General features: G+C 37.0%; 7 protein-coding genes and 1 pseudogene across 22 annotated transcripts in view; 2 read left to right on the top strand and 6 right to left on the bottom strand.

Moving 5' to 3' along the window:
• Positions 1 to 1,090: 1,090 nt before the first annotated feature.
• On the bottom strand, positions 1,091 to 16,362 carry irf4a (interferon regulatory factor 4a). Of its 2 annotated transcripts, none has more exons than XM_048163291.1 (9): positions 14,779 to 16,362; positions 14,096 to 14,295; positions 12,945 to 13,131; positions 11,355 to 11,446; positions 10,410 to 10,566; positions 8,866 to 8,967; positions 8,247 to 8,642; positions 4,319 to 4,431; positions 1,091 to 2,599 (listed from the first exon to the last, which is right to left on the bottom strand). In XM_048163291.1, the coding sequence occupies exons 2-9, from the start codon at positions 14,291 to 14,293 to the stop codon at positions 2,459 to 2,461; spliced, it is 1,386 nt and encodes a 461-aa protein (XP_048019248.1). In that variant the 5' UTR covers positions 14,294 to 14,295; positions 14,779 to 16,362; the 3' UTR covers positions 1,091 to 2,458. The 2 variants fall into 2 exon arrangements, with proteins under 2 accessions (XP_048019248.1, XP_048019247.1); XM_048163290.1 differs by having other exon boundaries at positions 14,096 to 14,374.
• A 148-nt stretch (positions 16,363 to 16,510) lies between these two features.
• dusp22b (dual specificity phosphatase 22b) lies at positions 16,511 to 34,471 on the bottom strand. Its single transcript, XM_048163292.1, has 7 exons — positions 34,309 to 34,471; positions 32,452 to 32,485; positions 32,295 to 32,377; positions 28,960 to 29,009; positions 26,247 to 26,321; positions 24,775 to 24,946; positions 16,511 to 16,890 (listed from the first exon to the last, which is right to left on the bottom strand). The coding sequence occupies exons 1-7, from the start codon at positions 34,327 to 34,329 to the stop codon at positions 16,765 to 16,767; spliced, it is 561 nt and encodes a 186-aa protein (XP_048019249.1). The 5' UTR covers positions 34,330 to 34,471; the 3' UTR covers positions 16,511 to 16,764.
• A 550-nt stretch (positions 34,472 to 35,021) lies between these two features.
• Positions 35,022 to 52,270, top strand: ripk1l (receptor (TNFRSF)-interacting serine-threonine kinase 1, like). 2 transcript variants are annotated; one of them, XM_048163303.1, is made up of 11 exons: positions 35,022 to 35,237; positions 36,276 to 36,461; positions 36,549 to 36,705; positions 38,023 to 38,160; positions 41,256 to 41,487; positions 42,150 to 42,299; positions 44,922 to 44,998; positions 46,263 to 46,335; positions 47,894 to 48,481; positions 49,622 to 49,766; positions 51,001 to 51,171. In XM_048163303.1, exons 1-11 carry the CDS (start codon positions 35,218 to 35,220, stop codon positions 51,017 to 51,019), a joined length of 1,785 nt encoding a protein of 594 aa, XP_048019260.1. In that variant the 5' UTR covers positions 35,022 to 35,217; the 3' UTR covers positions 51,020 to 51,171. The 2 variants fall into 2 exon arrangements, with proteins under 2 accessions (XP_048019260.1, XP_048019259.1); XM_048163302.1 differs by having other exon boundaries at positions 35,023 to 35,237; positions 49,622 to 49,771; positions 51,001 to 52,270.
• A 2,104-nt stretch (positions 52,271 to 54,374) lies between these two features.
• LOC125251878 lies at positions 54,375 to 62,099 on the bottom strand (annotated as a pseudogene).
• A 2,891-nt stretch (positions 62,100 to 64,990) lies between these two features.
• Positions 64,991 to 76,641, bottom strand: LOC125251848 (gastrula zinc finger protein XlCGF57.1-like). 3 transcript variants are annotated; one of them, XM_048164958.1, is made up of 3 exons: positions 76,059 to 76,641; positions 66,179 to 67,581; positions 64,991 to 65,759 (listed from the first exon to the last, which is right to left on the bottom strand). In XM_048164958.1, exons 1-2 carry the CDS (start codon positions 76,141 to 76,143, stop codon positions 66,182 to 66,184), a joined length of 1,485 nt encoding a protein of 494 aa, XP_048020915.1. In that variant the 5' UTR covers positions 76,144 to 76,641; the 3' UTR covers positions 64,991 to 65,759; positions 66,179 to 66,181. The 3 variants fall into 3 exon arrangements, with proteins under 3 accessions (XP_048020915.1, XP_048020914.1, XP_048020913.1); XM_048164957.1 differs by having other exon boundaries at positions 66,134 to 67,581; positions 76,059 to 76,617; XM_048164956.1 differs by having other exon boundaries at positions 64,991 to 67,581; positions 76,059 to 76,616.
• Positions 69,844 to 107,282, top strand: LOC125251847 (gastrula zinc finger protein XlCGF57.1-like). Of its 4 annotated transcripts, XM_048164955.1 has the most exons (4): positions 69,844 to 70,079; positions 70,999 to 71,241; positions 71,350 to 71,457; positions 105,729 to 107,282. In XM_048164955.1, the coding sequence occupies exon 4, from the start codon at positions 105,734 to 105,736 to the stop codon at positions 107,186 to 107,188; it is 1,455 nt and encodes a 484-aa protein (XP_048020912.1). In that variant the 5' UTR covers positions 69,844 to 70,079; positions 70,999 to 71,241; positions 71,350 to 71,457; positions 105,729 to 105,733; the 3' UTR covers positions 107,189 to 107,282. The 4 variants fall into 4 exon arrangements, with proteins under 4 accessions (XP_048020912.1, XP_048020910.1, XP_048020909.1 ...); XM_048164953.1 differs by lacking the exons at positions 69,844 to 70,079; positions 70,999 to 71,241; positions 71,350 to 71,457 and adding exons at positions 102,421 to 102,506; positions 102,757 to 102,934; XM_048164952.1 differs by lacking the exons at positions 69,844 to 70,079; positions 70,999 to 71,241; positions 71,350 to 71,457 and adding exons at positions 102,450 to 102,625; positions 102,757 to 102,934.
• LOC125251850 (gastrula zinc finger protein XlCGF49.1-like) lies at positions 89,910 to 102,085 on the bottom strand. 5 transcript variants are annotated; one of them, XR_007181086.1, is made up of 5 exons: positions 102,029 to 102,085; positions 101,641 to 101,808; positions 100,374 to 100,547; positions 100,119 to 100,204; positions 89,910 to 92,050 (listed from the first exon to the last, which is right to left on the bottom strand). XR_007181086.1 is itself a non-coding variant. In XM_048164959.1 (3 exons), the coding sequence occupies exons 2-3, from the start codon at positions 101,714 to 101,716 to the stop codon at positions 91,389 to 91,391; spliced, it is 738 nt and encodes a 245-aa protein (XP_048020916.1). In that variant the 5' UTR covers positions 101,717 to 101,808; positions 102,029 to 102,085; the 3' UTR covers positions 89,910 to 91,388. The 5 variants fall into 5 exon arrangements, 2 of the variants coding, with proteins under 2 accessions (XP_048020916.1, XP_048020917.1); XR_007181087.1 differs by lacking the exon at positions 89,910 to 92,050 and having other exon boundaries at positions 99,908 to 100,204; positions 100,374 to 100,543; XR_007181085.1 differs by lacking the exon at positions 89,910 to 92,050 and having other exon boundaries at positions 99,908 to 100,204.
• A 27,514-nt stretch (positions 107,283 to 134,796) lies between the features above and the next one.
• The window catches only part of LOC125250557 (ubiquitin carboxyl-terminal hydrolase 37-like), a 9,447-nt gene continuing 64 nt past the window's right edge, over positions 134,797 to 144,179 (bottom strand). The window contains exons 1-20 of one of the 5 annotated variants that reach the window (XM_048163184.1): positions 143,930 to 144,179; positions 142,984 to 143,350; positions 142,704 to 142,802; positions 142,411 to 142,453; positions 142,167 to 142,319; positions 139,116 to 139,241; positions 138,821 to 138,947; positions 138,461 to 138,597; positions 138,215 to 138,314; positions 138,039 to 138,118; positions 137,843 to 137,949; positions 137,597 to 137,700; positions 137,401 to 137,479; positions 137,158 to 137,296; positions 136,737 to 137,051; positions 136,595 to 136,646; positions 136,399 to 136,505; positions 135,913 to 135,991; positions 135,725 to 135,809; positions 134,797 to 135,602 (exon numbers count right to left, since the gene is read on the bottom strand). The exon at positions 143,930 to 144,179 is cut by the window's right edge and continues 64 nt beyond it. In XM_048163184.1, coding sequence (XP_048019141.1) covers positions 137,048 to 137,051; positions 137,158 to 137,296; positions 137,401 to 137,479; positions 137,597 to 137,700; positions 137,843 to 137,949; positions 138,039 to 138,118; positions 138,215 to 138,314; positions 138,461 to 138,597; positions 138,821 to 138,947; positions 139,116 to 139,241; positions 142,167 to 142,319; positions 142,411 to 142,453; positions 142,704 to 142,802; positions 142,984 to 143,350; positions 143,930 to 143,992 — 1,728 coding nt within the window. In that variant the 5' untranslated portion in view covers positions 143,993 to 144,179 and the 3' untranslated portion in view covers positions 134,797 to 135,602; positions 135,725 to 135,809; positions 135,913 to 135,991; ... (1 more) ...; positions 136,595 to 136,646; positions 136,737 to 137,047. Of the gene's footprint in view, positions 135,810 to 135,912; positions 135,992 to 136,095; positions 136,217 to 136,398; positions 136,506 to 136,594; positions 136,647 to 136,736; positions 137,052 to 137,157; positions 137,297 to 137,400; positions 137,480 to 137,596; positions 137,701 to 137,842; positions 137,950 to 138,038; positions 138,119 to 138,214; positions 138,315 to 138,460; positions 138,598 to 138,820; positions 138,948 to 139,115; positions 139,242 to 142,166; positions 142,320 to 142,410; positions 142,454 to 142,703; positions 142,803 to 142,983; positions 143,351 to 143,929 lie in introns of those variants that run through there. The other 4 variants (XM_048163185.1, XM_048163183.1, XM_048163186.1 and 1 more) reach the window with 4 other exon arrangements.

Raw genomic sequence — 144,179 nt, forward strand, 5'->3', positions numbered from 1 at the left:
CATCGACTGCGGCTGGATGCAACCGATCGGCAAGAGTAGCCACGTGCAGGCAGGGAGGAGCTGAAAACGGAGACGTGAAGTCGGACACTTTCTGATTCCCACAGTGATGCCTGCGTTTGCATACTTTACCACTGCTGAAGTGAAATAAATGCAATACTTGACTAATACACCTATGTTTCCGAGACATTTTCATTCAATACTTTATGCTTACAGTGTCTTTTTGTAGAGTAAAGTTCAATATAAGCCTCTACTATTTAAATACAAATGTTGTGAGGTCTACGGTTTTTATCAGTTTTATTTTGATAAATTTCTAACTAGCATGCACTGCTTCAAGTCAGCCGCCGATCGGTCTGTGCAGTGCTGGATGAAGTCGAACAAGCCTCATGTATTGCTCTGGAGGCAGTTATATGCAAATGTATTTGCCCATGTGACGTCACAAATCCCACAATATCCAATGGAGCTTTATTGTACAAAGATCTCTTATATGTCAAAAGATCAAGGCAAATTTTATTTCTCATGTCATGACTCTAAAAATACTTCCCAAATATTTGAACTTTAAAAATTATTCAGTTTAACCTAGGGGTGGTGCTAGGTGTGGGCTAAGGGGCCTAAGCCCTAAATGTTTTGTTACTCATGTAAACCTTGTCTTTCTCATAGTGCTTAACAATTAATTAGAAAAATAATTGTGAATACGATTACAGCTGCCGTGATTACCTAATTGTGAAAAGTACATATTAAAGCATTATATTAATATTTTCTCCCTTTGTATCAAAGGTACTTACACCATGCTTTTGCGGTGTTGAGCAATGTAGCCAATCACAGACATGTCTGTTGAATGCAATGGCCAATCAGAAGAGTTTAAATGAGTTGCTGCTCTGAAGATGTTTTGCGCAAACTCACTGAGTTCTACACTTTCGTGATCCTGTAATTATAGGCAATATACTGTAGACACGAATAAGAGATTCACTTCAATCTATCTGATATTCTTAATGCTGCTCTGTTGCACTCAATTATGTTAGTTGCATGTGAAAAAAAAAACGGCAAAATTTAAACCAAGAGGAAGCAAACAATGTACAGGACAAAACTAGGATAATAGGAAAATATTTTTATTTGACTTAAAAAAAAAAAACCATCCAGATTTGAAAAAAAAAAAAAATAGACAAAACAACAACAAAGAGACAATGAAAACAGCTGGAAACAAGAAAATTTAAAAGATCTTTCTCTTCATGCCAGTTTCATTCACACATCTGACATCATCACAGTTTTGTGGGCAGTTACCTGCTCTCGTGCGAGACACACACATACACACACACACACACACACACACACACACAAACACACTGGGGAGATGCAGATTTTATGATAACATTTGCAACTTAGATCTTTACTCATAGGCAGATAACAATCATACACACAGACACGCACACACACACACACACACACACACACAAGCACACACACAGCCACAAACTGTTTCTTAGTATTTTGCATTATATAACTTCTTGTCAGATGCCATTCAGAGAAATAATTACTTTGATTACATTCAAGATATCTATACACCTATACAGTACATTCGGCTTTGCATATAGACACCTACACACATGCAATATAAATACTCACATGTCGCCGAGTTAAAAACAATGAGAAAAATAAAGAATTGTGTTAGAAAGGCAGAGGAATACAGACTGGTAAAAGAAAATCTATGCAAATATACAGCAATTTACTAAAAAATATTTGGTCCACTAACAAACAATTATTATTATATTTTGTGAAAAAATAGTTACATTTGTAGTTGTTACTTTTAATTTTAGTTGTTAGCTTCTTTCAGAAATGTCCATATGCAATATTTAGAAGTCCAGCGGGTCCACTAAAACTAGCTTCATCTTTGCATTTTTTTCTAATTTAATACAACATTTCATTACAAATGATATGATATCATGACGATTTGAGTGAAAAGTTGAACTTGTCTTAGCATTTGTTTGTTTGCTTTCATGACAGCTGACATGAACAAAACCTGATGATCATCTTATGAACATAAAATCTGACCGTCTGTATAAAGAATCACATGATCCATGACATATATGTGCTATTATCTACCATATATGATGTCATAACCTGACTTTGTTTTACATTTTTCAAAATCCTAAAGCTGAGAAAAGAATCTCAGATATTCCATGTGTTCTCAGACTTCTCAACCTCACAGTATATTGAGACATAATTCACCAGAAACTTTGATCATCATGAACAGTTTCATAGAAAATTGCTGTATGATCATTGTGTCCGAAGAGCTGGATTTTCTTTCAAAACATGTTTAGATGCGCATTGTAGCTTTGGGGATGTGAAAGCGGGCACTTGGTTAGGCAAACGCAATATGATTTCAAGTCTTCATTACCATGTTAATGATCCTCCATTTGGTTTCTTTGCTGGCTCTGGAGACATGAGCTGTTTTATGTGACGGTTACTCTTGCAAGTGTTGGATGCTTCTCTGATACTCTTCTACAGGTAAAGCACCTTGACTCTGAAGCTCATATCCACGCAAGTAGTGACCATTGGTCTGGCCTGCAAAATACAGGAGCTGTCTGGCAAACATGGGCTCCACCTGTGAAACAAGACATGTTCATCAGATTGGACTAACACTGTGACTACACCAGACTAGCAGACTAAAGAATAGCAGACTTCACACCACAATGGCATTGAGAAACTATATAGTTGGAATCATATTTTTTTTCCAGCTGATGAATGATAAAAACACTGACAGCCAATCAGAATCCATTCTGCTTTAAAGAGCTTGAGCAGATGACAAAACTGCAATGCTCGCTTAGAATATACAAAGCGTTATTGTCTGCTTGTGTGGGAATATAGTTATCTTTATAGTTATCGCTCTTGGAATGAATGGGTCTTTAGTGAGGGAAAGCGTTACAATCCCATGAAGCACTGCAAACAGCATGAGAGCTCTTTTGGTGCAGTTTGCTTGGCATGACTGATTGATGGAATTTTCTGACAAGCATCATGGGTCATGTAGTTTTTCACCACAAATTCTGCTGTTAAAAACATTTTTTTTTTAAAAGTTGATGACTTGCACTCTAAAGTTGCACTCTATTGCGGATCTTACTACTCATCTGGGTGCAAATTGAGACGTCCTGTACATCTTATGCACCGTGAAGTAATTTTTTTCTGTAGTTAGCAAGATGAGGCTGACATTTCATTCTAAACATCACATGTTCCTCTGAAATTTCAAAGCGCTGTTGATGAATTATGATTAATTCCAGGATGCGATTTGTGAAAAATTTGTGGGATGTTTTTGAAATGTAGTTTTTTATTTGTTATCGTGACTGAGGCAAGTAACCTATAGAGTTTCAGTTTTCAAAACATTTATTTATAAACTTCAATATTTAATACAAAACAATCACAAAATGCTTTTTGACATTTTGAAAAGCCATGCATGCATTACGGCCACTGGAACCAGTATCGTAACTTAAATGCGCTGCATCTCTCATCACAGGAGCAGAAGCGCTAACAGTTCTGATTTTATTGTTTTTAAATGTGCATATCTTAGATAAGATAATGTATATATTGATTTTATATATTTTATATGGTCTATTGGTGAAGTAGCAATGATTACCCACTGGGGATAAAAATAATTCAGTGGAAGCAGGGGGAAATCCCCCATCACCCCCCAAAAATCGCACCCTGATTATTTCAATCATGAAAACTCTGAATAGTTTTAGTGTGTTATTTAATATGGAAGTGTTAATGCATTTAGTCATTTTCGCTTTTGCTGCTGTTGAGTATTGCTGCTGCTGCAGAGCAAGTATGGACCTGCTACTGCCAATAGATACACAGAGCATGAATAAAAGTAGACATTTTAGTTTCGAATGATGTGTTACTCTTATCTGTATGACCAAAAAAGAGCATATGAGCATGTAAGATATGCTGCTGCAGCATGAGTAGACATGCATAAATCTTGTAGCAGATCTTGGCAGGTGGAGCTGTGGGAAGTGGAGGGTTTCAGAGGAACTCTAATAGTGCGCTGCAGGATTGGCTTACAGCAAGCGGCAGGGGGCAATCAGCTTGTGCCATGCAGTAATGATGTGATTGCTTGCAGATTTTATGTAAAGGACCTATCAGCCCACCTATCAGCCCCCTAGAGTTTCATGACTGAACTAGATATTTATTGCACTGAACATAGTGATACGTATCTGAATACAGTGTTTGTAGAAATATGCATCTACTGAGTTCACACTAATACATCTAAATTAAATCATGGTACATCAAGCTGCAGACAGGCTATGATTAGTATGAAGGTGGCTGGTTTTACCTGAGCTGTGATCATTTTGCTCTGCCGCTGAGGGTCCGGGAACTCGTCTCCAAAGCACAGCACCACCTGAGAACGTGGCATGGGGCGGCCGTGGTGAATGAAACCCTGCAATTCTGCATTGAGAAGAACAACAGATCACTAAATTAAACAACAGATCACTCATTAAACAGATAATAAAGTCAAATTTTATTAAAGGGTGAATCTCACACAAAATAAATTCACGCTACTATTAAAAGAAAAAAAAAAACATGAACCCATTTTGGATAATTGAGATTTTTTCTCATTTTGCATTAGGCATTTTTTTCTTAACAATTAAGCACATTTCCCCCCTAAATTCTTATTACCAAATGCATGTTTTACCATTTGTAATCATTTATCAATGGTAGTTAATTATCATTATATATATATATATATATATATATATATATATATATATATAGATCAAGACTTTTGTAAAAAAAACAAAGATTATTGGAGTATGTTACACTAGAAAATACTGTTTCAGATTTAAGAACTGAATCAATGTGTTTTGTTGTAATTAATTTTCTACATCAATTCTTTTTTTCAGCATACATTTTTGCATTTAATTCAGTATAAATAAAAGGCAGTGCAACAACCATGATATATAAATGCTTAATTTAAATAATTTTTTAAATTGCAGTAATGGAAATTAGATTTTTATTGTTTTTTTTTTTTTTTTTTTTTTTTTTTTTTTGTTGCATTTTATTAATGCACTAATAACAATTTTGAGGGGGTGGAATGTATTAAATATGATTTCAATAACAGTACTGACAGATTGAATGGATTTTAAATCTATTAAAATTGTAATGATTCAAATTTAATTTAAGAAACCATTAAATATGCCTTACAAAATATGAAGTGGTACAAAAATGTTTAAAATTGCTGATGAGTTTTAATGTCAGTAGACATTCATTACAGTCATTACTCTTCCCATCAAAGATTAAAAAAACTCCTGATGAGCAATAATGTGAACACAAGACCCCCTCTAAGTGTGTTCACATAAACTGATGACTAGTAGAAAGCTGAAATGCAAATGAACTTTAGCAGGTGCAAATGGAGTCTGTATACATGTGTGTGATGGACACGCTGGAAAATCCCACAGTGTCAAACATCAAGTGAAACATGTGACATTAGAGACAGACCTAATCATGACATGTGGCAAACCACACATAGGTTAATGAACATGGTTTCACGTACACACCGCTCACTGACACAAGTTAAATGACAGGCCTTTCCCCTGATTTGACAAAAGATCTGAATATGGGCTAGAAAAGATGCTCAGTTGAAGTTAAAAACACATCAAAACACTTCTTCAGTATATCAAAAGATAAGCAAACAGCTTTGAAGAGGGTTCCATTCGATTAAGATTATTTATGTAACACTGTTTCCCATCGTCCTAAAGTCTCTACACTCTTAAAAATAAAGGTTCTTTACTGGCATTGATGGTTCCATGAAGAACCTTTAAAATCCACAGAAGCTTTCCACTGAAAAAAAGATTTTTTATAGTGGAAAAGTTTACTTCATATTATTAGAATGTTCTCCATACTATGAAAAGGCTCTTTGAGGAACCCAAAATGGTTTGTCTATTGCAAGGATGTACTGCAGAGTTTAGCTCCAACTTGCCTCACCTTACCTGCTAGAAAGTTTCTAGTATGCCTAGTAAGATCTTGACTAGCTGATTCAGTTGTATGTTTAGTTAGGGTTGGAGCTGAACTCTGCAGGACAGTGGATTCTCTGCAGGACAGCATTGGATTGGACATCCCTGATCTATTGCATTGCTAGGGACCCTAGGGATATTGACTCAATTTTAAAGAATTCTTTATGCCAAAAAGGGTATATACAACACTATAAAGGTTCTAAAAGAGCTTTCTTTTTTGTTGCAGTGATACCATAGAAGAACCATCTTGGATTCCCCAAAGAACCTTTCAGTGAACCGTTCTTAAAATAATGTGTCAACATTTTAATAATCTGAAGAACCTTTTTCACCATAAAGAAACTTTTGGAACTTGTAAAATTGGGAACTTGTGGAATGGAAAGGTTCTGTGGATGTTAAATGTTCTTCATGGAACCATAAATGCCAATAAAGAGGAGAAATGGCTTCAATGATTGCATAATACTTACATATTTAATGGTTATTGTTAAGTTGTTTCAGTATTTTTTCTAGTGATCAAGTGTATATGTTTACAAGCTATTTAATTCATAAAATTGAATTACAATTATAAATTACTTAAAACAAAATTAATTAATTAAAACTAATTCCACAAAATGATCCCATGATGGAAACCCCTAAAAGGTTCTATATATGAAGCACCTGAAAGAACTCTTTAAGTTTCTATACAGAACCTTACTTTCAGTTTGCTTTTCCACTGCAGTTTAGTACCGCTTCAAAGTGGTGGGATTATAGACTGATCGTATAGTTGTGCCACCTCTACTGCCGTGGATCTGCTCCTCAGCTACCAACAAGTCTGCACCTCATCTACTGACCACGATATAGCCATTTCTTTTTTCAAGTTGCGTGCGAAGGTCGTTTAAAGCAAGTCGTTTAAAAAAAACTTGCTTGGACAAATTATATTGTGCTGGCTGTTACTGACTAAATCTACACAGTAAAATCCCCAGAGTTAAATCAACTCATCTCAGAGTACATTTGGTCCCTCTCTAAATAGTGTTAAAGTAACACTGAAGCAGAGTTAACGTTAATGAGATAATTAAGCACTTAATTAAGTGATGATTGAACATTAATGATGAACACCTGCTGTTAACAAGCATAATCACTGCAATCACAATCTCTCAAGATCTGATTAAAAGATCTGATTCACTTATTACTAACCATATTGACTTTATTTCTGTCACACATCTAAAGAAGTTCTTATTGAGAATTAACGGAGGTTTAGATGTTGGTGTTGTATTGGTAAAAAATTATGTCACCATCATGGTGGTCAGGGTTTGTTTTAGTTGGGCTCTTGACTCTTGTATGCCTTTAAAACAATTCTTAAAATAGAATTCTTCTAGAATTCTTGTGTTTCTCTTTTCTTCAGTGATTCTGCTTGTTAATAGCAGGTGTTCATCATCAATGTTCAATCATTATTTAATTATTTGCTTAATTCTCTCATTGACTCTGCTTCAGTGTTATTTTAACATTATGTAGAGAGGGACCATATGTACTCTGAGCAGAGTTGATTTAACTCTGGGGATTTTGCGGGTTTGGTGTCTCGTGTTTCAAATCCAATGACGCTGGTAGTGACGATTCTCTCTGACCATTCAGTGATCTGCAGTGTTTACACGTCACATTTAGTATCGGTACGGCTCGATTGGAGGTTGTACTATTTAAGTGAGCCGTACCGTGCCATACCGAGCCGTCCCATGCAGTGGAAAAGCGCCAAAAAGTGAGTTGTACTGAACTGTACCATGCAGTGGAAAAATGCCATAAGGGTGCATGAAAACCCTCTTTTGGAACCTTTATTTTTAAGAGTGTAAGAAGAGCATGGACTACTCAAAAATACTGTTCATTTTTACATTGCGAATCATTCATATGGTACTTCTTCTTTAAATGGTTGCATTAAACTGAATGTGATAGCTTATGTAAGAATGATTTTACGAACAAATTGCACGCCTGCACGTTTCATAAATCATATATATACGATATGTGTGGAAGCATGTGTGCCACATCGCCAACCCAAATAATCACACTATGTTTATCTAACAGCCCATAATTGTGTTCAAAAGGTCTAATCAAGCTGCATCTTAATTAAAGGGGCTTTAGTCAAACTGGACTTCAGTCTCCAGAAAACACACCACTGGCCTGAGATCTTTAACGTATACCATGAACCCAAGTCAGAGGCAGGTCTGTAACATCTAAACCAAGCACTTCTCTAGTAATGTTGCAGTGAAGACTGAAATCTCCCCTAACCTGAGAGGAACTGCTGTGTATCCATCAGCTTGCAGGTCTGCTCTTTCTCCAGCTTGTTTGGCTTGTCTGCATATGGTGCCAGTGGACCTTCCCAATATACTCTGCCTTGGCACAGCCGCTTGGCGTACAGCCCATCCGGTGCCAACCACAGCAGAACGCCACGCTCCAAGATGTTGGGCAGCTTCTCGGCCCCACGCCGCTGGGACTGGGGGTATGGGAAGGGAAAGAGCACAGGCTCTGCCCCACCATAGAGCCTTTCCTCTGGGCAAGGAGAAGAAGGGGATGAAGGGGATCCTGGGGACGGAGAGGAGGAGATTCGACAGCCTTCAGGGCTGTTGGTGGTGACTTCCTTAACAAGTGACTCACGGTAGTACAGGGAGACGTGCAGACGACAGTCTACAGAAGACAGAACATAAAACGCTTTAGAGTTTAGACATGGTGACTGTTTTTCACATTTTTTAAGCAAAACTCACTGCCACAATTTAGGTGGTTTCTAGGTGGTTGCTTATTGGCCCAATATCAAAGAGTCCACCCAACAAAGACCTGTGAAATCCCCAAAAGTCTTTTGATCATATAATAATGTCATATAATGCTCTGTGTGTGAGTTGTGTTCATTTACCTGAAATGGCCATGGCTTCAGCGGATCTCATATTGGGGTCCATTGCCACTGGATGGGTTTCTGTAGGTGAGTAGGTGTAGAAGGAGCCAGATATCTGGTATCCTGGAAAGTGTACAAGCATTAAAATAGCTGATTTTTTTTACCACAGCTGACACTAATATTTTCAAAGCGCCATCAAAAATAATTATGCAATGTGATGACAAAGGTGCCTAAGAAGTTAACTATATAAAATAATATCCCAGCTAACAAATATATGTTCTAAGAAAATTTTTCTAAAGTTCCCTTTAAGTTATGACAACGTTATTTCTGAAAGTTCTCTGAACATTCAAAACTTTCATGCAAACTTCTATTTCATCAATCTGCAAACATTATGGGAAAGTTACTTTTGAATGTTCTCTAAACATTCTGAAATATTTTTTTTTTTAAAAATGGTAGAACTAAACGTTTAAGGGAAGAAAAAAAAAACATAAAATGGACAATGTATAAATAACATTTTTGTGCTTACATTTTGAGAACATTATTAAAGACCAGATAACTCTTAACGGACGTTCTATTAACATTACTAACATAACTTTTCGTTTGTTCATAACTTTGAAAGATCCTTGCCAAAACATTAGCTAAAGTTCTAAGAATGTTCCCTGTTTGGCTCTCTCATTGCAATTCTTCAACAATCAAAGTCGGAATGGAGACCAGACCCAGACCATGACAGGACATGCTAAGATCCAGATAAAGACTAGACCAAGGCCTAAACCAGAAACCCAGATCAAGACTTGTCAATCCAAGAACCATGCTTTCCTTTTTAACAAACTTATTTCTGCTACCTTCATTTTAAAATCAAATAGTGGTTAAGTAGATTTTCGGGACCATGCAGTTCTTGCAAAATCTCTAATGGTGAAAATACCATGAGGTAATTATCAACTTTAGTAAAAATGTGTCCCTGAAATAAACAATAATGAAACCCAGATCTGGACAAAGACTCGACTCTACATTTTGAGGTTTTATCAAGGCACTGCTTGTGTCATCATGAGAGGCCACAAGACCAAGACTCTGATAAAAAATTAGTTGCCGACAGTCAAAAGTCTATATGTATTTAATGTTTATTATTTACTTATTTCTAGCTACAGTTAATAAAGAGGCTTTAGCAAAATGTCAGCTAAGCACAAAGTACGGTCTGCAACACAAATTCATTGGTACATTTTGAGTTCACCATTTTACAGAGTGAGAAGAGACATTAATAAACAACCTTTAATACAGAGTGTATCATATATATGGATTTCCTCTTTCTTTTTTTCAACTAATGTTGCTCGCCTTTGATAAACGCTCTTCTCAATTATTACAGGAACAAGCAAACAAATGAGAGCATGTAGCTCCAAGAATAGCATCTAGCTTCTATGAAAAAAAAAAACCTTAATATGGTACAGAACCTTTAAATATGGCCTACAATTACTTTCGGTTACTTAAGACAAATAGTTGTTTGCCAGTAAGTAAATGCCATTAAAGCTGTCAACTCATTTTGTACTATTCAAGAAGCTGGAAGCCGGTACCGTTGTCACAGGGCGATGCATGCCAGGGTAAAGAGCGTGTTGGTGGATACGGACACTGGCCGTACGGTAACTCCGCGTGAGGCGTTTGGGCATGAGGCTGGTCTGCACTATATTCTCTCCAATCACGTCTCTCCTGGGGGTGCATGTATCCCGGCATCTGCAGGGAGACAATGGGAAGGTTTTTGAGGCCTTATCACTATCACTTGACTTCCCTGAGAAAAACAACAGCGTTGCTGGTCACCAGTATAGGTTTTGTTTTGGTTACTGATACAAAGCATGGGATGCCAGTAGCAGGAATGGCTATTAGAGTTCATAACTAGCTTAACCAAATGAGATTGACTTGGATGACCAGCTTCACCAGTCATGCTTCATATGGGTACACTGGTCCAGGGCTGCGTTTCCCAAAAGCATTGAAAGCCTAAGTAGATCATAACTATTGCCACCAATGGTCTCTACGATCAACTTAGCTCACAATGCTTTTGAAAACGCAGCCCTGGACCAGCTGGTCTTTTCAGCAGTGTTGATTGCGCACTTTCACTTCAGGGTTATTATAGTTAACCAAAACTAGAACTAAAACTAAAACCATAAATACTTTCACTGCTTGAAATTAAAAAAAAAAAAAAAAAAAAAAATTTTGTTTTGTTTTATACTAATTTAACTAAAACTACTTAAATAAAAACAAAAACTATAGGCCTATAGACAAAAACATAATAATAATAATGACTAAAAAATTATTAAAAAAAAAATATTAAAAAAAAAATTACTACAATTTTAACAAAAACAGAAAAAAGTTTTTTTTTATGATACTGAAATAACAGTTTCACTTTGAAAGCATCTGCTAAAAAGGAGTAAATGTAAATGTAGTAGATGCAATGCTAACAGGACATGAGATGTCTCCCATGGATATTAATATTTTGTGAAAAGTGTGACATCATCGCATCTTACCTGAGGCTGTAGAGGTGGATAAGGAGAATGCATGGGATAACTAATAGGAGTCACGTGCGTCGTGTTGTCCTCCATACTACTGGCCTTAGAGCCTAAAATGCAAAAATAACAGCTCTTCATACCCTTCGCAGAGTATAACTGCACACCAATGTTTATGAATCTTTAGCTGCACATCGTCATTTTTTTAATTAATTTCTCATCATTATCTTGAATCAAAATAACTTCCCCTCCCTCTTGCAGCAACATCATTTCTCTGATGATGTGTTTACTGGTGTGAGGGCGGGGCAACAAGAGATCAACCAATAGCAAACAACCATCCAATCATCTCCCCATGGACAAAACCAAGCCCCACATTACATTTGTTCTCGTTCCAGAAACCATTTCACTGGGATTTACGTCACAATAGGGAAGAAAACACTTCCATTTCATGTCGACTTTAAATTTGACTTTTATTTTGGTTGCTTATAGAAAGCAAGCATAGATTTCGGGGAAGCTATTAAACAGCCAACCCGATCTTATGCGAAAATCTTACTATTTTACAAGTCAGCGATTTTGTATGAATTCAAACAATTCATTTTTGTGGTTTTTAGACAGCCGACTGTATGAAAACATACGAATGTACAATTCATTTGAATTCACCACCAATTTGCCAAGATGTAAATAGTTATCACAAGTGCAACTTTCCTTCCTGTGTTGATGTATTTCTCTTTTAAACAGAAGCTAGACTGGATATTAAAAAAAATAAAAATAGCCAACAGCCTTTAGTTTACACCACAGTCATGATCTGCTACTTGCTAGTCAGGGGCAGGTGGACATTTGCATTCCTGAGAGCATTTGATTGGTCAAAAATCAGTCCAAGATAAGCAATCAATATTTTTGTTCTGTTTCACTGGAAGAGAAGATCTGTACATTTTTTGAATGTGTATATCTGCTAAAACACATACTCAAAGGTGCATATTCACTTACAGTTTAAATCTTGCTTCTACTTCACAGGTAGTTCACAAGCTTTATGAATAGCAACTGCATTAATGTGTGAATCTATTTTTATGTCACCTTTTATGAAATTCTAGTTCTTGCACAAAATACTTGGATAATTTAGGGTCCTATACCAGAAGTATCTTGACCCAACATCTCAAAAGCACAAGCTCGTATTATGCAAGGGGTGATTTTGTTGCTTAGTGCTGTGCACTTGGTAACCGAAGCTCTCTATAAAAAGCTTGAGGGATTTTAGCACATGTAGTGGCTTCCTCTTAGCTTCCTGCTACACATACTGAGGGCAAGTAGCAATATTTAATGTGAATGCATAGCATGCATTCACCTTTGTGTGGCAAATTAGCTCTGCTCAAAATTAACTCCTTTGTGAGCTTATTTTTCAGCAAGAGCTGGAAAGGTCCAATGCATCAAATTTAGACCAAAAACTGCACATTTTAAAAAGGAGAGTTCCTATTGCCAAAATATATATTTGTGCATTAGAAGGTAACCAATACAATGGTAATAAAAGACTTTCGATTGACGCATGCTATGATATATATTTTAAATACATTTCACTCATTGCTATTCTTAAAACAAGCCTCCAAATATGGAAATTACCTCTCTTTGCTCCTTCTGGTATTATCCTGTAGACCTTGTAAGGATCCGATATGTCCAACTGGCTTCGCTCCACCAGTTCATCAAAGTCATTACTTTTGTTCAGGGCACAGCGGAGTCTTGTCTTCCACGTTGGAGGGTCTGGTTTGTCCAAGCCTTCCCTGTATTTGCCTTTAAACAGGGCCCAAGCCTACAACCACATAGATGAGATGAGAAGAAGAGTTAGATGAAAAGGGGGAAGCAGAAGGAAATTGGCCAAATGGCCAATTATCCACAGATAGGAACCCCACATATAATTTATATAAGTGACAATGAATGTCAGAATGGATAGTCATTATGATTCCTATTAATATAATAACAATATGTAGGCTAATTAATAAAATGCTGTATACTTTATATTTGATTGATTGAACTGTCAATACTGGTGTTTCTACAACACCAGAATTGGAAATTTGAGAGAGAAAAAAAATCCAATACAGCCACTCAATGGTCTTTTTTCAGCTCAGTGTAACTTCCATTGCACAGATCTTCTCTAACTGACAGGAAATTAGACCTCATAATCCATGTGTTTCACATCTTAAATAAAATTTATTACACACACTGTCAAATATGTGCCTTGATTTATTTACTATAATAATAATGTCTATACATCATACAGTTGCCCCAAAATGTATGTGGACACTGAAGCCACTTAGAGGTGCATTGATGCATCGCATCAGATAACAAAATATCAAACCACGTGGCTGCAAACAAATGCGTTTTTCTCAGAACAAACTGCACTTTTCTTCATAATGTTTGCTTGTTGACTTCGAATCAGCTGGTATTTTGGTGTTTTTGTTGGATGTATGAAGTAAGTTCTCCTCATGTTCATACAGGTGTGAACTATGGCCATTATCTAATGTTTTGCAACCACTTCTCTCTTCATTTTCAACACTATTGATCTATTGTCGTATCATTTGACAGCTTAACCAACTTCTGTCGGTCAAATGTCTTGCTTGAAAAGTGTGTCTAAATTACACTTGGTTTTATAAATACGACGTTTAGACATTTTCTCATTTTGGGGGGCAACTGTACAATTTTAAATAAGGTCTAAAACTGAATAAAGCACATCCTCTGACATTTCATCACGGTCCACCCTCATCCTCAACAATCACCTTGAAGAGCGCCGCGTCCTCATCGCGGTTGTAGTCCTGTTTCCCCGCGTGTTTCCAAGGAATCCTGAAAATGGTTTTCTCGTCATTTTCCCAAACCAAGCCGGGATACTCCCCGCTGTCAATCTGATCGATGAGCCACTGTCTAAGTTTGCCATTCCCACAACTGACTGACATGCTGCAGTCCCCATCTAAGTTCATGTCTGTCAGGGAGGCATGCGAGAGCAGGTGCACATGCAGTGAGCAGAAGAGTGTTTCAAATGAGTTCATGCATGGATATTCCTTAATAACAAACAAAATAATAACGTCTACTGCAGGCGTTCAGGTGAAACCAACAGAAAATGTTGTAGGCTAGGAGTATTAAAAGAATGAAGTTTCAACTTTGAAAGTTTACATGCAAGTCAATAGGCTAAGTTAAAAAATGTAGTTTAATAATACACTGGCCCATTATTTTCAAAGAAACTATATATATATATATATATATATATATATATATATATATATATATATATATATATATAAAAGAATAGCTTATAAAGCATGAAGCATAAGCATCATAAATACACAGGCTACATGTGGTTGCCCAGCTTGCTCAAAGTTTATTTTCTTTTAAATCAAGTCACATTCAGCTCATTAGTTAGCCTACTTGAGGATGACTGTCACACGGATCAAGGCTCAAGTCTTACCTTAGTGAATGCAGACAGCTTGACTTCACTTACAAACCGATACTTCTCAAGTCATGTCAGAGGAAGGTGTTTCTATTCTTAAATAATGTAAAGTGCGCTAGGTGGAGAGATGGGTGGAGCGTTACGTGGAAGTCTTTCTCCAGCAGCATTAAGAGCCGAAGACTTCAGAGAAACACGACAGAACCGCAAGAATAAACATCCAACATACGGGAAATCCCTCTGAGACACACACATACACACACGATGGAACAAATATCTGTCGATAAAATATGCCAGAAAATCTCCCAGCACTCGTCATCAGTTATCCTGGTGTTTGATGTTTGTTTATGTAGGTTTGCTTTGAGGAAATTCACAGCCGTCGCAGTCACGGAACAAGACTAATCTGAGAGTGTGTGAGTGTCCCATTAAAAGATGCTTATGTCAATAGTAATTGTGTCTTTTTGTGAGTGTTTTGAAATGTCACAGAGGCGTACGATGTTCGGGGTCAGTTTAAGCCCCAAAAATATTTAAGTAAATCATATATTAAATATGAAACTCATCAAGCATTTCATATCAAGTCATTTCAAATCTGCGATCAACGTGTTCCAAGTGTTGAATATGCTGCCATCTGCAGTCTGCCCGCGATATAACAGCTGAGTTGCCGTCTACCTTATCATCATTAGAACATTAGGGTAACATGGAGGAAGATGACCCCCTTTAGAACAATGTAGATTTACTTTTAAACTGTAACATATTTAGATACAAGTTTAGCATGCCAATGTGTTATTACAGGAAATAAACAGAAACATTTTCTAATTTAGTTGTTATATCACAAAATGTAAAATATTAAGAGTAGGCCTAGTAAGCTTCCCCTTGGACAAACTCTTACAGCATGAATGTTACTTTTGATGTAATTTTTATTAATATTAATATATATTTTAAAGTTTTATATTTTAAATTTTTATGTCGACAGTTTGAATAATTGAATAACCAATGACAGACAAAGCAGAATCCCAGTAAAAGAGATTCATCTGAAAGGTAAAATTATTCTAGAACTTGTGTACAGGCATATGAATATTAACATATTTAATTGCCCATATTTTAATTAAAGATATATGATAATAGCAACATTATGAAATCAAATTGAATGATTTCACTCAACCTATAGGTTTTAATGAAAGCGAAGATGTCTGAAGTACATCTAATTCATGGAAATATTAAATGATAACCCCATTAATTACAATGATTATTACATTTAAAAATAATTACACTAGTAACACAATGCCATCTTAATTCAAACTTTTTCTCTACAAATCCAAAAACATTGATGTGTCTACAAATCCCTCATTGACAAACACACAATTTTCCAGACACAAAATTAGATCAATTAACGCAGAAACTGTTTCGACTGAGTAAATCTCACAAATGTTGATATTCAGATGAAATGACAAAATTAAAAATAGCATAGCCATTCATCAAAAGTGTGAGATTTTGTGTTATATATGGTCAGCAGCATAAAATAGGGGTGTGTGTGTGGGGACATGAGGGGGGTCATCTTTCCCCATGTTACCCTACCACTACAAAATACCCGTATGGTGATATTAAACAACATTTTTAAAACTAAACATTTCTACTCTTTCTTTATGTGACTTTGACATTAAAACAGCCCCTCAGTAAGCTTTGGTAACACAACTAACAGCAATTCAGCTTCTCACATTTCCAGCAAGTGTAGAAGAAAAATACAAACAGTCAGTTAGAGACCATAATATAAATCAATTTTTATAATATAACTGTAAATACTGAACAACAATATTTGCCATTAACATCTTTTCAGTAGTAAACATTAAAACCTTGCATATTTACAAAAAGAGTCCTCAAGTTAATAAACAGTGCTATGCCATAACAAACACCATCACTATGACGCATTAAGATGTCAACCCATGTTTCTAATCGGAGATAACAGTCATTGACAATGCAAGTCTTCGAGGAATGGCCTGTGACGATCTCTCAGGCGTCCTGAAGATCGTTCTCCTCTGGTGTCAAGGTGCCGGTCACCTGTGTGAGCAGGTTGCGGATTTCCTCCTCATCATTAAAGGGGTTTTCCTTGTACTCCTCCTTCAGCCACTCTCTGAACTGAACAAATATGAACAATTATAATCCAGCGCTTCATTCGGACAAGCACAGAATGTTTAGTGGGCATTGACTCTGATTCTTATTAATACAACCAATGCCAGCTGTATTCAGAATTTGGTAATCTGGATCATGCATTTACATGACACAAATGAACCCTACGAAGCTACTGTATCATATTTGATATGCAAATGTTTAAAGCCTGTAAACTATTAACATGATGAAATCTTTGGTAAAACCCCTGTTGCACAAAATCAACATGCCTTCTTTAATGTGATTGATTTTAGCAAGTAAAAGTCTTCATTTACTCGACCAAAACGCATCTTAATACCAGGTGTAAACGGAGACTTAGTATAACTGTACAGACATCCATGTTCGACTCTTGTTGCTGTGAAGACTTTTTATAAAGTAAACATAAGAATAACTTTCACAGACTGTGATGACGCGTTTTAACGGTAATCAATATTGTAAATCCTGCAAAGTTTATTTTTAATAAATGTATGTACATATATAACGCTATACATTGTATTATATTACCTTTGCACCAAATTACAAAAAAAACTAGTTAACGCTGCTGTGAGAATGTTTCTAATTACTTCTTTCTCTCTTCTGACTGCTGTTATCAATCGCTCTCTATTTTGTTCCTCTTTTTGAAAGTTGTGAAAACACTATATTGTGGAGTTTTTCTTTTGCTGTTTGTGCAAATGGAAACAAAAAATATATCTAATGAAGTCTCTCATTCACCACTATAAAAGTTAACCCAACTATGACGACTTCCGAGACCCGGAAATGTGACAAGGGTCTATTGTAGTAATATTTCAAGATGAACACTGACTGGACTGAAGCAACTAGGTTTAGTTGATTATCCATGTTATTTTTTAGAAAAATTATGTTCAGATGTTGAGTGTCAAATATGATCATCAGGCTTATGAGGATTTTTAGGTTTATTTGTTCATCTCTCAATCATTATTGTATTGCATTGCATTAAAACTACAGAGCTTTCATCATAAAACTAAGCATTTAAATATCATCTTACTATAAGATTATTATTGAGAAATATAGAGTGACGACTGATATTTACATGCATTTTATTTAAGTAGTCTGGTATACTGGGTTATCTTGCTTCATGTTTTACACAGTTAATAATTTACACGGGGTTAGCAATTAATATTTATAAGATAACATCTCACCTGGGTTAATGTCCTTACTGGACGAATGGCGCATGCGATATGTTTACATAAAAGCTCTAGTACTGCACATCCTCATATTATATATTGCTGTACCATCAAGTTTATCCTAAATGACCTTTCGGACTATAAAAGGTAAGAATGAAACGGTCTCTTATTTACACCAAATGTTGAGTCTTCTGTCAACATTTTACATTTTCCCCCTCAGACACTGAAACTACTGTTTATACAGCGTGCAGTGTTTCAGTGTTTCCATGATTCTGTCCCACTTTATATTAGGTGTCTTTAACTACTATGTACTTACATTTAAAGGGTTAGTTCACCCAAAAATGAAAATTATTTCATTAATTACTCTCCCTCATGTTATTGCACACCTGCAAGACCTTCGTTCATCTTCAACACAAATTAAGATATTTCTGATGAAATCCGAGAGGCATATCTTGTCCATAGACAGCAATTTAACCACCACTTTCAAGGTCCAGAAAGGTACTAAAGACATTGTTAAAATAGTGGACGTGACTGCAGTGGTTCAACCTTAATTTTATGAAGTGACGAGAATAATTTTTGTGTGCAAAAGCAAAACAAAAAGAACAAATTTATTTATCAAAGTCTTCTCTTGTGTGTTATTCTCCTATGCTGTTTACATTCAGTTCTCCCAGGTTCTGCTTCAGAACGCCAGCTCAGTATTGGCGAGGTCGACTATTTTTTTTTTTTTTTTGGTTCATCTTAGGTCTGACAGAAAGTAACAATAACATAAATACAGTAATATAGTATAAATATTATAGGTACATATACACATATAACAAACAACCATACATTAATTTAGATTAAGAAAAAAATAATAATAAAACACCAGGCAAGTATAAATAATAATCAATGAATAATAATAATAATAATAATAATAATAATAATAATAAAATGAAAAAATTATGAAAAAAATAAAAAAATAAAAATAGGATTTAGTTGTCTCCTTAAAATATTCCATAAAGGGCTACAGACTTTCAGAAAAATATTTGGCTTTTGTTTAATTGCGCACCGAATCTTTTCCATTTTGAGAGCATGTCAAAAGGTCAAAAACCCATTGTGATAAGGAGGGGGAATTGCTGTCTTCCAGTTCATAAGAATAAGTCACCTAGCCAACAAAGGCTACACTGTCAGCCTGTAATGTGTTTAAATTAACAGATTCTGGCAAAATACCAAACAATACTGTTAAAGGGTTGGGGTCTATTGGAAAAGAAAAAAATAACAGAAAAGCACCTGAAAACTTTCCCCCAAAATCAGACAGTTTGTTTCGGACAAGACCAAAAAGAATGCTATAACTGGGCTGGTTCAGTTGTGCAACGAAGGCAGGTTGGGTTGAGATCAGGGAATATTTTGTTTAATTTAGTTCTAGACCAATGGACTCTGTGTGACTCTCAGTATTTATAGATGATGAGTGTATTCGCCTCTTCCCAGAGTGCCTTCAGTGCACGCATTGAGGGGGACAGTTTTGTGTTAATTATAGATAAGATTTTAGAAATAACCCCTTTCAAAGATGTATGAAGGTATAATACATCAAGTATATTTTTAATTGGCAAAAAGGGAAAGTTAGAAAACTGCTTACGAATAAAGTTCCATATCTTAAAGTATCTAAATAAATGGGAGCTGGGTAGGTCGAATTTTTCTCTAAATTGTGTAAAGGATGCAAAATTGTTATCTATGTATAGTTGACCAACTGTAGCTAGGCCATGTTCCCTCCAAATGTTAAAAGCCCCATACATCAAAGAGGGTGGAAATAATATACTGCAAAAAACAGGCGCTACAGTCCAAGGCTCTTTAAGGCCCAATGCTAAACAGAATTGACACCAAATCCTTAATGAATGTTTAACAACTTTTTATTATTATTATTAAAGTAATATATTTAAATGGAATTGGTACGCATTGTAAGGATGTTAAAGATGCTGGAGTACTTCCATCAGTACCTACTGAGACTTCTTTAATTGCAAATCCTGCTACACCCAATATAACAGATTCCTAATGTTTGCTGCCCAATAATAGGTTTGAAAATTTGGCAGAGCCAGGCCACACAAACACTTTGGTTTCATAAGATGACTTTGATTAATTCGTTTTGACTTATTCCATATGAAAGAAGAAATATTCTGCTGCAAAACTGTAAAAAAAAAAAAAAAGATTTTGGATTAAATATAGGAGGGCACTGGAAATTATATAAAAATTTAGGAAGAATATTCATTTTGATAACATTCACCCTTCCTATCAAAGATAGAGGGAGACATTTCCAGGACACGAAGAGAGACTTAACATGATTATGGAGAGGACTAAAGCTGGCTTTGAACAGGTCAGAGTATTTATGGATCACCTGAATCCCAGGTATTTAAAACGATTTCTGACAACCTTGAATTGAAAATCTGAATAAGAAATCTGAAGGGAAGATGAGTTCAGTGGGAACAATTCACTTTTACAGAAATTTAGTTTGTATCCTGAGAAACTACTACAGTTTTTCCTCAAAAATTGAGGAATTGAAATAAGAGGATTAGATAAAAAAGAAGAAGGTCATCTGCATATTAAGAAACCATGCAATTGCAAATATGGCTAATATAGGCAAATATAAGGCTATGGCTAATATAGGCAAATACCAGGCTATGGCAAATAACAATGGGGAAAGGTGACAGCCCTGTCTTGTGCCCCGCTGCAGTTTGAAATACTCTGAAAAGACATTATAAGTATGTATAGAAGCTTTAGGGCCCACATATAAAATTTTAATACAAGAGATAAATGTAGGGACAAATCCAAATTTTCCTAAGACCTGAGAAAGTTCCATTCAACACTGTCAAACACCTTTTCAGCGTTGCGTGACAGTACCACCTCTTGTTTGAATGTGAAGAAAATAATATATTAAAATTGTGCCTAATATTATAAAAAGAATGCCTATCCCGAGTAAAGCCAGTTTGATCAGGCAAAATTATTTGACCCACAGAATTTTCAAGACGGGTAGATAAAAATTTGGCTAAAATCTTATAATCAAAATTTAACAAAGAGATAGGAGGATATGAACCACATTCTAGTGGATTCTTGTCTTTCTTTAAAAGCAGCAAAAAGTCGCTTGATAGAGACTTGCAGGCAAATAATCATTCTGAAGACTTTCTGAGAAAACCAAAAGTAAAATTGGGCTTAACAAATTGACAGATTTCATAGATGCTACAGATTCCTTAATTTCCTCAGTTTGAATGTCTTTATCTAAAGAATAGTGGGAAATTCAATTCCAATAAGAAAAGTGTTCATTGCGAAAGCATCTGGTGGGGATTTTGAGGAGTATAAATTGGGGAATCACACGAGATGCTTCAGCCTCATGAATCTGCTGGGCAAGGAACTTCCCTGTCCTATCACTTTGTTCATAAACCCTATGTTGAGCACGAAGAATAAATTTTTCAGCCTCATCGTTTGATAATATATCATATTCTGCCTGTAAGAACTGACACTCTTCAAAAAGTTCAGGGGAAGGATCCGAGGCATACTGGCTATCAATAAGCGCTATGGCGTTAGATATTTCCTTAAGATGTCTTTTCTTCTCTTGATTTTTAGGGGAAGAATAAGAAAATATTAGACCACATAAATAAAATTTTTAGGTTTTCCCAAATAGTAGAGTATGACATGCCTGCTGTAGTATTGACTTCAATAAAACTTGATATGTTGGAAGAGACAAATTCAATAAAATCCTTGTTGGATAGGAGACTTAGACACCACTGACAGTATTTAGGTGGCTGATGTGGAATTTGAAGCTCTAATATAATTGGTACATGATCAGAAATTACAATACTTAGGTAAGAACAGTCCTGTAAGTATGGAAGAAATGTATTGTCCAAAAAGAAATAATCAACGTGAGAATACATCAGCTGAACATGAGAAAATATGAATACTTCCTTTCAGAGGGATGCAAGTGACAGAATGCATAATATATACCATACTTTTGCATAAATGTGTGGATAACTGAGGCACAAGATTTATCGTTTTGGAAGATTTATCAAGAATGGGAGACATAATGCAATTAAAGTCCCCAAGACAGAATACAAGACAGAAAAGAATAAATAAAAGTAGGATCATCATAATTGGGAGCATAAACATTTGCAAGAGTCAAGGGGGTCGAGAAAAGTATGGATGATACAATAATGTATCTTCCTTTATGATCTACAATAGTTTCAGAGGCTACAAATGGGACAGATTTATGCACTAAAATTGCACAGCCTCTAGATTTAGAATGAAATATTGAATAGAGAACCTGTCCTACCCGATCCCCTTTTAATCTAAAGTGGTCAGCAGAACAAAGATGCATTTCACAACCACCCTATAATTATAAAAATCCACCCACTTCTTTTTATTTAATTCCAAATAAATCATAAGCAGTGTGTGGAACAAGCCGTTTGCAGATGTCCACAACTGCTATAACAGACTCTGTCATATTAGCATAGACCCCACTCTGAGCGAGTTGTACACAGTCCTCCATTTTCTCTTCAGGCTGGAGCAGCTGTAGCAACAAGAATGACTCGTAAGTGATTGAGGTGTTTTGTTGTTGGATGTAAGAGTGAACATAACAGTTACATAACAGTAACATGTACTCCTGACATCAGAGCCGCTGAAGACGCAGTGGATTCGTTGTTTTTTTTTTTGTTGTTTTTTAAGGGTATGCACCCCCATATACCCTAAATGAACCTTAAATGTACACCCTAAATGTGTTTATGCCTGTGTGAATCATTTTACACTACTGCTTTGTGAATAAATGTCAATACAAAGGGACAATACAAAACACAGATTTAGCAAAAATGTTGTTACTCAAGGATGGATCACTACCAACTGCTCGTGATCCAGCTTGCAGTCTTTTATATATATATTTAATTGTTTTTTATTTTATTTATTTTTTTTACTGTTAATTGTAACAAGAGTTTCTGTGTAATTCGCTATGTATGTTGACGATAATGCAAAGGAAAGAGAGTTTATGGATAATATTTCAATGCACACTTCTTGCACTGTGTTTTATCAAGCTCTTACAGTGATTTTCTGGTGTGAAAACAGACGCTTCATTTTTTTGTGTGAAGTACGTAAAACTCAATAAAGAAAGGTTTGGCCATGATTCGGACGGGGTCCAGTACAACAGGCTTGTACTAATAATGGATAATTGTAGCATTATTGTTGCACCATCAGTTATGCTAGTTTCATCTTTGGCTGACTATGTAGATCCGTTAGAGCTCGCCGAATCAGTCTTTTTCTGTCACGGAGCCTTCAATATTGATGTGCGAAGTTCAGAAATATCCCGCAAAACAATTTAAGTGTTGTAACTTGTGTAAAAAATAAATATAACTGTTTTGCAAAGCTCCCGACCTTGCAATTTCACATGGCAGACGCTAAACTGGAAGTTCCACGTCGACTACTTTAACAATGTTTCAAGCATCCTTCTGGTCCTCAAAAGTGGTAGTTAAATTGCTGTCTATGGAGGAGTCAGACAGCTCTCGGATTTCATCAAAAATATTCTGAAGATGAACGAAAGTGAGGGCGAGTAATTAATGACAGAATTTTCTAACCTTTTAAATAGGTTTACCAGGGCTTGACATTAACACTTGATTTTTTGAGGGGGCAAGTGAAAGAGAGTTTTAATCAGTAGCCTGATTAAAACATCAATAACAAAAATAGTTAGAAAATCACCAAAACGCAAGCATGATTCTATTACATTTAGTGTAACTGGTGATTGATAATGGATAATAATATATAATGTATAATGTGCTGACAGTAATAAGGTTGCGCTGTTGAGACTCACGCCTCTCGTGGAGAAATTGAAACAAATGAGTGCAGCACACACAAAGAAAACACTGTTAAAATTTGAAATGTGGAAGTTTTTGTGCTGTTTTCCACGTTATTGAAATCACGATTGAAAATATGACACTACTTTTATACAACAGTTCAATAAACAAGTAGTTAATAAAGTCACTTTTTTAGATGCAATATAGACTGTTTTTGCTCTATTTCAGCAGCGAAAATAGTTCCAAATAAAGATCACAGCAGAAAGATTTTATTGTCATCAGATGTAGCTTTGCACAGTCAGAATCTAGAATGTTTTTGATCAGCATTTTAGTGTTCATAGCAGAGTGTGTACAAATGTGCACCCCTCGAAAGCCTGAACCCCCCCCACATAACAAATCCCAATTTAACCCCTGTCTATATTTACACTGTTGACCCTTCCCATACACCTTAACTCATGCTTAAACCTAACTAATACCACCAAACATGTATCCTAAACTTACCCATATCCACCTCAATAGCACCACAAGAGTTTTACAATACAACATGAACACAATAAGTACATTGTACTTAATTTTTGATGAAGTACCTAGTAGTTAAAGTACCTAATATAAAGTGTGACCTAACATTCCAACACTGCATCGCTTCGCGGGGTTAAGCGCAGTGTGAATAGCCCTTTAAAGTGCATGTAAACATGGTCATTGACATAATTTGAGGCCAGTGGTAAAGTTGTCAGGTTTGTAAAGATACTGCCACAGAAAAAAAAATCACAACAACAACAAACCCTTTTGAAACATTAATTCATGAGGTTCAAATTGGCTTAATTTGAACTGACATCTTCATCAATATCATGTAATTGCATTTGGGTGCTAACTGCTGACAATGTAATTTCAGTCATCAAATGTGAAGGAATCACCTGCTGTAGTTCAGTGCTCTCAAACACCTGCAGCTGGGTCTGGAAGCCTGCATTGGGTGAAGCACAAGGTCTCGCCACCTTCACCGCAGCCAGAGCCTCCTGCCATCCCAGAGTAGTCACAGTCATAATGTACGCCACCACCAGTGTCACACTGCGTGACACGCCAGCAAGACTGGATTACATGAAATCAAAATTCAGCCACTCACTAAGATTCTTTTCCTAAATAAGACATCCTTGAGGACGTAGCTACCGAAATGAAACGTAGCTTAAATTTTCACAAAAGCTTGGTTGATGCTAACATAAGGGCAATGTGACATAATAATTACTGGTGTTTGTTTAGGTTAGACATGAGAATGAGCCCCAAACATTAAGCATTCAACTTCGTCTTGCAACTTTGTCATTGCAAGAGGACAAACGTTCACATTTCGAATCCTACAGACCCCACTATGTTTTCCAGAAGAAAGCACTCTACCCATATGCTGTATTATATTGTCATATCAAACAGAGGCTTATGTTTACTGTACTGTTGTTTTTGGGAAGTTCAAAAATAGCCCCCCTGACACCTACTTATCAGCTGTTCACATTGTCACACAGGGCTCGGTTAGTGCTGATATCTTGGTGGTGTGCACATTTTGCTTCCTCATAAGGTAAGATCTTATATCTTGGTGCATGCAACCAGGGCTTGACATTAACTTTTTTTTTTGCTCACCAGCCAGTGGTTTTAGGTAGTGGTTTTTCATAGTTTAAGCCACTCAGCATTTTCACTGGCCACAATTTTGACATCAATACCATGGGGGAAAACTGCTATATAGATATTTTTAATATTATCTCATAAATTGGCAGCAGGTATATTAGGCTGCTGTCACTTTAAGACCTGATGCACAAATCCATTATACTGTTACAGTAGGGTACTCTGAGGCATCTTTATGTGCACGCACTTTGGGTGTGAGACCAAAATCTGTAGAAATTAGTAAAGTTATGCGCAATATGCACAATCCCATGCCTAAATTCAAGCCCTGTAACATCAACAATATTCATCCAGAGCAAATGAAATGAGTGAGTGAAGGGAGGTGGGTTTGTGTGTCAACTGTCAGCTGTCGGAGAGATGAGACAGCGAGAAACTGCAACTGGTAGCATATATCTATTCTGAGGAAAATTAATATTGTAACATTTCAGATATTTCAGTATTGATATGTACTGAAAAAAAATCTGTATTTTTGACAACACTACATTGCACTTAGTTTATTATTTCAGATACCTTTTTAAAAGACTTCAATTGAAAAATGTATAGCTATATTACATGCCAAAGTGGCTAGTAGGAGTGACTACGTTACACACCACTGCTAAAATCCACCTACATTTGGCGGGTTGGCGGATGTCAAGCCCTGTGTGCAACCATATGGATCTACTAACATCAGTTAGTTTACAGTGTAGATTTCAATAGCTGGAGGACATAAAAATCCCTCACTTACCAGTGAACTAGACAGCCCTCCCCTTTCAGTCGGGACTCGTGCATGAACATAATGCTCTTCTTAAAATGCTGAATGCTGTGGAGGGGAAAGAGACCAATTTACCACATGTAGGTCTATACAGAAGTGACACAAATGTGAAGGATTTTGCAGTGAAATATAGCCTATTTTAATGCAGTGATGTCACTTTTGGACACTGAAGACACATTTAATGCACACTTAATTTCATGGGTTTGTTTCGACATTTTGTTATCTAATGCAATGAGGCAGTAATTGTGGCTTAAAGGATAGTTCACCAAAAGATATTTTGAAGAACTGTTTTGTTTTTTTAAACAATGAAAGTTAACAGGGTCCAAAACAACTTTTGCTAGATGGAAAAAAAGAAAAAGAAAAAACACTGATGCATTTTTTTAAATTATCTTCTTGTGTGCTCCACAGAAGAAGAAAAAAACAGGTTTGGAATGACATGAGGGTGTGTAAATGATGACAGAATATTAATTTTTGGGTGAACTATCCCTTTAATTGTCAGAAAAAAAAGAAAAAAATTGGCAATAAAATGTAAAAATGTATTTTTCAATACATCTTCATGTCATAGAGGTTTGCGTTTAGACTATGAGCATAGTATGATGCTGACAGGACTGTTCCTCCAGTGGCGGGAAGGTCATAACCGTAACAGTAAACAGAGAATTACGAGACATCCTGTATACATGATGTTTTCCAGATGCAGATTGCTCACTGCGGCCGGCCGGTCTACAATACATCTTTTTTTAACAACTTCAATATTTACAGCCTTCACAGTTCCTGCCATAAGTTTATGTAGGCTTGATACTGATACTCGAACAAGTATGTATTGAAATGCTCAAAACATTTCAGTGAGGTGTTTAGGCTGAGTCAGTATTGTGTGTGAAACAACGTTAAAACACTGGCTTAAATATAAAATTTGTTCCGGCATAAATATTTTAAATATTAAAATAAATATTTTTATAGAGTAACCGCTCCACATTGTGCCTAACAACGGCACTTAGCTGTTCTAAATTCACTGTAAACCACAGCTTCACTAAGCTTATTGCTTTATCTTATACTCTTATCTGCACACTTCTAATACCAAGTAAAAAAAAAAAAAAAAAAAACATATTTAACATAGGCAGGTTTGTCATCAAAAATGTTTATGATTACTACAGTACATGTACATCTGACAGACATACAAAAAAAAACTCTGCTGTGGACAAAGGCCTTTGAATGATCAGGGCAACTTTCTGAATGCTTTTGTGCTCTTGTGAACTCTTAGTAGTTTTGTAAATAAAAGCCTAAATTAAATCTGTTCATCATATCAAGCAATCATGTCTCTTCAGGAGACTTGGATTAAACAGCTCAATTCATATTGATTACCTTTACAATGTCTTTTTGTACTTATAAAGATTACTGGTGTTTAATGCATGAAAATTTAGGCATGAAAATTGTATTGTATGGGCAAAAAACGGTAAGAGAATATTAAAAAAATTTCCATTTGTGTTTGAAGAAGTATGGAACGAGTAACTGATGACAGAATTTTTATTTTTTGATGAACCTTTCAACCATTGTGCTCTCCTTGTTCTTGGTCCCACACAGTTTGACCAATGAAATTCCATTACTTTTTTAAAAAAAGACACTGGTTTCCATTTATATGTAGGGTACCAACCATTTGATTTGATATATTTAAATGATACTGTTTTTAATGCACCCAATGAGCCCAATGGAGAAACTGATGGATTTTGCTCTAAACAAGCACTTGCAAAGATAATTCAGAGCAGAGCAAAACAACAAAATTAGATTCAAGATATTTTCACGACTTCAATAATAAAGTTAAATAATAATAAAGTTCAATAATAAAATTCCAGGTTTTCCATGATCTGGACATTCCAGGGTGGTCAAGTCTTCATGACATGCACTACTATGAGGGGTTTAGAGGACATGTTGTGTGCCTTCTTCCTAAAACCTTATGTGTGTTTAAGAATGCATACATACACTGAATATATTGTTCAAAGAAATAAAACCTTTAAGCATTGCCTTTCTATTTGAATACCCTACCAGCAACAAAATACAGACATGTTTTGCTTGAACCTGTCCAGATAGTGGCTGTCAAGAAATCCAAAAATCTGACTGTGGTTTCTTTTAAACATGCAAAGAAAAAACAACACGGTAAGGTAGAGTAGCGTTTCCTCCAGAACATCCATCCTTTTGACAGGACCAGGATGAGAAAGGGTTGGGTTTGTCCAGTTTGGTTAAAGAGGGTCAGTTTCACATTACGCATGGCCGGGTTTCGCAGTCTCATAAGGGTGACAAGAGGGTTGATGGTAAAGGGGGGATAAAAATAAAGGCGTAGTGAGACCAAGGCATCACTGCAGAACCCAGCTCATAACTTCCTTCCTGCACCAAGAGGGCCACAAGAGGAAGTGTGCGTATGTGCGGGTCTCTGTGTGTGTGTGCGTGTGTAAATGCATGTGCACTCAAGGATGTAACTAGTTTGATATGACATGTAAAACCAACATCACAGATTTAGTGTAATGAAGACTGAGGAAAAGATGAAAGTGAACAGCATGTGTAAATGCAGAACTTAAACAGTTTGCTTATGAAAAAAATTTACATTTTCAGGTTGCCACAGTTACTCGCGCTGCCCACTGGCGGCCGACTAGCTATTAGCAAAGATGCCAATCAGAAATGCATAAAGCCTACTCACAGGTTTTGTGTGGGTGCATCTGCTGCTGGGATACAAAGATAAGTCATCTCCTAAAGAAATGGAGGAAAGACATGAGAAGTGCTTCAGTATGTCTCAAAATTACATGTGATAGAGCAAAATGTAAGTATGAAAGACAGAGAGTAAACCTTTTCATGTTACAAACAGACTTTTTTGTTGCACATGCCCACAATGTGTTCATTTTCAATAATAAATTCAAAACATAGCACTCTAATAGTCAATATTTTATTGTTTTACCCCAAGTCGTTTTACTGGCCTCAGACTGACAGCTATCCAGTTTGCAACTTCATGCAAGAATACTGTACAATGTACAAAATTTCAACTCATTATTATTATTATTATTATTATTATTATTTTGCATGGGCTTTTTGAGTTTTACTTACACCTAAAACTTTTATTAAGTCAAATACACTGGACAAATCAATTCGACAAATGCAGTAAATTAGGTTTAGTTTACTAAAATCAAAAAATATTTTTTACAGTGTACAATGCTTTCGGCACAAGTAAATGGGTGCAGATTAAAGGTCTCATTTTCCTGTAAGAGATGCCACTCACTTAGGAAGTGTATCTGCAGAATTTAAGACTTTTTAGGACCTGAACAAATAAAATAAATACCGTATGTCCCTACAGAACAGTGTTGCACTATACTGGTACCAGAAAGGTATTGCGATATAAAAAAAAAATTATTATTAGATAATAACTACAAATTTTTATTAGATACGTTTTTTTTTTTTTTTTATAAGAGCCGTATTTCTTAATGTCGATGTGTGACATCAGGCGCCAGGACGTGTGTACAGAGCTCTGCTTCCACTCCCTGCAGAGAATAAAAAAATATATACGAGCAGTACATGACAAAGAAAGAAACAAAGAAACATTTTTTTTATTTTAAAATGAGCTAAGCGCTACTTGCGTTGCTGGGCTCAGACCTGAAGCGCGTGCACAGAAAGCCACCTTTCCGACGGGATGATCACGACTTCAGTTCTCTTTTGCGGATTATTGGGCTTGAATTGTCAAAAATATGTCAAAATGCATGTCCTGGAGAGTATTCATGTAAACACAATCAGGTATTTCTTCAGTGAACTTAAACAGCATAGAAAGAAATCAGATGTGTTCCAATATATTGAATCCGTGCAGTTCTTAATGTCATGAACTACATTGTTTTAATGTTTTATGTTTCATGGTGTGCACTTATAATGTCAGAATAATTTTTACATTAAAAATGGTCATAATTTAGAAATAAAAGGCATTTTTTTTTGAATGCTCTGTTTAAAGTGTCTGCTGTCAGACTTCAGTGTAAACTCCCACTGCTGTGATTGGCTGACATCTTTGCATATGAAATAGCTAAGTATTACTCTCTATGTGGAACTCTCTTGAAAACTTTTAGCTACTATTACAGCTCTCAAGGTTAACTAATTGTAAAATGTGTTGATTATAGCATTATATTTAGATCTATAGCATTATACTGTGGCATGAAAGGTTACATTGATGAACATTGTAGCCGATGTTGAGCACATGAATGCAGCGATCTCATCGTTGCAACTCGATTTCTGCATTCTCACGAATGCTTTCATCATAACTAACAGTGCAAACATGATGTAAATAAGAGATTTGTTGATTTTAACAGGAGTTTTGGCACGAGTCCAGAACTCAGTCATTGATAAACTTACACTGTTTTACAGCTCCAGCGACTGTAAAGGGAGCATTCTTTGAACGCTTTCTATATGTAATTTAAGCACAGTTTAAATAACAGATTATTTTCATCATACAGAAATAATGTGAAGTTGACCGTTTAGTCACTGATTTGAATTACTAACACATAGACAAAGAACATTAGACTGCACATGAATCATTAATATCAGAAATCACTAGATCAGGCATTAGAATTAACACAGTTACTCACATGTTGTCTTATTACTGTCACGTCCATATCGTAAAAGTCTGTTTGCAAACTGAGCAAATAATCTTCAGAGAAATGTACCACATACAAATAAATAATGCTCAACTTAGACATTCACATCTTGCCATCCCCAAAGCCATTTTTATCGCTTGCTAGCTCTAGTAACCCAGTGTTAGCGTCTCTGTGTTACCTATCAAATGGTAATCGTGATTCGGTGGGCGGGGCTAAACAGGCAGTGATGTAGAAGCAGGCACTGATCATCTTCTGTGGAGGCGGTGTTTAGCCACACTATTACGTAATAAAGTGGCACATTCCACGACCTATCGTTCTGACAGATTGGCTTCAATATAAGCTGTTGTTAGACTAACAAGAAAATTTTGAGTTCTGAAACTTACAGGATGTTTTATAGTACAATGTGTCAAAAGATCCAGGTAATTTTGATTTCTCAGTTCATGACCACTTCAAAGGGTTAGTTCACCGAAAATTAAAATTATCCCATAATTTACTCACCCTCAAGTCATTTCTGGGTGAACTAACCCTTTAAAGGTACAGCAGCCTAATAAACCTGCTGCTGTCTGTGTGACGAATGAATGTTAATCAAAAAAAAAAAAAAAAAAAGTCTGATTGAGTGAATGCTATCCACTGTTTTTTTTTCTCCATTTGATTATTTAATTTCTTACTTGAATGCTGTTAAATAGACCTACTGCAGCCGACCTGAAAAATGTAAAGCACTGTTTATTTTATTTGCATCTTTCTTATATAGTGTGTCATATTGTCTGTAATTTGCATCTTTGCTTATTTTTATTAACAAAGATAAAATGAATTTAATAATAATATTGTGATTATAAATTTAAAATATTAACTTATCATGAAAAAAGATTTTGGTCATATCACCCACCCCTATCCCATCCTGTTCAGAACTGTGAAAGATTAATTGTGATTACTGCAAAGATCTCTGTAAGGACATTCACACTGAGGCATGTAATTATTAATTTATTAAAATAAATGAGAGGGAATGTTTAATTTATAAAACAATGAATTTTAAGTTCTGTCATATTATTTGATTACTTTTACTATTTTAGTTTTTTTTTTTTTTTTTTTTTTTTTACCACGGTATCGATTCAGTATTAGTATCGAGGCTTTTAGTCAGGTATCATATCGAAGTCATAATTTTGGTATCCTGACAACATTACTGCAGAATAAACCCATTTAATCTCAAAATAAATCTTGCATCTCAAGACAGGTTGCAACACACATTCAGCTGCTAAATAGGGAAGCAAGCTGCAAGTGTAAAATAATGAGAATGAAATATGCTGATACGTGTCATCATTCTGCTGACATGACACCATGATTTTATGTGTGCATTAGTATATAGAAGCTTATAAATATTTTGAAGACATGAAATAATGAGTCCAACTACCTGTAAAATGGGAGCGGCTGTATCATGGATGGAGAGGATGTGTGTGATGTTGTTTCTCGCTAATTGCTCCCTGTCTCTGGCATCTGTGAAAATAAATAAACATTTATTATCTTCGCTAGACATGCACCTTATTAAAAATGGTGTTGTCCATTCTTACCTTTGAAATTACCCAAGTACAGGTCTGACAGAACCTGGGATGACACAAGCAGGTTTGTTCAGTCACAACCAAACCAAAATAATACAAAACTACATATTATAGCACTCCAAAAATAGACAACTAATGTGTTTAAAGTCACCATGAAATCAAAATGGACAATTCTTGCTTTTTTATTCAGAATATTGCAGTATTTATTATCCGTGCACAGTATTATTTTTTTTTAATTCATGCGTCTTGTAATCTTTATTCAAAATAACCTCCCCTCCATCTTGCAGCTCTTCTCTGATGATTTGTTTACTGATGGGAGGGCGGGGCAACCTGTCAGTCACATGAAATCGACCAATAGCAAACCACAACCATGCAGTCAATTCCCCATGGATAAAATCAAGCCCTGCTCTACATTATTTTTTATTGTTCCAGAAGCCATTTAACTTGGCTACGTCACAATGGGGGGAAAAAAAGACTTCCATTTCATGTTGATTTTAAAGTCACCACAAAATTGAAAACATTAACGTGCCCGATCCCCTCACTACAACATCTCTGATGACAACCTGTCACTCACATGAAACCATGGAAACAAGGTAACATATTCTACTATCTTATCCCAATGGATAAAATCAAGTCCTGCCCCCTTTTTTTCTCATTCACTCAGGTATTTTGTCACAGCAGGGAAGAAAACACTGTCACAATTTTCAACTATTCTGATTCTGATTTTGCTGATAAATTTGACCAGAAATAAATCTGATTGCTTTTCAGATTTTACAATTTGAGAAAATCACATGCATTAACTATTTAAAATGATATCTTGTTTTGATGAATAGTATTCTTCATAGAAGCTGTGCATGATTTTATCCAAACTCTCAAATAAAATGTGTCATAAACAACCAATGACCAATTGACCCTTCACCAGGAGTTTGATTGAGAGATGGTCCTCACTGCAAAACATGAGATCCGGGGATGATGTTGGATCCAGGTCCAACTCCTCCCACTTTACATATGAGAAGCATCTTGATGGAGCCTGTTGTGGACATCCGACCCGGCCCACATTCAAGTGTGACATCAGAAGACAGGCCAATGCCGCCCTGCAGCCGATTCTTAAGATTTTATTGGTCATATGAATTACAGTATTGATTGCTTACACCAAACACTGATCCCTTAACATACCCATCTCCACCCCCTGGATCTCGTGTACTGCAGTGAGGAGCTACTGAGATTATGGTCAGTTGCCATAGCATTGCTATGTGGTTGCTAAGGTGTTCTTGAGTAGTTGTTAGCAGCACACTGCTATGTGGTTGCTATGGTCCTCTGGGGTGTGTTTCCCAAAAGCATCGTTGGCTAACTCTATTGGTAACGACAGAACTTGCCATAGTTGTTTTTGGGAAACGCACCCCTGGATGGTTGTCAGCACGTTTCTATACAGTTGCTAAGGTGTTCCAAGTGGTCATTGGCAGATTGTTGCGTGGTTGCTGTGATGTTGGTGGTGGTTTATATGTGGTTGCTTACTAGCCCAAATAAAAACAACTTCAAGTAACTTCTGTGTGATTTTTTTTTTCATCCGTTTACTCGTAATCAAAACTAACCGCACATCTCCTCAACAAAACACATTAGTTTGAGGAATCATTCATGTGGCACAACCTGCACAAAGTTTCATACGCAGTGGTTTGTTCAAATGACTAGCCCAAAGTATGAGCAACAGTGACACTTTTCTTAGCCAACGCCACTAATAAACACAAACACTTGGAAGGCAGCGTAGTGTTTATGTTGGAGGAGCATCGATTCGTGTCACATCGATAATCCCTCTCAAACCTACAGACCTAAAGCACTGCAGAAGGAGAAGAGGGAAGCATATCCATCTACCTTATTTATTCCGTTTCCCATGCCACGGTGTATGCAGTGGCTAGTATTTCAGTGGTCCGCTTGAACGAGGCTTGTATCAACAGTTAATCGCTATAAGAGCTCACATTCAACTTGTCGTGTATCTACACACTGTCTTGAGTTCCTGGACGAGCCTCTCTTAAAGGCACAGTACGCATAAAACAGACAAGAAGTACTTCATGCACTCAAATTACTTTACTCGCAGTGCTTCAAGTAGTCAGGACTGTTTTAAAGTGAAATAGCTGTATTTCAGATTTCAATCAATAAATAGTCAATTTAAAAACACATAGACTAGTTGTCTTTTAAATTTGGTTTAAAGGTTTGTGTCATCAATGTGATCCTTCTCTGCAAAATGGGTAAATTATGAAATAAATTATCTATCTATCTATCTATCTATCTATCTATCTATCTATCTATCTATCTATCTATCTATCTATCTATCTATCTATCTATCTATCTATCTATCTATCCATTTGCTCCATCACCCACGCTGTTTATTTAGCCTACTTATTAAAAAAATAATAAATTAGTAAACAGTTATATAAGCAGTTAATAAACTGACATCACTAAGTGTGGCCTCGTGATCTGGTTTTCTGCTGTTGATTATGTTTGTCTAACCGAATACTTACTTTCACTTTGTAAAACAATATCCCGGAAGGAGAAGAGAATAAGCGTTATGTCACACGGTATGTTATACTAATTTACTATTGCGTTTCTGGGCAGTTTTAAACGTGTTTTTTGTTGCTGTTGATGTTGTTTTCGATAGTAGTAGGTAAAGTCTCATTGTTAAAGTCAACAAAGGAATAGAGTAAAGTTGCGTCGTATCTGACTTGTAGCCTATCTGGAACTAATGGATGGAAAAGTACTAATGGAAAAGTTTTGCCAGAGCAGATGTTACAGCGCAGCCAAATGTAACATTTCGCGTATTGACGTTTTATTATTATTATTTTGTATGTAATTTGTTTCTCTGAACTACTTTTTCTGTGGCTTTTCATTTCGATTCTCACTTTTGAGCGTCGGCATATAGCGATTTGTTAGACATAATGTTCGCCGCTTCCGCAATTCTGTATGAACTTAAGTTAGTGTTATATTTGACATTCGTTTGATATTCGCTACAATTTCCATTACATTCTCTGTTTCTATCACATACTTAAGCGAAACCAACTTGGAAATGCGTTAATAGGTTTTCTTTGCACAAAGCGGGATTTAATTATTATTTTTTTTTATTAACCCTATAAATCCATAAAAAAATTTAACCTCATTATGACATCACACCAAATGTGAAGTGAAATGTTGCTAAAAAATACCCTTTCGTGACACAAGGGCTCTGTTTGTGGAATTTACATTCTCTTTCTTTTAAAATAATTATAGTGTAAATGTAATATTCTAATTCCATTTAACTCAATGATCTCATGTTTCTCTGTACTGACATATTCCTGAATATGATGCAAACGTCTATCAATACTTTTGATCTTAAAGTACAATTTTAAAAATATATATATTCATTTTTAACCAATTAAAAATAAAATACAAATATCCAATAAAAATACTGAAGGCGTACTTCCCAAAAACAAGTCTTGTGCTATAGGTTAATATTCTGAGTGTTTTACAGTTTTTTTTTTTTTTTCTATAGGTCACACGATCATTGAGTTTAATGGAATTACAATATTTTATACATTTTACACTATACTTTATTTTAAAAGAGATAGACTGTAAATTCCACAAACATAATCTTGTGTCATGAAAGAGATATTTTAGCAACATTACACATTTGGTGTGTTGTCATAATAAGAAAGGGTTACATGTTTTAATGGATTTATAGGGCTAATAAAATTGATGGTTTCGATAATATGGGCATTTTCGCGAATGTCAAATATAAAACTAACTTAATCACAGTCTCCAACCTGTGCACATAAAGTTTTAAAGTTGTATATTTCTGTTTCTCTTAGGGAAGTGTTCTTTAAGAATAGAGGAACTATGTCTACAGCATCGAGCCTGAGTCTCATGAAGTCAGCAGACCTGATAAAGAAAGAGCCTTTGGATTATGGAGGGTTTGGGGAAGTTTACCTGTGTTACCACAAAACACTAGGCCAGGTGGTGCTAAAGACGGTCTACACAGGACCACCACGCAATGGGTTAGTAAGAGGCTTATCTGTTCATGACTTTGATTCTTTATGTTTTGTTTACTTTAATAAATTCCATTTAATTTGACTGACTATCAGCCGCCAGAAGCAGTCTCTTCTGGATGAAGGCAGCCTGATGAGCAGACTAAACCATCAGCGAGTGGTCAAGCTGCTGGGTGTTATTCTGGAAGACGGAGACTATTCTTTAGTAATGGAGCTCATTCCTAAAGGCAACCTGCTCACCATGCTGGAGACGGTAAGAGACGGGAATCCATTTCAAGGACACTCAACATCTGTAAAGTTATTGGTACCTTTATATAAAATAAATGCAGCACCAGATAATGTGCCTTTAAAGGTGGGGTATGTATTTTTTCAACAACGCTGTTAGACATTGTTGATATTTGAAAAAACCCAAACAAACGCACCCCTCTCTTCATTGCTTCACCTCCAAAACTCACCCTCTAATCCTAACCACCCTGCTTCGAGTCAGTCTCGAACCCCGGCCCGTCCACTGCTGGCAGGCAAGGCGAGTACACTGAGAATGACCCCAAACACTGCATTCTTTAGCGGTCATCAGTGCGCAGTGGTTTACCTGCTCAACTCTCACTATCTGGCCACTGTTACACACACAATGCGAGAGTGGATGTCTGTTTATCGCTTTTAGTCGCCAACAGCACAGCAGCTCCAGACAATTAATGACACTCAAACCCAGTTTTACTCACATTTGAAGTGGAATCAAAGCAGCCTCCACATATGTTTTCAAGCCTTCCCGCTTAGCTCTCTCCAGCACTGGAAAGCTTTTCTAATATTAACTCTGGTCCTAAAGTGCTTGCCCAGTCATAAACCTTCATTCCAGTGATATTCTTTTGAGCTTTTTTGTATTGTTTCTCTCATCTCTCTGCATTTTTTTTTCTTTCTTTTTAAATCTCCCTCTTGCTCGTTCTCCATGACCGTCATACGCCCACTAATTCTGATTGGTTGGACGTTTGTTGTTGGTGTCGGCCCGACTAACTTCCAAACAGTGTTGTTGAAAAAAATACATACCCCACCTTTAATGTGCAAAATGAACATTATCACTATCTCAGTTGAATTATTTAAAAACGGAAGTCACGCTGGTCTTTTCTTCCCTATTGTGACGTATATCTTCTGGAACAAGAACAAGTGAAATATCTTCTGGAACAAGAACAAATGCAGGGAAGGGTTTGATTTTGTCCATGGAGAGAATTGATTGGATGGTTGTGGTTTGCTATTGGTGGATCTCATGTGAGTGACAGGTTGCCCTGCCCTCATGCCAGTATACACATCATCAGAGAAGTCACTGCAAGACGGAGGGAAGGTTATTTTGATTAAAGATTATGAGGCACATGAATTAAAAAAAGAAAAATAATGATGTGCACAGATAAATCATTTATAATAAATACTGCAATATTCCATTGCATAATTCCTTTAGTGAACCGGGTGCCAGGACAACACAACTCATCAGTCAATGCAGTTCATTTTTAGTAAAATTCCTTCTCAGTTTTGAAATGTGGCACTTGAATAATTTCCTCTTTTCTCTTTTTTTCCCCCCCAGGTGACCGTTCCAATATCTGTGAAAGGAAGGATCATTCTGGAAATCTTGGAGGGAATGGTTTATCTCATGGAGAACCAAGTTATTCACAAAGATCTAAAACCTGAAAACATTCTGGTGGACAAGCATTTCCATATAAAAGTAAAAAAAAAATGCATTTCTTAATTTCCCAAAGAACATCCTTTTGTAAATGTTGTGCAATAGTTAAATATTTAGACCTGTTTCATATTAAAGGTGCTGTAGAACATCTTTTTAAAAGATGTAATATAAGTCTAAGGTGTCCCCTGAATGTGTCTGTGAAGTTTCAGCTCAAAATACCCCATAGATGTTTTTTAATTCATTTTTTTATCTGTCTATTTTGGGGCATCATTAAATATGCGCCGATTCAGGCTGCGGCCCCTTTAAATTCCCGTGCTCCACGCCCCCGGAGCTTGCGACTGCCTTAAACAGCATAAACAAAGTTCACACAGCTAATATAACCCTCAAAATGGATCTTTACAAAGTGTTCGACATGCAGCATGTCTAATCGCGTAAGTATGGTATTTATTTGGATGTTTACATTTGATTCTGAATGAGTTTGATAGTGCTCCGTGGCTAAAGCTAACATTACACACTGTTGGAGAGATTTATAAAGAATGAAGTTGTGTTTATGAATTATACAGACTGCATGTGTTGAAAAAATTAAAATAACGACAGTCTTGTCTCCGTGAATACAGTAAGAAACGATGGTAACTTTAACCACATTTAACAGTACATTAGCAACATGCTAACGAAACATTTAGAAAGACAATTTACAAATATCACTAAAAATATCATGTTATCATGGATCATTTCAGTTATTATTGCTCCATCTGCCATTTTTCGCTATTGTCCTTGCTTGCTTACCTAGTCTGTTGATTCACCTGTGCACATCCAGACGTCCTGCCCTTGTCTAATGCTTGAACATGGGCTGGCATATGCAAATATTGGGGTCATACATATTAATGATCCCGACTGTTACGTAACAGTCGGTGTTATGTTGAGATTCGCCTGTTCTTCGGAGGTCTTTTAAACAAATGAGATTTATATAAGAAGGAGGAAACAATGGTGTTTGAGACTCACTGTATGTCATTTCCATGTACTGAACTCTTGTTATTTAACTATGCCAAGGTAAATTAAATTTTTAATTCTAGGGCACATTTAAGGCAAGACACTACAGACAAAAATATTTTTTTCATGCACTGGTCAATTTTGAGATTCTGGGCTATTTGGCATTTCATAATGTGTAATTGCTTCAACAGCACTTACCAAACTTAGTTTTATTCCTATCTATTGTAAGGACCCCCCCATCGGCCCAAAAACGGTGTCCGACGGCGTTGGGCGAAGGTTAACGCGTGTATGCCTTTTCAGCGCCTCTGAATGTTCACTTAATTTCACTCGTTTAATCTGACTCCAATTTCAAATGAATATTACTCTTAGGTTGTGTTTCCAATTAGAAATTAATCATTTGTTATGTATTAATTTAGATATTCGATTATTCTGATTACCTTATATCTTCAATTATTTCGTTCACTGCAGTCCCGGTATCGCTTTAGAAGAGTTACTTCGGCCGATTTGAGCACTCTTCCCGGACACAAACTCGTCAGTCTGACCTTAAACATTGGATGCAGGGTAAATATCTACCTTTAAGTCAGTCGCGCTCTGCTTACTCGTAACAAAAAGCATAGTTTTTATATATTTACGAAAACTGCAACTTATTTAAGGCAGTGATAGTCAGGAATCGAAATGGATTTAATTGACGTGCCCCATGCTCCATCTATTAAACTTTCGTATGAACAAACCTGAACACAGATTTGAGGTAATACCTTCGCTTTGATCTACTAGAAATAATGGATTAAGAATAATACAGAATCAACCAAATATAACATTTTATTTGTCAAGTAAAAATATATGATGCCAATTACATTACAATTAGACAATTAAAGCCAATTCAGAAATGTTAAATGCATAACATCGATTACTCAAAGAAATGCATATATACACAGGGATGGGTGAATGTCTGAGGATGTATCTCTGTATGGGGGTTCTGGTTACAGAAGGTCCCCCCTGACTGCTTTGCACTTTACCTTTTATACCAGACCAGAACAAAAGGGTTGTAAATATTTACTACACCAACACCTGTTTTGGGGGAGAGAGGAATGGGTTTTCACAAAAGGCACCACCCAAAAGAGGACAGAATTTTCCTAAGTTTTCAATCTTCTTCATGATACTAGTGACTGCTGTGAAATTGAGACCGTTTTACCAATTGCACTGAGACAAATTAAATGATACCAAACATGAAAAGGGAAAAACAATAAATACACAAGTTACATTAAACATGTTGAATAACTTTCAGTCAGGGGGAAGGAGAGTTTGTGTGTGTGTGTGTGTGTGTGTGTGTGTGTGTGTGTGTGTGTGTGTGTGTGTGTGTGTGTGTGTGTGTGTGTGTGTGTGTGTGTTTGTGGTGGGGGGAGGCATTGTCCTTTTGGAGTGGGGGCAAGGCGTTGCCCCTTGCTATTCTTTTAAGATCTTCTCTCCAGATACGCTTTATTGCTTTATTGCAGGATGCTTGATCTCAGTTTTTGTTTAGCAGGAAAATCAAGCCTTACACTATTTTGGAATTTTTGTTCCTATCTAGTTTGTTCATTTATCATTTGCCTGATTTTATACATTTTATTCCTAAAAACTTTTTTTTCTGGCTGTTGACAGTTCTCTACCTTTGACTATAATATCATTAACTTGAATGAAAATAATTATTAATAGTTTAGATTATGTTCTTTTCCTTGGGCACCAGCCTCAGGCAGAGAAGACAAAATTATGACTTGTACCATAATCGTAATTCCTAATGTGTATCTCTATGAACTTTAGCTTTTTGTCATTTTGAACTTAATGCTCTGAGACGCAAGTCATTTATGATGTAGGAAAACAGAGCCACAGTTTCTTCCCTGATTGCAGCAACTTTCATTTTTATTACAGATATTTTGCGCTGATTTCCCAAGAAGTGACGTTTTTGTTTTCTTGAACACATGGGATGGAAACTGTGCTTTATTCACAAATATTTTGTGTGATATTCCAGTTTTGCACATAAGTTAAATTCAAAGCTTTGGATGGAAACTTAGCTGAATAGCACTAAACAAATTCGGCTTGACTCGACCTGTACCCAAAGACAGAAGAATTTTCACGCATCCTCTGCACTGGTTTTGTTTGTTTTGCATCAGATAGCAGATCTCGGTTTGGCCACATCTGAGACATGGAGCAAGCTGACGAAAGAGGAATCTCGCCGTCAAAGTCGCCTGGGCAAGAAGTCCTGTGTGCGCGGTGCTGGTACGCTGTGCTATATGGCCCCAGAGCACCTCGAGAGCATCCACACCCGCTCCACTGAAAAATCTGACGTCTACAGTTTTGCCATTGTAGTTTGGGTCATCCTCACGGGCCGCGAGCCATATGAAAGTGAGTCTTATTTCAGAACCACTTAATTTTGATTTTGAAGGACAATGTTAACGCTTCTCTTTTCCATGCAAGACTGATCTTTTCCATACAAGAGACTTATAGTGAATTTTCTTGGCAATGATTTTTCCGGGTAGGTTGCCAGGTCTTTCCTCAACCCTCCCCATTACATGGCCTGGAACTCACACACACGCATTCTCAGCGTTTCCAATTCACCTATACTGCATGTTTTTGGATTGTGGGGGAAACCGGAGCACCCGGAGGAAACCCACGTAGATACAGGGAAAACATGCAAATTCCACACAGAAAGGCCTGCTGGCTCAGCCGGGACTCGAACCGGGGACAGTGGCGACAGTGCTACCCGCTGAGCCAATGTGCCAGGAGGGCTTTCTGTGTGTTTTTTCATTATTGCTGTTAGTTTAAATAACACAGTTCCTCTTTCTCAAAGGAAAAATAAAATTGCGTAAGGGGGCCTTGATATAACACATTTTCGTATTAAAAGGGTCATATCTAAATTAAAAAAATTCTATTAGCCTCTTGCAATTTTATTTGCACCAAAGCCATGATATAGTTTAACATGACCATTTTCTACAATTAGTCCTTTTTTGCCATTGTGCCTCTCAAGACCAGTATTTAAATAGAAAGTGTTTTTTCTGTTACTTCAGATGCCAGAAGTGAGGACCATATCTGCCACTGTGTGTGTCAGGGGGAACGGCCCAGTGAAGCACTCATCCCAAGTGACACACCTCAAGAGATCATAGACCTTATGAAGACATGCTGGGATAAGGATAGTCAGTGCCGGCCCACATTTAAAGGTAGAAGCACTGATGATTTCTCCTGAAATGAATGTTTTGTCACACGTGCCAATGCGTGTGAATTGAGAATATTTACCAACCACAAATCTTCCTCACCAGACATGTTTTACAGTATTTCTGTCAATTTAGGACTTTCATTTACAATCTTAAAAATAAAGGTTCATTATTGACATCAATGGTTCAGTGAACTGATATGCAACCTTTCCATTGTGTAAAAAATTTACAAAAAAAAAGTTTTGTGAATTTAGTTTTTTTTTGTTCATGTTATTACATTGTTTAGAGCATAAGAAAAAAAATGGGAAAATAACATTATTGAAAAATGATATTTTATTCATATGTTATGCTATGTCCTCTGTAGAGGACACCAGGACTCAGTTTTTAAAAAATAATATAAGACATGAATAGACATGAAAAGGCAAAAACAATGGGATTTTTTTTTTTTTAAATCACCAATAAATTTTTAGTTTTCAGGATTTTTTATACAAACTTTGTGTAAAGATAATTCTCAACTATGTTATGAAAGATATAACAGAATGATTTGATCCATTTTGCTTTATGCAATATGTGTGTAAAATGGCCATAAACGTGTTTTCCCATGTATCTAATTTACATATTCATGTGTTTTTGGGCCAATATGTAATGAAAAAAGTAATTGGCAAGATTTTCATAATAATATCTAATATTTAATAAGAATTTTGATTTATAATTTCTTATGCATAATAAACATGCTTGAAGTCCTGGTGTCCTACAGTGGACATGTATAAAATCAATGTTTCGTAACAGAAAGTCATATTTTGATTTGAACCCCCCTAACATCTTCCTGAGATGTTGATTTATGAAAAACAATTTGAAAATTAGTCAGATTTAAATGAGAATTACACAATTTTATCATATAAGGGTGTTAAATTTGATCACTAAATTAATGTCAGCCATTTTTAAAAACCAAGGAGAAGGAATGGTCATGGTGAAACTTCCAAATGTTTGGTATCACTGAAAAGCCCTGAATGTGCTCTTTACAAGACATCTGGACTTAAAACTGTGACATGTAAGGTCTCAGAGAAATTCGCTAAAATATAACGTATTCTACAGAGGACCAAACTCTATATCACTCGTGGTGATGCATTTGCCATAAGAGGCTCTTTTACGGTTTGATTCTCTGTAGAGAGAAAAGAATCTAGTGCTTGAGTGCGTTTGGCTCTCGAAAGAGCTGAATGCATTCAATAGCCGCTTTTCCACTGTCGGGCCAGCACAAGCCAGGGCTTTCAATGGACCCGGCTGGGCTAATAGCCCCGGACCTGTAGCACAGAGCCCAAAATTATGCTGCGTTTCCACCGTCGGACCAGAAGTTTCGCTTAAACCTGTCTGTAACACTCCTTTCTAGAACAACATCACACAAACCCATCATTTCACCAACAAATGGAAATTTTATTAGAAAACTAATCAGAAAGAAATCACTGGAAACTAGCTATCTCAAAACGAACATGATAAAAGCAGCCGTTTGTTGGCATTTTTGTTGTTTACTAAAGATTTAAATCCCAAACATCAATGTTTTACTACAGTTTTACAATAATAAGTGATCATAATGAATTAATTTGTGTGAAGACTGCACATTAGTCACAGAAATAAAGTGGTATTTACCGTTATTTCACAACAGAAAGATGACACACATACTAATTCAGTCGTGTCTGTTTCTGTTTATTTGTAGTCACAGGACAGTATGTTTGCCGCATTTAGAAAGAATTATCATTTCTACATATTTTCCACCAAAAATATGACATGAGGAGCTTTAGCACTCTCCAGTGGCAGTCCCAACAGTTATACAGGTGCTGGTCATATAATTAGAATATCATCAAAAAGTTGATTTATTTCACTAATTCCATTCAAAAAGTGAAACTTGTATATTATATTCATTCATTACACACAGACTGATATATTTCAAATGTTTATTTCTTTTAATTTTGATGATTATAACTGACAACTAAGGAAAATCCCAAATTGAGTATCTCAGAAAGTTAGAATATTGTGAAAAGTTTCAATATTGAAGACACCTGGTGCCACACTCTAATCAGCTAATTAACTGATTATTTTTAGTCCATGGCCTGCGTGTAACTGGAGCCTTTGATACTCACGGGGGCTACACAAGGTCTGCCAATAATTATTTCCTTTCTTTACACACCGGTTACGCTAATGCTGATATATGGAATTAATTGCAATGAATTAGCTTAGCATATAATTCATTTGATTTTGAATTTTAAATTGATTGACAGTTTCAGTATATTAGTGACAAACAGCACAGCTCATTATGTTTAGTAACCCGTGTGCACCACTTTCCTCTCTGTTTCAACTGTCCTGGAAAAATAAAGGCTGAAAAATAAATCTTAAAAGAAGTGTGTTCTGCACTGACATTGACAGATCACTCCATGGATGCTAATATAGTTCTCATTATAATTAATCATTCTGTTTTATTTGCTTGTCAAAGTCAGTTTTTAATTGCATTTGGCACCTGTTGACCTTTCACTTTGGGCCTGGATCACATTGGAGTCATTTTGTATCCAAAAACTATGTAAGCTACCAAACTGATTATCAATTTGTTTGTTTGTTTTCTTTTTTCTTTGTTTACAGATAGCTATGAGAAGTTTTTACCTTTTTACCAAGATAAGCTGGAACCAAATGTAAAAGAGGATTTGGAAAGTCTGATGGTGAGTTTTTTGTTTTCTCTCAGCTTGTGTGTCACGTGGATCTGTCAGTGTTGGGAAGTCCAAAAACTGACTCATTGACTCTTTTACCTCATCGCTCATAACAGACATCCTGTGACATTTCACATTTGATATATTGCTGCGCTTATTTGTTTACACTTAATGTTAGGATTTTACTATTTCATATAGATTTCTTGCACATTAAAAATACAACTATTATAAAATACTGAGATATTTGTATAATAGTATACTATTATATTCTATCCTGTGCAATATTTGTTTTATGATCCTTAAAGGATATCTACGGGGCCCCTGAAGGGACATGGTGGTGGAAAATAATAGGCTGGAAGAAAAAAATATATTTCAATGCTTTTGCATTTTCTCACAATACTTTTACGTTTCCCCAAGAAACTTTGCATTTGCTCAACACAAAAGCATTAACATATAATTTTTCCTCCCATCTCATTTTTATCACAAATAGGCCTACAATAATCTGATGTAAGACATGTTCATTTAAAGTCTATTCCTTTTCATTTTTATGTGCACTGACAAAACTGTCATATGATATTGTTTTCTGTATGTTTTTGCTACCTTCTCCTTTATAGTAACACAGTCAATACACAGTCAAGATTTCCATGAAATAGTTCCAGTTGCGTGTCACTTGCAACAACCTACACATCCCAACATTAACTCTCCAGATACATTATTTGTTAGTAAAGTGACTATGTTCATAACCACTGTTCATTTTAACGTAAAAGCAAGTATACTGAAGTATATGCATGATCGGGCATGGCAGTCGATACAAATAATAAATAACAATTGCCTTCCCTAATGCAGCAAAATCCTGTGTTTGGACTAGGCCTGGTTCCAAAATCAAATCACAGAGGGTGCTTCTGAAATTAGTGAGGGTATTTCTCATCCTTTGCTATAACCTATGATTATCACTGTGTCAGTCATCACAATTTCGAGAGTGCAAAAAACAAAAAGTTTTCCATGCTTGAATTCTGATTTGTTATATCATAGTTATTATATCGACTAGACAGCGCCCAAAGAGCGCTACCTTTATAATCATTAAAAAGCTGTCACTGAACTTCAATGAACGCAATCTCATAAAGTTCTGTTATATTAATCAGAGAAGCTAACTACACAATGAATCTCTTATTTACATAATGTCTACACTTTGTTAGAGATGCAGTCTGGATGCCTGTAAGTGAAATATAGGACAGTTGTGCTAGTATTATTTCATTTTTTTTTTTTTTTTTCACAGAGATTGTATGAGGGCCCTGAGGAGCTTGTAGAAAAGCTGAAATCCCTCACAACGGACTCACTCACTCCTGAAGGTAAGCAAATGTATTCATAAAATGACATTTATGTTGTGATTTTGCTAATTTACTTTTTCTTGCCATTTTTCTTGTTTATCACTGAGGCATCCACACACACACACAAACACACACACACACACACACACACAAACACACGCACACACACATATAATATATAATAATATATTATACATATATTATACATATATTATACATTATACATATAATAAAAAGAGTCCTTTCATTGCTGCTTGCAGCTTTAATTGTTGTTGTTGTTGTTTTTTTTTACCACCACTTTTAAAAGTGACCCATATCTAATATCTGCATTTACACTGTACACTTGGCAAAACAACCCAAGGTAGACGTACTGGAAAAGTTACAGTGGACGCAGACTTTGTCCTGGTGTCCACTAGAGTTAACGTCATTCGCCACCATCGTTTTTTCAATGTCGTTTGACTCGCATTGACAGGGAAATATCTGGAGTTGTGTCAATTGAACCATGTAATGTAAATGTGGCCTTAGAAATGTGTGGTGTATAAAGACAGTACTAGTTTAGAACTAGAAAACCTGTTCAGTACTAGAAAACTGTGATTACGATATTAAATTACAGAAATCTGCTGCTTGAGTGTTTCTAATACAATGGCTGAGGGAGCGATGGTAAATTTGACATATTTCTCTTGTCTGACCAACACAATCAATCTCTACATTTTTTTCCTCTTTTTAACATCACTTTTTAATCTTTTTTTTTTCTTTTGTAATTGGAACACAACAAAATCCTTTAAAATCCTCTAAATTTAACTGTATTCCAAACAGAAAGGGGATGAAAAATACAAGTATAAAACAATTATAAAACAAACATAAATTATAGTGACATTCATTATTTATTATCATCATTGTGGCAAGCAGGACACATTTATATATTTATATATTTATATATATATATATATATATAAAAACAGGTGCCACTTTGACTATTACTGAATATTGCCATGTAGATGTCTGTAATAAAACGTGAAGTTTGGGGCTGATCGAACATTGTATGCCCGAGTTACAACAGCTTCCTGTTTCATGGCGAAACATCGCTAAAACACATCTGGAAATGGCAAAAACTGTAAAAATTTTGCAGAGAAATCTCAAAATATCTCACTTACAGATTTTGCACCTAGGGACTTTTTTGTAGGTATTGGGCTGTTACATTTTACAACACCTGATTCTGAAACCCATATCAGACATAAATTTTCACCACTTCTGACCCGTGTGCAAAGTTTTGTGAGTTTTCGAGCACGTTTAGGTCCTCAAAAATGCGATTCATTTTGGATAAAAAAAATAATTGACTGAGCAATTACAATAGGATCCTCAAACCATCGGTGCTCGGGCCCTAAAAAAAAAAAAAAAAAAAAAAAAACAGATATAGCCAACAAATCGGAATTGGGCATCAAGACCTGCAGTGTAAATGGTCCGTAAGAGCAATAAGACTGACTGAATTTGATTAAGTTGTTTCATAGTCTGTATTTTTTTTGTAACAATGTTTGTTCTATTCAGATGCTCATAAATGTAATGATACTTGTGTCCGCAGACCCTCTGCCATCTTCCAGAGACTCTCCAGCATCCTTGAGGAGCTCAGAGATCGGGCCGGTGGAGGCCAGCATTGAAGACCTCAGCTTCAGGCCGTCTGAAGATTCAGGCCATCTGGAGATTGATGCAGCACCTCCCAGCTCTCCCCATCTAGAGCTAAAACTGGCACAAGAGTACAACTATCACAAATATGGTAGTCGTATAGTCGATCAGCCTGACATGGCATCACACAGCATCTATAATCCACTCCCACAGCAACCTGCCAGTAGCAGGTTGGCCGGAGATGTTTCTTCTCAGATGTCTTCTGTAAAGTCTTGGACTAAACCCACCACTTACCCAACCCCACAGGACAATCTCTATCTGAGACCTGCCGCTGCAAATTCGTTTGATGATTTTCAAAGGCCAGAATTTGCAGGTCAACTTTCAGTGCCGCATTCTGAGTATGACAGACTTCATCATCCTCATCATCCATCGTATGATCGTTTCAAGTCCTGCCCAGAAAGTGTATCTGCAGCAGAGTCTCTCATGCCGGAATCAAACCCTGGCCTGCGTTTTAACTCGCCTCTCATTTGTCCTCCGTCTGACTCAGGTACATTTAACAATTAACAGCTCATACCTGCAAACTCATCAGCTTGCATGAAATTCGCCATTCTGACATTGAAATTGGTCAATTCATACAATTCGTGCAGATTCAAGGCAGTATTATTTTAGTATCTTTGATATAATATTACAGTTTTTGTTAGTACTTAGCATTGAGTTTTATTATTATATTTTCTGTTTTTACTTTAATTTTAGTTAATGTTTGTCATTTTAATAAAAGGAAATCTTCATAAAAGTTTCAATGACATTTTCTTTTCATCTTACATCCATATGATGCCTAATATAAGCACAGCGCTTTTTTTTTTTTTTTTTTTACAGGAGTAACCGCTGTATTTCTGCTTTTCCATAAGCGCCATCTACTGTCAGAGAGTGAATTCACATTTTCAATCAACACCTCTTCCATTTTTGTTCAGACCAGTAATATCAAAGTCCCTTTAAGACAAGTCATTTCACTCGGCGGCCATCTTTGAAACGCCTCTCGGGCATCCTGGGCATCATGCAATCTCTTTGAATGGGGAAACATCAAATTCTCCAAAACTGTTCGCCAACCTTACGATTAAATTTCATATTTGAAATCACCAATGAAATCTAACAACAACCGGCTCATAAATTTAGTTTCTAAACGCTCAAATCATGACAAAAAAAACTATTCTTCAGGCTGGATCAAGCTAATGCGCATGCGCAGACATAAATGCGTGTCTCTTCGGAGGTGCGCGTCTGACTGTTTCTATAGAAACCGGTGATTCTAACGGCCGCTGAAGTGACGCGATGACTTTACCAGTCGGCGATTGGCTCTTATTTAGAAGGCGGGACTTATTCCGCCATATTGCGCGTTACACTTTCTCCCATTCAAAACAATACGAGTGACATGTCTTGTGTTATTCTATAGTCTTTGGTAATATATAACATACATAATTATGAATTAGGCTGAAATCTGAGGTTTATCATTTTATTTTTTTATTTTTTAATTATTTGAACTGTAAAGTTGTTTAAATCATCACCTTTTCTGCTGGTTCGGAGTTTGCAGATATGAGAAACTGCTGAGTTGGTTTGTGTTTGGAATGACCTTACTTACACCTTACTGGGACCATTCTCTAACTTTCTCCTGCTTTGTTTGCTTTTCCCTTAGGTTGGCCTGTGAACATCTCAAATGCTAGTGCAATTCAAATCGGGAGTTGGAACACAATGAATTTGCGAATATCTGATAACAGTCCCTTCAGCTCATTATCCATTGGATCCGCCAGCAGAACCAGATATAATGAGCTTCTGTTGAAGTATGGTAAGACTTTCTCACTTTCATGCCTAGGTAGTTGCTGCGTAAAGTTCAGGGTTGGGAGGGTTACTTTTAAAACGTATTCCACTACAGATTACAGAATACATGCTATAAAATGTAATCTGTAACGTATTTCATTAGATTACTTGAGTAACTTAATCTAAGTACTTTAAAATACTTGTTCAAAACTGGTAGATTTTTTTTGTTTAATAAGTATAAACAAATGAAGAAAATTGTCTAGTGTTACTTCTCAAGTAAGTTTATCTTGTTTTATGATTTTTGGTCAAATGTTGCACTATTAGGGTTGTGCAAAACGGCCAATTGTCATAGTCAGTGTTGAGGGAGTCCTGTACAATTAATTAGGTTGCGTCAGGTCCACCAACTCAATTCAGACATGGATGCAGGGGTGTATGGACAAGTTTTCATGGCAAATTTTTGAGCAGTGTTGCCGAGCGATGTTGTTTGGGCGCTTTCCCATTGAGAATGGCCAACAAATATCGATCTAAATTATACAGAAATTTGTTGCCTATTCTCAATGGGAAAGTGCCCAAGCAACATCGCTTAGCAACATTGCCTAGCAACATTGCCTGGCAGCATTGCTCAAAATGTTGCCCCGTGTACAGTATACCATCACCTGGTCTTCCTTCAGTTTTCCACCAAAATAAAATCTCAATGGTTTAATGTCTGAAAGCAAAAAAAATGGGACAACCATGTTAGTGTTGTAATTTTACTGTTGTTCTGTAAAATAAAATAAAAATAAAACAATTATTATTGTTGTTGTTATAAATATTATTAATATTTTATTATTAATAATAAAGTCAGTATCAATTCTATTGATATTTTATTATAACATATATTGTATTATAATATAATAAATTATTGTTATTATGACTATTTGCAGTACTTAAGTGTATTATTGCAAAAGTAAGATATTTCTTTATTAATTTAATAACAAAAATATCTGTCATAATTAATTTTTTTTTGGGGGGGGGGGGGGGGGGGTTACATGCCTAAATCCTACTGCTTTATATGACTTTTGTTACAATTTTAATAAATGATTTAATGATTAGACATTATTTTTGATTATTAAAATTGAATTAAACCATCAAAAACAAAATTAAAAGAAAAATTAAAACAGAAAAACAGATTTTGGGAAACAAATAAAACAGATTTCAAAGGGTCCAACTTTGCCACATCTGATGAATGCCTCCATTTGACTGTGTTGTCATGAACAGAGGACCACACCGTCACTGAAGGTCACCTGGAGCTTGTGCGTCAGAACGTCGGTGGCAACTGGAAGCAAGTGGCTCGTAAACTGGGGCTGACCGACATAGATGTGGATACCATCGAGCATGACTATGACCGTGATGGCTTGGCAGAGAAAGTGCACCAGATGCTGGAGCGCTGGAAGATGAAGGAGGGTCTGCTGGGCATCACCGTGGGTAAACTGTGCCGTGCACTGGAGGGCTGCATCAAATCAGGCGTCCTCCTGCAGCTGCTGTTTAAGTCTCAAGACTGTGCTGCAGTCCCCTGAAACACCACTGTAGGGTTGTGTGATAATTACTTTCTTCACTGGAGGGTTGGATCGGATGGGGTGAAACAGGGAACTCTCCCAACCGTTATCAAAAGGTGAACCATTACAGGGCTGTGCAGTATTTTTGACAAAATAACATCCATCGATGTTACACAGTGTATTCATTTTTACTGGACTGGACGCATGTAGGATGCTACAGAATAATGATTACAATTCTTTATAATGCTGTAAACACATGATAACATGTCTTTCTGCCATGTAATTTGAGTTCATAATAGATCCCTACAATCTGTTTTTGGTAACTGACATTCTCCTGAACTTGATCAGTTGAATCAACCTTTTTTTTCAAGGATTACATGTTATGATTGTAGGATGCTGTATTTTGATTTTTCTGTTTAGGGATTTGTTTAAAATGAAATGCTGGTATAAAGATGGGTGACAAATTAAATGAAAAACCAACATACAAGAAGTATAGAGTTGGGTCACCACATGTTGCCAGAAGAAACACCTTTCTTCAAAAAGAAATTCACTCACTTGGTCTTTTGATGGTGGTAGTGGGGAGCACTGTCTGCATGAGTCCAAAATATTCCTTCAGCCTGAGATCTGGGATCTGATGTATAAACGTTGTGTACTCACAAAATGGGGATTGATATGCTTATGCATCACTCATTAACTGATGTGAGCGAAGTAATGAAGTAAACAAACTCTACATTTGAAAATCCCAGGTTTTGCTATCCAGGATCAGGTAATCCATTTTACTTTTGTGGTGGTTTTTCAAAGCAAAATCGGATTGGATCACTCGGATCCAGATACATACTTTTTCAGTTTACCAAATCTGGATTAGCAGATTCACTAGTTATTTAACTAGTTATTATAGTTCATAAAGTTTTTGGGGGGTGAACTATCCCTTTAACGGTTAAAGGGTAAACTAATCAAGAGCAAAATAAAAATATAAATGTGTGCATACATTACATTATTCAAATGTTGTATTTTTTGACCAGTTTTACAGTTTTATTACATTTTTGTTCCTGAAATCCACCCTTCTGCTGGATCAGGATAATCCTGATTTTTTTGGATCAGAGGTATCTTACTAAAACGTTTTGAACAACCCAAACTGACTATTTGATCCAAGATTGGATTTTGTGATCTAATCTGATATCAGAATCTTTCTAATACTTTACAATAAGGTTCATTAGTTAACTACATTAGTTAACATGAACTAATAATGAACTGCACTTCTACAACATGTAAATTTCAACATTTACTAATACGTTATTAAAATCAAGAGTTGTATTTGTTAACATTAGTTAATGCACTGTGAACTAACAAACAATGAATTAACTAACTGTATTTTTATTAACTAACGTTAACAGATTAACAAATACAGTAACAAATGTATTGCTCATGGTTAGTTCATGTTAGTTAATACATTAATTAATGTTAACAAATGAACCTTATTGTAAAGTGTTACCAGAATTTTTTTCTTTCTTGTGAACAGCACATTTTCATGACTTGATCCAATCCGACAGCTGAAATCCGATCAGATTTCTTTTGAGCAACTGGGCCCCGATTACTGGAAGATAACACTCCCATGTGGATAGAAATGCTTCATCATAGAATAAAGCTGATAAGCTTTATTCTATGATAAGCTATCTGCTGTAACACAAACCATGCCAGGAAAATGCCCTCCGCAGGATAACAGCCATTTTTGTCATCCATCTATATATCTAAATGTTTTTGAAAAAATATCATTCCAAACTGTTTTATTAAAAAGTTAACCTATTTCTATTATGAAATCATTTTCTGTTTATTGTCTTTATAGTTCTGCTATATACAGGAAAAGTGCCCTTGAATATAGCTGGAGTTCAGAATGGGGTATATACACAGTGTATAAGACTAAGCACCCTTACTCAGTGAATATATATATATATATATATTTATATATTTATATAATACACTGTAAAAAAAATCCCAGTAAAATTTACGGTAAAAAACCGGCAGCTGTGGTTGCCAGAACTTTACCGTAAAAAATACAGTAGCAACGTAAAAAAAAATCTGTTAAATTTACGGTAAAATAACGTTTTTGATTAACTGATATAATGTTAATTTACCAACCTAATGAAGTACTAATATCTGTTTTTTACCTTTATAATACACTGACAGTCACCAAACACAGTGGTGATAAGAGTCACATGATGAAAAAAATGAGAAAAACTAAGAAGGAGTTATTTCAACGAAAATATATCAAATGTGAAGTGTCACGCAGGGAATTGTGGGAATGTCAATTTACGGTTTTTCACTGTAAATTTTACAATGAATTGTTATTTTTCACTTCCAAAAACTGTGAATTTAACGGTATTTTACCGTAAATTTACATTAAATGTACCGTTAGATCTATTACAGTTATTCACCGTATATAGTACGTAAACTTTCTGTAAACCAATTGATAGTTTTTCACCGCAGCATTTTTACAGTCTTTTACTGTTAAAATCACGGTCATTTTTTACAGTGTATGTATAATGCACATTGGCCACAATTAATGGCATCCTTTTATTCAATGCTTTATGCAACCTTCTTTTGCTAAAATAACAGCTCTGAGTCTTCTCTCTCTATAATGCCTCATGAGTTTGGAGATCAGAGACCATTCCTCCATACAGAATCTTTCCAGATCCATGTTGATACACTCTCATCTTCAGTTTTCTATAAGGTTCAGGTCAGGGGAATGGGATGGCCATGGCAGAAGCTTCATTTTGTGCTCAGTGACCCATTTTTGTGTTGATTTTGATGTTTGTTTTGGATCATTGTCCTGATGAAAGATCCAACCATGGCCCATTACTAGATTTGTAGCAGAGGCGGTCAGGTTTTGATTTTTTATCTGTTGGTATTTGATAGAATATGTGATGCCATGTATCTAAACAAGATTTCCAGGGCCCAGTTTTTCAAAAGATATGGTAAACAACAAAAACAAACAAACAAAAAATCTATTAGCTGTCAAATAAATGTCACTGTTGCTCACAGCTCTATAATTCCACAGTATATTAATGGCAATAACAACAAATATATTCAGTAGCCTAGCTAAAAGTAATTTCTCACAATTGCATCTCTAATTGCATGTCCAGTGTGTCCTTCATTAGGTAAGAATATTGGTGGTTGTTCTGGTTCTACATCAGGCTCAGGCCCATCAAAATTGTCATCAAGAGGGACATGACGCCTGGTGGCGATGTAATTCAAAACAATACAGGCAAGGATTATGTTGCATGCCACCTTGGGTTGTACTCGCAAGTTGTTAAGCCACGCAAACCGTCTCTTCAGGACTCCATTTAAGCGTTCAATGGCATCTTGTTTTGCAAAGTGAGGAGTTGAAGCGTGCCTGCTCAGGTGTGTTTGCAACTGAAAAAGGGGTCATTAGCCATGGTAAGAGTGGATACGCGCTGTAGAATACATGCATCATGAACAGACCCTGGCCATTTCACAACACAGTTGGTTATTATGAGGTCGGCGTTGCCTACAAGTTGGATGTTGATGCTGTGCCTCCCCTTTCGATTGACATACTCCCACTCCCTTTCACAAGGTTTTTGGATATGCACATGACTACAATCAATAGCACCAATAGTGCTAGGCATGGTCCCCATTTGAAAAAACTTGTGCATAGTCTGAGCTGTCTGGTCATCCTTGGGAAAAGAAACAAATTGATTGATCAGACTGCCCAGTGCTACTGACATAGCCTTCACCACATTACTCACAGTTGCTTTTCTCACTCCCATATTGTCACCAATTATTTGGTAGAAAGTCCCACATGCGGAAAAGCGCAGAGCGATTAAGCACTGTTCCTCCACAGTTAAGCATGACTCCTTTGGGTTTGGTGTTGGAGTGTTGGCCTGACAAGTTCAGGATTCAGGATTGATTGATAAACTTCATGCTCCTATTTCAGTGTTGTTGTTAAGTTGTGGATATTTTCAGCAAACTGTTTGCTTCATACATTCAGCATTAAAGAGGGTTTGTTATCATTCAGCTGAAATGTGCATGTGCATGAAAAAAAAAAAAAAAAAAAAAAAAAAAAAAACCATTATGTTCTGCGTCCATGCAATAAATGCATGTCCCTGAATGAGTGCAGTTTTAGTGTATTTAATTCAACAGCTCTGCTTGAATGGTTGTGAACCCTTTAGAATTTTCTATATTTCTGTAAAAATATGACCCAAAAGATCATCAGATCTTCACAAAAGTTCTAAAAGTAGACAAAGAGAACCCAATCAAACAAATGAGACAAACATACAGTATATACTTTGTCAATTATTTATTGAGAAAAAATATCCATTATTACATATCTGTGTGGCAAAAGTATTAGCAGTTAAACCAAAAATTCTATTTTTGTCTCATCTGTCAACAAAACATTTCCAATAAAAGAAAACATTTCCATTTTCCAATAGCCATCTGCTTGTCCACATGATCTTTAGCAAAATGCAGACAGGCAGCAATGTTCTTTTTGGAGAGCAGTGACTTTCTCCTTGCAACTTTGCCATGCACAACATGGTTGTTCAGTGATCTCCTGATTGTGGACTCATGAACATTAACACCAGTCAACGTGAAAGAGGCCTTTAGTTGCTTAGAAGTTACCCTGGGATCCTTTGTGACCTAACAGACTGTGTCGTGCCTTGCTTTTGGAGTGATCTTTGTTGGTCGACCTTGGGAGGTTAGCAATTTCCTTGAATTTCCTCCATTTATATACACAACCTGTCTGACTGTGGATTTGTGGGTTCCAAACTCTTTAGAGATGGTTTATAACCTTTTCCAGTCTGATGAGCAACAACAACTCTTTTTCTGAGTTCCTCAGAAATCTCCTTTGTCTGTACCATGATTCACTTCCAAAAACACATGTTGTGGGGATAAGAACCTTATCCCCTCTGTGAAACATGGTGGTGGTAGTATCATGGTTTTGGACTGTTTTGCTGCATCTGGGCCAGGACAAATTGCCATCATTGATGGAACAATTAATTCTGAATTATACCAGCAAATTCTAAAGGAAAATGTCAGGACATCTGTCCATGAACTGAAGTACAAGAGAAAGTTGGTCACGCAGCAAGACAACAAGCCCAAGCACACAAGTCGTTATACCAAAGAATGGTTAAAGAAGAACAAAGTTAATGTTTTGGAATGGCCAAGTCAAAGTCCAGACTTAATCCAGTTGAAATGGTATGGAAGGACTTGAAGCAAGCAGTTCATGTGGAAACCCACCAACATCCCAGAGTTGAAGCTGTTCTGTACCGAGGAATGGACTAAAATTCCTTCAAGTCGTTGTGCAGGATAGATCAGTAGTTAAAAACAGACACAGACCAGATACTAAGAGCAAGAGTTCACATACTTTTGACACTCACAGATTTGTAATACTGGATATTTTTTCTAAATAAATAACAACAAAGTGTATATTTTTGTCTCATTTGTTTGAGTGGGTTCTCTTTGTCTACTTTTAGGACTTTTGTAAACATCTGATTATGTTTTGGGTCAACTATCCTCCTTGCCTTGCATTAAGACAATATAGATACCTCTTCCAGATTCATAACATTTCCTGTTGACTGGAACTTCTTAATTATTGCCCTGATGGTGGAAATGGAAATTTTCAAAGCTTTAGCTATTTTCTTACAGTGACTTTCTATTTTGTGAAGCTCAACAATCTTTTGCTGCACATCAGAACTATATTCTGAAGTTTTTCTCGTGGTGGATGATTCAGGGAATTTGGCCTTTGCGTTTCCTGTGAAACAGGAAGTCATGGCTGGATAGTTTCATGTTCCTAGTCACCCTGGTGTGCTAAAAATGTAAATATGAAGGGGGAATATATCTTAGAGATATTTTACTCCTAAGAATTTGTAGGGGTGCCAATAATTCTGGTCAACGTGTATTAAAGAAACACATTTATTTCATAATGTGATCACCCCCCACCACCACATTCATTTTTACTTCAATGAAAGGTTAGATTTTTGTCTGTTTTTTAATGAAATATAAAAAGGATAAACAATGCAGATTTATTTTCACAGCCTTCTTTGATTGAATAATACTGACCATGACTGTACTGTATATGTTTTAACTAATCCATAATTGTACATTTGAATTGATTTTACCATATGGAATGTTAATATGGAATTTGAATTGGAATCACAGGAAATGGAACTGAATAGCAATTCATTGAGTTCAACACAGTCACAACAGTGGAGTTTTACTAGTCCAAAACTAGTTTGGAACAAAACTTTCAATTGTGATTAAATATGCCTATTTATTCTGTGGTTTATTATGGTTGCCATACTGACTTTTGAAAATTGTTATGAACCAAAAAACATAAAAAATAAATAAATAAATAAATAAATAAAAACTGTATTGTTCCAATCTTATATTTCAAATATATATATATATATATATATATATATATATATATATATATATATATATATATATATATATATATTTACAAATAATTCAATATTACACTGTTTCCATTCAAAGTGATTAAATCTCCATCTATATAAAGAAATAAAGAACTTGTGGCTCTTACACTATTATTAAATACAAATAAATACATATCAATAAATATAAATAAATTATCATTTAAATTTAAAATGCCTGTTGAGGCAGTGCATGTTCCAGAATGAGAATGTGAAATCATCACCTGTCTCTACGCTGCCCACCAGTGGACAAATCTGGAACTACCTGGAAAGTTTAATGAATTGGCTGGTGCTGATGAACATGAAGTATAAAGCTGAATCAAACCTAAAAGCCTTACGAGAACACCATCAGAAAGACTATTTAAGAGGAAATACAAAAGCCACTGAAAATGTTGAGCCTGCATGGATTCCAGCCTTCTCTCAGCTCATTCATGGGAATTCAGTGGTGGGACGTCACACCTCTTTGTATATATATGACCTTTTGATATAAATCATGTGTTCAGGTTAATTTGTTTTGAAGTCTTTTATTATATCAGTAAACTAAGAACTTTTTCTTATTTGTGGTGTTTTTCACTCATTTGGATAAAAATAAAAACTGCATTCCTCATTGTTTAATGCTTCTTCTTTAATTGTTTGATTTTTTAATAGGATGGAATGGGAGACCACAGCAAATAGTATATTTTCCCCATTCCCATTTGCTCCAACAAACAAAACCCACTATTGTCTTTCCACTTTTCAAAAGAGAAAGAAGATGAAAAAGGTCCATACAGATTGAATTATTGGTGTAAACAACTCATCAGATGTTCTGTTCACATCTGGACTTCATCAAGTTGTTGATGTTGCTGATGTTCTAAGGGTTATTTTGTAATTCCGCTTTTATTTAAAGATGATAAATAAAATTATGTAAAGCTGTTAAAAAATAATGTATACATTCGATTTAGGCTGTTGTTACACTGAAAAGGTACAGTTAGTAGGTAGTTACATGTTACATGGATGTCTATGTCTTGTGGTTCTACCATTGAAACAATGAGTATTTTAACCTTAACAAATTGGCCCCAGCATTCCCTTCCATTGTGTTTTACTGTATGGTACCAGAACCGCAGAAGTGATTTTAAAGGCATACAGAGCAGTCTGCTCTCTGATCACTCTTGCGGTATTTTGATGTCATACACCGATCAACCTGTGCAGTGCTGCTTCAAGTCAAACAAGCCTATTGAAAAACAATAAACACTTTCATGTTATCTTGCTTTTGGATGCTGGTGTTTGTGAATGCAATCGTGTGCTTCTGGGAGGTCATTATACCAAATGATTCTGATAACAGACATTGGCTCAGGCATTTCAGAATTTAAAACCAACATTTGAGATTCTGTGCAATGATCCACTGGTTAGTCCAGATTTGTGTTGAACATCGAGGGATTTATTCAGTAAATTCCATCATAGTTTATCCATATCGATAAAAAAGAAATCATCCTCAATTGAGCGCATACATTTTTGTATGCACATTTGTAGAATTTATGCATATCCCATTTTTTTCTGTGATTGACAGAGTATTTTATCTATCTTATAGAAAACAATTGTAGAACTGATTTGCTTACTATAAAAGCTAAAAGTGTTTTGAGGCCTCTTGGCCTATGTGACTTTAAGGGTCAGATGTGTCTGAGAAGTTAACTTGGTCACTAAGCATATTTTGCTGGTAATTTTCCACCAGACAACAGATAGCTGTGAAATGAATAAGATCAATATTAGGGGTGTCATGTGAAGGCTTCTTGCCTCTGGGGAGTGTTGATTGTTTTTGATACAATGTTTAATTTTTCCTATGGGAAAAGGGTTGACCATCATTTGGCAGAATTCCACCACAAGAGATTAAGGCCCCGTCCACACGGAGACACGTTTCTGTGTATACACACAAATTTTGTTTTGGATAGGCATTTCCTCCACACGGATCCAGCATTTTTGGAAGGTGAAACCACTATTTTTTGAGGGGGTCCCAGAGTGGATAAATCTGAAAACGGCGCCTTTGTGTTTTCGTGTGGACTGCCTATCCGTAGGCCTATATTTTGTGAAACGATGATGTCATCACCCCACGTTTCGACCCTAGTCAGACGCTGCTAACAGCACAAAACAGCACAAAACAGCAACAACAATAGCAGACTCTAGATGCTTGTGTTCGTGCTGCAGAAGCTACTGAGCCAAAATAAAGCATTATTTCAAAGCTTTACTAAAGTTTGTATACAGTGTGCAAGGTTTATGCGCATGCTCCAAGTCTTATTCGCTGTTTTAAGTGTATCGCTGTGGCAGAATTACAGCGCCACATACTGGTATGTATACCCTACACGATCACATGAGAATGCGTATCAATAGTATGTGTGTGTAATCTCGTAGAATATATACTCCAAAATGAGTTGTGCGTATAATACGCCATAATGCACGCAAAAAACTGCGTATCATATGCTCGCCAAAACTCGTATTGGCATATACATTCCATGCCATTGTACACTCGTTTTATTGATACGCATTTTCATGAGATCGGGCTCGTATACTACATCGTTTTGAGTCGTTTCAATTGTTTCGTGTGAACGCAGATATTTATTGAGACGAGGAAAAAAAAAGATCGGATAGGGTATACTCTGGCTTCGTGTGGACGTAGCCTAAGTCAAAAAATGTAGACTAGTTAGCAGTCGGCCACCCTTACCAAGAGAATTATCACTTGCATAAGCAACACCTGCAGTTTAATTGGTGAAGTGACTGTGGTAAAAATGTTGGGGAGTACTTGGGAGACTCCAGGAAGAGAAAAGGAGAAGAGCACCTGTAAATGAGATCATGGAAAAGAACTGTAGGGGTGGATCTTACACTGTTTTAACAGATAAGAAAAATGTCTAAAAACTGTGCCCTTGCTAGAGAGATTTAGATGTGGAGCTGGCATCTCACTTTGTTGCTTGTCAATAAAGTTAAACTCCTGGGACCTGGACATTCGACTCTGAGAGTTTTCTTTGAGACAAGAACTGACGAAACATCAAATTTGCCACAACATGATATGCGCATAAAAATAGGTGGATGAAAACAACTATTGAATCATTATTTTCTTGTTTATCACTGTAAAGCCTCTTTGAAACAATATGTATTGTATAAAGCACTATACATTAAGGTGACTTGACTGTCCTGCGGTGTGACGTGCTTTTTTAAATATGTTTTAAAAACTGTTTTATGTTATGCTAGTAAAAGTGTCATTGATCATGCAGAGACCCATCAATGTTTCTGTTGACTATCAAAAACACCTATCAAAATTTTAGGTTTAGTTAATCAGGCATAATAATTCCTTCATGAGTTTAATCAGAAATAATCAAGAACATGTAATCAGAAATATAAAAATTATGTGACCACAATGGCTATTGTAACAGGTTCATTCTCGACTAATGGCATATCTGGAGTTTTTCTGTCTGTGATTCTTGTATTTCTTTCCGAATGTCAGTTCGTCCTCATTTGCACTTTGATCACCGTGACTTTGGACAATGTCTTTTCACGTGAGTCAGCAGATTGCTGGATTGGGTGAATTTCCTCCCACAGAGAGGGCAGTGATACGGCCTTTCTCCAGTGTGCACTCGCTCATGTCTCTTCAGGGCTCCCGAATGACTGAAACTCCTTCCGCAATGTGAACATTTGTACGGTTTTTCTCCGGTATGAACTCGCTGATGCATTTTCAAGGCATTGGCTGTAATGAAGGCGCTGCCGCACTCAGAGCACACGTGATCTCTCACACCGGTGTGTATATTCTCATGATCTTTGAAAGTGCAGAGGCGTGAAAAACTCTTGCCACAGATAGAACACAAGAAAGGCTTCTCGTTTGAATGAATTGACAGGTGCGTTTTTAAGTGTGACGCCAAAATAAATTTCTTACCGCACTGATCACATGTAAATGGCCTTTCGCCAGAGTGATACCGCAGGTGACCTTTGACATCCGTGGCCCGTTTAAAAGTCTTCCCGCACTGAAGGCATGTGAATGGCCTGGCTTCTGTTCTCTTAGTTCTTTCTTTGTCAATGTTCTGTGATGAACTGAATGATTTTTCTCCAGCTGTCAAATGCTGAGATTTCTGATACTGATGGTCTGATTCACGGTTACATGCCGCTTCATTCAGTTCTTGACTTTCCTCTGTTTCTTCTGCTAAAATGAATAAATTATATTGTCAAAACTCAATTCGATCAACTCATTTCGATCTACTTGGTTATGATAACGTTTATCAGTTTTAATGCAACTTTCATTTTGCGTGCATTATGATTTTCTTTCGTGTCACTACATAATTTATCTGGTGACTGCATTCTTCAGCAGCCAACAAATGAATCAAGATTGGACACAAACCTTTTTCTTCCTCATTGTTATCTTCATTTTTTATTTGCGATGGTTCTGGATCGCTCATGTCTTCAGTCTCCTCTTTAATAAACAGCAACTTAACAGTATTATGCTATGAAGATCCCAGTTGTTACACCTAATTTTTCCTGGTTGACTGGATACACTTCTTCACTTGTAGGATGATAAATCTATTCAGAGTTTACAGGTGAATTGCACTAAAGGTGTCAGGCCTAAGGAAAACACAAAAAAGTAATTGAATTTACACAAGGCAAGCATACCGTTATTTACATAACCTGTTTTTATTTTGATAGAGACTATCAGTCTTTATGCATTTACATTTATATTTTCCACACTTTTTTTTTTTAACATTGTTTAATAGCATACTTCACAAAATGAAATGATAAAATATTTACACAAAATAAGTAAATGTAAGTACAGAAACAAATGTTGGTAATAAAACAAAATAAGGTATATTAAGACATTTACTCAAGTAACATTTCTTAGCAGTTTCATATTTAAAATTCTATGTTCAAACATCTCATCTGAAATCATCACAATGTCATTTTGACATTTTGTGTGAGCAGTCTTATATTGTTAACAACTTACTGGTTTAACTCGTACGTGTATCTTCTTCAGTGACTTGCTCTTTTTATACAATTTAAGTTATTGGTTTGTTTGAGAGTTACTGTGCACTTGGTTTGATTGTGAACATTGTATATTGAATATTGTGAGTTAATTGATATCAAATTTAAGTCTAGGACCCTTGGAGCTCGGCCGATACGGACATATTATTACTGAATTACCCATTTACTTACTGCTGGCATTTCCAGCAGCTAAATCATACATTGATTTACTCAGAATAATGTCAGAGTTCTGCTGGTTATATGGAAAGTCTTGTTACAATAGTGTCAGTAGCAGTAACATCAGCGCAGGTCCGTAGGCTACTTACGATAGTTGTTACTGGGCCATCAGTTTTTACGTGATAATTTATTCCAATGCCATTAAAAACAATGTTAATTGCATTAAAACCAAACTAAGGATCCGCAAAGAAAACCTCGTAAAATAAAAATCCCAAAACACTTTTATGGCCTTTCGTTAGATTAATGTGATTTTGGCATAAACTCCTCCCAGTGTGCGCGTTTGTTGTGACTGGATCATGTGATCAATCGTCCAACTCACGTGATTCAAATCATCTCTCGCGTTATTTTGGATTTCACACGTATGCTAGAACAGCTTGGTTATTTCTTTGTCATTATTACCGAATTTCATTCTTTCAACATTTATTAATCTTGATTAATGATGCTTTATATACGTGATATACGATACTGATAAACGAGTACGTGTTTCGTCATTGTCATGATAACTTGCTTTAAAGTCACGCAATAATGAATTTACTCTTTAAGGTGCACACAATCATTTACTGTAAATATATAAACAACATTCTGAAAATGCAAACAAATATTGGTCCGATATAGATTAATTATTAAGTTATTGTAAATCGTTTATCTTATAAACCCATCAGTGTTTGCATGTTTCACAATTCATGCTTTATATTTAACTCTCTTATTGTCGTTCACAATGTTTTCCAAATAACCTACAGAGAATATTTGCACAAAAGGGTCTGCGTGATACTTTTATTAGAGAGGAAAATACAGAAAGAGATTTTTACCTGTAGCCTACACTTCATTTATCACAGTTAGGGAAAATAAACATAATTTGGTTATATATAGGCTAGCCTACTAGCTATGTATTTAAACCAAATTACGTTTATTTTTCTTATTAAACATCGCAACAGACATTTATCACTAAGTTTAGCTAGCTTTTAAATGACATTTTATTGATTAATATTTAGGTTATAAATGCACTTGGACGTGTTAGACTACATATGCATATATTCCTAATTCATAAGTTATTGAGGACTTAGTGAATAAGTCCTATAGTATAATAATATAATACTAAAACAAATCTTTAACATGTGTTAGTGCCATTTCCCCATAGCCTAAGTGTTTACATAGCCTATTTGTTGTTTTAACATACAAAAATTATATTACTTAAGCCTAACGGAAGGCAATTTTCTTTAAATGTAGTTGAAATAATTTGAAAAGATATAGCTGAAAGGCCATTTTCTGTTGCTTGAGATGTTTAATAGGTCTGTAAAATATTTAATGAAAGAATTTTGAAATTGTGAGAAGTGGAACAAGCAATGGTTTATTACGCCTGCTCCTTTTTGAAGTAGTGGGCTTTTTGAGAGTGATTAGAGAGCAGACAGCCTAAATTGCTCTCTTAGTACTTTGATTTATTTTGGAGCACACAATGCACACAGAGGAGTTTCAATCTATGTGCATTGTGAAGGGCCAGTGTCAAGGTCCAGCACACTTCTGAATGGTTGATGCCAGTCACTTTATAATGGCTTGTGTCATTTTCTCTCATGCTAGTTTACAATTATATGAAATATCTGATTGGTAAGTGTCAATTTGTGATGGCATATTCATGCTGGTTATCAAAACTATATTATATATATTTAAATACATTGTAAAAAAAAATATATTAAAAAGAAACAACTCTGGGATGTAATAAACCCTATTTGAGCCATCCTAGGTGTGTATATGACTTTCTTCTTTCTGATGAACACAATCATACTAATACGTATCCTGACACATCCAAGCTTTATAACGGCAGTGAACGGGACCAACGAGTATGAAGCTGAAGTGGCACAAGCCAATGAAAACCTGATGTGCCACTATGCACAGCAGCATGTGCCAATGGCTTCTGTGTGTAAGATGCTACATCACTTAATGTTAATATCACACATTTTGCTCAGTCAGTTGTCTTGGAAATTATTTAGTTGATAATATATTGCAGGGGTTAGTACAGTTAAGACCTGCAGACCAGTAGATAAATGAAGACCACAAATCGAGGTTTCAAACAATCAAATAATGTTTTACTTAAAAGAAAGTTGTTTGCGATGTCAAGAGCAGGAGTCAGTTTTAGCGTTCATCAAGGAGTTTGTAGGCCGCTTCTGCTTTACAACTGAATACAGCAATAGAGGGTACGCATTGACGTCACTTTCCTGCCAGAACCCGCTCCTCAGCCGGATTGAGTGGCAAAAGAGCCTGCCAATATTTAACTGATGTGTTGTCAATACAATATATACCAACACAATATTGTATATATGGTATGATTTTACCCCAAAATTCAACATATTGACAAAATAACTGCAAATCCACATTTGGCTGCCTTGGGTCCAGTTGTTTCTGTGAATTGCAACAATCAATTTGCTTCTCTTTTCTTTAGCTTTTGGCAGTCTGTAAAAATATACCTCTGTTAAATCTACTGTGTAATCGCACAAAAGCTCTTTCCCATTTTTAATGTGTTTTTCGCCAGCATTCACGCTTAAAACCAATGCTGTCACTCAATGGGCATAACCGACCGTGCAACTTATAGCAGCCAGGTATCAGTGATTTACGCAAGTGCGCACAAGATTCTGATTGATTAAAACATAGATAAACTTGGAAAATCTCCAACATGGCCTTCATGTTTGTACATCAATTGTCAATTTGTAAAAGAGTCTTTCAGTTCGGAATGTCACAACAACAGCATATTCATAGTTCTTTCCTCTCACATGGGCCTTTCAACCCCTGCACAGTTGTTTCGTCTCTCACCTTGCTGCCGCCAGGCCAAATCCTATAAAGGACAGAGAAAGAGACAGAACACACACAACTCTTCCTCAAGTAAAAGCTAATGGTCTTTTCCCCAAAACAAAAAAAAAATGAAAGATTTTTACACAATTAGAATTTTGAACAATATTCTTATTTTTTCTTATTCATTCTTAGTAAAATATGAATCAAAGAGACTATAATTAGAGACTAGAGATAGGTCTCCCTGTGAGCTTTGAATTTCTCAAGTCAATTAGATCAAAATCCCCCATCAAATTGGATGGAAATCTTATATGCAATTCAAATACGTAAATCTTAATATTGTGCCTAAATATTTGAGTGTAGAAAATAGTAGCATTTTTCAATATCATACCTAGGTTTATGAACCAATGATCTACTTACTTTATTACTGGCCCTCATTTTTGGGTGTTACTTTAAATGTCATACCATTTACACAGTTTCCACTTCTTTGCCTAGTGAGCAGAGTATTTTTCTATGAGTCTGTAGATTTCTGGAGGAGCTGAACCTCTTCCCACATGAAAGGCAGTGGTACGGCTTCTCTGCAGTGTGCACTCGCTCATTTGTTTTCAGGGATTCTGAGCACTTGTAGGGTTGTTCTTCTTTGTGATTTCTTTGGTGCATTCTCAATTCACGAGCTTTAGCGAAGGCCTCACCACACTCAGAGCACTCGTGAGCGTTTACAGTCTTATGCGTTTCCTGATGCTTCTCATTCGCATTCATCTTCAGTTGTTTTTTCAGGGCTGATGGGGATTTAAAGCACAGATGACTTTTAAGACTGACTACCTGTATGAAACTCTTTCCACACTGATCACACGCATAAGGCCGCTCTCCAGTGTGAATCCGCATGTGCACGTTAAAACTTTCTTTACGTTTAAAACCTTTCCCGCACTGCTGGCACATGAAAGGCTTCTCTCCAGTGTGAACTACCATGTGAATCTTCAGGTGCGATTTCTGCGAAAACCTTTTTCCACATTGAAGGCATGTGAAAGGTTTCTCCTGAGTATGAATTCGCATGTGCAAATTAAAGCTTGCTTTACATTTGAAGTTGTTTCCACATTGATGGCAGGTGAAAGGCTTCTCTCGGGTGTGAACTCTCATATGAATCCTCAGGTTACCTTTCTGCGTGCAAGCCTTTCCACACTGAAGGCACGTGAAGGGCTTCTCTCCAGTGTGAATTCTAATGTGATTCTTAAGGATTTTCTTCTCTGTAAAACTCACTCCACACTGCTGACATTTGAAAGGCTTCTCTCCGGTGTGAATTCGCACATGCATAGTAAGGTTTCCTTTGCAAGCAAAACTCTTTCCACAATGATGGCATGCAAACGGCTTCTCTCCAGTGTGAATTCTCATGTGAGTGTTCAGGTTTACTTTCTGTGTGAAGCTCTTTCCACACTGAAGACACGTGAATGGCTTTTCTCCAGTGTGAACTCTTATGTGATTCTTAAGGATCCTTTTCTCTCTGAAGCACTTTCCACACTGAGGGCATGTGAACGGCTTCTCTCCATTGTGAATTCTCATGTGCATATGAAGCCTTTCTTTGCGTGTGAAACTTTTCCTACACTGAACGCATGTGAAAGGCTTCTCTCCAGTGTGAACTCTTAAGTGCCTCGTCAGGAATCTTTTTTGAGTGAAAATCCTTGCACACTCTGAACAAGTGAATGATCTTTTGGCTTCTTTTCGTTCTGGCTTTTCTTGGTTCAAATGCCTGTCAGTCTGTAAGCAACTTAAAGATTTTTCTTCAGTATTGAAATTAGAAGAATTCTGATAGTAATGGTGCTTGTCGTCAAGGTCATTCGGTTCTTCTCTTTCTTCTTTCACTTTCATTAAGCCTAAAGTGAGAACAAACAAAAAGTCAAAATTCATTCCAAGATATGGACAAGTTCTTTTAAGGCCATGATATTCTCAAAACAAAGTTATTTTCCATTTTTCACTAAGGAGTTGGAAATACCTTGTAGCGATATAATGTAAACGAACATCCCGATGCCGCCAATGCTGCTCAGAGTGGCATTTAGATGAATATGTAAATATGTGCCAGCTCTGCAATTCAGATCTCCAGTAAAGTCAGGTCATGTTTATGTAGCACGTTATACCAGAGGTCTTTATACCCACTGCCCGGTAGAGTTTAGCTCCTACCCTAATCAAACACACCTAAACAAGATAATGAACCTCGTTCAAACTGCTGATTCATTCAAGAATGATTTAGTTGTTTATGAATGGGTCATTGAATCTCTGACTAAACAGATTCATTCAAAACGCTGAATCATTCAGTAATAAAAACACGGCTGAGTGTTTCTGTGAAATGTGCTATGATTCTGCTGTGCTGAAATGTGCTGGTAGAATGGTATAACTCCTGCATTACCAAGACAATGACTGACGCATCTATACTAAATTCCGAAGAGCTCTATTATCAGCCGCACAGTGGAAAATGAAACCAAATCTGTATCGGCTTGGCCAGAATGGAACGGTTAAGCAATGAGAACAGTTTGGGTCAACGGTGAAAAAGTGGCTAATGTTACCACCGACCTCAACGTGTGCACAAAATAACTATCAATATTTAAAGGGTTAGTTCACCCAAAAATAAAAATTGTCATTAATTACTCACCCTCATGTCATTCCACACCCATAAGACCTTCGTTCATCTTTGGAACACAAATTAAGATTTTTCATTCAATCCGATGGCTCAGTGTGGCCTGCATTGCCAGCAAGATAATTAACAATTTCAATGCCCAGAAAGCTACTAAAGACATATTTAAAACAGTTCATGTGACTACAGTGATTCAACCTTAATGTTATGAAGCAACGAGAATGCTTTTTGTGTGCCAAAAAAACAAAACTTTATTCAACAATATCTAGTGATGGGCGATTTCAAAACACTGCTTCATGAAGCTTCGAAGCTTTACAAATCTTTTGTTTCGAATCAGTGGTTCAGAGCATACTGAAGTAAAATAATGCCATATGTTTTTGAAACAAAAAACATCTTGAATTGCACTACTTAAAAAAAATATGCATTGCATTAACCGTGCTTGTATTTTAATGCATTGTATTTTTAGGGCTTGCATTTTTATGGGCTGAAATTCAACATGGTTGTATATTTTAGGGATGCTCCGATCCGCCTTTTTCGCTTCCGATACCGATACCTGGGATTCAGTATCGGCCGATACCGATCCGATATTTAAGTAATAATAAAAAAAGTGTCTTACGTCATGGGCGTATTATTGTTTTGTGTGTGTATACATTTATTGTAATGTATTGTTGTATGTACGGTCTCTCTCTCTCTCTCTCTCTCTGGCAGCGGCGCTTGATTGAGACCAGCTGCGGCAAGTTAGGTGGAAGAGCGGGATCGCTTAAATGCAAGAAACGAGGACGGTGCGCAGCGGCAGCGCTCCGCATTGAAAAGTTCAAAGCACAAATATATATTGATGCGTATTGTATTTGATGAAGTATAATAATAGCAACATTGAATCATCTCGGAGGGAGTTTCATTGTGTTGACTGTCGTAACCGAACGTGACATGCAGTTTGAATGCTGAATTGACAGCCGCAGCGGAGGGAGGCATTTACGTGAAGTTTGTGAACTTTAATTTAACGACTTAAATATTTATCTGTACCTCAAATTAAACTATGGAATGGCTTCAGAACACTTGGAATATAGTGCACGGAAACTTTATGGTGCTTTTTAATGTTTTTGTGCCTTTTGTGGGGCTTAACAATAACACAGAATAGTACACGTACGGCCGATTCCCATCTGGCCGATACCCGATCTGGCAAAAATGGCAGCATAATCTCCATTTGCTGTTATACTACCTCACCATCAGGTGGTGCAATAGCGTATTGACAAAGAGCAGAGCAACAGTTAGAGCAAGCAGGCCCGGATTGGCTAATCGGGAGCACCGGGAAAATTCCCGGTGGGCCGGTATGTTTTTTTTTTTTGGCCGCGAGGGCCGTTGTTGTCATGGCACTGGGTTGAAATATATATATATATATATATATATATATATATATATATATATATATTAGGGCTGTCAAAAATGGCGCGTTAACGACGTTAATTAGTTGTTTGTTGTTAATTACGTCAATTTTTTTAACGCATTTCACGCATGCGCAGTGTGACAAATTATTCAGGTCAGGAAAGTCAGGGAAGTGGTTGGGAGCTAGAGGCGAAATGGAGTAAGGTGAGCAAAGTGGGCCTATTGACGGATTCAAATATAAAAAGAATGATGATGGTACAGTTAACAAGTACTAGGTTATTTGCAAGATTTGTAACAAGGAGTTTCAATTTCACCGGAGCTGTTCAAGCTTGTAGCCTATGGTAAATCCTACCCATGCAGGTAAATCAGTCTGTAACTTATCAAATAACATTGCTTTGATTATTTTCTGGAATTAATTAAACCAAGTCAAGTGTTAATTTCGTCAGACAAGACGAAATATGTTCGTCAACGACCTTTTTTTTCATGACTAAAACGAGACGATGGCAAGACTGCACCACTGTCCAAAAACGCTCACTAAATTAACATGAATTTGACGAAAAAAGACGAGACGAAAATGTTTTGCATAAAATAAAAACTAAGATAACTAACTTAACGTTACTCTCTTAATTTTCGTCTACAATCGTCTCTGCTTTTTCATCAGCTGTTACACCTTTAAAATATTCAGAACGAGTTCGGATCCCGTTTATTACATTGCTACCTACCAAATAAATCAATAATTTGAAACAAAATTATGATTTAAAAAGGAGTTTATTGATTTAAAAACGATTGTATTGCTTCCGCTAAAGAAAATAGTGCGATCCGTCTCTACGGTTAGAATCCTGTGTGTCCATGGCAACGCTCTGTTTTTCATGGCGACGCTGTGTTATAGTTAGCAGCAGAAGAAACTAACAAAAAAAGATATGTGAATGACTAAATATGACTAAAACTAACAAGGACATTTGACACAAGACTAAGACTAAATTAACTGTTATTTATGTTATTTATCTTTTGGTATGCATTTCAGAAAAAAAAAAAAAAATGGTTAGGATTCAGGTGTAATTGCAAATAGTGATTAATCCTGATTAATCCACTGAAAATTCTGATTAATTTGATTAAAAATTTTAATCATTTGACAGCCCTATATATATATATATATATATATATATATATATATATATATATATATTATTATTATTATTATTATTTTACCGCAGCCCCACTCTTTTTATTTATTATTTTACCGCAGTCCCACTCTTTTTTATTTAATATTTTCTCACAGAGTGCAGCCTGCAAGATAATGATGACGTGATTATCTTTTGACTCCCTGGCCCCTCCCCCGACACGGCACCTTGCAAGTTGCTCAAAATAAAAAAAGTCAGATAAAAATGGATAACAGAAAGCGCAAAGGCTGTGCTGAAAAGGCCAGAATAAAAAAAGAAGAAAGCTTTGGAAACTGACGCAGCCAAATGTTCTAAACTGAGCACATTTTTCCTCAAAAAAACAAACGAAGACGACGAGGCCGGTAAGTAAGCTAACGTTAAGGTAGTTAGGAGCAGTGCAAGATGCTAGCAACTGTACAAAACAACGTTGTCTGCAAACCACCGTTCATGTATCAAACTTTTTCTTGTAGCTCTTCAGCAGCAGCCGCCTATAGTCCAGTTTGCTGCTAACAGTGAAGAGCAAGGCCCAGTAACGTTACCAAGCTCCAGTCATGAGCCCAACACACCAGAATGGGCAGGTAGGATTGTCATTCAGAAGAACTAATAGTAATGAAGAGCCCTGCTCAATGAAAAATGTCCTGAGATAATTAATGATACCTGATGATTCAGCAATACATTAATGAAACTGACTTGACTTGATTTGAAAGCTTTGTAAAAAAAAAAGGCATATTTGTGGTTAGAAATAAATGTAAAAAAAAAAATCATTTAGTGTAAGAAACAGAGCCAGGACCAGGTTGTGAAGAGACAAATGCTCTCATTGTGAAAGACACAGGTAAGCTGCTGTTGTACCATAGTGTGTGAATAAGCAAACATTATCACTTAAACAAAAAAATTATTTTTCTTACTTGTTTCCAAATATCAAAATATTCTTAATTCAGGATACATTTACTAGACAAGTGAAATGGCATAAGAAATTATGTCTTGTTTTCTGGAGAAAAAAAAAAAAAAAAAACTAAAAATGAAGTGATTTAGTTTTTTTTTGTTGTTGCTTAAAACCAGCTAAATCTAAAACAATTATTTTTCTTACCCCATTGGCATATAATGTAGCTTGTTTTAAGCAAAAAATCACTTAATTTTGAGGTGTTTTTTCATACTTGTTTAGTAAATGCATCTCAATGTAAGATTTTTTTAAAAGATATTTGGACTGGAAACAAGACAAAAATACTACTAAAGAAAAGCTTTTTTTTTTTTTTTTTTTTTTGCAGTGATCACATTAAGTTACAATATAACAACTTTGTATGCCCAAGTGTTACTAGTGACCCATTATGTTTTTAATCAAACGATAGTGAATATACAAAGCCCACGATTGAAAGGGAATAGGATAAAAGTAATATGAATTAAGCCTGCATATTTTGCCATTTGGAAATTTTTAATTTGCTTTGATTTAATTCAATTTAATTTGAACGTGCTTTCCATGTCAAATATGTTAAAGATTACAATATGCTTTTATTGTGATTAAATACAGGTGCACTCGAGTCTAGGGATACAGAAGGAAGTGTGAAAGGGAGAGCAGAGTCGACTCAGGGACAGATAGCAGAGTCAACAACTCAGCAGCAGAACCCAGAACCACAAGCTAGGAACAAGGCAGATAAAGATGATTCTGTTGATAGTTTTGATTACTTTGCTCGACCTCAGTCACAGGACATACATACATTTTTTTCTTATCATCCTCAACAAATCCCAAATGTTCCTATACCAAAGGTTTTCAATAGCAAAGATGGAACAAACCACAAGCGGCTAACTTACTGTGAAAAAACAAAACAATCTCTGTACTGTTCAGTTTGTTTGGCATTTGCACCTTTGGTAAGTGATGGCCCTTTCATAAAGGGAGGCATGAAAGATTGGAAACACATTCACCAAAGGATAGTGGAACATGAAAAAAGTAAGACACACAGAGATAGTGCAGATGCTTACTTTCTGAAAATACAAAGGCAGATGTGAAAAGCCTGTTGACTGGCAACCAAATGTCATTACGTGCTGAGCAAGTGAAAAAGAAACGGCAGGTGATGGAGCATATAGTGGACGTTGTTAAAGTCATAGGCAAATGTGGCCTTAGCTACAGGAGAGATAAAGAAGAGGGAGCCTTTAGCTTAGAAAACATTGCTGTTAATTATGGTAACGTCCTGGAGTTGATTCTACTCTTGAGTAGATATGACATTTGCCTCCAACAGCATGTTAACACTTGCATTGAAAACAGCAAAAAGCAGCATGAAACTGGTGCAAAAGGCAGAGGCGCTCTAGTTACTCTGCTGTCAAAAGAGACAATAAATAAAGTTGTGGATGTCATTAGCCAACTGATAAAGGTGACTATAGCAGAAGAAGTGAGACAAGCTGGCATGTTTTCAGTTCAAATTGACACAACCCGATATAACAGATGTCATTCACGAAAGACTGATTGCTATGGTGGACTGTGAGTCATCTACTGGCTAGGGCTGGGCGATATATCGCATGCAATTGTCACGCGCATTTCGTCAGTAAAGCCGGTTCCCTGATTACCGCTAAACGCCATCACCTGCTTTCAAATGGAGCGGCATTTAATAGATAAACAGAGCCGTAGTTCACTGACAAGCTACGCAATATCGAGTTCATTATCGAAGGCGATTCATCCGCGATAATGAACGCGATATTGCGTGGCTTGTCAGTGATCTACGGTTCTGTCTATTAAATGCCGCTCCATTTGAAAGCAGGTGATGGCGATTTAGCGGTAATCAGGGAACCGGCTTTACTGACGAAATGCGTGTGACAATCGCATGCAATATATCGCCCAGCCCTACTACTGGCCATCATTTTGTAGAGCTTCTGGAAAAAGTGCTACTGAACCTTAATATTGACATTGGCACATGTGTGGGCAACTCAACAGATGGTGCAGCTAATATACAGGGTCATTTTAAGGGATTTTCTACACTCCTCTCTGAGCATTCCCCCAATCAGGTTCATATTTGGTGTTATGCACATCTTTTGAATCTTGTACTGGCAGAGACAACAGGCAGTGTTGTGGAAACTGCGTCTCTGTTTTCACTGCTTAACGATGTAGCAGTTTTTGAGAGAGTCATACAAGCGCATGCAGAAGTGGGAGGAGAAGAGTCAGGACAAGCATCACAGACGACTGTGCCCAATAGGGCCAACTAGGTGGTGGGCTAAGGATCAGGCACTAAGTAAAGTGTTTGGGTGCTTCGGGAATCCTCAGGAAGGCTTGTTTTTTGAAGTGCTCATGACTGTAGACACCATTATAGATGACAGCACACAAAAGCCATCTGTGAGCGCCAAGGCAAAGGGATTCATAGAAGGCTTTTCTGCTCAACTCTTCCTTCACATTTTTGAGCTTACATCCCCCCTTTCAAAATACTTACAAAGGCAATGGATATCATCACAGCTCAACGTCTGGTTGAGGGAACAGAGGAGGGTCTCAGGAAGTGTGCTAGGGACTTTGAAGGAGTTAAGTGTGCAGCTGATGAGTTTGTGAAGTGGGCTAATGGAAAGTTGCAAGAGAAGGAAGAGTGTGAGCTTGTAGTGCAGGCTGCCTTTTCTGAGAGAAGGATCAGAAAAAAGAAAAGAATGCCAGGAGAGCTTGCAGAAGATGAGCAGTTAGCATCAGCTGATACTGACTTTGAGGTAAAAGTACACAATGTCATTGTAGACACAGTAATAGGCAGTATCCAAAGGAGGTTTTCTGCTAATACAAAACTTTGCTCAGATTTTGCCTGTTTAGACCCTAGAAACTTTGCTCATGTGAGGGAAAATGGACTTCCCAGCTCAGCTCTGGAAGAAATAAGCAAATGTCTGCTTAAGTTTGATGAGAGGGCTACAGTTGGCACATTATGTGGTGAACTGTACAGCCTTGCATCTCAGTGGGACAGACTAAAGATGTCCCCTGTGGAGGGTTACATTGTTAGGACAGCTAGTGAAATCCCACAAGGAGGTGATGAGGATCCTTCCATGGAACAGCAGGATGTCGAACTAGAGAGCAAAACTTGTTCCTCCTGTAAAAACTGTGTCATTTGTGTTCATCTCATTCTCTCTCAGTACAATCTACTAACTGATGCCTACCATGTGATTGGACTCGCCTACAAGTTGCTATTAACACTCCATCACACAAGTAGCCTGTGAGAGAAGCTTCTCAACAGTGAAATTCATAAAAAACAGACTAAGGAGCACTTTAACCCAGAAGAACTTTGAGGCATTCATGCTCATGTGCACTGAGAAAGAAATTCTCATGTCTTTGGACAATGACACTGTGATAGATAAAGTTGCAGAGACCAGTGCTCAGGCATTTATTAATGTTTTAGGGTTGTCCATGTTTCCTTGAAGCTAAACTTATGCAGAGGAAAAAGAGATGAAACAATCATTAGAAAGTTATACTGTGGCAAAAAAGTCAGATAACAGTGCAATACTTGTTTAATTCTTTAACTAATGTTCTCATATTTGTGAAAAAGAAACAAGCTGACTACCTAGATAGCACTGTGTGTGAATGTTTTTGGTTGTCAATGAATGTGCGCTTAAAATTTTGGTTTTCCCAATAATATTAAATAGGCGAGAATATACCTGGGGCCTATTTCATAAAACAAGTTTACCAAATAATCCAGGTTTATTTCAGTAAGTCTGGTTTATTGTCAGTTGATTTGGTTCAAAATAAATCAGACTAACTGAAATAAGCCTAGCTTATTTTGTAAACTTGTTTTATGAAACAGGCCCCTGGTGTCCTCCATGATTCCTGTTCTTTCCGACAACAAAGCACATGAATGCTACAAGCTCATAATCACGACTTAATAAGTGGGAAGTAGGAAACTTCAGTTAGCATGTAAAGGCAACATTAAGTAAGGGGAGAATCAACAGTGTAATTATAGATTTAATTTCAGAAATTAATCACAGCTGTAATTACATGCAGGTATTTTTTAAATAAACATGTATACAGAATAGCTAAGTGCATAGTAGTATCAAATTATCAATTTAAATGTTAGAACATAGTAGTTACAGACATGTAATATAAAGTGGGACCATACCATATGATAACTTAAATGTGTACTATCGTAGGTATAACTACAGCCAACTTTGTTACATTATTGTTCCTCAGCAGTTATTAATGAATGAATGAATCAATCAAGAATTACGTTACACCAACCTCTTTGTTCCTCAGAATCTTCATCTTTCACTCTGCATGGCTCAGAATAACTCATGTCTTCACTTTCCTCTTTAATAAACTCCATCGTTATAACAGTATGCCTGAATTGCAAACGTATGTACTACATCTATCTCCGTTGTTTAATGGAGTTATTTCTGCTTGTTTTCAAACGCATCTTCGCCACATTATGATGAGGAGATTATATGCAATGAAACTCGCGTACTAATACAACACAGTAAAAGTGCCTATACTGAGCTAGCTCATTTTTAAAATACGTTCGTTAGATTTGGTGGATGTACAAACAACTTTGAAGCGCGTGTTGTTGTTGCTCTTCTTTTTCTTCTTCTTCTTTGGTTTATTGGCGGTTCGCATTACTGAGTGCATGCCGCCGCCTTCTGGGCTGTTGTAGAGGTGGGATCAATAATTATCTTGTTTTTGAGGGGAAAAAACTTTCGTTTTTGTGTTCACTTAGTCTTGGAATACTAGAGTTGAAATACTTGGAATACTGAAAAAATACTTTAATTTACTATAGTGTTTTTGAACCATACTATAATAAAGTACTTGAATTAATTTGTTGTGGTAATTCTATATTATAATATAACATAGGCTAACAAATACTTACCCAATAGTGTAAGTTTTCTATAACTACAGGGTATATTATAAATGTATTACAGTTTACTGTAGTAAAAACTAAAGTATACTACAGTATTTATTACAGTTTATCAGTTCACTATAGTTAATACTACAGTATGCTGTAGCATTCATTAAAAAAGTGTTGTAAATACTATAATATACAGTATACTACAATTTACTATAGTATGGTTCAAAAACACAATAGTATTTCCTATAAATTACTATAGCATTTTTGCATGCCGCCAAATGCAGGTGGATTTCAGCCTTGCTGTGAAATTCAGTCATTGTTTAATTTTATATATAATAAACATTTTCAATTGTAGCTAGTCTTTTAAAGGGGTCATGAATTGAGAAATAAAATTTTCCTTGAGCTTTTGACATATAAGAGGTCATCATACTATAAGAATATCCTGTAAGTTTCAGAACTGAAAACTTAGTTAGTCCAAAAACAACTTTTATTGAAACCAAGGTCAGTGAATGACTCATTGTGGAATGTGCTGTTTTTTTATGCCATAGTGAAGCGAAAGACTGCCTGTTAGGAAAATGAACACCTACTTCTACATTGTTGCATCTTTGGTGCTGCCTACTGTCACATTAGTGAGGGTGAGGTGAGGATACTGACTGGACTAAAATAACATTACCTTCCAAAAGATCCTAATGCTGCTAGGAATTGGTTATTTTCAACTATGTGAAAGTCTCAGCAGAGCATTACTTGTTTGTATTCTCTACATTTCACTGTGGATTCTTTGGTAAATCAGTCACAATCATGCCTGGCTTTGCAAACAGTCTTTTAATGTAAGATATGTATCTGACAGCCACAACATGTAAGTAACAGTGCTCATTCTAATACCTGATCTGTGATCCGTGATTTCTGATGTGTAATGATTCAAATTCAGTCAGATGTTCTTTGTCTCAGAATTGTTTAAAGCTGTTTATGTGTCAGTTAGCACTGTTTCTTTTAGTAGCATAACAATAATCTGTTATTTTAATTGTGATGAAATTATACCGAAAGAACGCTCCCTTTACAGTTGTGAAAGGGGGGTATCACACACAGTTTCTGCCAATCTCATGTTAATCTTGAGTATCATATTTATAAAAGATACATATGTTGAACCGAGTTTTTTTTTCTGAAAACAGCCGAGCAACTGGAGGTGTGCTGTGGGCGAAGCTAAAGAGTGACGAGCATGTGCAGCTTTTGCATAGCGATCGTCTGCAAGCTATCAATGGTCACCTAAACAAATGTATTTAAACACACACAATACATCATCGCATTATCCCTGGATAACTTTTGAATCGCTATAATGAATATAGCGTATAGTGAATGATGAATAATGAATTTATGAATTGGAAAGAAAGGTTATCTTTCCCTCACAACCAAAAACACACTTCTTTGGTGACATTGTTGATTTCGTGAAGTCCTGTGACCTGTGCAGTGCTGCCGACAACTTCCGTAAAGCCGAACGCGCGTTGATGGGCGTCCAATTGCTCTCTCGCTCTGGTCGACATGCATGTGTGCAAAATGAAAAATGAAATGCATGACAATGAAACGCAGTGTCTAATTCCCTGTTCTAACGGAACCAGGGGTACAGTTGTAACCCGAGACGTTCCCTTTTGAAATGGAACTCGCACTGTGTCCTAGAACATATATAGGGAACAAAATACCCGCGTCACCATGCTGAGGGGAGTACATGCCAACAATAGCTGAGAAGAGAGTATCAACACTCAACCCTCCCCGGTCACATGCTAGGCTGTCAGTGACATTACTCCCTACAGCCACCACCTAAGCTAAAAGCCTCAAAGAGGCCTCCACAGAGTGAAGGCCTGCCAAGGCCGCTCAAAGGCTTGGAACCAACAACATCAAAAGAAGGTTGAACCAAGGGCTAGTTAGGCCAATGACCTGTCTGTAAGAACAGAATCTCTAAAAACTTCCCCAGAGAGGAAAGCCCTGTGAGAGGGACTGCAAAATGGCAGGACCAAACTCACTGAACCAGAGACAAGCATCCCAGGGAGTAGAACTCAGCATATTGTATTAAGACCCTGAATGAGGGGAGTAACCTACTCAACCCAGGAACTACAGAGTGAGACTGGACACTCTGGAGGCTAGGTACTCAACCTAAGCCAGAGGAGGAACAGAGACTGGAATACAGTAGGAGATAGAGGAACTCCGAAACCTATAAACTGAACTCAAACAGTAAGGGAGTATCAACAGCCTAATACCGATCCTTCAGGAAGGACTCACCAGAGTCCTTCTACCTTCCGACTGGTCCTCGGGAGCAAGTCCAACGACCCTAAAAACATGAGGGGAGAACTAAGCTCGACCGGGACGAGCAAAACCAAGCTTGAAAAAACAAAAAGCTGTAAAACAGCACCAAAAATGGCGAAGATTCCCAGAAAAGCCTGGAGAGAATAACAGCTCAGAGACGGAGGTAGACAGAAAGAGAAACATTTCCAAGGAGGCTCCAAGGAGCCAACCACCTGGAAGTTAGAATATTTGTCGCAAGCTAGGAATACTCGTTCGCTCAGCGGACACGAGCCGTGTGCTCAGCATATCGCTTATTTACCCTTAACACTCTGAGGTCTGAGGGTATCGCCGGCGATACCACCGCGGTTTTTTTTCTTACCAGTGTGAAAGAGACTCAAAATACTCCGTTAATGTTGCACATACAATTAAGAGTTATACACCATTTTAATCTGTGGAATATCTTCTTTTATTTGTGTACACTCAGAGTAAAAACAAAATGTGCTTTTTGTAAAATAAAGAAAACTAACATGATGCATGATCTCTCGTCTCCCTCTGAAGGAAGTCCAATCTGACAGTTCTCAGAAAATGAACTGTAACTTAGTGAATACTAATCACAAAAAAATTAGACTTGTGTCTAAAAAAACATTGAAATGTCAGGTTTTAAATCGTGTAAGTCAAATCGAAAACAAACATTCTGTGTTTATGTAATCTGTATGAAAAGAGAGCCATGTCAGAAATCCGTGATTCAGCTCATTATCCGCTAATGCGGCCACGCCCACGGAGCCAGCGCTATTCAGACGCAATACATGCATTCATCGTCTCAATCGTGTATTTATTGTCTTGAAAAGTGTTTTGAATAGCCATAGTTAGCGATCTCTGTCCTCGGTTAGTTCCTGGATTGCCTATTCTTCTTTAGTGCTCAGGCATTTGTGGACTAAAGGTGTACAGAGCGCCCTCCGGCTGCAAGTATGAATTGAAAAAACAGTATCCAGCACTCATAGTAATGACAATAAATCCTGAATAAATATTACTCTTCTGTATAGAAAATTGACAAACACATGAGAATCCATCAATATTTCTCCAAATGTGCATGCTTATAAGCTAAAAGCCTATATGAAATGCCATAGAGGTAATATAATTGTTCAGACACTTTGCATCACAGAAATACATTATATTTTAAAGAATATAATAGTATACCATTATTTTAAATTGTAATAATATTTCACAGTATTGCTGTTTTTTCTGTATGTTTGATTTACACCATGATGAGAGACTTAAGTTTTTTGTTTTTTCAATAACCACGCATAAACGTTATTCCTTCAAAAACACAAACATGTACATACATGTTCCTCACATATTATTGTAGCCTAGTTTGTGCTGAATACAGTGTAATGACACTTTTTCCATTAATATGTTTATGAACAACTGAAAAAAGCACAAATGTCAGGGCATGTCAAATCTTCTCCAGGGTCCCAAAAATCCTCAGACCCCTGAGGGTTAAATAAAGGGGAACACAAATATAACGCCACTGGGATGATGAGGAGGCCTCACGAAAGGCCAACTACTCCCAAAAACCACGGCCGCGGACCCAGGTTGCCAATGCTATAGATCAAGGGGAGCGAACTCCATTTACCAACAGGAAGGAGAATTAGCGTATTCGACCCCAGCAGTATAGGTGTAAAGCATGCATGGGGCATAGAGCTTTGGAAATATAGACTAAGAGAGACCAGGGGATCTCAGAGAGACTCGAAGGAGCTAGGTCGGATTAATAGCGGCCTCAAATGAGAAAGATCCAAGGAGGCCGAGAATTCAACCCAAAACTTGAAACAAATCAAGGAGCCACTCACAAAGAGATTACCAAGCTCAGAGAGCGGAGAGAGCATACTCTCAAAGCAAGAGGAAACCTACAAAGCTCAGCCGACCACGGGGAGGCTAACTAACAAAGCCTACACTAATGGCAATGCTTAATTCTAAACACCGCCAGGGAACCACATACTCAAACATTGCTAAAAAACCTTAGTAGCAATGGAGTAAAGGTATACCCTGAACAGAGGAGAGGAGGCCGCAGGGCCTGCTACTCACGTTCTTTCCTAATGCAAAAGGCGGGCTCCCCGACCAGAAGCAACCCTGACAAGAGGGGAGGCAAACCTGAGCCGAGCGACTAGCAAGGGAGGCTGAACAGAAGTAGCCAACACCTACTGCTGAGGTAGTCAGAACAGGCTGTCTAAGCCAGGAACAGGGATGGCCCAAGAGGAGGGCCTAACCCATAACCATGACCTTGCTGAGGCTCAGTGGAAGCTAATACCCAGACAGTTTAAGTAAAATAAAACTGGAAGCCTACCGACCATGATAATAGAAACCGCTAGTACTCAGCAGGGTAGCGGTTTGAACCTAATGACTCTCAGATGAGAGAAGGCCAGGGGCGCAGGAGACATTTTCAAAGTGAGGGGGACCAAACTGCGGCGAACGCGTCCTTCCCATGGTCTTTCCGCGCTCATGGACAAAGGAGTTTCTTTGAAAGGCTCGCGCGAGACTGAACGGAACGCGGGAAATGAAGTATACCCGGGCCTTAACCGCTCTAAATTGTAATGGACTAGAGCTCATGTTCACGTTCACATCGGGAACACAGGAGCACGGCGATGCGACCGCAAAAGGCACTTTCACTTTCACGATCAAAGTGCACACCACTGATAAGCATTGTAAATGCAGTATTACAGTATACACATACCAATTAAACGCACAGATCTCGTCTCGTGCGTCCTCCACTGGATGAGGCAATATCACTTTCGTTTCTATTTCAGATATCTCTTTTATAGATGCCATCAATGCTTTTGCCCTTTAAGATGTAATTACCGAAATCAAAACAGTCCATAAACTATAAATCCTAACGAAAACTTCAGTCAAGCCATCTCGCGCGTCAACCTGAGAGATCAGCCTCCTTACCTTAAAGTGTCAAATTTCTCGGTTTCTGAATGGACGGTTTGGCTTGATTGACAAACGCTAACGTTCGGGCCTGATTTATATACCATCGACCTGTCCTAAAACGTTAGCACGCTGTGATCGATTGCTTGGAGATCGCGTGTTTCTCCGTTCGAGAGCGCATTTCCTGTTCACATCCGCGACAAAACAGCTGATTATTTACGAACGGAAGCTCACAGAAACGTGAAAATGGTCTCATTTTAAAGAAAATATCCTAAGCTAAAAGATTATATAGGGTGACTAATTGAAGCAGCCCTTATCAAAAGTGCGGGGGTCGACTTCTATCTTTTCAAAACTGTGGGGGTCCTGACCCCCCTGTCCCCCGTGCCAACGGCGCCCCTGGAGAAGGCTAGCAATGAGAAACCAAGGTGGCCAAAAAAAGGTCAACAGAAAAAAAGGAAAAATAGCCTGGAGCTCTAGAGAGCGGAAGCCCTACAATGTAACAAAAGGAGGGCCAACACACTCAAGAATGTCAAGGCGGCCATAAAAAAGGCCAATGCTAAGACAAATGCCAAAGCTCAACAGGGCGAAATGCTACAAAACCACTACCCAAAACAGGCAGCCAGAAAAGCCGTTACCAAGGTCATGAAAAACTGGAGCTCAATGGAGCGGAGGTTCAGATCAAACTGTATCACTACAACCTAAGGAAAGGACCCCAACCAGAGGCCAATGATGGCCTACTCTAGAAACATGAACTCAACTGAAGCCCAAATAACAGGGATTCTTTAGAAGTTCTAGAAGGGCAGCTAATGATAAAATGGCTTGCCATATTGCTGCAAAAATCGTTCTGAAAAATAACCCATTAAAAGCTTCAAAATAAAACTCTCAGCAGAGAGGAAGCAAATAGCAAGCATGAGGGATCAGCCTTCTATAAAGAGCTCCAGGGCCCAGAAAACCCCAAAAACCCTAAAGTTACAAAATAAAAGCCCTGCAAGCCTTCAGCAGGGAGCCATGGTCTCTGAAAAATAAATAAACCTCCCTTAGCAGGTAAGTGACCAGCTAAGCTCACCTGAGACCAAAAAGAGTAAAAGGCCGAATGAAAAGTGGCCTGCCATATTCAAGCAGTCTGAAAAAGGCTGCGCTCAATATCAAGCACTAAGCCGGACCCTCAGCAGGAGTTCCAGGAAAGGATTAAACTCATCATCGAGCCCAGGCTTCAGGCCTGATGTCAGAGCATGCGCAGGGCAAGGAAGGGTATAGGGGGAAAGAAGAAGAAGAGGAGAGGGAGCTGGAAAACCCTCAAAAAGAGAAGAAATAATCAGCGGCGTTCAGCTCGCCAGCTTTGTATTACCTTCTTCTTTCTAGCATCATGCCTTCCCTGGAACCTACTCCTCTGAGGAGGAGGGGCCTGAGAGTCAACGCTAGACCTCTGGCCCTGTCTATGATCCTCAGACCATGACGGGGCCAGGTCGACAGGGTGCAGATTCGGACCGGCGCGGTATACATGTATATATATACAGTACAGTCCAAAAGTTTGGAACCACTAAGATTTTTAATGTTTTTAAAAGAAGTATCTTCTGCTCACCAAGCCTGCATTTATTTGATTAAAAATACAAACAAAAACAGTAATATTGTGAAATATTATTCCAATTTAAAACGGCTGTTTTCTATGTACAATATACATTAAAGTGTAATTTATTCCTGTGATGCAAAGCTGAATTTTCAGCATCATTACTCCAGTCTTCAGTGTCACATGATCCTTCAGAAATCAATCTAATATGATGATGTGATGCTCAAGAAACATTTATTATTATTATCAATGTTGAAAACGGTTGTGTACAATTTTTTTTTCAAAATTCTTCGATGAATAGAAAGTTCAAAAGAACAGCATTTATTTAAAATAGAATATTTTCTAACATTATAATTGTCTTTACTGTAACTTTTGATCAGTTTAACTCATCCTTGATGAATAAAAGTATTGATTAATTTTATTTCTATCCCCCAAAAATAAAATTTAAATTCTGACTGACCCCAAACTTTTGAACGGTAGTGTTTAATGCTACAAAAGATTTAGATTTCAGACAAATGCTGTTCTTTTGAACTTTCTATTCATCATAGCATCATGAAATAAAAATGTAAATAACTGTTTTCAACATTGATAATAATCATAAATGTTTCTTGAGCATCAAATCATCATATTAGAATGATTTCTGAAGGATCATGTGACACTGAAGACTGAAGTAATGATGCTGAAAATTCAGCTTTGATCACAGGAATAAATGACACTTTACTGTATATTGACATAGAAAACAGCTGTTTTAAATTGTAATAATATTTCACAATATTACTGTTTTGTTTGTATTTTTAATCAAATAAATGCAGGCTAGGTGAGCAGACGAAACTTCTTTTAAAAACATAAAAAATCGTAGTGGTTCCAAACTTTTGGACTGTACTGTATACAGTATATGCGGTATAGATGGATTGCTATTATTTTGTTTTTCCTTTTTTATTTAAAATATTCAAAAAATTGCTTACCATGTCATCAACTATATGATATTCCGATTCTCAAATATGTATAAGTGAGTGTGTTTTGTTGTTTAAAAAACTTTATAAATGATCTTTATCTTGATCTATAACGCGAGATGGGCGCCGCCATCTTAGTTTGCGCTGCAGTTCACAGAGTCCTGTCAGTCGGATTTACAGCAGATGAATTGATCAGTTTCTCCCAAAATATATATAAGTAAGTGGCTGGTGAACTGGAAGAATAATAGAGTAAACTTTATTGTTACTTAGGCCCATTATGTGAGTCTGATATGAATAAATGTTGGCAAATTATATTTGAATGGATTGTCATTGCTGCTTCCACTGATGTCTGACATCAGTGTGTATTTTATAAACTCTAAATGTATTGTTTTAATGCTTATGCGTATTTAAATGTATGAAACCTTAAAAAAAAATATGTGGCTGAAAACACTGCTTAGCTGTGATATATGACAAGAGCTGCGCACATCCTTCTCGCAGCCAAAGCGTGAAAGCATAGCAACAGATCGGCCTGGTATGCTTGAAGCACTACCATACAGGTGCTGGTCATATAATTAGAATATCATCAAAAAGCTGATTTATTTCACTAATTCCATTCAAAAAGTGAAACTTGTATAGTATATTATATTCATTCATTACACACAGACTGATATATTTCAAATGTTTATTTCTTTTAATTTTGATGATTATAACTGACAACTAAGGAAAATCCCAAATTCAGTATCTCAGAAAATTAGAATATTGTGAAAAGGTTCAATATTGAAGACACCTGGTGCCACACTCTAATCAGCTAATTAACTCAAAACACCTGCAAAGGCCTTTAAATGTTCTCTCAGTCTAGTTCTGTAGGCTACACAATCATGGGGAAGACTGCTGACTTGACAGTTGTCCAAAAGACGACCATTGACACCTTGCACAAGGAGGGCAAGACACAAAAGGTCATTGCAAAAGAGGCTGGTTGTTCACAGAGCTCTGTGTCCAAGCACATTGATAGAGTGGCGAAGGGAAGGAAAAGATGTGGTAGAAAAAAGTGTACAAGCAATAGGGAAAACCGCACCCTGTAGAGGATTGTGAAACAAAACCCATTCAAAAATGTGGGGGAGATTCACAAAAGACTACAACTGCAGCTGGAGTCAGTGCTTCAAGAACCACTAAGCACAGACGTATGCAAGACATGGGTTTCAGCTGTCGCATTCCTTGTGTCAAGCCACTCTTGAACAACAGACAGCGTCAGAAGCGTCTAAAGACAAAAAGGACTGGACTGCTGCTGAGTGGTCCAAAGTTATGTTCTCTGATGAAAGTAAATTTTGCATTTCCTTTGGAAATCAGGGTCCCAGAGTCTGGAGGAAGAGAGGAGAGGCACACAATCCACGTTGCTTGAGGTCCAGTGTAAAGTTTCCACAGTCAGTGATGGTTTGGGGTGCCATGTCATCTGCTGGTGTTGGTCCACTGTGTTTTCTGAGGTCCAAGGTCAACGCAGCCGTATACCAGGAAGTTTTAGAGCACTTCATGCTTCCTGCTGCTGACCAACTATATGGAGATGCAGATTTCATTTTCCAACAGGACTTGGCACCTGCACACAGTGCCAAAGCTATGCCAAAAGTATCCCTGTTCTTAATTGGCCAGCAAACACGCCTGACCGTAACCCCATAGAAAATCTATGGGGTATTGTGAAGAGGAAGATGCGATATGCCAGACCCAACAATGCAGAAGAGCTGAAGGCCACTATCAGAGCAACCTGGGCTCTCATAACACCTGAGCAGTGCCACAGACTGATCGACTCCATGCCACGCCGCATTGCTGCAGTAATTCAGGCAAAAGGAGCCCCAACTAAGTATTGAGTGCTGTACATGCTCATACTTTTCATGTTCATACTTTTCAGTTGGCCAAGATTTCTAAAAATCCTTTCTTTGTATTGGTCTTAAGTAATATTCTAATTTTCTGAGATACTGAATTCGGGCTCAGATGAAATACTCTCACTGCCCTCAACAACCATTGTCTGCTCTTCAGTGTGACTAGGAGCCAAAAGAGCACTATCTACTGAACCGGACTTGAGTTGACCTGAGTCTCCCTTCAGCCTCAGCACGAGAAGGACCCAAGCCGCCAGGTGCAGATGCCTGTCCCTCTTCCCTCGAGAAGATTGACAGGCGAGAGCGGAGCGTCTGCATAGGCAGACGCTCACATTGAACGCAAACAGATCCCTCGAGAACTGAACGCGCATGCTCCTCACCCAGGCAGTGAACGCACAAGTCGTGTGTGTCCTCCGGTGCCAGAAATCTCAGACACAGATCAGCACAACACTTGAAACACTTCTCAGACATAGTTAGTTAGACACAACAATTGCAACAAACAAAACAGTCACTGAAGACGAAAAGAGGATGACATGTCCTCTAGGCGCCCCTTATATACTGTCTGGTCGCACTATTATGACATCATAGGCTGTTGCCGGCCAATAGGATTGGCGTGATTCGACTATCGCTTTAGACACCTGTCAGGCGAGGGCGTTCCCCATTTGCATTCTAGGACGCAGTGTGAGTTCCCTTTCAAAAGGGAACAATAGGGTTTGGGCCCTAATGACATAAACACTGCCATCACACAATCGACAGGCTGTCTGTCATTGGCAACAATGCTCATCCACGCAAGCTTTCATGCGACGAGAGTGGACCGTGCTATAATCAACACTTTTCACAATTAGTTAATCTTGACAGCTGTAACAGTAAAAACATGGTAAAGTTATCGCAGTGTAATTCTACATGTAAGACTTATTTCATATGCAAACATGCCAGCCAATCACAGCAGTGGGTGTTTACACTGAAGCCTCACAGCAGACATGCCTTTTTAAGCCCTCAGACCAGAGAAAAATAGCCTTTTACTTCTAAATTATAACAATGTTTGATGTAAAAATCATACAAACATTACAAGTTCACCTCAGGAAACACTATGAAATAATAAAAAAAAATGCAGTTCATGACCCCTTTAAAAGCCATCTGAAAGAGCAATGTAGTGTTGTCAAAAATATTGAGTTTTCAATATATATCGATACTGAAATATCTGTAATAATAAACTCTTCCAATACCAATTTCCGCTGACTAGATAAATGATATCAGCTGTTTTCTCACTCTCTCATCTCTCTGAAAGCAAGTTGACACACAAACCTGCCTCCCCTCACTCACTCTTTCTTTTTATTTGCTCAGGATGAATATTGTTGATGTTACAGGACTTGAATTTCGGCACAGGATTGCGTGTATTGAGTGGCCATCCTTCGCTCCACACGTGCATCAATGAGCCTTGGCCGCCCATGACCCTCTCAACCGGTTCACTGTTCCTTCCTTGGACCACTTTTGATAGATACAGACCACTGCAGACCGGGAACACCCCACAAAAGCTGCAGTTTTGGAGATGTTCTGCCCCAGTCGTCTAGCCGTCACAATTTGGCCCTTGTCAAACTTGCTCAAATCCTTACACTTTCCCATTTTTCCTGCTTCTAACACTTCAATCCCTAACTACTTGGAAGTACCAGTTCTACATGTAAGACTTATTTCATATGCAAACATGCCAGCCAATCACAGCAGTGGGTGTTTACACTGAAGCCTCACAGCAGACACGCCTTTTTAAGCCCTCAGACCAGAGAAAAATAGCCTTTTACTTCTAAATTATAACAATGTTTGATGTAAAAATCATACAAACATTACAAGTTCACCTCAGGAAACACTATGAAATAATAAAAAAAAATGCAGTTCATGACCCCTTTAAAAGCCATCTGAAAGAGCAATGTAGTGTTGTCAAAAATATTGAGTTTTCAATATATATCGATACTGAAATATCTATAATAATAAACGCTTCCAATACCAATTTCCGCTGACTAGATAAATGATATCAGCTGTTTTCTCACTCTCTCATCTCTCTGAAAGCAAGTTGACACACAAACCTGCCTCCCTCACTCACTCTTTCATTTTATTTGCTCAGGATGAATATTGTTGATGTTACAGGACTTGAATTTCGGCACAGGATTGCGTGTATTGAGTGCACGCACATAAAGCCTCCTCTCAGTACAAAATTGAGTACTTTTTCACTGCTTATTGCGTTCTCCAAAAATCCAGTTATCCAAAATCATAACAGATGCCCTTAATTCTTTTACCAAGTCAAAATAACAAAATGGATTGGAAAAAAAAAATGTGACAGAAGACTCTCAAGGATCCATGTGCAGAGTTTATTAGAAGGGACAAACCTTTCAAAATCAGAGCGAACAATCTGAGCAGACAAATTCAAATCACAAGGCAATAAAGGGGAAACACAAATGCAGCAGGGTAGTACATGGGTAAATCCACAGGTAAGAGAAACACTCAAATGCACTTGAAAGGTACAAGACTTAGCAAGGATAGAGAAGGTTCAGGTCTTTATATTTGGTGGCTAATGAGGGCTAATGTGGTTCAGGTATGAGATCAGTACTTTTGGTGATGCTCCTTTATGTGGCAGGTGAGGGGTATGACCGGGGCAAGTGTGGATATTACAAAATATGTATGTTTAAAATATGTTTCTTACACCAACAGACAGCAGAAAGATCTATAGTCAAATCTGATCAACTTATTGTAAATACACTAATGCTATAGTGAATGAAAATCATGAGTGCGACATGCAGTGCAATGTCGAATACAATATAGACCGATCATGCATAACATTATGACCACCTTCCTAATATTGTGTTGGTCCCCCTTTTGCTGCAAAAACACCCCTGACCTGTTGAGGCATGGACTCCACAAGACCCCTAAAGGTGTGCTGTGGTATCTGGCAAAAGATGTTAGCAGCAGATCCTTTAAGTCCTGTAAGTTGTGAGGTGGGGCCTCCATGGATCAGACTTGTTTGTTCAGCACATCCCACAGATGCTCGATTTGATGGTGATCTGAGGAATTTGAAGGCCAAGTCAACACCTCAAACTCATTGTTGTGCTCCTCAAATCATTCCTGAACCATTTTTGCTTTGTGGCAGGGTGCATTATCCTGCTGAAAGAGGCCTTTTCCATGAAAGGGTGTACATGGTCTGCAACAATGCTTAGGTAGGTGGTACATCTCAAAGTAACATCCACATGGATGGCAGGACCCAAGGTTTTCCAGCACAACATTGCCCAATGCATCACACTGCTGCTGCCGGCTTGCCTTCTTCCCATAGTGCATCCTGGTGCCATGTGCTCCCTAGGTAAGTGACGCACATGCACCCGGCCATCCACGTGATGTAAAAGATATTGTGATTCATCAGACCAGGCCACATTCTTCCATTGCTCTGTGGTCTAGTTCTGATGCTCACGTGCCCACTGTTGGTTCTTTCGGCGGTGGACAGGGGTCAGCATGGGCACCCTGACTGGTCTGTGGCTATGCAGCCCCATACACAACAAACTGCGATGCCATGTGTATTCTGACACCTTTCTATCAGAAACAGCATCAACTTCTTGAGCAATTTGAGCTACAGTAGCTCATCTGTAGGTTCGGACCACACGGGCCAGCCTTCGCTCCACACGTGTATCAATGAGCCTTGGCCGCCCATGACCCTCTCTCCGGTTCACTGTTCCTTCCTTGGACCACTTTTGATAGATACGGACCACTGCAGACCGGGAACACCCCACAAAAGCTGCAGTTTTGGAGATGTTCTGCCCCAGTCGTCTAGGCATCACAATTTGGCCCTTGTCAAACTTGCTCAAGTCCTTACACTTTCCCATTTTTCCTGCTTCTAACACATCAACTTTGAGGACAAAAGGTTCACTTGCTGCCACCCTCTAACAGGTGTCGTGATGAAGAGATAATCAGTGTTATTCACTTCACGATCATAATGTTATGCCTGATCGGTGTATGCAATACACAGAATACTGGGCACAATATAAAAATAAAAAATAATATACACACTATTTAGTATTTACCATTAAAAGAATACAGAATATACAAACTGCATCAAACAGTTTCAATTGGAATGTTTTAAAATAGAGCCTAGAAAAGGTAGCCCAAGTTGTAATGGCATCAGTTTAACCACATATAAAAATACCTGGTGACAAAAGAGTTCTCTGTGCTTAAATATAAAGGATTTACATATAAAAAAAGTACAAGTACTTATAGAAATATTTATTCAAGTAAAACTAATAACCTTAATAGTTACTTGAGTAAGAGTAAAAAAGTATCCAATGAAAAAAAACTACTCAAGTAGCTACAAGTTAATGATTATATTATTATCATAATTAAATATCTTAGCAACAAACACAGAAGAGACAAGCATTATTTCTGGCATTTCATTTGTAGCCCCAATATCATTAGGCCTACATATCCTATGCTTTGTATAATAACATATACAGATACATATGGATTATTAGACAATGTCAAAATAAAGTAAGTGCAGAGTTTTGCGCTCAAAGGCATGTAAAGGGAACGTGCTCACGCTGATGACTGCTACTGAGCATCTGAACACAAACAACGGTCAAATATACATTGACGGATCTTCTTTATTCTCTAAAATTTAATCACATGTATATTTCTGCAAATGCATGCAAAGTCCTTAACTGTTTCTAAGCAAAGGCATTCCTTTTCAAGACAAACAGGTCCCCGCCACCGCACAATACCCACAAATTGTGGGTTAACGGTGTTCATTTCATACTCTGTTAACAATGGTAGCTTATTTAATGTATAAATTAAGGTTTTAAAAAAAGTTATCAACTTGTTTGATGAAGTCTTTGAACAGAATCGACTAAAAAGAATGACTAATTTGTGAATGGGGCATGCTTATGCCCCAAAAAAAAAAAAAAAAAAAAAAAAGACAGCGCTTGGAATAAACTACATTTATATGTATTGCATTAGAATAAGGTAATGAGAGGAATGTCGCCCGGTGTTTTTTTTCTTTAGAAATGTATTGTTAAATGTAAAACATTTAAATCTACTCTTAACGGTACAAAATTTCAAAAACTTTACTCAAGTAAAAGTAACGAAGTAAATGTACTTCATTACAACCCACCTCTGTGATTAGTGTAATTTAATTTCTGAATGAATTGTCATATGTCTTCTTATGTTACTTAGATGTTTGAAACTCTTTCCACACTGAGGGCATACGTAAGGGTTCTCTTCAGAGTGAATCCTTGTGTGAGTTTTAAGATGTTCTTTACGAGTGAAACTCTTTTGACACAGGTGACAACTGAAAGGCCTCTCTCCAGTGTGAATTCTTCTGTGTCTCTTAAGGTCACCTTTATGTGTGAAACTATTTCCACACTGAGAGCATGTGAAAGGACTCTCTCCAGTGTGAATTCCAATGTGATCATTAAGGCTTCTTTTATATGTAAAACTCATTCCACACTGATGACATGTGAATGGCTTCTCTCCAGTGTGAATTCGTACGTGATCCTTAAGGTTTCCTTTTTGTGTGAAACTCTTTCCACAGTGCTGGCAAGTAAACGGCTTCTCTCCAGTGTGAATTCTTATGTGAGCCTTAAGGTGACCTTTTTGTGTGAAACTCTTTCCACATTGAGGGCAGGTAAAAGAATTTTTAGATCTTTTTTGTGGCAAATTCTTAACTGTCTGTGAGCCATTAAAAGATTCTTGTCCAGTTTTGAATCTGCAAGGCCTGTAATACTGATGTTTCTTCTCAGCTTCATTCAGTTCTTGACTTTCCACTTTCACATCCATCAGCTCTGAAATAAACATGTAGTTGTCAAAAATTAATCAAAAGGAACAAAACCAATTATACAAGTTCATACACAGTGCAATTTTAGCCGTCAGCAGAGCAATTTTTTCTTGATGAATTAATCAACAAGAACTGATCTAGTTGAAGAATTGATCTTTGTTTCAACATCATTCATTGAAAAGAAAGTTACAGACAGGTGGGGTTGATCAAGGGAGCGTTTACATGACACAGTTACCAACAAGAACTGATTGAAGAATCAGCCAATAATCTGTATCGGCTGATAAAAGCAATTATTTTCACCATTGGCCATCTGCCAATTGTTTAAAAACAGCCGATGATCAGGACTGATTATATCCTGTCAATCAAAAGGGGGCGGAAAAACATGTCAGAATGCAACTCATACTGCATGTGAAGAAAATGTCTCTTGCATTGAACTTGGGCTGTCCGAGTTAATGAGACAATGCATTAACAGTTAAAAAAAATTGTTACATTAAAGCAGGCTCTCTTTGACCCTACGAATCACCTGTAGTTCAAGCCAGGGTTAACAGGTTTGTGTTTTGTGTTATTTTTAGAGTGCCTCCCATCCAGTAAATCGCAAAGAGCTTTGTAGTTTGTTCTGGTAAATTTCAAATTCTGTCCATTTTATTAGGGCTGCACGATTAATCGTATTTTAATCATGATAAACCATTTCTACTTCTCTTAATTAAAGGGATCCTATAATGCTCCTTTTACAAGATGTAATAAAAGTCCCTGGTGTCCCCAGAATGTGGCTGTGAATCTCAAAATACCTCACAGATCATTTATTATAGCTTGTCAAATTTGCCCCTATTTGGGTGTGAGCAAAAACACGACGTTTTTGTGTGTGTCCCTTTAAATGCAAAGGAGCTGCTGCCCCAGGCTGCTTTCCAGAAGAGGGTGGAGCTGTAGCAGCTCGTGCTTCGGTTGCTCAACAACAAAGCTGGAGAATCTCACTTGCAGCCAAAATGATGACTGTCAGTTCAAACCGGAGTCGGACACTGATGGAGAGACTCAAGAAGAAGTTACAGCTTACAGAGTAATTTATACGGTTAGTAGATAAATTTGCATTCTTTCACCTACGTCGCATTGCCCAACTCCATCCCTTCAACAGTACCAAAGACGCCGAAACTGTCATCCATGCATTTGTCTCATCACGCCTTGATTACTGTAATGCCCTCTTCATTGGTCTACCTGCCAGCTCCAATTCCAGATTACAATACATTCAAAACTCTGCTGCTAGAATACTCACCCATACCAAGCATTCTGCTCACATCACCCCAATTTTGTATGATCTCCACTGTCTTCCAGTTGCCTACCGTATTAAATTCAAAATTCTTCTGCTCACTTTTAAATCTTTGCATGGTTTGGCTCCCCCTTATCTCTGTAATATGCTCATCCCCTATTCTCCAACTCACTCACTACGTTCCTCTGACTCTGGCCTTCTCGTTGTCCCTCGGCATCGCCTCTCTTCAATGGGGGGCAGATCATCCTCCCACGCTCACTCTGTTGTGTCAATAATATCTCTGAATTTAAATCATTACTCAAAACTCACCTATTTTCTGAATGTTATACCCCTGATTTGATTAATTGATTACTCTGCATTATTACTATTATTTCTCTGAATGTTATGTCTCTTAAGTCCTGTTTTGTAATTTTGTACTTGACTATTTTTCTGTATACTTCCATTATTGTTTCTCATCATTGTCTACTTGTATTATCTCTTCCCTGTTAATTGTTCACTGTAAAGCGTCCTTGAGCTCTGGAAAGGCGCTATATAAATAAAACGTATTATTATTATTATTATTATTATTATTATTATTATGTAGTTACTGTGGAGTTGATTCAACTCATCGACTAGCATGTGCCGTCACGTTAATCTTTTGTGCAAATCCAGCATTGAATTCTCTCCTTCTCCTTCTCTGTGCCAAACTTTCCATTAGCATCTGCTCTAGAATTTTGTTTTGTGTGAAACATGACAGGGATTAGGGATGAACATAAGCAGTGTGTAATCTGTGCGTAAGCGGCATGTCAATCCAGCCCTAGATTCTTGAACATATTGTTTGTGATCATGGTTGGTGAATAAATATGGTTTGTCCAACCTCTGTGCTACAATGCAAAGTAAATTTTAACATAATTTGGAATTATTTAAATTAATATTAGGAATTTCACTTTTTCATGTTTTAGCAAAAAAGGAGAGAAGCTTCTTAAGGTTTTACCAGTTTTAATAATGTAAAGCAGCTGAAAACTATATACCCGCCATCTGTATGCAAAGTTTAGTCATTTCAAAGATGAAAATGGCTAAAAGAAAAAAAGACGAGTATCATTCTTTGTGGTCTGTGTATGAATTTGCATTTGTGAAGCAATCTGGATCTATGGTTTGTCTCATCTGCAACTGAATTCCTTCTCATAAAATAGCCTAATGTGAAGAGAAATTACAAAGCATTCACCAAAACCAAACTATCTGTATCGGCAGATATTATTCTGAATTACTGGCTATCGTTGGAGCAAAAGTCCAAATATCTATCTAGTTTATTTTTTCAATTTACACAGACCCTCTTCTCTGTTATTGATTCTGTGCTCAGTCCCCCTGTCAACATTTTTCCTGATGCTTCTGTATCACTGTGTGAACAATTCTGTACCTTTTTTAATGAGAAAACTGTTCAATTAAGATTGAACTTGCCCTTGGTTAACTCTATTCAACCTGAGAGATCAAGCAGTCCGATGCTGTGGAACGATTTTCAGCCTGTTTCACTTGAATCCTGTAAAGCCATTGTTGAAAGTTTAAGATCAACTTCATTTTCTCTCGATATCATTCCATCTAGATTTCTAAAACAGATTTTCAGTACTGTTGGACATGATCTTTTAACTATCTTTAACACTAGTCTAAACTACTGGGGTTGTTCCTGACTGCCTAAAAACAGCTACAGTAACTCCATTATTAAAGATGCCCAATCTTGATTCTTCCAACTTTAATAACTTTAGGGCTATATCAAACTTGTCATTTCTCTCTAAGATTCTTGAGAAAATTGTGTTGAACCAGCTGCAGTCCCATTTGTCTTCAAATAATATTTTAAGGTTCAATATTCAATCAGGTTTTAAGTCTCAGCACAGCACGGAAACTGCAGTTGTAAATGATATTTTACTAGAAACAGATAAAGGGAATACCGTGGCTCTGGTGCTACTAGATTTAAGCTCTGCATTTGATATGGTTGACCACAACATCTTGATTTCCAGGTTGAAGAGCTGTGTTGGACTACAGTGAAAGGTATTGAATTGGTTTCAATCTTTTTTAGCTAACAGAAGCTGTAGTGTTTCTATTGGCCAACATAGTTCGTCCTCACACCCACTCGCTTGTGGGGTGCCACAGGGCTCAATTCTTGCTCCAGTTTTATTTTCTATATTCATGCTGCCAATGAGTGCTATCTTTGAGAAATACGGAGTGTCATTCCACCTTTATACGGATGATACTCAGCTGTACTTTCCCTTGCAGCATGAAAGTAAAGAGTTTTTAGGACCTCAGTTGAATTGTATAAATGAATTACAAATATGGTTGAAGCAGAATCTCTTAGTGTTAAATGAGAACAAAACCAAAATCATTCTGTTTGGTTCAAAGTCATATGAAGACTGTGCCCTTCATTTTGGTCATTTCTCTTCCTACCTTACACCTTGTGCCAAAAATCGGGGTGTTCTTTTTGATTGCAACCTGGGTTTTGAAAATCAAATTAGTGCAGTGGTCAAATCATATTTTTTCCACTTATGGCATTTATCAAAAATCAAATCTTTACTCTCTGTTAAACAGTTTGAACAGATTATTCACTTGTTTGTTCAATCTTGTCTAGATTACTGTAATTCACTTTACTATGGTATAAGTCAGTCTTCTATAGTGCGCCTACAGATGGTCCAAAATGCTACTGCAAGATTTATTTCAGGCAGGTGAAAGTTTAATCACATCGTGCTCATTCTTATTTCACTAAACTGGTTACCAGTTAAATTTAGAATTAGTTTTAAAGGTGCCCTCGAATCAAAAATTGAATTTTCCTTAGCATAGTTGAATAACAAGAGTTCAGTACATGGAAAAGACATGCACTGAGTTTCAAACCCCATTGTTTCCTCCTTCTTATATAAACCTCATTTGTTTAAAATACATCCGGAGAACAGGCGAATCTCAACATAACACCGACTGTTACGTAACAGTCGGGGACTCCGCCCCCAATATTTGCATATGCTCATGATCCAGGCCAGGCGGAACCGCCCAGCGGAATCATCGGAAGTTCTGCAAGCAGAGTGAAGAAACAAGCCAAGCGAGGATAACAGCGAAAATGGCAGATCATGGAAATAAATGTTATGTTCCAGGCTGTGAAGGGGATGTGAAAACTTTTCATAGTCTTCCTCCAGAAAAAAACTGTCAAAAGGCATGGCTGATGTTTATCTATAACCGGATACCGGAACAATTTAACTCAAAGTTGTTAGTTTGCTCTGCCCATTTCACCACGGACAGCTTTTCTAACCTGGGACAATATCAAGCAGGCTTCGCTCAGCGTTTGACACTGAAGAAAGGGGTAATTCCAACTATATTCCCGCAAGCAGTAAGTAGTGCTTTTATCCACATCTTGGCTGTAGAAACTATTTCTGATTAAATGTAAAGTTTCTTAGTGAGCTAACAACATTAACGACCATGTACCCAGTGTTGTCTAGATCTAATGCAAGATGCTAGTACAGTAACAAATAGCAAAGTTTACGTAACTACTATTAACGGTGAGGTTAAAATTTATTACTGTCTTTGTTAAATAAATCTATAACATAACCGTAGATACATATGCCAATTCTCTTTTGTCGGATATAATTATAATTTGACCTATATTTAACCAACAACACATTACACCGAAGCTAACTATGTTAGTTTATTTGCTTACAGATAGCTACAGATACTCGATCCTTCTAGCTAACTTTCTACACCGTTCAAACTGAAACGATAGTCATTTGACAAGACATTTAGTCACTTTTTTTCAAATATTTTTATTTTTGAGAACTTGTATGACTTGTATGCGTACACCTGTGGAAAAAGATATTTATAGACGATGTAAGTTTTTGTTACTAATAGCTAAATCGTAATCACACTACGGCAGCTGAGTAGTAAACATGACACTGCTTTTTTGGAATGTCTTCTATGCTTTACTTTGGTTGGCTAAATAAATCAAATTTAAAATCATATCGGTAATGTCAATATATTAGAAACAAATTTTCGTTCGTTGTTTAGAGTTGTTATTGCAAAGTGAAGAAGCTATCATTGTAAAACCATACAGCGACACATTATTACAATTATTTTTTTTTACAATGCTAAAAACAAAGTTGCAAATACTGACGTTATGAGTTATAGTGTAAAGTTAACGCTATATGCTAGTTCCATTGACGTAACAGTTACGTTTTGCAGGTGCATACTGAAAATAAAGACTAACTTACCACTCAGAAACGTCTATGGCCAATCGCAACAAAATTGGTTGTTCCTCTACATCTGCATCTTCGTCAGAAACAGGCTCAAACATATAAGGTTGAATACCAAAACTCTCCATCGTTCACGCCGTACAGTACAGATTTGTTCGCTATCAGTGTGAGCTACTGGAAGGAGCCGAACAGTGAAACAGCCAATCAGAGCGGAGCACCATATTACTATTCATGAGCCTTCCAAATAAGGCAAAAACAGACCTTTTCATTCTAGGGGCTATTTGTGGGGTTATAAATGGAGCTGTAAAACCATATCTGGACAATTTTCGGCCATAAAAAAGCCACATACCCTCTATGTAGATATCAGGGAACAATTTAAAATGTTTTTTCAAATCACTCAAGGGCACCTTTAAAATTTTAACTTTTGTTTACAAATCCTTGCACAATCAAGCAACACCATATCTCTCCAAGGCAATCTCTACTTATAAACCAAATAGGTCTCTAAGATCCAATAATCTTGGTCTCCTCACTGTTCCTAGATCTAGGTTCCATTGAAGAGGTGATCGAGCCTTCGCTGTTGCTGGTCCTAGTCTATGGAACAATTTACCAGCTTCTAGCTACACCTTCTCTGCCTGTATTTAAATGCCAGCTTAAAAATCATCTCACGTCAATTGCTTTTATCTAGCCAGGTTAATTGTATTGTTATGTTTTCAATGTTTTGTTGTCTCTTATTCATTTTATTCTACCTGTATTGTACAGCACTTTGGATAAACTAGTAGTTGTGTGAAAGTGCTTTATGAATAAAGAAAGAAAGAAATCAATTTGTGGAGAAATTTAGTATTGGTGCATCTCTAGTTTTCAACTAATCAAATAATATTTCATTAGTTTTGGCCATTTATTTACATGACAATTGTGTTTTGGGGGCCTGAGGCCCTTTCTTCATACATGGATTACTCTGTTATCTGGATTTTACTGATGTAGGATTGTTAGGTTTTTCGAAGCTCATCCAGGAATTGCTGTCATAGGAACAGTTCTGTAAGCTCAAACCTGGCAGGCTAATTTAATGTAAACTAGATTAGATTGCATCTTTTAAGTGGAGATGATACTTCAAGTCTGTCCAAGCCACTGCTACTTTCTTACAAGTGTACCCTATTGAACCAGGGACAATAATAATTTAATAATAATTTAAAAATTTGAAAATAATAATGTAATGTTGTGTAGTCTATAATAAGACACAACTTTAAACACAGAGATTTGTGAGGGAATAATTACCTAATAAACTTTCACACATGATGTCTACGCAGTAAGGTGCAGATAACTAATAAGAAAATGCGGTCTGCTGCACTATTGAAATATATTCTTGACCCTTAAGAAACTTTATGTAACAAATCTGATTTACTGGTAAAATTAAATGAATTGCTAATTACAACATGAAATAAAAATGTAAAGCTTGTACAATTAGGCTACTAGAAATTGTGAAATAATGGACATAAAACAGTGTACATTTCATTTAACTATTATAACTTTTGTAATTTTAGTCGCTCAGCTGTTTCCTTGTAAAGGTCCAAAAGTTTTTTGTCAGGTGTGTGTTATTTTTTTTTTAATATGATGTCATTATGTTGCTGACAGCCAATCACTGCATTGCTAATCATGGTTTCAAGTATTGATATATCTGCCCTTTCCAATGATCAGTTATGATAAGAAGATCTGGCAGCTGTCAAATCATCTGGACCCCAGAAAACACAAACTTTTGAAAACGCTTTTGAAAACAATACTGTTATAGCTAGTCCTTGTGTACACTGTGACGCATTCTTCAAAACGCTTACACTGAATGTCCTACTCCAGGCATGGGCAACTTCGGTCCTGGAGGGCCACTGTCCTGCAGAGTTTAGCTCCAACCCTAATCAAACACACCTGAACAAGCTAATCAATGTCTTAGGATTACTAGAAAGCTACAGGCAGGTGAGTTTAATCATGGTTGGAGCTAAACCATGCAGGACAGTGGCCCTTCAGGACCGAAGTTGCCCATCCCTGTCCTACGCCTTCCCTATTCTACTTACGGAAAAAACGAAACTGCCGCTGAGAAAGGCGTAGAACATTCAGCTTAAGCGTTTTGAAGAATGCAGAAACGGAAAGTACGTTCAAGGCGATATTTTGTGTTTATAAAGCATAAACGGTTGTATTTTTTTCGAAAATGACCGATTGTTTCGCTAGATAAGACCCTTATTCCTCGTCTGGTATCGTTTAAAGCCCTTTGAAGCTGCACTGAAACAATTTGGACCTTCAACCTGTTGGTAGCTGTTGAAATCCACTATAAGGAGAATAATCCTGGAATGTTTTCTCAAAAACCTTAATTTCTTTTCGACTGATTAAAGAAAGACATGAACATCTTGGACGACATGGGGGTGAGTAAATTATCAGGAAAATTTATTTAAAAGTGGACTAATCATTCAAAACATTTGTAGACATGGGTTGTATGACAGCACTACAAAATACAACAAAGTGAAAGACTATTGCCTTATCGTTGTGGGCTTTAAATGGGGTGAGGGCTAATTGTTATAATACACAAGAGGACCTAGTGTAAATATTACAAATGGGTTGACTCGTTGTCTTACCACCAAGCCACACTGGCCGAATTTTTGGCCCCGGTAACATTTTCAGCCCTCATTTTTAATAAACTCAGCTGTCTGCTCCTTGCTCCCTAAAACAAAACGAAATATTAGAACATATATTAAGTTTTGCCTCAGACCTCAGACCACCTAACAAATGAAGCCGTGCAGTGGTAACGCAGGGGTTAAATTTACATTTTTAAGAAAGACCCCTGGCTTTTAACACTTGTTTCACTAGTTTGAGTAAAACACAATACTTACATTTATAAGTATATTCCTCTGTCACCTGCCATTTTCTTTGGAAAAAAATCCTGTCGTCACTGGTGCAGGATAGGCTAGGCTGTGAAGGATCCTGGAGGCGTGTCTGCCGTCAGTGCTTTGGGCGGAGCTAGAGTCACGAGCGCGTGCAGCTTCTGCGTAGAGATCGCACGCTAGCTGCGACATCATTATAAATAAAAAGGGAACAAAAACGTTCGTATTGTTTACATTATATGCACTTGCACGCCGATTGCCAACAAAACACAGACATCTGATGCAGCTTTACTCTCCGTCCGCGATCTGCAAATCCAGGGCCGAACTGGGACTTGTTTACAAAGCATTCATCACCGAATTCCCGGGAACAAACAAACATAGATGCATAACTCCGCATCTGCCTTGGAAAAACAAACTTTATCCTCTGTTCCCTTAACACTGGGTTCTTTGGGAAGCTGAAAAAGGTAATCTTTCCCTCACAACCAAAAACACACTCCTTTGTTTACAGGAGCGGCATCTCATTTTGGAGGCTGCATCCTCTGGAGATCGCATTTGAAGGCTGCACGTCATCAAGGATGTCATATTTAAGAAACTTAACCGTAATAAATTTGACTGATATTCACTGTGAGGTGTAAAATACTGTAATTTCTTTCTTACGTTGCAATCTAATGGTTCTTATTCTTAAATGAGACTGCCTCGATGATGTATGCAGCCTTCAAAGGATGCAGCCCCTGAATTGGGACACAGCCATAGTTGAAAAATCTCTTGGCTTCCGTATTCCTAATGAAACGCGTTGATGGGCATGCTCTTGGTGATGTGTGTGCGCACGCTTATCAGGGAGAAGTGCCTATACAAGGAATTCCACTCTCTTTTGACGTCATAAAGGACACACTCAAAAAAAAAAAAAACGAACCCACTATGCATGAAATAGCATTACACCCCCCTTTAAAGGAATTTAGGAACTGGACTGTTCCAAATAGTGTGAAAACAGGAAAAAAAATTTAGAAGTTGTATTTTAAATTGCATTTGTATTTTAAAATGTATTTTATCATTTAGCTCATTTACTGATTCCAGGACCAAATTTAGACACACCTGCATCAGACATTCGGTGAACAGAGTGTATGCATGATGTCTGAAGCTGAGAACAGACCCGTCCTAACTTTCAATCAGTCATTTCTTTATAAAATAACAGTTTATATGACTGTAAACATTTTCCAAAATTACTGTTCATTTCTTTAGAAAAAAAACCCCATTGTAATAAGAAATGGAAACCAACCTATTTGGTCCTTAGTGTCTTCATTTTTCAGTTTGCATGGTTCTGGAATTCGTACGTCTTCACTCTTAAACTCCATGTCTATAATCCTATGTCATATAGATCTCTGCTGTTTCACCTTTCCTACTTGTTTGCACATTTTGTCATGTTTAAGACGATGAGAGTAATGGACTGAAAAGAATTAATAGATGCAAATTAAGTCTTTCAGTTACTGTATCATTTACACATTCATATAATCATTAAAAGGTACAAACGTTCTACCTTCATTTCATATTACTTTTTTTAATGGGTTGAGACTATTATGCTTATGTAATAAAATTTAAAAAACTTCAAATCCATTTGACCGTTCTGAATCGCTTTCAACAACTTAAACACTTAAAAAGCCACAAACCTTTCCTCAGCTGAATCCTAGCAGACACATCGCCTGTTGCAGCATTATGACGCCACGACACCGATCAAAATAAAAGTCATCTTTAAATACGTCAGCATATTTTTATTTGGTGAAATGCATATTTAAACACATATGTCCTCAAAATATGTGACACATTTGCATAATAATAACAATGTCAATTTACAAATTATTAAGTTCAATGCCCCAAAACGCATTTTTAATTGTAATGTTACTTAAATATAATGTAATGACATTCTGTGTGGAGCCGCTTGGTAGGGATGGCGCGGAGTGTATTTTAACCTCATTGGACGACATATGTATTTAAATATTAAGTTCACCAAATAATATTATCTTGACTGACGTAATTTCATTTTTAATTTACAAAACAGCGTATGAACGACTTTTATTTTGATCTGTGTCGTGGCGTCATAATGCTGCACCAGACTCAGTGTGTTTGCTGGGATTCGGCTGGGGAAAGGTTTATCCTTTGAACTCATTCGTATTTGAAGTGTTTAAAACTATTCAGAGCTGTTTTTTTCCTACGAAGTAATGCAACAGTGTAATAACGTCACTTAGCAAGAGTAACGATAAATGAAGGTAGAATGATGAACTGTTGTGATGTTTTATGTGTATGGTGCAAAACTGAGTGCATACATAATGTTTAAAGCGCAACCCATACGAGTTGCAGAAAGACTTACGTTTGTTTATTTATTTACTTATTTTTTCAGTTAATTATTCTCGTCATCTTAAACATGACAAAGCGTGCAAACAGGAAGCACTTAAGCTGAAACAACTGAGATCTGCGTGACACTGTTATAAACATGGAGTGTATTAAAGAAGAGAATGAAGATATAAGAATTTCAGAATCATGCAGAGTGAAAAATGAAGATACTGAGGACCAAGTAGGTTGGTTTTCACTTTAATTTCTAAGTTTTTCCATGCTTACAGTCATTACAGTCATGACATTAGATGAGGAATTCAGTATTATAAGCTCCTGTTTATACCTGGTATTAAAGGGTTAGTTCAACCAAAAATGAAAATAATGTCATACTCACCCTCATGTCGTTCTACACCTGTAAGACAAATTAAGGGATTTCCCCTTGCTTATACCTCTGACTGATGATTCTAATTCAACAAGTGCTATAGATCTCAGAGTCTGATTCTGACAGATGCAGAAGATTAAGAGTAAATAAAAAGGAGGTTGGTTCACATTTAGAGTTGGAGTTGTATAGTTCACAGTAGAATGAACGAAATGTGTTGTTTCTGGTCAGTCAGAACCTCACCGATTTGAGATTTCACTGCAGTAGCAAATTTTTCGCTATTACATAGTCTTAAAGCCAATAAATGGCTAGGTCTGCTACCATAAGAATAATAGTTTTGTCTGGATTTTTAAATAAGAAATTCAGCTCTGTATCTATATAATAAATTAACTCTTTTCTGACAGTTTCAATTTTAGCTGCAGTCAATCTGTGAATTAAATTTGTGTCCAACTGCCATGTTTCTATTAATGTAAAAGACTATGCATTGTTTTAATTGCTCAGTAGAAACAGTCTGGGAATAAGAAAAATTGCCACCATTGCCACCTATCAAGGTCATGGGACATTACATCGTTCATATCTGTTCCCTTTACTATCTCCATTAGATCAGTGAGATAGGTAGATAATTTAGAGACAAAAGTTGGATCTGGACTACATGGTGTGTAAACTAAGAGAAAAGCTATCTTCCTATTCTCAACAACAGTTATGTAAATTATTCTGCCAGCATTATCACCATTTCTGTCTTGTATGGAGATATTTAAAATTCTTCTAACTATTAATACACCTTTAGTTTTATTGTCTGCAGCGGCCGAAGAGACCACCTTGTAAAATGTATTATTACATCTATGAACATCATCCTTCCTCAAATGTGGAATCTCATTTGGATCTCATGACGATTAAAGCAATGTCAACCTTTCTTTGTTGCAATAATTCAAAAAAAAAAAAAAACTTGTACGTTAATGGGGGCCATTTAAACTATTTACATTACAACTTCAAATTCAATTCAGCCATAAGTATCAAACAAATGCATTATTTGAACAAATGAGACAAAGTGATACCACAGCAAATTAATTATCTTAAGTCTACTTATCTTAAAGGTGCCCTAGATTGTTTTTTTTACAAGATGTAATATAAGTCCTAGGTGTCCCCTGAATGTGTCTGTGAAGTTTCAGCTCAAAATACCCCATAGATTTTTTTTTATTAATTTTTTTAGCTGCCTATTTTGGGGCATCATTAACTATGCACTGATTTTTTCAGCACGGCCCCTTTAAGAGATGCGTTCCCTCTGCCCCACGAGCTCTCGACTATAATACAGTGCATTTACAAAGTTCACACAGCTAATATAACCCTCAAATGGATCTTTACAAGATGTTCGTCATGCATGCTGTATGCATACTTCGAATTATGTGAGTAAAGTATTTATTTAGATGGTTACGTTTGATTCTGTGTGAGTTTGAGGCTATGCTCTGTGGCTAAAGCTAACATTACACACTGTTGGAGAGATTTATAAAGAATGAAGTTGCATTATACAGACTGCATTATACAGACTTTAAAAATGAAAATAGCAACGACTCTCGTCTCCGTGAATACAGTAAGAAACGATGGTAACTTTAACCACATTTAACAGTATATTAGCAACATGCTAATGAAAAATTTAGAAAGACAATTTACAAATATCACTAAAAATATCATGATATCATGGATCATGTCAGTTATTATTGCTCCATCTGCCATTTTTCACTGTTGTTCTTGCTTGCTTACCTTTTCTGTGCACAGATCCAGCCGTTAATACTGCCTTTCCTTGTCTAATGCGTCGAATGGGCTGGCATTATGCAAATATTGGGGTCATACATATTAATGATCCCGACTGTTACGTAACAGTCGGTGTTATGTTGAGATCCGAGTGTTTTCCGGAAGTCTTTTAAACAAATGAGATTTACATAAGAAGGAGGAAACAATGGGGTTTGAAACTCAATGTATGTCTTTTCCATGTACTGAACTCTTGTTATTCAACTATGCCGAGGTAAATTCAAATTCTGATTTTAGGGCACCTTTAAATATAACCTATCCCTCACCCACCGAACAGCTCTGTAACATAAAGCAAACCCACCTCATATAACTATTGCAGACTGTGGTAAGAACAAACCCCAGGCTGCCATCCTCCTGTCATTGTAGCGTAGCAGTTTGAAAAGAAACACTCGTTTGCAGTGATTAGTTGAAGCTCTGGAGTAAACTCGATGCGCATGTTCAATTTCGATTTCTTTGCCCACTAGTGATGGAATCCAGGTCGGTACTTACAATTTCAGAGAGCCAATTGGGTCATCTTTCTCGGCCCCTTCAGGTAACCCTAGAGGCCGGAGATTACTACGTCTGCTGCGGTCTTGTAGATCCATCACTTGTTGCTCGAGGGCATCCAGGCATCTAGTGTGTTCATTAACCACTCTTTTCTGCTAATTTATGACTGTGTCTTTAGTAAATCCTTACTGTAGATTTGAACACCAAAAGTGGGTTTGGGCTGGTACAAGCTGTTAGTAAATCTGGCCCCTAGTCTTTATTTATTTGATGTCTGCTACTTTGTGCCATTAAACTTGTGATCACCTCTATTTCTTGTTTCACCTTTCTTTCTTGAATTGATTTTTGACCATTTATTATGTTAATTTTAGACCTGATGCTGCTGAAAGAGGAAAGTCAAGAACTGAATGAAGTGGAGGAGAAACACCATGATTTCACAAGTGGAGACAAATCTTTTAGTTGCACAGATACTGAAAAGAGTTCCTCACAAAAAAGAACTCTTAAAACAGTATCTAAAAGTTGTTTCAACTGCCGTCAATGTGGAAAGAGTTTCACACGTAAAGGACACCTTCATAGCCACTTGAGAATTCATACTGGAGAGAGCCCTTTCACCTGCCAACAGTGTGGCAAGAGTTTCAATCAGAAAGGAAACCTTAAAAGCCACATGAGAATTCACACTGGCGAGAGTCCTTTCACCTGCCAACAGTGTGGAAAACGTTTCACTCAAAAAGGAAATCTTAAAAGCCACATGAGAATTCACACTGGCGAGAGCCCTTTCACCTGCAAACTGTGTGGGAAGAGCTTTGCACAAAAAGGAAACGTTAGGCACCATATGAGAATTCACACTGGAGAGAAGCCTTTCACATGTCATCAGTGTGGAAAGAGTTTCACACAAAAAGTAACCCTTAACGGCCACATGAAAATTCACACAAGGGAGAACTGTTTCATATGTCATCAGTGTGGAATGAGTTTCACAGACATGAAACACCTTAACAGGCATGTGATAACTCACACCGGAGAAAAGCCTTTCAAATGCCCTCAGTGTGGAAGGAAGTTCAGATTAAATAAAAACCTTAAGAGTCACATGAAAATTCACACTGGAGAGAAGCCTTACATGTGCCATCACTGTGGAAAGACTTACGCACACAAAGGAAACCTTAAGGTTCACGTAAGGCTACACACTGGAGAGCGGCCTTTCATTTGCCCTCAGTGTGGAAAGTGTTTTACACATAAAGGAAATCTTAAGAGTCACATAAGACTTCACACTGGAGAGAGACCTTACACATGTCTTCAGTGTGGAAAGAGTTTCACTTACCAAAGAGACCTGAAAAGTCATTTGCAGATTCATTCCGGTGAGAAACTGCAGTGTTCCGAGTGTGGAAAGGCATTCGCAGAGAGGATCAACTTCATAAATCATCTGCGCATTCACTCCGGAGAAAGGCTGTTTAATTGTGATTACTGTAGTAAAAAATTCCTTTTGCCATCTCACTTAGAGATACATCTAAAAAATCATGCGGTTGAGAGACCCTATTTTTGTTACTTGTGCGGAAAGGGTTTTAAATGGCTCGGCAATTTAAAATCGCACCAGAAAATGCATAGTGGTGTGAATGCCTGTACCAGAGCAAGCTACTTGAAACGGCACCAACAAATCCTTATTGGAGAAAAAATGGACAAGGTTTCACATAGTGGAAAGCTTTTCACTGCTTCAGAAACTTTAACACAAGAAGGGGTGCATACTGGAGAGAAGCTATACAACTGCTCTTCATGTGGGATGAATTTCAGCACATCAATTTATCTTTTGGCTCATAAAAAGAAGCATTGTCAGAAGTAGTCATAACGAAGGTAATTTGATCCAAGTTCTATATAGGAAGCTTATAAGAGGTCAAAATATTAGTCCAATAAACTTGTCTGGCTGTGCAATACCACAACGTTTAAAGGTATGCTTTTTGTTCATGTTTGTGGACTAGCAGGAAAGGAAATTAATTAGTTAGAAATTAATTAAGCAAGGCAAATTATATAGCACATCTCATACACAATGGCAATTGTGCATAAAGTGTTTACATAGATGTGAGAAAGAAAAAGAATATTTTAAAAAGTTTTTCAATCATTTAAGAACAAATAATTAAGAAGTTAAATTTTGAGTAGATGAATAAACCAAAGAAAAATATATATAAAAGGACAAAGTGAAAGAGTGCAGATTGCACAGTAATCATTTCATTTTCAATTAGTGATTTTGATGATGAATGATCTGTTGTTTAAACTTTAGTAATTTTTTTATCTTTGATTTTGTGTTCATTAACCAAGTTCACAACAACTAGATTGTTCTTGGTGGTTTAATAAGCGTTTTGCATTTGGTAGTTTGAGGAGCAGACACAGTCTCTATCTTAATTAGGTGATAGTCATTATGTGTTGTAATTTATATGAACTATGTAACAACTCAAGGCAGCTAGCAGATGTTCAGCAGTCTGTCTGCATCCTGACCTGGGTCCCGGTATGTACTAACACTATGAAGACTATCAGCCAGATTTCTAGAGAGAAGACCAGCGCCTTCCCAGCAGGGATGAAGATGTCTCACTTTAGCTTGTCAGGTCTACCCCAAAAACAAATTATCTATAAATCCTATCTTATTCTGTGGACACCACTTAGGGGGTTTTCATACTCCCGAATCAAGTAATTCTGATTGCACTCACTCTGCACGATTACACTGCAGGCTTACTGTCTCACTCATATCCAAGGTAAATCATCACAACTGTCATGTGTTTTGTTGAACTAATGACATCATCATTGGCTAAAACGCATGGGCAGGTTACTTTATTTCCTGAAAAAGTGTGCAACTAAGACCGAGTTGCTTTCACATGAACTAAAACCAAACTCGGATCACCTCCTATACGGGTAGCCTAAGGTTTGGTACCCCAGTGTGCTCCTGTATCTGCATGACAGCTTTCACGTTACCAATTTTTCATGTGCTCCATGATCTCTGTTTTGAACTAAACTGCTAGTTTTTCATTGGCAATAATCAGTAACACTTTAGAATACTGTTCTGTCATGAATAATTACATGAATGAGTAATGCACTATTAACATTCTAGTAACTACGATTAACAAGAAACTCTTACTAATGAATTAGTAAGTAATAGTGCTCAGTTGAATGTGGTAGTTCACTAGTGTTGTATAGTCGAGACCACCTAATCTGAGACCAAGTTGAGACCAAGACCAATGTGTGTTGAGACCAAGCCAAGACCAAGACTTTAAGGGGTTGAAACCAAGTCAAGACCAGACTAGCACTTCTCAAATTCATCTGGAAGATCCAAATTTACTGTAAATTACTGTAATTTATATTACTCACATTAATGATGTTAATAAATAAAAAAGACAATATCCCCATAGTTGTGGTCTTGAAACAAAATTCAGAGTCCTCTTAGTCTGAGACTGAGTACAAATGTGGTTGAGACGGAGACAAGACCAAGACCTTCAAAAAATGGTCTAAATACAAATGCTGCCTTCACGTGCTATGGGAAATTTGATAATTCCCACTCCTGAAAGGGTTAGTTCACCCAAAAATGACAATTCTGTCATTAATTACTCACCCTCATGTCGTTCCACAACAGTAAGACCTTTCGGTCATCTTCTGAACACAAATTAAGATATTTTTGATAAAATCTGATGGCTCAGCGAGGCCTGCATTGATCATTTCCTTTTTCAATGCCCAGAAAGGTACTAAACAGTTCATGTTTGTACAGTGGTTCAACCTTAATATTATAAAGTGATGACAATACTGTTTGTGTGCCAAAAAAAAAAACAGAATAGCGACTTTATTCAACAATATCTAGTGATGCTCGATTTCAAAACACTGCCTCATGAAGCTTCTGAGCTTTACAAATCTTTTGTTTTGAATCAGTGGTCCGGAGCTCGTATCAAACTGCCAAAGTCGCGTGAACTATTGAAATTTCGAAACACTTATGATGTAACAAAGCCTCGTTTACTGAAATCACGTGATTTTGGCACTCTGAACTACTGATTTCAAACAAAAGATTTGTAAAGCTTCAAAGCTTCATGAAGCAGTGTTCTGTATCACCCATAACTAGATATTGATGAATAAAGTTGCTATTTTCCCAAAAATGAACACAGTCTAATTAGTTGTTTTGAACAAAAAAAAATCCTTCCTCCACCAAGCAGTTAATCCACAGCAACATGCAACAGAATGTTGCTATGTGTGACACAGACACAAACACTAGATGGCGCAGTAATACCGTGCTGCAGTCTATCATCTATCATCTGGCTGTTCAGCTACTGCCACCTGCTGGTACGGAAAGGTATTTCATCTCACACAGGCGCAGAACGGACATGCTACTTGGCCTTTGGCTGTCGAGCGTTGGTTTGGTGTGTCAGGGCAACTTTGGACACAGATGCTGCCGACGTGAGCCAACCCCGCAGTCTGCTTTCGTCGCCACTAGTTCATCGGCGTCGGCTTGGTGTGTTCCTGCCCTTACAAGTCATTGCTTGATAAGGCAGCAAGTCAGCTACCTAGGTTTTCAGACACAGCCGTTGTCACTAGTATTGCTCTTTTTCTACTTCACTTTCCTCGCTTTTTAAGCTTCACTATCGCCACCTAGCGATAAGGCATACAGATCATATCCAGACACAGTAAGTCATCCTGTTTGATTTCATCAGTTTTTAAAATATTGTAATTTTGATTTTATGGAAGGGGTAGGTTTTGGATAAGGTTTACAGTGGGGGTAGGTTTTTAGCTATAATTACTGTGAGTCTGTATTCATTTGATTTGATAATTTATTTTATGTTTTAATTCTAGCTGTTATTTCATACTTTATAAGAATCAAAAGCAATATAAGCTAGTCTTACAAGCATTTCACTCATAAAACACAAAATAATTTACTTCAAAAGATTGTTTTATTCAATGAAATCCACGCTTGTTTCTTCGCAGAAGGTGTAACTTCCAGGGTTGTGGTTTGTAGTACTGTAGGCTGCAGACAGACTATTCTTGATGGTTTACACAGGACAATTACTCCGTGTCATTTGACAATGCCCCTGTCATTTTAAAGAACAGTGCACACTGGCGAGCATATCAAATATAAACGCCTCGTCCATTCATGGAGGTGCACATGTAGCAAGCGGAGGCTCGGGTCGTGGAGCCAGTCAAAAGTATAAACAAGTCTACTGTTTGAGCTATAGGAATTGAACCTCTAACCAGGTTTTATACAGATACTGTAATATGAATTCCAGGACTTTATTTTTTGTTTATTTTCAAGGACTACATTCAGAGAAGTTATCAAACAATATCTTTATTATCTTTCAAATTCTCAAAAAGGTAAATAGATAAATAAAAACAAAATGGTACAAATAAAGTGCAGCACATGCAGGGGCACATTTAGGTAACCAGAGGCCCCTGGGCTACAGTTTTACAGTAGATACAGTAGATTTGTACACCGCAGACACTGTTTGTAACATTTATTTTGCCGTTGCCTCAAAACTGTTGATTTCGGAGCTCTCAAACGAAATCACTCAACGATCTTAACAAATCTAAAGCACAACATGCAACAAATCAAGATCAACACTCATGAGAGTTGTGCTCATCTTGGAAAATCGCAACAGAATTGTGTTCCACATGTTCCACAGGAAAGCAATTTCCAGTTTATCCACTTCATCACGAGTGGTTAACTGCTGGTTAGTGTCATCAGCAATCTTTCTCAAGGATTCCTGGATGTTCCTGTAATTTAAACAGAGTGCTTTGGTGGCTTGTGCGTGCAAAGACTGTATCAGATAATGTTTTCAGGGTCTCTATCCTGCTGTTGTCATTTGGTTGTAAGCTGGCGGTGATAGTCTGCCATCGTACTGGAGATCTTGAGCAAAAATTAAAAAGTGCCTGAACAAAAGAGAAAAAGTCTTCTGTTTTTAGGCAGCAGTTCACACTGTTTACCCCACCCAAATTAATTGAATGGGTTGCACATGGCACCCATTCAGCTAAAGGGTTAATCTCTTTCATACGCGACTGCAAACCTTTATAACAGCCGGACATGTTGCTGCCGTTATCGTAACATTGTCCTCTGCAATTATCAAAGTTTATTTCCATCTCCTGTAAAGCAGTCAGAACAGATGTGCAAAGAGAATCCCCTGTATGGCTTGTGATGGGCAAAAACTTAAGGAAACATTCCTCAATGCAACCCTCTTGTGAAACGTATTGCAAAATGAATGTGAGATGATCCGTGCCATATCAGGGGGAGAATCAAAACTGATGGAAAAATATTTTGCGATCTTAATTTCATTCAGAATATGACAAAGAACCTTCTGCCCCATCAGCTCAATGAATTCTTCACAGATCACATGAGAAAGGTAAGAAGGGTGTCCTTTCCCTGCAGTGCCATATTTCTCAATGTGCTCTTTTAAGAAGGGATCAAACTGGTACATTAATTCTAAGATTCCCAAATAATTCCCGTTGTTGGAATTACCAAAAATGACACTATGACCCCTAAATGAAAGGCCACGCTTGGACAGAAATTTAACAACTGCTACCACTCTTATTAACACTTCAGTCCAGTACCCACACACAGTTCCAAACTGTTTCTTCAGAGAGGCAAAGGGAAGGAAAAGATGTGGTAGAAAAAAGTGTACAAGCAATAGGGATAACCGCACCCTGGAGAGGATTGTGAAACAAAACACATTCAAAAATGGGGGGAGATTCACACAGAGTGGACTGCAGCTGGAATCAGTGCTTCAAGAACCACTACGCACAGACGTATGCAAGACATGGGTTTCAGCTTTCACATTCCTTGTGTCAAGCCACTCTTGAACAACAGACAGTGTCAGAAGCATCTCGCCTGGGCTAAAGACAAAAAGGACTGGACTGCTGCTGATTGGTACAAAGTTATGTTCTCTGATGAAAGTAAATTTTGCATTTCCTTTGGAAATCAGGGTCCCAGAGTCTGGAGGAAGAGAGGAGAGGCACACAATCCATGTTGCTTGAGGTCCAGTGTAAAGTTTCCACAGTCAGTGATGGTTTGGGGTGCCAATGCCATCTGCTGGTGTTGGTCCACTGTGTTTTATGAGGTCCAAGGTCAACGCAGCCGTATACCAGGAAGTTTTAGAGCACTTCATGCTTCCTGCTCCTGACCAACTTTATGGAGATGCAGATTTCATTTTCCAACAGGACTTGGCACCTGTACACAGTGCCAAAGCTACCAGTACCTGGTTTAAGGACCATGGTATCCCTGTTCTTAATTGGCCAGCAAACTCGCCTGACCGTAACCCCATAGAAAATCTATGGAGTATTGTGAAGAGAAAGATGCGATATACCAGACCCAACAATGCAGAAGAGCTGAAGGCCACTATCAGAGCAACCTGGGCTCTCATAACACCTGAGCAGTGCCACAGACTGATCGACTACCGCATTGCTGCAGTAATTCAGGCAAAAAGAGCCCCAACTAAGTATTGAGTGCTATACATGCTCATACTTTTCATGTTCATACTTTTCAGTTGGCCAAGATTTCTAAAAATCCTTTCTTTGTATTGGTCTTAAGTAATATTCTAATTTTCTGAGATACTGAATTTGGGATTTTCCTTAGTTGTCAGTTATAATCATCAAAATTAAAAGAAATTAACATTTGAAATATATCAGTCTGTGTAATGAATGAATATAATATACAAGTTTCACTTTTTTAATGGACTTAGTGAAATAAATCAACTTTTTGATGATATTCTAATTATATGACCAGCACCTGTAAGTCAGCATGGCTTTACGATGTGTCGGAGCATTCATGTTCCACTATGCACACTTTTGCATGCTTCTAATCATCGAAACAACTTGTGAATATGTTAGTTTTATGTTAAAAAAAATTTTACAGGCAAAGCAGAACGTTTTTCCTTTGGAAGGCATTAAGAAAAACCCATTCCCAAGTTCACATCTTTGTGAAAAGTGGCTTTCTGCTGCTTATACGCATGTTCTGAAGCTGACACATCCACATTTTTATTTTGACAAGATTCTGGTCCTTTTTTGGCCCAGTATCCTCACTTGTTAATGTCTATTTTATTCCAACAACCCGGATCTGTACTGAAAGAATTGTTTGTAGTGCTCTCCAAACAGGTGTCAGCATCAGGGCTTGCTGTGTCGATTTCAACACTCGGCCGCACCAGACTAGTTGGGGTAGACGCATCTTCCAGCATGTGCATATTAGCAGGTCCACTACAGACTTTAGAGATTTCCTCAGCATACCATAGCACAACATATTTGAACAGCATGTGCATAGGAGCACAACAGAATGCAATAGAGAATTCTGGCATATAGCGATTTTAATTTAAGAAAATCAACATATTGACTTTCTCATAGAGCAGGTGCGATCTGTTCAGCTGTCGAGAACACTCTTTCACACAGAATTGAGGAAGTCTGAACACACAGGTAGATGGTAGAGAGCTGTGAGAGAAAAGGTATGTGTGTTTCTAATCCCACCAGAATTTGAAAGAATCTTATTCTGCTAATTGATTTCAATTCTTATCGATTCCTAATTTGGATTTCAACAAGGTAAAAAAAAAACCTTAGATATCATTCACATTTATTTTAAGTCTTATTACAAAACATTTCATTGTAGCTGAATATCATAAACAAAAATCCACAGGCTAAAGAACACTTACACAAAGAACTTTTGCCTAAAAAACAATAAGTAAAATGTACTTAATTTTTCTTTTGCAAGTTTTTGCACACATATTTTTAAAGTAAATTTCAAATATGGAATTAAGTAACTCTACTTAACTAAGTTAAGTAAAATTAACGTACTTAATTGAGAAAAAAGTAATTTTAACTTGGCCAGTAAAAGGTTGAGTAATTTCTACTTTGTTTTGCAATACATTTTACTCTAATAATATAAAACTGAATTAAACTATGCTTTTAAAGCGTATGCTTTACGTAGAAACATCTAAATAATACAATAAATATTGTGTAAATACCAAATCTACATATGAGAAGTAACACAGCACCTGAACACAGACCTCAATAATTGGTACACAATACACAATGACATTCAATGGATTATTTTTGAGAGTGAATGTGCCATTTTGAGTAGAAAATGAACTCCAAATGTCACAAAATGGCAAGTTACTAAACCGTACCATAAAAGCAATGATAAAACAGTGTAAATACAGCTGGAAAACATCGACCTCATTAATTATTCAAGGCCCAGTGCATGATGGAAACACCAGTATCAGAAAAGTTTAATTAGTTAAAAAGTTTAAAGTAGTTTAACTTAATTTTATAATGTTGATATTTACGCTTTAATTTCTACGAGCTTAAATTAAGTGCTAATATAGAATTAACTTAGTTTTTTTTTTTTTTTTATTGCCTGAACTATCTTTTTCTATGTAAAAAATACATTTGTTTTTACTGTAATACTTACTTCATCATAAAATCATTTTTTACAGTGTATGGTTTAAAAATACCATAGCAAAAACAACTAGCCTAACTAATGTAAATTTCAAGCATTATTAAAGACAAGTAAAACTGTTTTAAGATGTTCAGGTAATAGTTTGTCAAGAATGAGTGAATTTTATCTTTGTCTTTTGGGTTTGACCAGTGTTGTTATAGAGATGGTAGCAGGAATATTAGTGCTATCACTTTAAGAGCTGCATGGGTCTACACAAGCGTGCAGCACAGAAAACAGCGCACGAGTCATCTTGCGCTTGATTAGTTTAAAATCACATTAAAGTCCCTGTAAAGTCAATTCTGAGAATTCTTTCTAAACGCTTTATAAATGTTACAAATGTATTGCTGAAACACATTACAAAGTCTGTGAATTGTGTAATGCTTAATTGTGAAGTTAGAGCGTTAAACAGTTTTTCACCAGGTCTCTGCTCAGGATTGTTTGGGCGGAGCTATAACGGGGGTCTGATGACGCACATCGTCCCCCGAGCATAGCCCCTCCCCTAACACTATATAACTGTCGATGACGCACCGAGCGTTGCGCCGCCTCTAATGCTGTGTTCACACCAAACGCGAATAGAGCGTCTGGCGCGAATGATTTCAATGTTAAGTCAATGTAAAGACGCGTTTACGCGCGTCTGGAGGTCTCACGGCGCGAATGAGGCGTTTAGCGCGGCGCGGAAGACGCGAATTCGCCTCATTCGCGCGTCTAGTTCGCGCGAATTGAGCGTTTCGCGCGAATGGTGCTTTTTGTGCATTTAGCGTTTGACGCGAATTAGCGTCTGACGCCCGAGTTGAAAAATTTTAACTTTGGCGTAAATTCGCGCCGCGTTAACCAATCAGGAGACTGCTTGCTGCTGTGGCGGCAGGCCCGCCCGGAGTCACTCATTCAAAATGGAGGAACGACTGATATTATCAGTGAGCAGTCACCCAGAGATTTATGACACAAGTTCATACTTAAGACAGGAATAAAAAGGACCTCACTTGGAAGAGTGTCGGTGAGGAGATTGGGCTACCTGGTAAGTTGTAAATACACATTTTACTTTTGAGTCACGTACACGTTTATTGACCCGCGGCCTTCCCGCGACGCTGACCCCTACGCCGCTGTTCTGCTCTCCAGAGCAAATACAAAGCGGTAGCTCTCTCGATGAACGCATGATCAACATCAGCCATCTTGCAAACAGACAACCGCCTAGCACTTGCCCCTCCCACAAGAAGCGGATTTCGCCTCGGACGCGCGTCAATTTCGCTTCAAACGCTTGTTTTTTACGCGCATCTATTTCGCTCTAGACGCGCGAATGCATTCAAAATGTTCAAGCGGCAAACTAGATGCGGTAGACGCGAATTTCGCGTTTGGTGTGAACGCAGCATTAGTCCACATTTAAGCTAATGCCTTCGTCACGCAAATGCATATTACATGGTTGTTATAATATACAATATGCTCGGTCTCCTTATTTAAATTTCCTAAAACGATGATATGAAGGATTCTAAAGTGATCGTTCTACACCGGATAATTTTACAAACTTTCATCAAACAGCTGGGATTCACATAATCCGCTGTTTTTGGTGAATGTGACTGAACAGACCTCGGCCCCCCCTCCCGCCTCGGCCTTCTTACCGTCCCGACGATAACCGATGATGGGGCCGGACAGAGTCTCTCCCGTCCCGTCCTTCATCCTCCCGTCTCGCGGCACCGTCATTTGTCGACTCAACAACAGTCCGGCAGTACGTGCCCAATGAGTGTAAGTTGTCTTGTGTGCAGAGCCGGCCCTCCCTATAAGCGAACTAAGCGGCTGCTTAGGGCCCCGCCGCCACCAGGGGGCCCCCAAGAGCAAATAAAATGACAGCTTGATTTTGACATTGCGCATTCTATCAGTTGCAGTTCTGGCGCATCCGTCTGTAAAACTTGACGTTCATTCGCATCACGTTACACTCACTCACAGGACTGCACTTATCGCAATCACAAAAGTTCATATTATTTGCATGTGCTTTAAAGCATTGCCGGTTAAACATTTCATTCGCGTGCTGTTCTTAACCAGAAGCATGCATGCACACTAAAAGCCTGTCAAACAGCCTCCGATTAGTGGACTTTATCTTTTGCATCTGCACTAATACTGTCAAATACACACAAAGTTTAAATAAACAGTTGGTTATATCTAAAGTGAAAGTAATCAGTTGAGATAAAATCGGATGCGCATCTGTATTTTAGATGCGTGCCGGTCTTAAAGAAACAGAAGCCAAAGCCCCGGGTATACTTCTCTTTCCGCGCTCGGACGCGTCTCGTCCGAACGCGTTTGCATTGTGTATTATGTTTGGAACCTCACATGCCCCGAAATCGCGAGATGTCAGGGAAAACATAAGACTGCAAGTTAAATTAATTATATAATACATATAATCTGGTAGTAAAATATAAAGTGTCGCGCATTTTATTGATGCAAAGGGATATGTGTAGCTATTTTTTACATCATTTGGAACTGCTTTTTATTCACTAAGCAGGATCGGAAAAGAAAAATAGTGCATCCACCATTGCAACATAGTTCAGAAGATACACCAAGAGAACAAGAAACAAAAACGATGGGGAAGGCATGCTTCTGAGTAATAGTAAACATGCTGCCCTTTTCCTTAAAGGGATAGTTCACCCAAAAATGAAAATTCTGTCATTATTTTTACTCGCTCTCATATTGTTCCAAACCTGTATTCATTTCTTTCATCTGCTGAACACAAAATAAAATAAGATATTTTGAAGTATGTGGGTGTATAACCAAACAGTTGGTGGGTTTTTTCAAAATATCTTATTTTATTTTGTGTTCAACAGAAGAAAGAAACTCATACAGGTTTGGAACAATATGAGAGTGAGTAAATGATGACAGAATTTTCATTTTTGGGTGAACTATCCCTTTAATGTTAATAATATATTTATTATTGTTATCTTAATTTCTTACAGGTCCATCTAAACTGTTCATTTTATGTAACTATTTAAGTATTTATTTTAACACTGTCCATTCTATACATTTACATTTATTTTTTATATAAAAAGTTACTGTTTATGATTAGTTATTTTAACCGAGGGGCCCCCAAATGAAATTCTGCTTAGGGCTCCATCAAAGCTAGGGCCGGCCCTGCTTGTGTGCAATATGTTATAATTAGTAGGTAGTTCACAGTAACTCTACTAAAAAGTGCAACCCTCTAACGTGATTCTTTTGTTTATATGCATCAGTATGTTTGACTCATTAGACAAGTAAGTAGACCCTTTTCACAATGACGTCAGTTAACTTCCGCCTATCCGCAAAGCAGTGTATCAGTTGTTCCGTCTTACCTTCGCGCCGGCGACTTCTCGGGAAAATGCTTTAATAACTTTAAATGCGAACTGTTTATGTCAAGGATTTACACAGTCGGCTTATTCTGGTAATGATATTATTTCCTTTCTGTAACTGCCAGGGTTTCCACGAGCAGAAACTTACCGATATAAAGTTGGTTTGACGTTGGATGTTAGATATTCGATAGATATTCGGTCACGAAAATTTTCAATAGATTCTTTGTGAATAATTATAAATGTAAAAAAAGTGCCTTATTTGAAAGGTATTATAACATAGAACTAAGCACACATCGCAGTTTATGAGTTTTAATCCTCTTTAATGTGTAGCAACATATTTTATCTCTAGCAGTGATGCGCTAGCGCCTAGGCCAGATAGGGACCGTCTACAAAGTACATGTGGAAGAAAAAACGATCTTATTTTTTAATAATATGTAGCTCCGCCCCTTTTCAGCGCTGCGCTCGCTCGTTATATTAAATATTCTTGTAAAGTAAATATTCTTTGACAGCGATGCCATTGAAATGTACAGATCTACCGCAAAATGTAATTTCAAAGACAATTTTATATAGATGGCGGTGCGCTTGTATACTGTACACAAAATATGTAATTGGTTATGTTATTAGTGCTACCAATACAATCTTTTCATAATTCCCACTAAGCAAAGTTATGTCCAGAAGACGTCTCTTCACAAAAGTCGTACATTGAAAAGATGTCCACTGAGGAGCCAGAATAATAGTTTTTATGACGTCTTCTGAACGTCCAATATAGACGTTCGTTGAAACTCTGTACAAGGTTAAAAAATGAGCATAGACAGTAAAACACATGTTCACACCTTTAGACAACTTGGCATCTGTAATTCACACATCTTTGGATTATCAAGTCAAGTCACCTTTATTTATATATCCCTTTTTACAATGCAGATTGTGTCAAAGCAGCTTTACATTGATAACTGGTATATAATTTTGGCTATACAGCAGCTCTTAAAGAATGGTGTCAAAGCAGGCAGATCAAAGCACTGTTGAATATCAAATGTCAAGTGTCCCCAACTAAGCCAGCCAAAGGCGACAGCGGCAAGGAACCCAAACTCCAACAGGTGACATCAGGTGGAGAATGGAGAAAAAAAACCTTGGGAGAAACCAGGCTGAGTCGGGGGGGCCAGTTCTCCTCTGGCGAACAGTCCTTTGTTACGACTCGGGTTGCTATCATAAGTCGGAAAGGATCGCAACATTCAAAGTATTTATTTCAGTTCCATCCAGTTGAGGATCATATTAATCAGGCCGGTATGGACGGTTGTTGAGGAACTGTGGCACTGGCTGTCATGTCGATGAGGCCTTCACAGTGGATGATCTAGTCGACTCAATCTCTGCTGATACTTCAGGGCTGCGTTGTGGTCGTGTCAATGTGCAGGTCCTCGATCTCACCTGGATATGGCCCGGATCCGGCTGACTATGATAAGCCTCGGGGATAAACAGAGAGACTAATATTAGCGTAGATGCCATTCTTCTTCTGATGTAACGAGTACATCTGGTGAAGTGTTCCCGGTTCGGGCTGACCTAATTTATGCAGCCTAATAATCCTTTAACGGATTTGAAAATATAAATTCGAGAGAAACCAGATCTGAACAAAGACTTTCTAGCTCAGCTGGGATTCGAACCAGGAACCTTCTTGTTCTTGAGGAGACAGTGTTTTCCACTGAGCCGCTTGTGCTGCCCTTAGGCACAGACATACATACAAACATACATACACATATATCATACTATTTTTCATGTTTATGTAAAATAAAATAAAATTAAAAACATTTACAGGAACAAAACTCTGTGTAGATATAAACACAGATCAGTGTTCACTGAGGATTTTACTGTGAATGTTGTACATTTCAGAATGAAAAAAATGAAAATTCTATAATTTACTCACCCTAATTTACTCACCCTCAAGTTGTTCAAAATCTGTATAATTTTCTTTGTTCTGCTGAACACAAAAGAAGATATTTTGAAGAATGTGTTAAACTGAACAGTTTTGGGGCACCATTGACTTCCATAGTAGTTTTTTTTCCTACTATGGAAGTCAATGGTGCCCCAAAGTGGCCTAGTAACAAACTTTCTTCAAAATATCTTCCTTGGTGTTCAACAGAACAAAGAAAATTATGCAGATTTTGAACAACTTGAGGGTGAGTAAATGATGATAGAATTTTCATTTTTGGGTGAACTATCCCTTTAAGTGATCAAATAATAGATGATTGAACATTTGCTAAAATCAAGCAGAGGAGGATTAAACAAACAGCATTACCAGCTTTACTTATTACTAACCAGACTGACTTTATTTCTGTCACACATCTACAGAAGTTATTATTGAGAATTAACAGAAGTTTAGATGTTGATGTTTGTTTCATTTGAAGTCACCATCAAGGTGGAGAGTGTTGCTAGTTGGGATCTTGGTCCTCATTCTTCTTCTGTTAGCTTTTATTTGGCTTTTTATTTGGCACCATTGTTGTGAATCACATGCAAAATCTTGATGTCTGTGTGTGACGACATGGTTACTCACGCTCAAATATCTTGTGCACATGCTTTTTATAGCTTCAGGATAAGTGATAATTTAATTCTATTGGTGCAATACTGCAGTTTCACAAGGTTGGTGGACGTAAATGCCAAATATAAACAGAAAATTAAAAACCGAAAAGTAGATTTTGGCTCTGTGATGATTTTGTTATCAACAAGAAGTTGATTTGGCTTTATCTGGACTTTCTTCGCCAAAACAAATGTGTATTGTCACAACACATTGTGACAAATGTGTCCCACAGCTACAGCAGCCAATGAAAAGTTAACAGATGAAGTACAAGGACCAAGGTCCCAACTAAAGCAAACACTCTCCACCACGATGGTGACTTCAAATGAAACAAACACCAACAAATAAATCTGTTAATTCTCAATAATTCCTGTATACGTGTGACAGTAATAAAGTCAGTCTGGTTACTAATAAGTGAAGCTGGTAATGCTGTTTGTGGAGTTTAATCAGATTTTGAGAGGTTCAGCGTCTTTTACTTGCAGTTGATTTTATCAAATGCTGAATCATCAGTTATTTGATCAGTTAATTATCTCATAAACTTCAACATTGTTTCAGTGTTTCTTTTAACATTGTGTAGATTGGACTTATATAAACACAGATCAGTGTTCACTGAGGATTTTACTGTGTATGTTGTACATTTGAGCATCTATCCAAACAGAGTTTTGTACCTGTAAATGTTTTTTATTTTATTTTATATACAAACATGAAAAAAGTCTGAAATATATATAGTTTAAATATATATAGTATAATTTTTAAGTAATTATTCTACAAGTATGTGAATTTTATGAACGTGTCTAAGGGCAGAACAAGTGTCTCAGTGGAAAACACTGTCTCCTCACAACAAAAAGGTTCCTGCGGTTCGAGTCCCAGCTGATCCAGAAAGTCTTTCCTTCAGATCTGGTTTCTGTCACAATCCAAAGATGTGTGAATTACAGATGCGAAATTGTCTAAAGGTGTGAACATGTGTTTTACTGTCTATGGATGGATCCATGGCTCTTTTTTTTTTAAACCTTGTACAGAGGTCCAACGAACGTCTATATTGGACATTCAGAAGACGTCAAAAAAAGACATCATAAAAATTTTCATTCTGGCTCCTCAGTGGACATCTTTTCATTGTACAACTTTTGTGACAAAGACATTGAAAAGAAATCTTTTGGACATAACTTTGCTTAAGCTCAAGTTAATTCAGTTCAGTTCAATATCAAGATTGATGTAGCATGTAGTTTATCAATTATGAAAGAAAATTTGAAAAAGCTATTATGCAACTTTACTGATATCACTAAGCTAAATATAAGAATTTAGCTCCAGCCAAGCAAGCCCAATGTTACAGTGGCATTGAAAAATATGTTTTTCTGATGGTTTTACTGTCAAAAGTGATGCTGAAGACGTGTTAATGAAACGCAACAACTGCGAAAAATCTCGCAAAGCCTCCTAAAGACTGAGCGTTATTACTGCCCCCTAGAGGAACATGATGCAGTTGTTTTGACTGAGATTGACATTCAAAATGTAAATAAATTAATTCAAATTTATACAGTGTTTTTTGTCAACTTCACAGGGTGTGTCCTGTTACCTGGACCTAAAAGAACATTTCCATGCAGGTTTTTCTCTCATTTGTTAATCAGGGTAAATGCTATTGAATTAAATTCAAATCTGATAATAAATTCATTTAAAATACATACAGTTTTCTATCTCAACTTCAAATGTTGTGTGTTGTTGCTGGCTCCTAGAAGAACATTTTTATGTTGCTTTTAGTCACAGAACTGTAGCACAAGGCAAGCTATTGATATTCAAAGAAAGACATAAGCTCAATGAAAATAAATAAAGTGTTCTAACTCGCATTCAAATGCTGTGTGTCTGTACTGGTTTCTAGAAGAACATTTTAAGGTTGGTTTCATCCAGGAAACAATAGCATAACATGTGTTATTGAAAGCAACAATTGAGAAAAATCTCGCAAAGCCTCCTAAAGACTGAGCGTTATTACTGCCCCCTAGAGGAGCATGATGAAGTTGTTCTGACTGACTTTGATATTCAAAATTTAAATAAATTCATTTAAATTCATACAGTGTTCAATCTCAACTTCACAGGGTGTGTCCTGTTACCTGGACCTAAAAGAACATTTCCATGCAGGTTTTTATCTCATTTGTAAATCAGGGTAAATGTTATTGAATTAAATTCAAATCTTATAATAAATTCACTTAAAATACATACAGTTTTCTATCTCAACTGCTTCACATGTTGTGTCTTGTTACTTGGACCTAAAATAACATTTTCATTCATATATTTATGTCATTTGTAATTCAGGATAAATGGTATTGAATTAAATTCAAGCCTGTTGAGAAATTAATTTAAAATACAGTTTTCCATCTAAATTCCAAAGGGTGTGTGTTGTTGCTGGCTCAAAAAAAAAAAAGAAGAAAAAGAAAAGGTTTTAGTCACAGAATTATAGCAGAAAACTTTTTTGTTTGTTTATTTTTTTTTAAAAAACAATGTTATTATCCAATTAAATAATCGCATATGGTTCCCCACATGCAATGTTCACACACAAACACACATAACTCACACAGCAAAAAAATAATGTTTACATCTTATGTGGTTACATCTAAAATTAATTTATTGTACTGAAGTAAAAGTGTTATTTAACATTTAGAAAGCATTAAGTTACACCAACAAAATTAAACCTACGCTTGGGATGAGGTAAACAGCTCTTTCACCAATTGCGGTATGGGTGACCACCTGGTTATTGCTCTGTCACAGGGCATAGATGTGAGTTGTAAGAGATATATTTTTACTACTGTTACTGTAAATATTGATTTAAATTATTTGTAAAGCATGTTTGCTTTGTTGGATTAAAACGTGTTTTAAATCGCTAATATGCTTTGTTAATTTTAGTTAAAATGAATTAAACAGGCTTGAATTTAATTCAATAGTATTTAACCTGAATTACAAATGACATAAATATATTAATAGAAATGTTGTTATGGGTCTAAGTAACAAGACACAACCTGTGAAGCAGAGATTGAACACTGTATGATCTTGAAATAAATTTATTAATCGTTTGAATATCAAACTCAGTCAGAGCAACTGCATCATGTTCCTCTAGGGGGCAGTAATACTGCTCAGTCTTTAGGAGGCTTTGTGAGATTTTTTTTCAATTGTTGCTTTCAATAACACATGTTATGCTATTGTTTCCTGGATGAAACCAACCTTAAAATGTTCTTCTAGGAACCAATAACGACACACAGCATTTAAAGTTGAGTTAGAATACAAGTTGAGTTGAGTTGAGCTTATGTCTTTCTTTGAATATCAATAGCTTGCCTTGTGCTACAGTTCTGTGAATGAAACCAACCTTAAAATGTTCTTCTAGGAGCCAGCAACAACACACAACATTTGAAGTTGAGATAGAAAACTGTATGTATTTTAAGTGAATTTATTATCAGATTTGAATTTAATTCAATAGCATTTACCCTGATTTACAAATGAGATAAAAACCTGCATGGAAATGTTCTTTTAGGTCCAGGTAACAGGACACACCCTGTTAAGTTGAGATTGAACACTGTATGAATTTAAATGAATTTATTTAAATTTTGAATGTCAATCTAAGTCAGAGCAACTGCATCATGCTCCTCTAGGGGGCAGTAATAACGCTCAGTCTTTAGGAGGCTTTGTGAGATTTTTCGCAATTATTGCGTTTCAATAGCATGCCTTCAGCATCACTTTTGACAGTAAAACCAACATCAAATTATTCTTCTAGGAACCAGAGACAAGACACGCCCTTTGAAGTTGAAACAGAGCATTGTATTTATTTTTAATTCATTTATGTATTATCTTTATTTTCAATAACATGCTTTCTGCTGCAGTTCCGTGGATAAAACCAAAACCAAAATGTTCTTCTTAGATCCAGTAACAGGACACACCCTGTGAAGTTGAGATTGAACACTGTATGAATTTACATGAATTTATTTAAATTTTGAATGTCAAACTCAGTCAGAACAACTTCATCATGCTCCTCTAGGGGGCAGTAATACCGCTCAGTCTGTAGGAGGCTTTGCGAGATTTTTCACAATTGTTGCTTTCAATAACACGTTATGCTATTGTTTCCTGGATGAAACCAACCTTAAAATGTTCTTCTAGGATCCAGCAACAACACACAACATCTATATTTGAAAAATTAGTCTACATGTATTTTATACAAATGTATTATCACATCTGAATCTCAATAGCATTGCTTTTGCTTTGCATTTTGCAAAGCAGTTCTTTTAGGACATAGTAATAGATCACACTATTTGAATTTGGGATTGAATATTATGGTTTTTCCTCAAAATGTAAAACTTCTTTTTCTTAATAACATTGCTATTACCACTACTTTTATTCTTTCCAATATGTAACATTTACAGTCTTTTACCAGGTGAGACTGAGTGTGTGTATGTTTCAAAGTTTTGTGTACACAGTTTGATCGCCTTTTTCCCAAGAGTAAAGTATATGGATGGAAAAATTGAGCGTATTTCCTCTTCGTTTTGTACTTTGTAGACGGTCCCTATCTGCTATTTTACATTACAAAATGAATAGGTTTCTAATACAGCAAAGCAGATTAAACACATAAACTACATTGTGTGTCCTCTTCTACTTTTTCAACTTTTTTTTTTGTTGTTTTTATACTGAATCGTTATTGATCTATTGAAGTATTTTCGAAGTTGAATCTCTGACGAATGTCAAACGTCCAACGTCAAACCAACTTTATATCGGTCAGAAACTTTAGCAATGTTGTCATTGAATTGAGTTTTATCACAACGATTGTGTGCCCACACAAATCTGTTAGCCTATTTGGAATAACAAGAATATTGTCTTTAAAAACAAATCTTTATTTTTAGAAATTGGTAGGCTATGATAATGGATTGTTCTTGTGAGATTTATTTACGAGTAATGGACATCTGGAAGTAACACGTCCGCATATAATACTCCGAAGAATTAATGGTGTGAAGATTTGAGATCATTTTATATCAAACCAGTTTAAACTGAACTGGTGCAATATATTAAGATTGTATAATTTGTAAGAAGTGTATTGAAAATACAAAACGGAGGTAGCCTATGTGTTCATTTAATGTTATTCCCTGGAGAAATCATTTGATTTCGTTCATTTAATGCTGCTATAACAATGAGTACTGTTGTAAATCCTCTGTATATTTTTGTATGCGACGATCTTGTTCTGCAATAAAGAGACGATCGAATGATGACAATGTTTTTTTGGTAAAAATGCCATGCACATGAGTCAGTTTTTACAACATTAACAGTCTTCATGTAGAAATAGTATTATATTAAACACAATTTGTATTATTATGTATGCCATATTTATCGAAATAAAAGTATAAAAAGACTGATATTTAAAAAGAATAAGCTTATGTTGATCTTCATTGTACGGCCTGTAGGCACTGAAATAAGTAGTACATTAAGCTTTGAATGAGAAGTTTTTTACTGCACGTAAATGTTGGAAACATGCTTTTATTTCACAAATATATATAAACAGCTTCATCTGCAATAAAGAAAGCAAAGTTTGCAAGATACGGGCAGCAGAAAGTGTATGTATGCCTTCAGTACGTATTCAACTCCTCCGACTTCAAGCAGCAAATCGCGCCGATCGATAAGTTTGTTTGAGATCTGCGGCTGCCAAATACCTCACCTTGAATTTACATGAAATTAGGCGACTACAATCATCCTTTAACCAAATTTGTGGCATATGTACAAATATTGAGTGCACTTCAGTCGAGTCGCGCTAGTATTCTATGCTGACGGAAGTGAGGATACACTGCATCGAGTTCTAACGGAAGCTGTGTGACGTCATGTGAAAAGGGTCTGTTGAGACCATAGACTGTAAAAAAATATGGACGTAGCGTCCGTGACGTCACCCATAGAGTTCTGAACAGCAGTGGTTTTGACCAGTGCCCAAGGAAGTCGACCGGAAGTTGAAGTCGGCCGGGTGCCGCCATCTTGTAGCAGAACTTCACTTGCGTTAGCATCCCCATTGACTCCTATTCATTTTGGCGTCACTTTGACAGTGAATAACTTTACATCTGAGGCGTTTAAAGACTCCATTTGTCCATTATTTATTTCTAAAGATACACGACAATGTATAAAGGGCTCCATTACCTTCTATGTTACATTATGGCCCCGTAGAAACAGTTTTTGTAAAAATAGGCTAACGATTGCGTCATAACCACTCGACTCTCTGTCGCACAGTAGAGAAATTACCGTAGAGACAGGAGGAGAAGCTCGCAGGCAATCGGGGTGATTATCTTAATATGGCGTACTGGCGTTACATTTTAAAATACTATACAAAATAATTAATCAGAATACTACTCCTGCTCACTCACGCCAAAGAACTCCCCGCTCAAGCTCGCCGTCTCTGCATCTTAACAATGGCAGTTTGCACGCACAGCTACTAGAAGATTTACATCTGTCAGACAGGTTGCAGACGTCATCAAGCTTAGTTTGAGTCTGCGCGTCAGAAACGGAAGTGCTAAAAATCGCTAAAAATGGGCTTCACTTCTCTCAATTGAGTTCCAATGGGGTCGCTGTGTCCATTTCTTTTACTGTCTATGGTTTTGACGCCTAAATGAGGCCGCGGCCATCTTAGCTGCGCGTCACAGCACGTCACTCCCGGATAACTGAAAATGGGCAAAGAGGCGGGGAGGTGGTTTGAGCTGATATGACTGGTTGCTGAAACCACGCCTGCCTAGCTCGACGTGACCATGTTAGCAGCAAAGGAGCTAAATATCTATCTAAGATACGATCTAAAATATTAATGAAGATAAGTTTTATCATCAGAACGTTCTAAAGGTTTACTGTCAATCTACGGTGTTTTTTTAAGATATAGATGCTCCAACACCAGTACCCAGCAAGCAATAGCCGTCATTTCACCGTCTCGGTTAACTATAGACCCGATATAGTCCGGCTATGTGTAACCCACTTTTAGCCAAAATAATCTTACGATAACTTGCGAGTTGTATGTTATTGCATCATGTAAGTGAAGTCAACAGTGATTACAAGGTGTTTGGTTTCACATCTATGACATGTTATATTGTGTAGGCTGTGCGTAGCCACAATTTAGCTCGTAGTCAGACCGGCTATTTGTAGCCCACCAGTCAATCCTGATTTATTGTAGTTTTTTGACAGGAAGTGCTTGAGATGGTTGATATCTCATCATGTTCGCAATGTCAATGATTTCTACAAGATTTAAGTGACATTTCATGACATGGTCTATATGTAGTCACGATTTAGCTCTGAATTGGATAGGCTATGTGTAGTCTGCTTTTAGTCCACCCAGCGAAATCGAGGCAATTTATAGTCTAGTTTTTACGGCTTGGCTATAGCCCTGATTCAGACCAGCAATGAGTGTAACCAAAATAGTGTTAAGTCATTTTCGACCACAAAGCTTGTGGGATTCTTGATATACTTGCATTTATATATTTCATATGCAAGTATAATATACATTTATATGCAAGTATATATTTGAAACAGCATATTTTTGCTGTCACACAATCCTACATTCTACGATATCATATATATATATATATATATATATATATATATATATATATATCAGGGTATAGCCAAGCCATATATTAATTATAATTATATACCACACACATATATGACTGTATTTAATTTTAAGTTAAATAAAAATTTACAATTCTCAACCGCTAGATGGCAACTGTGGCTCTACTGAGACATGACCACTGGCAACGCGAGACTTGAACGTTGACTCTCGATCACTGTTGCCAGATCTCGCGATAAACATTTCCGCATTTTACAACTGTTGGAGACGGAGAGCAAGCAACAGCAAATGTTAAAGCAAATTCTTTCCTGCTTTTGGTCTTGTAAGTATCTGTGTTTTTCATTTTGACATGTGTTTATTATTTATGTACATTATGTGTAGGAACCGTGACATTTTAGCGGGTAACAGTGCAGACTCAGAGTAAAACGTGGTTAGATTAACATAAACGCACATGTACTGTAGTGTTTCCTTGTGCCCTAAAACTCTGTAATTATCTAAATACAAGGGGGTAAACATGAAACCTGTGCACCCTACTATTATTTGTTATGGAAGCCTTGTATATCTTTTAATCTTTTGATCATTATGAAATAAAAATATGAGTTTTTGATTTGGCAAGGCAAGTTTATTTTGTATAGCACATTTCAACAACAATGTTCAAGGTAATTCAGAGTGCTTTTCATAAAACATGGAATTTATGGAACTGAAAATTAATCAGGTTGTTTTATAAACCAAAAAAATATTGTTAACATTTTTTATTTAACTTTTTTTTTGTCAATGTTATATATTTTTATTGTTACACATTGTAATTTTCTTTTAATGTTTATTTGTATTGTATTTGTAAAATTAATTTTTTTTTTTTATCATTGTGCATTATCTTGAGTTCTTTTTCTAAATAAAACCTTTTATATTTAATTTGTTTGGACGGATTGTCATTTATGAGAACCTGTTATATTTAAGTGAAAACAATCCTTTAGCCATTATTTAGTTGTCTATTGCATGTATAGATGTAATCATTCATTAGTAGTGTAATTGATGACTAGTCTATTTTTAGGTTATAGATAGACGTCTATTAGATTTTCACTGACAGCCCCAATTTTGCCTTATTTTAGCCTAGACCCGTATTAACCGTCTTTTAAACATAAATATGTAGTTGTCTAATAGTCGTCTAATTGATGACTAGTCTACTCTTGGGTTATGGTTAGACGTCTATTAGATTTTCACTGACAGCCCAAATTCAGCCTTATTTTAGCCTAGATCCATATTCACCGTCTATTAGACATATATATGTAGTCGTCTAATAGTCGTCTAATTGATGACTAGTCTATTTTTGAGTTATGGTTAGACGTCTATTAGATTTTCACTGACAGCCCAAATTTTGCCTGGTTTTAGCCTAGACGGCCGGGCTATGTTTTGACGGCTATTAGACGTCTAATAGACATAAAATTGCTTGCTAGGTAGTGTTGGTTGTGCAAATAACAACATGGAAAATCAAATGGGACTTCATACCTTTGTAATGAAATAGAGATCGCGAGATGAATCCAATCCGTGGCACTTGGGTAAAATATGAATGTCCATTGCAAAACAAAAAAACATGTCACATTTCTTCTGAATGATCTGCTCTCTGTCATAGTTCTTCAAGAAAGGATGCAATCTGAGCAGCGATCGTATCTAACAAACAAATGAGCCTGTGTCCAAAGTATATTTTTTTCAAAATAGTGCAGCAGTTTTAGTTATAATATCCAAGCAGTGCTGTCGGATTTTGATATCCTCCCGCCATTGTCATTGCAGTAAATCTCACAACCAAAACTTTCAGCCAATGCCACGATCCAACAACGTGTGTTCTGTGTCTCTTCCCCATGCATGCACATCTACACAGACACACATCAGTCTCGAATATTATGCAGCAAGCCATATTTTATAATTGTATAAAATAATCGAGCACAAATACGGCTGAGATGCCAAATTCAGCGGCAGCTGAGGTATGACGGCTCACAGACAGCAGCGCAATATACCTGTCACTCAAGTGACCACGCCCTTACTTATGCAGAACTTTAAGGCTTAATATAATTTAAACGGATAAGTTATAAAAAATTTCACCCCCCTCAGAGTTGTCATGAAGGGCAAAAATAGCAGTATAGACCAAAACCACAATTTGAACCAACTTGTAAACATGTTTTTTCTGCTATAAACTTGGCCAATTTAACATGGGACTCTATGAGATTCTGCTCTCTTTTGGAGCCTGTCCCTAGCGGCCAGTCGATGAATCGCAGTTTAAGTTACTTCCGTATTGGCTTCACGAGAGAAAGGGGGAGGTTGCCGCTTGGTTGAGACCAGTGCCCAAGGAAGTCGACCGGAAGTTGAAGTCGGCCACGTGCCGCCATCTTGTAGCAGAACTTCACATGCGTTAGCATCCCATTGACTCCCATTCATTTTGGCGTCACTTTGACAGCGAATAACTTTACATCTGAGGCGTTTAAAGACTCCATTTGTCCATTATTTATTTCTAAAGATACACGATAATGTATAAAGGGCTCCATTACCTTCTATGTTACATTATGGCCCCGTAGAAACAGTTTTTGTAAAAACAGGCTAACGATTGCGTCATAACCACTCGACTCTCTGTCGCACAGTAGAGAAATTACCGTACAGACAGGAGGAGAAGCTCGCAGGCAATAGTATGCATTAACTTAATATGGTGTACTGGCGTTACATTTTAAAATACTATACAAAATAATTAATCAGAATAGCCTACTTACTCCTGCTCACTCACGCCAAAGAACTCCCCGCTCAAGCTCGCCGTCTCTGCAAGATTAACAATGGCAGTTTGCACGCACAGCTACTAGAAGATTTACATCTGTCAGACAGGTTGCTGACGTCATCAAGCTTAGTTTGAGTCTGCGCGTCAGAAACGGAAGTGCTAAAAATCGCTAAAAATGGGCTTCACTTCTCTCAATTGAGTTCCAATGGGGTCGCTGTGTCCATTTCTTTTACTGTCTATGGTTGAGACCATAGACTGAGACGGCAGCTCTCGCGAGTGGGTGTGGTTTCAGCGCCGACAGCGGACACGCCCCCAGCATTTGAGAGCAGAGAGCGCTGCCTATTTTTTCGAGATTTTGATAACTTATTTAATTTACTTGCATATTTTTTTAATCATTCAAATTTGGCTGGGTGGTTAATAACACATTTTTCTATGGTGTGACAAACTCAGAACACATACTTTCTGTGAACATTTTGGATGTGTGTGGAGCAAAACAGCGCGCGAGATGTCGTGATCATGTATGATTTAAAATCACATTAAAATCACTTTTTCTGTAGGCCTACACGCTTTGGATGTATGTGCAGCACAAACAGCGCCCGAGTCATCCGGATGGTTTAAAGTCATATTGAAATGCACACAAAGGAATCCATAAGAGGTATCGAAATTTTAATTTTATAACTAAGTTACTATTGCTGACCTCAAGTATTCGATTCCAGGATTCGAATAACTAACTAAAGGCTTATTTTATAATGAATGTTACCTTCGCCTGAGGCAGGGAATTTGCTGTTGGAGCTGGGAGACGACGGACGAAGAATGGCGGTGCGTTCGAAACGGGATATATCGAATATATATATTCGATATTCGATATATATATCGAATACCAAGTGAAAACAATCATGGCCGCCATAGTGAAGGGTCGTTCCAAACCGAAGTGCTCAAAACTGGCCACTTCAAAGGGCGGAATTAAGGGCTGCGTCCGAAAACCTAGGTAGCTGTCTTGCTGCCTGTATTATAAGAGAATGACTTGTACGGCAGCATTTGTGCATAAAGGCACCTCACGAAACTGATTTCGGACAGACTTCTGAGGCAGCGTAACAGTTTAGTGAGAACTAAACAAATAATTAATTACTACAGTAGTAATTTCTCGATAGAAATGATATCAAAATTTAAATATGTTGGTCAAAATCGTACATTTATACACAAACTGAGCAGCAAACGCAACTTTCGGACGCCATCTTTATTTTTCTAGATCAACTGTCACAGAATGGAAAGCACAGGATTGTGGGATATCAAAGGCAGCTAAGGATACATCTATGCTTCCTTCAAAAATCGATCTGAGGAAGGTATCTCATGAGACAGAAAGTGAAGCTAACATTGGATTCGGACGTGCCTTTGATGCCTTACTACCTTGAAATGTGTCCTCAGAAGGCAGCATTTTCCAGTTTTCGGACGCAGCCAAGGATTTCGAAGGGTACAACTGATGGACACTTCGGGCCCCTATGATCCTTTGCATAGGGAAGTTGTTTGACGTCACAGAATGGGTACAGGAGGTTAGGAGTTCGATTTTACCTACCTAAGGAGTTTGCTGTTGTATTGGATGCAATTCCCCAAAAAGTATTGATCCTTCTGAGGAATGCACTACAGGAGGAAGATCTAAATTTTACAGATATCAAAGGTAAAATATTTATTGGTAATACAAATATTTTACAAAATAGAGTCTCAAATAATTATATTAGAAATATACTTAATAATATTGTTTATCCTCCAGCTCGTTTTTTCTGGTCTTCTGTGTTTGGGGATGTGAATTGGCGTAAAGCCTGGCGAACAGTGGATAAATTCTATGTTAATAATAAAGTAAAAGAAGTCTCTTTTAAAATAATGCATAGAATATACCCAGTGAAACATGTGCTAGAACGGTTTAAATTATAGATATAGATATTGATATTATAGATATAGATATTGATTATTCTTGTAATTTCTGTAAAGGTGAAAAGGAAACTATTTTTCATTTATTTTTTCATTGTATACTAAAATATTTTGGATTGATGTCGAGCGTTTAATTAAGACAAAATTGAACATTGAATTGCAATTGAGTGGACTTGATATAATGATACATTTTAATGATCATGGGATTGAGAAAGAAAGGGCATACTTTATACAATTGTTAATATTAATGGGAAAGTTTCACATTCATAAGATGAAGTGGTCTGACTCCAAGCCAATTTTTTTTTTTTGCTTTAAAAATGATTTCAAACTGTATTGTTCCGTTTTGCATAACTGTAGAAGTAAAAAGGCAATGCGAGCTTATAACATTGTAAGCAGATATGATGTATAAAGTAGCACCCTTTTCCTTTTGTCTTATATATATATATATATATATATATATATATATATATATATATATATATATATATAATTATTTATTTATTTATTTATTTTTGTCCTCTGGCATTGTTATTTCACTTTATTTTAGTTGCTGGTTTGTTTTTGTTCTTTTACTTCAATGGTATATCTCATTGTATTGTTGTTGGTTTGTGGCATTAATAAAAAAAATAAAATTAAAAAAAAGACAAAAGAATATCAAAAAAAAAAGTTCCGATTTTACCTATAAATGTATGTATAATATATTTCTATACTACTGTAATATTTATACAAGTTAGATTTACTACATTATTATGGTCAAAACGACACTGTACTTCAACAAAAATACTTTACAGCTCCCTTTATCAGTCTCAAATGTAGACACAAAATGGTGCGATAAACCAAAAAATAAATAAACATATAAACTAATGTTAAACAAAGGGCGCAGCTTGCACAATGTATCCTCCTTATATATATGATTTTTTTTTTTTTTTTCGTGCAGTCAGTAGGCCTCCTACCCACTGCAGGCCCCTGGGCTTCAGCCCGTGTAAGCCCATGCATTAAAGGGTTAGTTCACCCAAAAATGAAAATTCTGTCATTTATTACTTACCCTCATGCCGTTCCACACCCGTAAGACCTTCGTTAATCTTCAGAACACAAATTAAGATATTTTAGTTGAAATCCGATGGCTCCGTGAGGCCTTCATAGGGAGCAATGGACACTTCCTCTCTCAAGATCCATAAAGGCACTAAAAACATATATAAATCGGTTCATGTGAGTACAGTGGTAATATTAGTAAAGTAATATTATAAAGCGACGAGAATATTTTTGGTGCGCCAAAAAAACAAAATAACGACTTATTTAGGGATAGCCGATTTCAAAACACTGCTTCATGAAGCATCGGAGCATAAATGAATCAGTGTGTCGAATCATGATTCAGATCACGTGTCAAACTGCCAATGGCTGAAATCACATGACTTTGGCGCTCCGAACAGCAGATTCAACACACTGATTCATCTGTGCTCCGATGCTTCCTGAAGCATTGTTTTGAAATCGGCCATCACTAAATAAGTCGGCCATCATGCTTTATAATATTAATATTGAACCACTGTACTCACATGAACTGATTTAAAGATGTTTTTAGTACCTTTATGGATCTTGAGAGAGGAAGTGTCCATTGCTCCCTATGGAGGCCTCACGGAGCCATCGGATTTCAACTAAAATATCTTAATTTGTGTTCTGAAGATTAACGAAGGTCTTACGGGTGTGGAACGGCATGAGGGTAAGTAATAAATGACAGAATTTTCATTTTTGGGTGAACTAACCCTTTAATGTGCCCCTGAGCACATGCAAACTTTAAGTACGGAAACATTACCAAAGCCCTAGAATTTTCAGTGCAAAGAAGAGCAAACAGAAAGAGGGCATAAACTTTGAATAAAATATTTTATTAAAGATGTAATAACAGAAAAAAAATAAAGGACTATAATTACATAGTAATTAAATTGCAATCTAATGACTTGTTTACACAAAAATATTGTTTTTTTTACTCAAATTACAGATATAAGGTATCCAAAATACAATTTACAACATATTTAATAATATATATTAAATAGAAAGCTTATAATGGCTATTATTGTTCAATAAATAATATTTTATATTATAATGTTGGCATACTTGTTGAGAAACGTTTTCAAAGGTTTTCCAGGACTTAAATTTCAAAAAGTCAAATTTAAATGTATAGACAAATGTATAAACATGTTTGACTCCTCTGTCTCATAAAGATAGTTGCTGATTGTACAATCATAAGTAAAATACAAATCTTAGTAAAATACAACAGCTGAGTTGGTGGGAATTGCAAATTATTAACCAGGCTCAACCTTGCTTAGCTTCAGTGGGCAACCAGTCTTGGGCAACAGTCATATGGCTGCTGGCACTGGCAAAGTTCACTGCTCTCGATGAACCTCTGCTGCAAATCCCAAAAGGACAAGAGAGGGTAGACACAGCCACCAACTGTCCAAAAACAAATCCCAGGCCCCAGATGCTGCCATGAGACATCCCGGCCCAGAAGGAATGCAAATGGGGTGCTGCTTTAATCAAACCGCCAGGAGCAAGTTTGACTCAAAAATCGACCAAGTGATGTGAGAGAAACCAGAGCATGTGGGTTTCTCAAGATCCACTCTCGCTGACTAGGAGGATTGAGCAGTTTCCCATTAAGCGGTGGGATCTTCCTCATCTGTTGATTTCCACTTCTTTAAAACTCTCATGCGCAAACCGGTGCTCAGCTACAAAAACAACGAGGAGGAGTTCAGCATTTTATCCCAAAGCAGGTGACTGAATATTATTGGATTCAATACATTTTGACATAAAACAACAAGTAGCCATTTGTCTCAATGTCCATGGACACCTCCGACTAGCTGGTTCTTCTGACAGTATCATCACTGCACCACAGCCATCTTCACTGGGGTTACGAATATGACTGATGTAGTGTCCTTTAAGACAGAGAAACTTAGTATAAATTTGGGACTGGCTAGAACTACACATGGTCAGTGAATGAACAAATGAGACAACTGGAAATGTACAACAAATTCTTACCACAAAATAAATTGCTTCCCAAATGTGAAACAACACCACTGAGTCTGTACTGTGCGTTGATGACAGCTGGTACTTCCTCCTGTTTAGGAAACATGAAGATTATAAAATATTGCTGTGTTTCAAATGTTCCTGAATTGCAGTCAATCAGTCAGTCTGTCTGTCTATCATGAATTGCTGTCTATGCCTTTCCTGTGGTGTTAATGGTGTAACTTTCGGTGTAAATTCCATTTCCTCAATATTTTCTGGAGAAATGTTCTGCGGCCTGCAGAGCTTTTAATATCTGACACTGGCTGCTTTCTGCTCTCTGTTGAAGATCATAGATGAAATAAGAAAACACATGAAAAAGAAAGGCAAATATCTTTCTGAAGCTGTCTTTTAGAATAATTGAAATGTTACAGCATTTCTATCTACAATCTTTGAAGAATACAACCACCGAGCACTTAAATATTACTTGCAGCAGTTGGATAAAACAAACAGTGGCCATACTTTCAACACAGGACAGCATCAACTCCTCAGGAATCTCCAGTTGGTCCTTCAGCTTGCACATGGAAGACGACGTGATGTCAAAGCACATCACCAGAAAGACCAGGACCCTGTAGAGTCATTCAAATGATCAGAAGTGATGGACCAACTCATGTTCAGCTATTCTCTAAAGTAGTAACTGATTAACTTTGTGTCTTACTGTGGAAGGCTGAGAAACTTCAGAGTCTCAGAGCACAATCAATTGAAGATGCCTGGAGAACATAAAGACATCAGTCTATCAGAAATGACTTGATGGAAACAACATGCTCCTGTTCATGTAATAAAATCACTTTAGCACTCACGTTCATGTACTTCTGCAGACTGTCTGTTAGACATGCTTGAGGACCGATGACCAGCAAGAGATAGTTGAAATCCTCTGGAAAGCTCTTCTGGAAGCCTCAGCTGAAAGAACAGAATGAAAAACACTTCTTTACACAAAACTCAACTTCCTGACTCACAAATCGACCAAGTGATGTGAGAGAAACCAGAGCATGTGAGTTTCTCAAGATCCATTCTTGTTGACTAGGAGGATTGAGCAGAGTTTCACATTAAGCGGGATCTTCCTCATCTGTTGCTTTCCTGTTCTTTAAAACTTTCATGAACCAGCCGCTGCTCAGCTACAAAAACAACAGTGAGGAGGAGTTCAGCATTTTATCCCAAAGCAGGTGACTGAATACAAGTGAGCACTGAATGTTAAAAACAGAATATTATTGGATTCAATACCTTTTGACATAAAACAACAAGTAGCCATTTGTCTCAATGTCCATGGACACCTCCGACCAGCTGGTTTCTCTGACAATATTATCACTGCACCTCAGCCATCCATCTTCATTGGGGTTATGAATATGACTGATGTAGTGTCCTTTAAGACAGAGAAACGTCAGTATAAATTTGGGACTGGCTAGAATTACACATGGCCAATGAATGAACAAATGAGACAACTGGAAATTTACAACAAATTCTTACCACTAAACAAATTGCTTCCCAAATGCGACACAACACCACTGAGTCTGTACTGTGCGTTAATGACAGCTGGTACTTCCTCCTGATTAGGAAACATGAAGATTATAAGATAATACTGCTGTGTTTCAAATATTCCTGAATTGCTGTTTATCTATCTATCTGTCTGTCTATCTGTCATGAATTGCTGTCTATGCCTTTCCTGTGGTGTTAGCGGTGTAACTTTATTCCATTTCCTAAATATTTTCTGGAGAAATGTTCTGCGGCCTGCTGAGCTTTTAGCTGACACTGGCTGCTTTCTGCTCTCTGTTGAAGATCATAGATCAAATAAGAAAACACTTATCTTTCTGAAGCTGTCCTTAAGAGTAATTGAGATGTTATAGCATGTCTATCTACAATCACTGAAATATTACTTGCAGCAGTTGGATAAAACAAACAGTGGCCGTACCTTCAACAGAGGACAGCGTCAACTCCTCAGGAATCTCCAGTTGGTCCTTCAGCTTGCACATGGAAGATGACGTGATGTCAAAGCGCATCACCAGAAAGACCAGGACCCTGTATAGACATTCAAATGATCAGAAGTGATAGACCAACTCATGTTTAGTTATTCTCTAAGGTAGTAACTGATTAACTGTGTGTCTTACTGTGGAAGGCTGAGAAACTTCAGAGTCTCAGAGGCCTTGGTGCCAGAACATTGGCTGCACGCACAATCAATTGAAGATGCCTGAAGAACACAAAGACAGCAGTCTATCAGAAAAGACTTGACAAAAATAATATGCTCCTGTTCATGTGATAAAATCACTTTAGCACTGACACTCACGTTCAAGTACTGCTGCAGACTGTCTGTTAGACGTGCTTGAGGGCCGATGACCAGCGAGAGGTAGTTGAAATCCTCTGGAAAGCTCTTCTGGAAGCCACAGCTGAAACAACAGAATGAAAAACACTTCTTTACACAATTGTTTTTGAATGAGCATGTATAATTTTATATGTGAATAGTAGTATATAGTATAATATTACTGCTTCATCACTGATGAGTGCAGGTAGGTATGTGCAATGTCATCATTACCTGTCGCATGTGCGCTCATGTTTGAGCCTGAACTCCATATTGGCCACAGGGGAAGTGTAAGTGGGACAAAAAACCTTCAGAATCTCACTCTCCTCTTTCAGACAGAACAGACAAGCCATGAGGAACTCATGTGCATCCTCAGAGAAGAAAGAGAAGGATAGATAAAGAGCTGCAAGGTTGAATGCAACTTGTGAACAAATCAACACATTTTGTTTGCAAGACTGTTGTTCATTGCTGAAAAGGTTGGTATGAATTTTGAATGAATGCAAGTGGAATAGAGACCTGCAGTTCCGCAAAACTTGAAACCGCATAAACAAAGAAGTCTTGCTAGGTAAAATGCCTGGTTTAAGACGTCCTCACCTGCTGCTGGTTTCCCTCGAAATCTGGATAGTCATTTTCAATGTAGCCTTTAATTAGAGCCAAGTGCTTTTTCTTCAGTTCAGAGTCACTGCAGCCCAGCCTGCTCATATGCAAGTCAGATAATGCTCTGGAGAGAAATGTATGAATATTATATGTACATAATTGGTGTACTGTTAATTCCTAAGCTTATATATAAAGGTTATTCTGCTGTACTCTAGAATTTCATGAGAATTACATTACGACAAACAGTTTAAATAGGAAGATTTTAGATATAATGTTGAATCAGTTTTGGTACCCAAGTAGTACGGCTTCATTTTTCCAGTGTTCCTGCAGGGAAAGCACATCTTCCCTGAAGGGGGAAACACTGAGGAGGCACTGCAAGACGGAGTTCATATAGCAAGTGTTCCCTAAATTTGGAAGACTGAGAGAATCAGACAGTTTTGGTTAGTAGACAGTTTTAAAACTAATTTCAGAATAAACATCAGATAAACTACAAACGACTGAATTTAAGCTTCTCCTGTCCTTAAGAAATGTTGATCTAAAGGCTTCTACTTAAGATACTTTAGACTGGTTTTGAGGAGAAATGTCCTTATGCTGGGTACACACTAAAAGATTTTTGAAAACTTAAAAGATTTTCAAAATGTAAGACACCACAAACCTGAGGACAAAAAAATCCTAGATTTAACTGTTTTGCTCCTATAGTGTGTGGTGTGCCGTAGTGTGCCGTGATGTGACAAAGACAGCACATTACACATGAACGGATTTTCATCCACAGTCCTGACTGAACACAGGATATCTCGCAAAATGTCTCGAGACTTCAGAATAAACATGACGGACGATAAGCAGGAAGAAATTCCGTTTGGAATAGTGTTTGGAATGATTTTAGTATGTTTTGCAGAACACGTTGTCCAAACAAATCGATAAGCTAATTCTCCATCTCTGCAGTCCAAATCCATTCAACTTTATGCTGCGCCATGACCGCGTTTGTTATGCTTCTGTTTTCTGTCGGCTAGCTTTCTGATTGGATATTGTTTCGTTTCACGTAATAATCTCCAGAGCATGTATGCGTTTGTCCTCGGGGTTCCCCCCACACATCAGGATTTCTGATCGTAAATATTCAACATGTTGAATACGTTCTTCCGAGCAGATTCAGTCACTCTTAACACACTTCACACTACAGGAAAATCTGATAAGATAATCTGTAGAACCATCAAGATAATCGGATGATTACCTAGGATTGTCAGAAGGGGAGAAATCGGCCCAAAATCAGCCCGATTATCTTGTGGTGTGTACCCAGCATTAAGTATGAATTTCTATACGAAACCAAAATGTCATCATGGTAACACTTTACTTGAAGGGGTGTGCATAAGACTGACATGACCCCATGAGGTTTTATGCATGTTTATGACAACTGTAATTAAGTGTCATTCTCTCAGTTATGTCAGTTTTAATGCAAAGATGACATTGTTTGAGATGTCTGTGTTATGACAACTTGACATAAACCAATACATCATAACCTGTCAGTGTCTTTGTCATGACAACTTGACATTACCCAGACAACTTAACCTGCCATAAACATGACATAGCAGATTAATAATCAAACTTAAGAAACTACTTAGCTTTATGGGTTAACATTACATTACATTATTTTTGTAACACTTTAGTATAGGGAACACATATAAACTATTAACTATGCCTTTTCCCTCAATAAACTCCTGGCTTGCTTAGCTGGGGACACTTGACATTTGATATTCAACAGTGTTTTGATCTGCCTGCATTGACACCATTGTATGTGAACTGAACTGAACTGAGCTGGATGATAACACCACTGTTTACCCCATTGCTGATATAGATAAATTAACTAAATGAATATCTATTGATTCTGACATCGGAATGAATCAATACTGAAATTACTTAAGATGGATACTGACACCATTTTCTTTAAGAGCTGCTGTGCAGCCAAAATTATATACCAGTTATCACTGTAAAGCTGCTTTGACACAATCTGCATTGTAAAAAGCGCTTTATAAATAACGGTGACTTGACTTAACTTCACTAATTTACTGCTTATTAATAGTTAATTGTTAAGTTTATGTATTGGGTAGGATTAAGAATGTAGAATAAGGTCATGCAGAATAAAGCATTAATATGTGCTTAATAAGTACTAATAAATAGCCAATATTCTAGTAGTATGCATGCTAATAGTAATAAGAAACTACTTAAAAGACCCTAAAATAAAGTGTTACCATTATTTTATAACAGTGTCATCTTTTTTAAGAAATTTGAAATTGTCTATTATCTGACCTTCTATTGGAGGAAACTTAAAAAAAAAACATTATTAAATGAAAACTATTCATGATGCTGTTATAAAATTATTTGACAGAGTATTAACACTTAATGACATTTTAATGTCAAGTTCAATTTGAAACTGAAAAAAAAGTGAAAAAAATATTCATGACACTATTATAATGCCCTCATGTCAAAATCAACCACATGACAGTTTAATGTAATGTTAACCCATAAAGCTAAATAATGTCAAGTTGTCATGACAAAGACACTGACAGGTTATGATGTATTGGTTCATGTCAAGTTGTCATAACAAAGACATCTCAAACAATGTCATCTTTGCATTAAAAATGACATAATTGAGTGAAGGATATTTAATGACAGTTGTCAACAACATGCATAAAACCTCCCTCATATTCATGACGTGTGCCATGTCATGATTATGAAGGCGTCATGTCAGTCTTATGCACACCCCTTCAAGTAAAGTGTTACCGTAATCATTTTAAATCTATGATTTGGACCAGTTTAAGCAGCCAACAAGTGTTGACAAAAGCATCCCAGCATGCACCTCAGAATGAGCAAAGCAAGCTGAGTCAGTATCTAGACAAAAAAGAGTTTTCATTTGTGTATTTTGTGGTTCCTAAATAATTCCTATCCACCATATTTTTATTGTAAGAGCATGTGGGACCATTTTAACTTAAATGTGTGTGGCTTCCAGTGTCATTCGCTTCCAGTTATTTTAGCTGTAAAAAAAGGGTTCAATATGCTGCTTGATGTTGCAAAATAATTGTTGTAATCATATTTTAATTTATTATAATAATCATAAACACATTGGACTGTTGCACAAAAAGTTTTTACCATTCACAGACCTTGGTTATTCCTCTAGTTATTCATCTAATGAACTGGAAGTCTCACACATTCACAGGAAATAGTTTATTTCTGTCTGATTGTGTTATTGCACAGATTTGATAACTTCACTATTGTTATAAAATTTGGAAAATAGTTGTCATAAAGCATAGGCAGGTATGTCCAGACTTTTAACATTCAAAAACGTCTTTACCCCATAGGAGCTAGGTCAGCATCATCACCCTGCGTCTCGCTGTCCTGTTCAGTCGCTGCTTGCTGTCCGAGCACATCACTGACCCACAGCAGTGCTGAAGTCTGGGTATCTCCAAGCGGCTCGCTTCCTAAACTGTCCATAATTTCTTGAAGGCTAAGGAAACATCATGCATATGTTACCTAATATTGTGCAGGTTAGGGATTCAATAACCTGAATCATCACAAAACTCAGTCCTTTTACTCACCAATCAAGATCAATAGCAGCAAAGGGTGGAGCAATAGCTACATCTGTGAAAAGAGAAATGATGCAGTCAAACATCAACTGCAAGTCTCAAGAAAGACTTTCTAAAATAGATGATATTATGAATCAATACAGCATGTAAGCTGTTTTCAAATTCTTTAGACTAGAGCTCCAGTCTGGATTTTAAATGCTTCATTAAATATAATCCGGTATTAATTTTAATAAGCAGCAGAAATGATAAATTAGCATTTACTACTTGTAAGCTCTGAATAAACTCTGATTTTATCATTCTCTCACCTTCGAAAGGTTTTGTCTCCTGAGTCTCTTCATCAGAAGATGTGTCTATGGATGTGAAAGAACCATCGAAGCTGGGAGACAGTTTTATCCTTTCAACAACTGATGAGAAGAAATAATAATACAAGGAATGATCTATTGTTCATACTGTTTGCCTGCTTTAAAAACAATGTTCATAGTAAAGAAATATATCTGAATTTTACAGCCTTTAACAAGTCAAATGAAGCATTGTGCATTAAGAAAAGATCAGGTAGAAAATATGGAGAACTGCTTTATATGTTACATGTGATGGATTCAGTCTCCTGAGTTGCAGCCAGCAGATCAGCTTCTCGATGCTCCTCAGATGATCTGTCGACTGCAACTGAGGAAGAAGCCTCAGTCTTGGTGTCGCTGTTCTTCTGTTTAGAAGACAAATACTTGCTTGGCAGACAGAATGACCGTATTTTGCCAAAAAAGCGGTGCAGAAATTGAAATCTGCTTTTGCTCGAAGAGTTGGGCAATTTGCCGCTGTCAGCAGGAGCTGTAGTGGACGAATCCATCACATCAACTGGAGAAGACAGCGCAAACTTCACCCTCTTGTTTTTCTTCTTCGCTTTTTTGGTCTTTTTATCCATTTTCTCATCTGCCTGATGAACGTCACTCACCATTTTCTAAAGAGATAAACATAACTCAGAATTACACAGCAAAAAATGTTTTTCTTACCTAGATTTTTTTACTTGTTTCCAGTCCAAATATTTAAAAATTCTTAAATCAAGAAGCATTTTCTAGACAAGTAAAAATTATTGTCTTGTTTTCAGAAACAAAATAAGAAGTGAGTCCAATAAGTGAGCAAAATAATCTTAAGATTCAAAAAGTTCAATTTCACAAATGTTTTCTCTATCAGTGGTTATCTAGTTCAAATTTTTTTTTTTTTGTAAATGTATATAGCCTATGACAATGAGAGGCAACTAAATAAAATAAATATTTGTTTCACAAGTTTTCGTATGTTTTACATATTTCTTTGTTGCTGTTTTGAGTTGTTTGTTATACTTTTCACTAGTATTGTCAGCTAATACATTCAAAGCAAAAAACAAGCACGGACAAAAGTTCATTTGACATATGTAATGCAATCACATAATATTAATGATAGTATCGAGATTTTAAATACATATATGCAGTGCATATTTTGATAGTATTTCACATGTCAAGCATTTATCTCAAATCAGAGTAAATAAACAGCAGTTCCCTACCTTTGTGATCATAATCCGTGTGACTATTCTACTACGGTATGTAATAATGGTGGTAATGTTCATGTACAGTATTTGTAAGACTTGTGCAACGTTAGTCAAAGTGAGTTCAATGGGTAAACTCTCCTTAAAACCATAAGGCGTTTAGCATTTGACTTCCCTTCGCTAACCAAGTCATTCTGATTAAACAGATGAGAAGCGCGAGCTCTTCAACGGACTGGAATGCAGCTAGTCAGTGTGACGTCACTGAGCC

This window comes from Megalobrama amblycephala, linkage group LG17, assembly GCF_018812025.1.
Source record: "Megalobrama amblycephala isolate DHTTF-2021 linkage group LG17, ASM1881202v1, whole genome shotgun sequence".
Classification (NCBI taxonomy): domain Eukaryota; kingdom Metazoa; phylum Chordata; class Actinopteri; order Cypriniformes; family Xenocyprididae; genus Megalobrama; species Megalobrama amblycephala.

Coding starts and splice junctions, on each gene's coding strand:
- ripk1l (XM_048163302.1), top strand. CDS start 35,218: ATGTTACAGCGCAGCCAAAT. Junction 46,336..47,893: donor GGACTCACTCACTCCTGAAG/GTAAGCAAATGT, acceptor TTGTGTCCGCAG/ACCCTCTGCCATCTTCCAGA. Junction 49,772..51,000: donor TGAGCTTCTGTTGAAGTATG/GTAAGACTTTCT, acceptor TGTCATGAACAG/AGGACCACACCGTCACTGAA.
- LOC125251847 (XM_048164953.1), top strand. CDS start 102,850: ATGGAGTGTATTAAAGAAGAGAATGAAGATATAAGAATTTCAGAATCA. Junction 102,935..105,728: donor AGATACTGAGGACCAAGTAG/GTTGGTTTTCAC, acceptor TGTTAATTTTAG/ACCTGATGCTGCTGAAAGAG.
- dusp22b (XM_048163292.1), bottom strand. CDS start 34,329: ATGGGAAACGGAATAAATAAG. Junction 32,378..32,451: donor GTACTTGGGTAATTTCAAAG/GTAAGAATGGAC, acceptor TTATTTTCACAG/ATGCCAGAGACAGGGAGCAA. Junction 29,010..32,294: donor CAGCCGCTCCCATTTTACAG/GTAGTTGGACTC, acceptor CCATTTCTTTAG/GAGATGACTTATCTTTGTAT.
- irf4a (XM_048163290.1), bottom strand. CDS start 14,362: ATGAACTCATTTGAAACACTCTTCTGCTCACTGCATGTGCACCTGCTC. Junction 13,132..14,095: donor AGGACGCGGCGCTCTTCAAG/GTGATTGTTGAG, acceptor ATGTGGTTGTAG/GCTTGGGCCCTGTTTAAAGG. Junction 8,968..10,409: donor TGCATCGCCCTGTGACAACG/GTACCGGCTTCC, acceptor TACACTTTCCAG/GATACCAGATATCTGGCTCC.
- LOC125251848 (XM_048164958.1), bottom strand. CDS start 76,143: ATGGAGTTTATTAAAGAGGAAAGTGAAGACATGAGTTATTCTGAGCCA. Junction 67,582..76,058: donor AGATTCTGAGGAACAAAGAG/GTTGGTGTAACG, acceptor TTCTCACTTTAG/GCTTAATGAAAGTGAAAGAA.
- LOC125251850 (XM_048164959.1), bottom strand. CDS start 101,716: ATGGAGTTTAAGAGTGAAGACGTACGAATTCCAGAACCATGCAAACTG. Junction 92,051..101,640: donor AGACACTAAGGACCAAATAG/GTTGGTTTCCAT, acceptor TGTTTATTTCAG/AGCTGATGGATGTGAAAGTG.